The 144,179-nt window shown below is 41.6% G+C and overlaps 1 protein-coding gene across 1 annotated transcript; it reads right to left on the bottom strand.

Annotated features, from left to right (window-relative positions):
- Positions 1 to 82,387: 82,387 nt before the first annotated feature.
- CBLN4 (cerebellin 4 precursor) lies at positions 82,388 to 143,506 on the bottom strand. Its single transcript, XM_056547928.1, has 3 exons — positions 142,837 to 143,506; positions 132,331 to 132,447; positions 82,388 to 84,373 (listed from the first exon to the last, which is right to left on the bottom strand). The coding sequence occupies exons 1-3, from the start codon at positions 143,143 to 143,145 to the stop codon at positions 84,176 to 84,178; spliced, it is 624 nt and encodes a 207-aa protein (XP_056403903.1). The 5' UTR covers positions 143,146 to 143,506; the 3' UTR covers positions 82,388 to 84,175.
- Between the last annotated feature and the right edge of the window lie 673 nt (positions 143,507 to 144,179).

Here is a 144,179-nt window from a genome sequence, read left to right as displayed (position 1 = left end):
TTTTCCATTAGGACTGGACGCTTCTCGAGACATTATTTAGCCATCATTGTAAATAAGCCGTAATCCTCTGGTAATTAATGTCACCCGATATTACATGCAGTAACAAACTCAATTCTACACTAACTAAAAGAAAAGTGATGTATTCCTGCATTTAGTGCTGGGTGATAAAAATCATAGGAGATGCGTTTTAGGATTTACAGGGCAGAATTTTGCAAAGGAGGAGGAATTCATTTTCATAATGGAGAGTTGGTGGGCCTTGTAGGTAGTTTCACTGTGGTTGATAACTAGAATGGTTGGAATAGAACATTGGGCCTCATGCATGCATCTACAGGGTGGGCCATTTATATGGATACACCTTAATAAAATGGGAATGTTTGGTGATATTAACTTTCTGTTTGTGCCACATTAGTATATGTGAGGGGGGAACCTTTTCAAGATCGGTGGTGACGATGGCGGCCATTTTGAAGTTGGCCATATTGAATCCAACTTTAGTTTTTTCAATAGGAAGAGGGTCATGTGACACATCAAACTTATTGGGAATTTCACAAGAAAAACAATGATGTTCTTGGTTTTAACGTAACTTTTTTCTTTCATGAGTTATCTACAAGTTTCTGACCACTTATAAAATGTGTTCAATGTGCTGCCAATTGTGTTGGATTGTCAATGCAACCCTCTTCTCCCACTCTTCACACACTGATAGCAACACCGCAGGAGAAATGCTAGCACAGGCTTCCAGTATCCATAGTTTCAGGTGCTGCAGAATGGGCAAAACAAAAATTGGAACAGGACCCTCAGTTTACGCAGAAGATTTTGTTCAGTTATGAGGCAAACTTTTATGTGAATGGTGAAGTTAACAAACAAAACCACCGCTATTGGTCTGACACTAACCCACATTGGATAGATCCCTCCAAGACTTTTGGAACACAAAATTGATGGTATGGTGTGGTATATGGGGTACAAAGATAGTGGGGCCATTCTTCATCAATGGAAACCTCAAGGCCACTGGATATACAAAATTGCTACATGACGATGTGTTTCCCTCTTTATGCACTGAAGCGGGCACGTTCCCTGAGTTCTTCCAGCAAGATGGTGCACCACCACATTATGGGTGTCAGGTCCGAGCATTCCTAGATGAACAGTTTCCTGGAAAGTGGATTGGTCATCGTGGGCCAGTTGAATGGCCCCCAAGGTCTCCCGATCTGACCCCCTTAGACTTTTATCTTTGGGGTCATATGAAGGCAATTGTCTAAGCTGTGAAGATACGAGATGTGCAGCACCTGAAACTACGGATACTAGAAGCCTGTGCTAGCATTTCTCCTGCGGTGTATATAGTAGTATATAGCAGTGTATACGGATACTGGAAGTCTGTGATAGCATTTCTCCTGCGGTGTTGCTATCAGTGTGTGAAGAGTGGGAGAAGAGGGTTGCATTGACAATCCAACACAATGGGCAGCACATTGAACACATTTTACAAGTGGTCAGAAACTTGTAAATAACTCATGAAAGAATAAAGTTACGTTAAAACCAAGCACATCATTGTTTTTCTTGTGAAATTCCCAATAAGTTTGATGTGTCACATGACCCTCTTCCTATTGAAAAAACAAAAGTTGGATTCAATATGGCCAACTTCAAAATGGCCGCCATCGTCACCACCGATCTTGAAAAGGTTCCCCCCTCACATATACTAATGTGCCACAAACAGGAAGTTAATATCACCAACCATTCCCATTTTATTAAGGTGTATCCATATAAATGGCCCACCCTGTATATTACAGATCTGCAGCATGGGATTGGCAATATCACACTGTACACTGTGTGCCTGAAGCCTTATCAATAATAGGTCTTATACATAATAGGCATATAGGCCCATCAAACTGTATGAGAAAAAAAATTGAGAGATTTTCCTCAGCAACCAATCACCGCTGAGCTATCGAGCTCTGGTAAAGTGAAACCTAATCTGTGATTGGCTGCTGTGGGGAAATCACTATTTTTTCTCTCACACAGTTTGATAAATCTGAGCCTAGTATCCTAAGCTGGCTACAAAACGTATTCCCCAGGTCTCCACAGGATGCACACATAGGGGGAGATTTATGAAAATCTGTGCAGAGGAAAAGTGAAGCAGTTGCCCATAGAACCAATCAGATTGATCCTTTCATTTTTAAAAAGGCCTCTGAAGAATAAAAAAAAGAAATCTTGTGATTGGTTGCTATGGGCAACTGCACTGATCTTCCTCTACGCAGGTTTTGATAAGTCTCCCCCATAGTCTGTAGTATACAGAATTCTTTTTTTTTTTTTTTTAGCACGTTCTTTCTTGTCCTGAAGACGACAGTCGCAATAAAAAGTAAATTAACCCTTTGGAATTACCCAGTTTTCTGCACAATTCTAGACAAGCACAATCTATCTAAACTAATAACATGCAGATAGTTGTACTGTTCATGTTTTAGTGAGCACACTGAGCAAACATCCTCAGTGCAGGGAGAAAAAGTATGTGATCTTTAACAACCTGTAGAGAGGGGGGAATGTAGCCTCCGTGCTCCATACATCCTCTGCTTACATAGGCTAATGTGAGGTTGATTAGCAATGATTTGTAGGCCTGTAAATATGATATGATAGAATAAGCAAAGAACATGGGTTTGCTCGTTCATGAATTGATCTCTGGGTCTATAACCGACATTGCCCTGTCCTGTTCCTCCAATATACTCCCTGTATGTCCCTTATCAGACATGTATTTTCCTCAGTAGACACATATGTCCCCTATTAGGTAAATTAGTCCCTTATAAGGTTTGTAGTTCCCCCAGTAGGTAAGTATGTCTACTATTAGGCAGATAGTTCCCTCAGTAGGCACACATGTCCCCTATTAGGTAGCTAGCTCCCCCAGTAGGCAAGTATGTTCTCCATTAGGCAGGTTTCTTTGTCATAATAGTTACATAGCATCCCCCCTCCCCACCCAATAATAATTTGTGCCAACATTAATAAAAAATTAAAATCTGCTTCTCCAGCAGCCGCTGGACCTCCATGCAAGCATCAATTACAAGTGATGTCATCACTTTCACCAGAGAAGAGGTCACACTCCACTCTGAGTGTAGAGCACAGCCTGAAGCTGCCTGCTGCCTACCTTCATAGCATGTACACATACAGTTGTAGGTGGAGTTTGCTTGACTGGGGATGCCAGGATGTGTTGCGCTTGCTGAACATGAGAAGTGGCAATCTGAGAGGTCTTAGGTTGTTGTTTTTTAATCATAGCTACAGCACCACACTCTATTTTACACTAGGTGGTGCCACCTGAGATGAGTCTTTTTTATTTGCCTTATGGCACAAGCCCCCCCCCCCTGCCTGTAAATCCCCCTTTAGCAGGAATCCGTTCCATCAAACATTTCCTGTAGCTCCAAATAAGATTTGTACAACATTTTCAACCAATAAAAAAATTCCTATCCTATCCTGTGAATGTCTGAAACTGGAAGAGGTTATCCAGGAATAGAAACAGCACCACACCTCTCCTGAGGGCATGTGTGGTATTACAAATTGGCTCCATTCACTACATTGGGACTGAGCGGCAATCCCATGGACAACCTGAAGAGTGGTGCTGTTTTTGAAAGAAATCATCTCTCTCTCTCTCTGTAATCCTGTATAAGCCCTTTAAGGTAAAGAAGGAAAAGACTGATCACTAAAAAAGATGCGTCACCCAGAAGACAAGACCCTCTGCGAGTAACACTGGCCACATGGACGCCATGAGATGAAATAATTATTTTTCCATGAAAATTTTTTTTTTCTCCAAGAACTTCAGTGTAATGAAATAAAGCAGGTTTTCTAATACAAACAACTTGAAGTGGAGAATAGAAGAAAGCGAGACTATAGATGAGGCCGATAACTGTGTTCAGCAAATTAGGTCGGTAGATAGACTGCTTGCTTAGTAAATGCTGCACATTAAACATAAATCACAACATACATCAGCAGAATTCAGGCTATAGGGAAATCAGATTGCCGGTTCTTTAAAAGCTCAGGGCTGCGTGCCACAGACAGAACCTTTAGCACGTGCCAAAATATATGTTATGTATCTTTGTATGGACCATAGGGAACCTCTTGAAATGTATCCTAAGCATATCTCCGTCCATAATGCTGACATCCCAGGAAACGGGGCTGGAATATACGAAAATACTACTAGTAAAAGTGGTTCTCTGCTTTCATATAATCTTTACTTGTTAGGGACCCTTAACAGTATGAAGATAACAGTGCCTCCCTGCACCAGTGATCATCTGAAATCTGTGCAGTAAGAGGAACATATATTAAGGCTTTTACAACTGTATACAAGGCCCACAAAGCCCATTTAGACTGGCTTTTTGCTGGCGTACATGCTGTTTTACAGGTGTTTCCTTTTGCACGATTTTGAAGGATGACTTTTAACAAAGTTGCACATAACTGTGCAAAGCCCACTCCACTCCTAACCACATGCAGTTGGCTCCATCATGTTTACTTAAAGTTAAACAAACATGTTAACGACTCTGTGGGTTGGGTGCAGAGTGCCTGGTGCATAAAGTGTAAGGAGATAAATAGTGATGTATAGCATCACCACTTAACTCCTTTGACCGTAAAGTACACGGTGCATAGTCCACTGTTGTATAGGAGCCGAGACTCACATTGCATGATTTGAATCCCTGATCCCAAGCTGGGCCTCTGTCTATACAGACACGTGTGCAGCTTGTTCTGAGCAGGAGGCATACATTGTATGCCCCCTGCCCAATGGGGAAGGGATTTAGTAGCAATATAGTACCAACTTAACTCATTAGGGGTAAGACACTAAGCAGCAATCTTATTACTGTTTACTACCCTCCTCCCACGCAACTGGCTAGGCTCTCTGCCCTGGCTGATTACTGTATACATTTCTGTGTGTATCTTCATTGGTACTGGAGCCTCTAGGGTATTACATAATGGTTGTGTTTTTTAACATTCATGTCAAGTAATGTGGGAAACACATCCTCCCAGCACTTTGGGGAGATTTATCAAAACCTGTGCAGAGGAAAAGTTGCCCAGTACTTACTTTGTATGCACTGACTATGTCGACCACCAGCTTTTTTTAAAATAAATAAACTGGCCAATGAGGGGTGTAGGGCTATTGCTATTGTAACCGAAAACAAAAATTTCACTGATGGTGTTCTTTTATTATATCACTATACTGGATTAGAAGTGGGGCCATCTGATAGACAACATCTATCACTAATATGACGCTCCAGGCCTGATGGCAACTGCCTCTTTTCGGTACCCATGACAAAATTGAGTACCAGTACCAGGGTTATAATGAGGGGTTAGTGCTAGCCCTTTCTTTGCTTAGCCCCAGATTAGTAATGAATGTCTATCAGACAACCCCCTACCCCACTTGGAACCTATATCACATTATCCCTGTGCCGCCAGAATACAGTGGGAGAGCATCAGGTGGACTCCAGCGCTGCATAGCGCACTTGCCTGGCATGTTTACCTAATCCCCATCCCACTCAAAGACACATCTGCACATAGTCCTGCGCCGTCAGGGTAGAGTGAGACAGAAATAGGGGTACTGCAGCGCTGCTGAGTGCACATGCCAGCACACACTAACTTTAATGTTGGTTTCTAACACGGCACAGCGCCGCCCGAGCCTTCACATTGGATTAACGCTGTATCACTGTATGACATCATAGTGCAGAGAAAATCATCATCCTATTACTGTATCAGTACAATACACTAATATCAAGTGGAGAGTCTCTAAGACCTCCCAGTAAGACTGTATTCCAAATGGGGAATTAATTGCTGCAAGCTATCATTATAATTTTTAACACACCTTTTTTATTACTTTATTTTTTATTTTTAACTTATGTCTGATGCAAGGGCCCTGGAGAAGATATCTTAGTATATTTTAAATAAATTGTAATTTAATCCCCATGTCTTTTCTTTCTTTTCTTCCATTTTCATTTTCATATCCATAACCTAGCAGGACTATTTTTTAATCCGAATTGTTTCTCCTTTTTCCTGGGCACATACGGTAATGTGTATCACAGTATCCTTGGTTTAGGATTCTGTTTTATGTAGAGCTCCCAATCAATTTTTTTCTTTGTTACTAGTTTAGCTACATTGAGGAGATTGATCAAATCTTGTACAAAGGAGCCATGGAGCAGTTGCAAATAGCAACCAATCAGATCCTTTCTTTTGTTTTTAAAAAAGCCTCTGTCAAAGGAAAGCTATAGACAACATCCCCTCTGTTACTCTGCAAAAGGTTTGATAAATGTAGGAGATTGTGTGTTTCTATGAATGTGACACAAAATCAGAGCACAATTTACCAATCAATGCAGAAATGGTTCATTTACTTTTTCTCCCTGCACTATGGATGTTTACTCAATTTGGCCAATAAAAGACATGAACAATACAACGGTCTGTGTGTTATTAGTTTTAATTGCATTGTATCTACAAATGTGACCTGGACAACAATCAAACCATTTTTTATTAGTAATCAATCCAAAAGCCCAGGGTTTACCAACTTTCCTACTTTCTAATGGCGGACTTTTTTTTTTTTTTTTTTAATAAAAGTTTATCAATGAAAGATCAGTACTGTAAAATTGTATCACAAAAAAACAACTTGTCCAGCAGAATATAAGACACTAAATTGCTACATTGATAGAGCAATAAAAAAGTTATGTCTCTTGGAATACAGGGATGAAAAATAAAAAATGGCAAATATAGACCATGTCTGTCTATAGCCATATTATGTGTTTTCTGCACTTATTTCTAATGTTTTTTGGGGTAGTGGGTCCATCTCATATATATAAAGTCATGTCCTTCGGTTGAACTTAATAAACTCCTTCTAGAGTTTGCATTTTGCTCTGTACTTTTTCTCCCTCCCAAACCCCTTTAATTTTTTGAAGCCTCTTCCTCTGACAGATATTCAATTGTAAATGGATTGTGAGAGCAGATAGCAAACATCAGCAGCCGCGTCTGAATCTTAAATGCATTTCGCCTTCTACATAAAAGAATGCTGTTCCACACATTTTCTCGAAGCCGGTGTCCATCTTCATTACGTCTGTCCCATTCTCTTAGGGTTGTGACGATCCCTGAAAATCACACTCCATCAATTCTTGGCACTCAAGGTGGAAACGTCCCCAGGAATTTGCAGTTTCTGATTTTACAGCAGTTTCTATTGATATGTCACATATGATGTGAGATGTCTTCTCTGTATTTGTACAGTCATTTGCAATTCAATCAAATGGATGAACAAGAGAGGAGGCACAACAAAAATGACCCCCCTTCTCTGTTTCATAGTCTCTTCTACATTGTGCTAACTCCTGATAATCCGATATAAGTGGACAAAAAAGAACTGAAAGTGTCCTAAATGCCATTTTAATCTTAAATGGGCATTGTCAGATACAAAAACTTTTGATATGTTGTAAAGCATGCAAAACCAATAGGTTTTACAATTGCTTTCATTGGAACATTTTCAGTATTTCATACTGAAAAAGCCAGTCAAACAACTGCCCCCCCCCCCCTGCCTGCTTGGACACATACTAGTCCTGCTGTGTCCATGCGTCATCACCTACGTCATGGACACACTTCCTTGATTGACAGCTGTGAGCGCAGGGTTCACAACTGGAGGAAAAATCCTCCCACTGTCAGCTTGTGTCCCGCTATTGTCAGTGAGGACAAGCTGGGAGTTGTAGTTTTATCTGCTAAGGGAGATGTGAGCAGACAGCATACTGAGGGAGGGGGCGGAGACCTGCACAGTGAGGCCACACCCCCTCCCTTTGAGAGGAATTCAGACTGGTGAGCTAAATTAAAAGTGTAATAAAAAAAAAATAAAGGTGCTAGACACCAAAAAAATTGATGTACATGGTCAGGATTAGGTACTGAGTGATATATAAAAAAAAGTTTTTTTGTTGGATCTGATGGGGACACTTTAATCTGGAAGGGTAGAGATCCAAGAGTAAAGTCACTCCCATTGTAAATCAATTCTACCATTTCTAGTAAAATATGTTACATAATGGTAGGGGTCATAAGAGGCAGTAACAGAGGTAATCGGGGCATTGGGGTATTGAGAAGCTTTTTGATTGGTGAGTAGAAATTTTTTTAATTAAATTTTATTCATGTTTTTTTATGAAATGTTGATTAAATCTGATTGTTCTGATTTGATATTATTACAATACTAGATTGTATTACATTACTATAGATGTACCCTCAGATTTATCACTTTATCACAAGAATAGACAACATCCTGAGATATGTTAATAAGGAGGGGGGCGCCAACTAAAAATAACATCAATGGATGCTGGTTTAAAGCAGGCGCTACATGCTTGTCAACAGCCCCATTGCAATGGGTGGTGTGACTACATTGTTGAAACCTATTTGGTACAGTACAGTGTTAGTTCCTACAGACAAGAGGAGAATCCCTGGACAGTTTTCTGCACCCCTTTGAAAGCTAAATCAGCTGCAGCCAAACTTCACAGTCCATACAGGAACCCAAAGTGTTATATCTATGGTAACAACATCATTGGATTCCACAAATAAGGTTTTGTAGCCATGTGGCCAAGGGGGACCCTTTGTAAGAAGCAAGATAAGGACTACCTAAGCAGTTCAACTCTACAGTCCATACAGGAACTAAAACCATTATTTATCAATAATGGTCTTGGCTAGATCATTTTTAGTGGTTCGTCTCAATGCTTTTTTTTTGGGGCGATGCTGCTCCAGATTTATCATATGCTCGGATTCTCCAGATTATTTTCTACCGCCGCTTTCAGATCATATCTACCCTGCTTCTGAGCATCTTGTTTGTCTGTCTGTGTGTTTGGCTTTATTTGTTTTAGTATTAATTTTACGGCAAATTAATGTCTAAAAGCAGATCTGCAAAGAGAGTGTCACATTTGAATAGTGGTTCTTTACTTGAATGCCAGGAAGAAAAAAAAATATATTGTTCGAGAGATGGAGGTTTTAGTTGAACACATATATATATATATATATATATATATATATATATATATATATATTTTTTTTTTTTTTTTTTTATTTTTTTACCTTTCACTTTTTTTTATTTTGTCACTTTGTCAGATTCTTTTTAAACTTGGGCACATGAAATTGTTAGGCCATTGCTAACAATCTTATTGTTTCTTACATCTTTACCATTCCTTTTTTGTACCTTAAAAAATATATCTGATTGTTTCATATGAACAACTGCTTTACTTTTCATTTGCACATTTTTTTAAATTTTTAACTTTTTATGTCTTTAAACGTTCTTATTCTCTACCTTATTCTCTCTCACTCTCTTTCATTCTGGCTGATGATTTGGTCTGGAGGTGGTCTAGATTTGTTTTAGTTTTTTTGCAGCAGTTGCGGAAAAATTTGCACAAAAATAAAAAACACGCAGATAATAAATTTGTGACTTCTGCATCCATCACTTTAAAAAAGGTCTAGCAACACCAAAATGTCAAAATGACGGATTTTTACGCAAAAATAACAAAAATTCCAAAATGTAGACCAAAAAAAAAAGCAATAAAATACAATGATAAGTAACTCCCATTGTATCTATGGTGTATATATCATTGGCTGTAGAACAATAGGATCTGGGCCTTAGTCATGTGACCGAGGAGGAGCCAAGAGTTAATTTCCACACCCTGAGGAAGCAAGATGTCACGATTCGGCTGGCTGGAGGTGGATCCCCTGTGCCAGAGAGGGATTGGCGTGGACCGTGTTGGTGGACCGGTTCTAAGTTGCTACTGGTATTCACCAGAGCCCGCCGCAAAGCGGGGTGGTCTTGCAGCGGCGGTAGCAACCAGGTCGTATCCACCAGCAACGGCTCAACCTCTCTGACTGCTGAAGATAGGCGCGGTACAAGGGAGTAGACAAGAGCAAGGTCGGACGTAGCAGAAGGTCAGGGCAGGTAGCAAGGATCGTAGTCAGGGGCAACGGCAGGAGGTCTGGAACACAGGCTAGGAACACACAAGGAAACGCTTTCACTGGCACAATGGCAACAAGATCCGGCGAGGGAGTGCAGGGGAAGTGAGGTATAAGTAGGGAGTGCACAGGTGAACACACTGATTAAGCCTGCTGCGCCAATCAGTGGCGCAGTGGCCCTTTAAATTGCAGAGACCCGGCGCGCGCGCGCCCTAAGGAGCGGGACCGCGCGCGCCGGGGCAAGACAGACGGGAAACGAGTCAGGTACGGGACCCGGGATGCACATCGCAAGTAGGCGCCTCCCGCATCGCGAATCGCATCCCGGCTGAGAGAGATATTGCAGCGCACCCGGTCAGCAGGTCTGACCGGGGCGCTGCGAATGCGAGGATGCTGCGAGCGCTCCGGGGAGGAGCGGGGACCCGGAGCGCTCGGCGTAACACAAGATATGGACAACCTCTCTTCTATCCAACTTCACATAAAAGAAGCTCAAAATGTAGGAGCCCAAAATGTTTTCTCTATTGTATACGTCAATGATTGCAACAAATAAAAGTTTGTAGCCTTCCATAAATGACCAAAGTTGAGACAGTGAAATAATAAAAGAAGAAATATACCGTAAGTAAAATACATTATCTCAGTTCTGAAATCTTTCTCTACTTTTTTGGTCTTGTTTCAATAGTTTCTGCCCATCGGGACTTTATATTCATTTCCTGCAACCAGTTTATATAGTTTATCTGGAAGAGATTAGTTTATTTATTACTCTCTTAAGTGTATACATTAGGAAAAAAAGTAAATGAACCTCCTTATTCAGCTGCTATCAGCCTCCTGAGCTGCTAGTAATTCTTCAAGATCACAATTATATCCTTATCATATAAGAAGTAAAATTAATTGGAAAAAAAATACTTGGGAATAAAAGGCTCCTGTAATGTTTTGCAAAAGAAGGGATAACTCATTGGCTCACTGTTCAGACTGCTTCATCATTTTCTTACGCTATAATGTTTTCATGAGATTTTTTATGGTCATATTTACTTGTACTGCCATAAAATGTACAGCCCTGCTAAGACCCTTGGCGATCAGCAATAACCTGCAACAACAATTGTTTAATTCCTCTACAGCGCCACCATGAGGGATAGGATGCATTACAAAGTATATATCAAAATCAATGGGCTGTCAGTGTAATGCACAGGAAGGATGGGTCCTCAACTTTAAGAAGCCCATTTTGTAGCCACACTGGCTAATAAAAGGAGAATCCTGAAAGCATTACATGCACCCCCCCACCACCACCACAATTTTCTCATCCCCTTCCCCTTCCTTTTCCTTTGTGATTCTCCTTCATCTCCCAACTCCCCCAATGAGTGCTGCTTTCAGTATTCCCACAATAAAGAAGTATTCTGCCCAGGGTCGGCATACTGCAAGGCTCTTCCTACAAATTGTACAACTAAGTCCCAGCCCGGCCTACTCTACATCTAATGTGATACATCCATTATAAAAGTGTGGTGGTCCAGTACAGGAGTTGTACTTCTGAACCCTTGCTGCCCTGTCAAGCAGCCTCCCTGCAGTGTCCCCTGCCCCCCCCCCCCTTGCATCTGTTCCCCTTGTACAGTTATTGTTATGCTATGTAGTGTATATAAAATGTTGTAGCTTTAAGAACAGTTGTCATGTGGTTAAGCATCTGTCATGTGATTGTAACCCAGTGAGGTGTCAGTGACCATGTGACCAAAGGGTGACCTATGGGACCTCACCAGATTCTCCCCTATACAAGCCCTGGGAGGAATCTCTTCAGTCTCTTGTACTCTGTTTTTGCTGAACCACAGGGCAGTCAAGTCCTAAGAGTGTGTCTGGATTCCAGAGGAGGCCCAAAGTCTGTCAAGCAGCCACACGTCTACAAGTTCATTATCCCCAGGTCCCAGTCAGAGTCTGGTAAGCTACAAACAGGGTATAGTCAGTCTCAGTCAAAGTCAACCTGTCTTCAGTCAGCGTGGCCTGCATCAAAATTGTCCCAGTCCACAGCAAGTCCTAAGGTCTCTGAAGTCACTGGTCCCCTCTGTGGACCTGGCTAAGCTGTATTGACTATTCCACCTTTCTAATTCAGTAAAGCAGCCATTGTTCCGTAACTTCGTCATCATTGCCCCTGTGCCTAGCCCAGTATCCAGCAATATACCTTCAGGTGGTATTGAGGATAAACCATGCCCTGGCATCACGAATACAAGGAGTTAGGGTATTTCCATCTGCCCTGCATCACACCCTCTAGCACACAAGAATTCCCTTTTTGTCAGGTTCCAACGCGGACGCGTTTCCCCCGTATGGTAAAGCCAGGTCCATCAGCGAATTAGAAGCGGCCAATGATAAACCGGCATATCTGATAATCACATGGTCACAAGTGTTAGAGTAGGATATCTACCAGCGCTAACTATAATATGGTATCAGGCTGATATGGTTAGCGCTGGTAGATATCCTACACTCACACTTTTGACCTTGTGATTATCGGATATGCTGGTTTATCATTGGCTGCTTCATATTGTATTTCTTACCTGATGGTTCCCTGATGAACCCAGCTTTACTAAACTGGAAAAATACGCCCGTGCCAGAACTTGGAACCATCTATGTTCTTTTGTACCCTTGGCGCTTTCAGTCAGGAGTCGAGGCAGGGTGGTTTTTTAATCTTTACTTGAATTAAAAAGTGGATGGGGAGCTGCACACTATAAATGTATATTTAACTGGGCCGAGGTGCTGAGATACACTTTACCCATAGTGCCAAAAGGAGCTAGTAATAAAATTGAGAAATTCAGACTTCTAGGCACAGTTAGTATTTTGTGCTAGTGTGTTTGTGGGAAAAAAATTGATGAGAGATGTGGCTGGTATCTAAATATAATGTGCTTTATTCAAATACTGTATTTTTCGCCATATAAGACGCTCCGGGATATAAGACGCACCCAATTTTAAAGGAGGAAAATCTAGAAAAAAAAAAGATTCTGAACCAAATACAATGTAAAGTATAGGACAGTGATCTTCAACCTGCGGACCTCCAGATGTTGCAAAACTACAACTCCCAGCATGCCCGGACAGCCGTTGGCTGTCCGGGCATGCCGGGTGTTGTAGTTTTGCAACATCTGGAGGTCCGCAAGTTGAAGACCACTGGTATAGGAAGTAATACTCACGTGTCCTCGCTGCTCCGGACCCTTCACCGCTGCCCTGGATGTCACCCTCCATCGCTATCGCTGCGTCCCCGAGGTGTCCCCGTCTCTCCGGAACGCTTCTGCTGCACGGTATCCTCGCTCTCCGTCGCCGCAATCACGTCGCTACGCACGCCGCTCCTATTGGATGACAGGACGGCATGCGCGACGATGTGATGACGATGAAGGAAAGCGCCGGCCATGCACGGGATCCCGGCACGGAGCAGTCATTCGCCGATCGGACACCGAGGAGGCAGGTAAGGTCCCTCCCGGTGTCCTGTAAGCTGTTTGGGATGCCGCTATTTCACTGCGGCGGTCCCGAATAGCTCGACTGAGCAGCCGGGTTAGCTTCACTTTCGCTTCAAACGCGGCGGTCAGCTTTGATCGCCGCGTCTGAAGGGTTATTACAGGGCATCACCACGATTGGTGATGTCCTGTATTAGCTGCGGGTCCCGGCTGTTGATAACAGTAGGGACCGCTGCGATATGACAGGGTTTAATGTGTATTTGCCGTATAAGACGCACCAACTTTCCCCCCCCCCCCCCCACAGTTTTGGGGAAGAAAAAGTGCATCTTATACGGCGAAAAATATGGTATATTGCCAATAATGTCTGTAATAAAATCCAGTCTCTGAGCAGGGCCCTTGCTACAGAGATAATGGTAAAAAAAAAATATATATATATATATATTAAAAACAGTATAGCATAATGCAACATAAAAAAATTATATTAAAATGATTCCACCAGTTAGAATCACAAAAGTTAAATGATGTATAATAAAAATAGAGTAAAAAATTGTAGCAGTGCTGTAAATACAATTGTGGTTTGTAGCAGTCTAATGTGTAAGGAATGAATACGATGAAATATAGCGTTGTGCAGACTGGCGCGGATGCTGGGGCTCACAGCGCACCCGGCCTGGTAGAAATACCTGCAGTCTTCTTACGTGTTTGTTCCATCTTTGTTGTGGACATCCTGGAGCGTAGGTCTGTGGGGGCAGATGGCTCGGAGATGCATATGGCCCTGGATAGGTGAGTTGACAGCCGTGGGGATGTGGGATTGCTGGAGCAGGGGATATGCAGATCACTCGCTGCGGTCACTTCCTCGTGCTGTGGCAGTTACTCAGTGAATAGTGGTCTGCTGAGCAGGGGACTCCAGCGCTTGAGAATGTAGAATCAATCCTTGTCAAGAGTTAGAAATGGCAAAGTGGATTGCTGGGTGATAGCTAATATGCAGACGCGTTTCGGGGAGAACCCCCTTTTTCAATGGCAAAAGTGGGAATGAAAATAGTCCTGGGAATCTGATGTTATATAAGGTGCCATTCTGATTGGTATGTTCGTTATGTAACAAAAAATACAGATCCTGGAATTAGGAGTGCTGAAGGTGTCTATACACCTGTGTGGACTGTGTATTAAAAACAGTTTAAGGGTCTATTCACACGTACAGTATTCTGTGCAGATTTGATGCACAGGATTAGAAATTATGTTCAGTCATTCAGTTTATAAATCTGCAGCAGAAAATCCTGCACGTCAAATCTGCACATCAAATCTGCGCAGTAGGTGTGAATAGAACATAAACCAATATAAAAGGATAAGTATTTACACAGTAAGATTACCAGCCAAAAGCTCGCAGTTTTATAATAAATTATTTATTGTTTCATCCATAAAAAAAACTATAGAAGCTATGTGTGGGGGAAGAGGGTCAAATTCTGTTGAGCGATCTGATATACAGAACAGATTGAAAATATTGTATATCTGGTGTAGATTGTGTGGTCAGAAAATTGGAAAAAATATGTGTTGAAAAAAATATGGGTTGGAAATTAAATATATTTTAATGGTAGGAAGAGTATATCTACATGAGTGATGAAAATAATTTGAAATAAAAAATGAAAATAATATTAAAATAAAAATAAAGATAAAGTCCTCATACTCATCAGCTTGTCCTTGAGTCATGGACAAGAGATGACTCATGGACAAGGCTGACACATGAGTGTCATGAGCAGACGCACCAATCACCTCCTACCACCACAAGGGATGGACATGCCCCCTTCCCCTGAGAGGATTTTTATTCTTCCTGCAGCATCCCCAAGGAAATACATTGCCGGGCAGTCCTAGTGCCCGCCTGTTAGTCAAATGTGCAGAATGTCCACGCCTGTTTTTTTTGTGCGGACCTTCCCCCCCTTTTTTGTCCATGTAAACCCAGGCTTATAAGTATTACTTCACGTAATAGTATTTCAGGGAACAAGAAATAAATTATGTTCATTTACCACTCTGCTGTCCCTACTTGTCCGAGCAATAACCTTCTCTTTGGATTTACTTGTCTTTCAATATCCTAAAATTGACAATGTAATAAATTACTCTCTGTTTAGATTAGAATTCTTCTACAGATGTATTTCCCTGTTATAAAACATTTCTGATATTCACTAGTAGCAGAATGTTCTTTCTCTTATATCAGGGTGGTGTGTTTGTATCTGGATCATAAACTTTAATTACACATTAATAATAAAAAAAACTATTCCACAAGGAAGTAGCTACAATGTATCTACAAATCTACCCAGAGTTCAGTTCTGCTACTTCATGAATCATCCTATACAATAATTTGCCATCCACAGATACCATAACAGTGTATAATCCACAGACCCCCCCATAATAATGTGTCATCCACAGACCCCCCATAATAATGTCTCATCCACAGACCCCCCCATAATAATGTCTCATTCACAGACCCCCCATAATAATGTGTCATCCACAGAGCCCCCATAATAATGTGTCATCCACAGACCCCCCCATAATAATGTGTCATCCACAGACCCCCCATAATAATGTGTCATCCCCAGACCCCCCCCATAATAATGTCTCATCCACAGACCAGCCATAATAATGTGTCATCTACAGACCAGCCATAATAATGTGTCATCCACAGAGCCCCCATAATAATGTGTCATCCCCAGACCCCTTATAATAATGTGTCATCCCCAGACCCCTTATAATAATGTGTCATCCACAGACCAGCCATAATAATGTGTCATCCAGAGACCAGCCATAATAATGTGTCATCCACAGACCAGCCATAATAATGTCTCATCCACAGACCAGCCATAATAATGTGTCATCCCCAGACCCCCCATAATAATGTGTCATCCCCAGACCCCCCATAATAATGTCATCCACAGACCCCCCATAATAATGTCTCATCCACAAACCCCCCCATAATAATGTGTCATCCACAGACCAGCCATAATAATGTGTCATCCCCAGACCCCCCATAATAATGTGTCATCCCCACACACCCCATAATAATGTGTCATCCACAGACCCCCCATAATAATGTCTCATCCACAGACCAGCCATAATAATGTGTCACCACAGACCCCCCATAATAATGTGTCATCCACAGACCCCCCCATAATAATGTGTCATCCACAGACCCCCCCCATAATAATGTGTCATCCACAGACCCCCCCATAATAATGTGTCATCCACAGACCTCCTCATAACAGCGTGTCATCTACAGTTCTCTCTACAATAATGTGTCATCCACAGCCCCCCCATAATGTGTCATCCACAGACCCCCCCATAATGTGTCATCCACAGACCCCTCCATAATAATGTGTCATCCACAGACCCCCCATTATAATGTGTCATCCACAGACCCCCAATAATAATGTGTCATCCACAGTACTCCGTACAATAATGTGTCACACACAGGCCCCCCATAATAATGTGTCATCCACAGACCCCCCATAATAATGTGTCATCCACAGAGCCCCCATAATAGTGTGTCAATCTCAAAATCCCTGCTCCCAATATTATGTGTAATCAAGAGATCCAATCCCTAATAACAGTGGATCATCCACTGATCCCCCACAATTATGTAATCCGCAGATTCTCCATAACAGTGTGTCATTCATAAAAGCACCCCAATATTATTTGATATAGTCAGAACCCCATAACAGTGCATCATCCACTGATCCCCATAACAGTGTGTCAACTGTACATCCTCCATAACAGTGTGTTCACTACAGATCTCCTAGAATAATATATTGTCCGCAGATATCCCATAAAAGTATATTATCCGCAGATCCCCATAACAGTATATCATCCACAGATACCCCATAACAAGATATTTTCCTGAGATTCCCCATGACAGTATATCATCCGTTGATCCATTATAACATTATATCATCCACAGATACCCCAAAACAATATATTATCTGCAGATACCCTAAAACAGTGTGTCAACTGAAGATGCCCCATAAAAGCACATCATCCGCAGATCCCCCATAACAGTATATCATCTGTAGAACCTCCATAACAGTGTGAAGATCTGAAAAAGTAACTACAACTGTTTCCGTAAGAAAATAAAATATTAATGCACTTTTGCTCGGTCTAACAAGGTGGGGCGTTTCAGCTTCCTGCGATCACACTGACTATGAATTCTTGCAACCAACTTGTGCATTTTAGCCCATGTGCCGGTTTTCATTTCCACACCATGGTGCACTTCCTTGGTTAAATCCTTGCTGAGTTTACAGGTTATTTCCAGATTAGGAAGCAAGAGGTTAACCGAGTTTCGGAGTCGGCAGTCTGGGCCATTACACGTACTTCAAAGGCCCTCTGGTGTAAAACATTGTGCATAAAAATTAAATGACTCCTTGCTGCTTGCTCAGCAAGAAAGCAGAGATTCTGTTTAACCTCAGTAGACAAGCGGATGATGACAAGCAGCAGGAGCAAAGGTTCAGACGAATGGGCATGAGAGAGCTTTAAAAGGGGCGATAATGAGTGTGAAACCATGAGGAGATACCTATGTCTGAATCATTACAGCATGAGGGAAAGCAAAGACCTGGGAATATGTTACAGGGTCTATACAAGGACAGGTTACAGCAAGTGCAGACATAGCTCACTGTGTACAAGTTGTATAAGGGTCATATTACCATACACAAGAAGGTGCTTATCTCATATCAGCTTTTTACAAATGTAAAAGCAGCGTTTCCTTCAACAAAATGTTGTATTAAATTTAAATATATATTGTTATTTCATATCTAAATCATAAAGGGGGGTATAAAGCACAGGGGAAGTTCTCTAAAATATAACCTTTATTATAAACTTATTAAAGTACACCACAAAAATTATTATTATGTGACCCATAAAAGTCAGATTAAATTATGAAACCTATTGTACCAACTGTTTTGGCCCAACGCGTTTCTGCGGCATTCCACAGCTTCCTCAGGGGAATAGCAATGGTACATGTAGCACACTGGTTATCTATTTTGTATATAACCACAATGGTGTTGTGCCCAATAGGTAAGTAAGAGATTATATCTCAACTAGATGCTCTAGTATGATATAGATGGCAGATAGGATACAAAGTACGATACAGAGTACAATACCGGACCAATTTGTTTCCTGGCGATCCCTTTCATTCACCAGGGAACTGTTTAGGTGTCTGGGTTAGGTGCAGGCACGAGCGCAACCCACAGTGGTGGGGAGCCAAATCCTGGAATCTGGCGCTCTTGGCTCCCCACTACTGTGGGTTGCGCTCGTGCCTGCACCTAACCCGAACACCTAAACAGTTCCCTGGTGAATGAAAGGGATCACCAGGAAACAAATTGGTCCGGTATTGTACTCTGTATTGTACTTTGTATCCTATCATATATTTTATTGCACCAAAATGTCTCTATCTGCTGTCTTTATCATACTAGGGCAACTAGTTGAGATATAATCTTTTTCTTATCTATTGGGCACAACACCATTGTGGTTATATACAAAACAGATAACCAGTGTGCTACATGTACCATTGCTATTCCCCTGAGGAAGCTGTGCAATGCAGCGGAAATGTGTTGGGCCAAAACAGTTGGTGCAGTAGGTTTCATAATTTAATCTGACTTTTATGGGTCACATAATAATAATTTTTTGCGGTGTATTTTAATAAGTACGTTACATAATAAAGGTTATATTTTAGATCACTTCCCCTGGGCTTTATACCCCCCTTTATGATTTATTGTATTGCTGGGAGGAAATTACCTAATTGTTACCCACTGTGGGGTAAATTGTCTATCACAGTAGTCTTGTTTATTTCATATCTAAGTAACAGGTTATCAATTTTACATAACAATAAAAACAAATCAAAAAGAAGAAAAATAAAGGTAGAGAATAAATTGCAGATGTCCAGTTTAGATATTGAGACAATCTTCAAATTGAAGCTCCAGTCAATAGGGTTAGACCATCTGTTGTGTTATCTATTGGTGGACTGTTGGATATGTTGGATACATGTTGGAAATGGGTTGGTGCAGTCCAAAGTTATCTCTATCAGGCTAAGTTTCTACTTGGTTTTTTTGTGAACCAAGAAAATGCAAGAAAAAATCACCAGAAAAAAACTACACAGCATGTTTCCTGTGTTTTGTGTTTTTCTTCTTGTATTTTTTCTGGTGTTTTTTGCCTTTGAGTGGAAATTGCATTTTTGGCCCCTTTGATGTTTTTTTCAAAATTTGTAGGGTACAAAAAAAAAAAAAAAAAAAAAAAAAAAAAAGGATGTAGTAGCAAAAAAAATTATTTATCGAAATTTATATTTTTTATAATTACATTTTAATACATTTTTAATAAAGTGTGTGTGTGTTTCACTTTTTCTTTCTTTCTTTATTTTTTTACATTTTTTAGTTAGTACTACTTCTCCCAGCATGGAACAGACTGTTCCATAATGGGAGTAGTAGTTCCTGCACTAATAAACATATTAAACATATCGCTCTGGCTGTCACTCCTGACACCCGATCCTATCTATTGCAAAGATGCGGAGCGGCTCTATACAGCACTCGCATCCCTGCTCTGTACTCCGGCCGGCCAGTGATGTGAATAGAAATTCATATCACTCATTCATGTTTTCCACCCAGAGTGGGGATTGGCCGGATGGTTGAAGCCAATCACATCTCTCAGCGGGAAATATGAATGAGTGATGTTCTATTCATATCACTGGGCAGCCGGAGTATAGTGCAGAGATGCAAGCGCTCTCTGCAATAGATAAGATGATTGCATCGGGTGTCAGGAGTGACACCTGCTGTGATCTGTCCTTAACTGCAGGTACTACTGCTCCCAACATGGAGCACACTCTGCTTCATGCTGGGAGCTGTAGTACCTGCATTAATAGATTGCAGCGAGTGTCACTTCTGACACCAGCTGTGATCCTCCTGTATAATGTATAGATGCGGCCGGCCGCTCTTCTATGGTTCCCTGCACTGACATATATATATATATATATATATATATATATATATATATATATATATACACACATATTCATATTTCCCACAGAGAGCTGTGATTGGCTGGAACCATCTGGCCAATCACAGCACTCTGAGGGAAATATGAATAGGTGTGTGTATATATATATATATATATATATATATATATATATATATATATACACCTATATATATATATATATATATATATATATATATATATATATACACAAGAGCAGCCGGCCGCATCTATACATTATACAGGAGGATTGCAACTTGTGTGAAGAACAAGTACTACTACTCCCATCATGGAGCAGTGTGTTCCATGCTGGGAGTAGTAGTACTACCTAAAATAAATTTAAAAAATAACGGGAAAAAAGTGAACCACACACACACTACATTTTAATTATTGTCGGCTATATTTTTAGTGCCCGGCCTACCCACATAAATTGAGCCCTGTTTTAAAAATTTATAAAAATGTTGTTATGAAAATGATACATTTTGTTAGATACAATTTTTTCCATCTCTACTGTATCTTTTTTTTTTCTTTAATGATACCCTACAAAATTTTATTTAAAAAAAAGGTATCTCCATCACTTTGAGTCCAAAGTCCAGTCTAAAGTCCAAAAAAAATAAAATCCGCCTGCAAAAATGCCAAAAAAGTTAAAACCCACATGTTGTTTTTCTTGGTGTTTTTTTTTAACTCCCATAGACTTCTATGGAAGAAAAATGCCACGATTTCAGGGGGGAAAAATGCCATAGGCTCAACATGCTGCAACTTTGCAAAACCACCAAGTAGCTGAAAAAGAGTGAAAAAACACCAAAAGGATAAAAAGAAACAAAAAAAAAAACTGAAAAACGCAAAGTGTAAAAATAATTTTGCATTTTCTCATTGATTTACAGCTAACATCTGGCCACAGCGTTTTTCAATGAAAAAACGCCATGGGGCCGTTTTGGGGAAAAATGCACACAAAAGAAAGTAGAAACTTAGCCTCAGTCAAACATATATGTTGATTCTTTATGATGGATCATACACATCTTTAAATTTTAGTTAGTGCTAGGCTAAGTTTCCACTTGGCTTTTTTCTTGGCAGTTTTTGGATATCTGCCACTGCAGTTTTTGAGCCAAAGCCAGAAATGTATTCAAAAGGAATAGGACATATAAAGGAAGGACTTACACTTCTCCTCTCTTATGGATCCACTTCTGACTTTGGCTCAAAAACTGCAGTGGCAGTATTCCAAAAACTGCCAGAAAAAAAACAAGTGGAAACTAAGCCTTAAAGGGTAGCTCCCACCATCCTATTTTTTTTTCTGTCCCTGCCTATTGCCAATCTATCCCTAACCCCCTCCCTGTTTTAATTTTCTTTTTACTATATTAAAAATAACTTTTTGTCTGCCTGGTAGTGTGCTCACTACCAGGCAGGCTTCCCCAGCAGGCACCATGTCACTGATGCCTGCTGGGGACAACACTTCCGCCCTTAGTTCACTATCCAGGGTGCCTCCAGCTGTTTCACCACTACAACTCCCAGCTTGCCCTGACATCTATAGGCTGTCAGGGCATGCTGGTAGTTGTAGTAGTGAAACAGCTGGAGGCACCCTGTGTAGATAAACTATAAGTTAGTGCCATGCGGCGCTACGGCGCTAGCCCGTTTCCTCCGTCAAAGCCCCCCCATACCCCGTTTCCTCCATCACAATCCCCCCCCCCCCGCCCGCATACCCCGTTCCCTCTTTCTTACAGATACTGCAGAGTCCGGCAGCGGGCATGCAGGGGCAGTGGCGGCTACGACACGTGTGGGAGGAGTGGCCTCCCAGCCAGTGGCCGGGGAGCCAATGCGCTCGCTCCCACCTGTTTGATTGACAGGCAGGGAGCGAGAGCAGCCTAAATGAAAAAGGACTGATTGCCAGGCCAAAATCTGTCCTTTTTCAGGTGTGACGTCACGCCAGGCTGCAGCCGGCCACTAGGAGGGAGACCCCTAGTGGCTCGTTTTCAAATGTAAATTACACCATGTTAATGAAAAAAAATAATGAAACTATATTAGAGATATTTTGTAGTACATATGTACTACAACATATAAAAAAAAATAAGTTGGTGACAGTGCCCATTTAAGGTAACAGAAGAGAACAATAATGGGATATTTCTCCCATACTAGAATCATGTATGAAAACACAGAATATAAACTTCCCATTAGATTTTCATCTGTGAGTGATCTAAGTCAACATAACAGGCGATCACTTTCAGCCCCTGACACATTTTCCTATTTTATTGACATCTCTCTGTTGTTCTGCCTTGTGAGTGATCAGGTTATATCTCTGCTTGGCACATTTATGGTATATCATTACATAAATTGCCCGGATTCTGACTATGGAGCCAGCCTTAATCTGAGTCATTTACTATAGTTTCATTCCACCTTCTTCCTATCACTTAACCTAATTATGAAAAGAAAAAGATCCTCTAATCCAGGGTTAATCTGGGACGCTGCCGCCCCTGAGGTATTATTAAAGTGAGCTTGATTTATTAAAGCGTAGAACTAATGAACCTGACACGGCCCTTGTCTGTCGCCGGCACCAGATAGCCAGTTACACTCAACTCACACGTACAGCAAAATCAATGTAATTGATTAATGCAAATGTAAAAAAAAAACTAAATCACATTTTCCACTGTTCTCTCCTCGGCTGTCGTAGGCAAATATGATATCCAGAGCTCCCAAATACAAATCAATGATGGGAGCTGGGGCTCCACCTCATAGTGCTGGTTACCTACAGCCCATCCGACTTCCGACTTTTCTATAATTGCCAATCTGAAGTTTTACCTTCCACCATGGTGAATTGCAATTTTAAAGTAAAGTTTATGTTGGACAAAGTGTGAAAGTCCATTAAGGATGTAAGCAAACGGAATTTCAGATGTGTGAATAGGAGTATGGAATCCCATAGAAGTCTAGGGGCTTTAATTTGACGCGGAATTCAGCAAACGGAAATTCTGCCGTGTGAATAGACTCTAAGACAGGGGTCTCAAACTCAAATTATCTGGTGGCCACTCGAGGTTGAGGCTGGGTGAGGCTGGGCCGCATGCGCCCCTCACATATATAATGCCCCCATCATGCCCCCATCATGCACCCCTCACATATATAATGCCCCCATCATGCGCCCCTTACATATAATGCCCCCATCATGCGCCCCTCACATATAATGCCCCCATCATGCGCCCCTCACATATATAATGCCCCTATCATGTGCCCCTCACATATAATGCCCCCATCATGCGCCCCTCACGTACATAATGCCCCCATCATGCGCCCCTCACATATAATGCCCCCATCATGCGCACCTCACATATAATGACCCCATCATGCCCCCAGATAGATACGACCCCCATCAGGTAGGGCTCCCCATTAGGTACACAGGCCCCCAGGTAGATAATACCCCCATCAGGTGGGGCTCCCAAGTAGGTATAGAAGCCTCAAATAGATATCCCCATCACTGATGGGGATAATATCTATCTGGGGGCCTGTCTACCTACTGGGGAACCCTACCTGATGATCAGGTAGGGGTTCCCAATAGGTGTATAGGCCCCCACATAGATATTACCCCCGGCAGGTAGGGCTCCTATTTAAACAATTATACTCCCTAAGAAGATAGGTTAGCGCCTGGTTATAAGCAGGTCCTCCCTGATAGGCAAGTAATTAACCAAGTTAAGTTTCACAGCTACAGTACTTACATCTCCCTGCTGCAGCTTAAAACAAGCCTTCTTTGCAGGGATGCACACATTAGGTGACATCATCACATGCTCCATGCAAGACGTCAGCGTCCCGGCATCCTGTGCTGCAGATGCAATGACGTCACCAATAACGCGCAACCTTCCAGGAAGGCTCACAATCGGCTGCAGCAGGGAGATACAAGTACAGTAGCAGTGTGTGCCGCCGTGTGTGAAGCCTTCCGGCATTTAGCGCTGATTGCCTGAAGCAGGGCTAAATGCCTGAAGAAATCACCTGCCCAGCGCCCGGGCTGCAAAAAATGATCTGTTTCCTATTTAGGAAGGTAACATTGAAGAAAAAGCCAAATAAGGCTGTATTGTGAACCATAGGAATGCCTCTGGATTCCCCAGACTGGACTGAGATTGTTGTGGATTTATTATGTCATTTTTACCATCATAGTGACATAATTAAAAGTGAGATGCACAGTTTCCTACCGTGTTTCCCTGAAAATACACGCTACCCTGAAAATAAGCCTAGCTGGATTATCGGGGTGGGCTGCAATATAAGCCTTACCCTGAAAATAAGACCTAGGCAATGCCCGGGCTGCAAATATTAAAAAACAAACTTTAAAGGGTACCTCTCATCAAAAAAACTTTTGATATATTATAGATAAATGTATGCAGAAAAACTTTACAATTGCATGTTATTAAAAAAATATGCTTCTTTCTATTTAATTTTCCAGTTTGAAGAAATGACCACGAGGGGTCTCCCTACTAGTCCTGGCAGCAAGCATTTCAGACTCATGCTGGAGTCCTAAACACTACGAGCTGCAAGTCTGCTTTGTTCACAAAGGAGAACACTCAGAGCTGCCAGCCTGCTTTGTTCACAGCCTGTTTGGCTGTGAACAAAGCAGGCTAGCAGCTCTGAGTGTTTAGGACTCCAGCATGAGTCAGAAATGCTTCGCTGACAGGCCCTGATCAGGAAAAATACAATAGAAAGAAGCATATTTTTCATTAACATGCTATTGGAAAGTTATTCAACATTCATTAATTTAAAATATATCAAAAGTTTATTTGATGAGAGGTACCCTTTAACTTACCTTCGTCCTCTGTTGCCCCGTTGCTAAGGAAGCATCCTCACTGTTCTCTGCTGCTCTTGCTACTTCCTGGTGTTGGGACGTCTCAGAGCCTTCAGCCATATCACCGGCCGCAGTGATGTCCCGCCTCTGCCGATGATAGGCTGAGCGCATTGTCATGTAAGGAACCGGCCGGCTTCTTACATGACAGTCGGCTCAGCCTATCATCGGCAGAGGCGGGACATCTCTGCGGCCGGTGATAGGCTGAAGGCTCTTCCTCCCCAGGAAGCAGCAAGAACAGCGGAGGGACATGAGGCCGGCTCCTTAGCAACGGGGGAACGGAGGACGAAGGTAAGTTAAAGTTTGTTTTTTAATATTTGCAGCCCGGGCACAGGAATACAAAATACAGCGCAGCGGCTGATAATTATTTGGCGGGGGGGGGGGGGGGGAGAGAAGCAGCGCTCGCGGGTGACATACAGTACGATTAGTCCCCCCGATAAATGAGCCCTACCCTGAAAATAAGCCCTAGTGTGTTTTTGTGACCCGGTCTTATTTTCGGAGAAACACGGTATAGAGTTTCCCCCTACTTGTGGCTCACCACTACAATTCCTATTATGTGGTAACATGGCCCATATAAATGAATTTGCATCCTGTGGGGTTGACTAAGAGTGTCCTGGTCTCTGGATGTCATCTCAACTTGAGCGGTGGCATAATTTATAGTGATGAGCGTCAGGGTCCATATTCAAATTTGCGACATTCCGCGAATATATGGACGAATATTAGTCCTATGTTCGCGAAATTCGCTATGTTCATTCCCTTTTTTTTCTATGCGAAAATTCATAATGATATAGTGCGCATGCACGATGATATCTTTCTTTGCATATACAAAATATTCGCGCTCCACACTGACTCACACAGTAAGTATTATTGGAGCCTTCTTTGGACCACAAGCTTGAAGCAGGGAGGGATGATCACAATTTTTTACACATTCATTGATGTGACGTGTACTGTGAAAAAAAAAACGATATATCATTACGAATATATATTGCTATATTCTAAATATTTGCAAAATCGCGAAGTGATGATATTTGTGGTAAAAATTAGCATTTCGAATATTTTCGAGAGATGTTCAGCTGGTAGAGCAGTGTTTCTTAAAGGGGTACTCCACCCCTAGATATCTTATCGCCCTACTTGACGTTTATATGGAACGCTAGGTGCGAGAGATGGGGGTCGTGACATCACGTCCCTCAATGCAAGTCTATGGGAGGGGGCGTGACGTCCTGTAACACCCCCTCCCATAGACTTGCATTGAGGGGTCGTGGCGTGACGGCACAAGGGATGTGGCCGTGACGGCACAACCCCCGCTGCCCGCACCTAGCGCTTGGAACAAAATGTTCCGAGCGCTGGGCAGCGGAGTACCCCCTTAATATGTTTCTCTATTTGTTGCACAACTCCCATCATGCCATGATAGCCTTCATCCTGTAGATGAAGTGCATAGCAACAGTTCAGAAATGCACTGACAAACTCACATCTCCTTAGAACTGTGTATTATAACACTGCATCTTGCAGGCTTAGAATGGTCCACTTTGGAGCCAGGTAATTCTATGGTGGGCCCCTAAACCAAGAAATCAGCCTTAAAGGGGTACTCTGATGAAAAACATTTTTTTTAAATCAACTGGTGCCAGAAAGTTAAACAGATTTGTAAATTACTTCTATTAAAAAATCTTAATCCTTCCTGTACTTATTAGCTGCTGAATACTACCGCGGAAATTCTTTTCTTTTTGAAACACAGAACTGTCTGCTGACATCACGAACACAGTGCTCTCTGCTGACATCTCTGTCCATTTTTATGAACTGTCCAGAACAGCATGTGTTTGCTATGGGGATTTCCTTTTACGCTGGCAGTTCCTAAAATGGACAGAGATGTCAGCAGAGAGCACTGTGCTCATGATTTCAGCAGACAGCTCTGTGTTTCAAATGGAAAATAATTTCCACTGTAATATTCAGCAGCTAATAAGTACAGGAAGGATTAAGATTTTTTTATAGAAGAAATTTACAAATCTACATAGCAGTTACCTAGATGCTGAAGAAAGGACTGAGACAGGACTGAGACAGTCCTGAAACGCGTCCAGCATCCCCCCTGTGACTATTGAGACCACTTTCATATGGAATTAATATAGTTACATTGTATTCCTAAGCAACCAGACAGTAGCGGAGATACCTGTCAATCAACTTACTATCTCTACGTGCGCCTCGCTGCCACGAGGACGCTACCAGCATTACCACTTACCTGCTGGTGGCAGCGCTGCGGATTCATCATATCTTGGCGACCACCGCCACCCACCACTAATCAGGCGTAGGAGCTGCAGGACTGCTATCTTGACGCCACTTGCAGGCGCTGCAGGTCCGCGACCCGGCATCCACCGCCACTGATACATGTATAACTTACTGTGAGGACTGCATCTTAGAAGGGATCGCAGAGGTGATCGCAACCGAACATACCCGGGAGTGGTGAGATACAAAATTACCTGTCATAACTGCCAGTATCTCTTGCATAGTTGATAACCATCAAAGATCCTATTGTTGCAACAGTATAAATCCGTTCAACTTGTTACAAATTGACTGCGTTGAGACTTGAACTCAAAGTATGTGTTGAAACAAAATATTTATGCTGGCCAGCATTTTCTATATCTATCGTTGATTAAGGACTGAAGGAATCTATTATGATTTACTGCTGCCGGCTGACAGTCTCACATATGGTTGCTACTGGTTACAGCTATTGAGTTGCTATTTGTACAGCTTGCGCCAATCGGAAAGAAAAAACGAGCGCATCAATTAGATGAATTTATCTACTTTTCTATAGTGGTCATATTTTAACATTTTATTATTTGTTATATAATTTTATTGTTACACGTGTTGGAGTGGCGTCATCACAAGGGCCCTGTGGGACACCTATCTCCACAAGTTTTTTATATATATTTTATATATATATATATATATATATATTTATATATATATATTAATAAATAGTTATTTATATATTAAACTATATCCTATGGCCATTTGTTCAAGACCTTGAGCCCCAATTTACTTTCTATTTGAATTTACAAATCTGTTTAAATTTCTGGCACTAGTTGATTAAAAAAAAAAAAAAAGTACCCCTTTAACCCCTTAAGGACACATGACGAACTGGAGCGTCATGTGTCCACTCCCAATCTATAACGCGGGGCCACGGCCGGGACCCATGGCTAATAGCGCGCGGCATTGATCACAGTGCCGCGCTATTAACCCTTTAGACGCGGCGTTCAAAGTTGAACGCCGGGTCTAAAGTGAAACCATGAGCCGGTTAGCTCAGTGGGCTGTTCGGGATAGCGAAATCGCGGCATCCCGAACAGCTTACAGGACAGCGGGAGGGCCCCTACCTGCCTCCTCGCTGTCCGAACGCCGAATGACTGCTCAGTGCCTGAGATCCAGGCATGAGCAGTCAAGTGGCAGAATCATCGATCACTGGTTTCCTATGAGAAACCAGTGATCAATGATAAAGATCAGTATGTGCAGTGTTATAGGTCCCTATGGGAGCTATAACACTGCAAAAAAAAAGTGAAAAAAAAAAGTGAATAAAGATCATTTAACCCCTCCCCTATTAAAAGTTTGAATCACCCCCCTTTTCCCATTAAAAAAACAAAAAACAAAGTGTAAATAAAAATAAACATATATCGTATTGCCGCATGCGGAAATGTCCGAATTATAAAAATATATCGTTAATTAACCCCTTAAGGACCAGGCCATTTTACACCTTAAGGACCAGAGCGTTTTTTGCAATTCTGACCACTGTCACTTTAAACATTAATAACTCTGGAATGCTTTTAGTTATCATTCTGATTCCGAGACTGTTTTTTCGTGACATATTCTACTTTAACTTAGTGGTAAAATTTTATGGTAACTTGCATCCTTTCTTGGTGAAAAATCCCAAAATTTGATGAAAAAAATGAAAATTTTGCATTTTTCTAACTTTGAAGCTCTCTGCTTGTAAGGAAAATGGATATTCAAAATAAAACATTTTTGGGTTCACATATACAATATGTCTACTTTATGTTTGCATCATAAAATTTATGAGTTTTTACTTTTGGAAGACACCAGAGGGCTTCAAAGTTCAGCAGCAATTTGGAAATTTTTCACAAAATTTTCAAACTCGCTATTTTTCATGGACCAGTTCAGGTTTGAAGTGGATTTGAAGGGTCTTCATATTAGAAATACCCCATAAATGACCCCATTATAAAAACTACACCCCCCAAAGTATTCAAAATGACATTCAATAAGTGTATTAACCCTTTCACAGGAATAGCAGAAAAGTGAAGGAGAAAATTCACAATCTTCATTTTTTACACTCGCATGTTCTTGTAGACCCAATTTTTGAATTTTTGCAAGGGGTAAAAAGGAGAAAATTTTTACTTGTATTTGAAAACCAATTTCTCTCGAGTAAGCACATACCTCATATGTCTATGTTAATTGTTCGGCGGGCCCAGTAGAGGGCTCAGAAGGGAAGGAGCGTCAAATGGTTTTTGGGGGGCATGTCACCTTTAGGAAGCCCCTATGGTGCCAGGACAGCAAAAAAAAACACATGGCATACCATTTTGGAAACTAGACCCCTCGGGGAACGTAACAAGGGGTAAAGTGAACCTTAATACCCCACAGGTGATTCACGACTTTTGCATATGTAAAAAAAAAAAAAAATGTTTTACCTAAAATGCTTGGTTTCCCAAAAATGTTACATTTTTAAAAAGGATAATAGCAGAAAATACCCCCCAAAATTTGAAGCCCAATTTCTCCCGATTCAGAAAACACCCCATATGGGGGTGAAAAGTGCTCTGCTGGCGCACTACAGGTCTCAGGAGAGAAGGAGTCACATTTGGCTTTTTGAAAGCAAATTTTGCTCTGGGGGCATGCCGCATTTAGGAAGCCCCTATGGTGCCAGAACCGCAAAAAAAAAACCACATGGCATACCATTTTGGAAACCAGACCCCTCGGGGAACGTAAAAAGGGGTAAAGTGAACCTTAATAACCTACAGGTGTTTCACGACTTTTGCATATGTTAAAAAAAAAATTTTTTTTTTACCTAAAATGCTTGGTTTCCCAAAATTTTTACATTTTTAAAAAGGGTAATAGCAGAAAATACCCCCCAAAATTTGAAGCTCAATTTCTCCCGATTCAGAAAACACCCCATATGGGGGTGAGAAGTGCTCTGCTGGCGCACTACAGGTCTCAGAAGAGAAGGAGTCACATTTGGCTTTTTGAAAGCAAATTTTGCTCTGGGGGCATGCCGCATTTAGGAAGCCCCTATGGTGCCAGGACAGCAAAAAAGAACCACATGGCATACCATTTTGGAAACTAGACCCCTCGGGGAACGTAACAAGGGGTAATGTGAACCTTAATACCCCACAGGTGATTCACAACTTTTGCATATGTAAAAAAAATAAAAATTTTTTTACCTAAAATGTTGGTTATGGTGTAGGGGTATGTGTATATGTAGTGTTTTTTACTTTTTATTTTATTTTGTGTTAGTGTAGTGTAGTGTTTTTAGGGTACAGTCACACGGGCGGGGGGTTCACAGTAGTTTCTCGCTGGCAGTTTGAGCAGCGGCAGAAAATTTTCCTCAGCTCAAACTTGCAGCCGGATACTTACTGTAATCCTCCGCCCATGTGAGTGTACCCTGTACGTTCACATTGGGGGGGGGAACATCCAGCTGTTGCAAAACTACAACTCCCAGCATGTAGGGTCTATAAGTGCATCCTGGGAGTTGTAGTTTTGCAACAGCTGGAGACACACAGGTTGTGAAACACCGAGTTTGGCAACAAACTCAGTGTTTTGCAACCAGTGTGCCTTCAGCTGTTGCAAAAGCTACAACCCCCAGCATGTATGGACAGCGGAAGGGCATGCTGGGTGTTGTAGTTATGCAACAGCGAGAGGCATACTACTTTGGCTGGGGATGCTGGGGATTGTAGTTATGCACCAGCTGAAGACACACTGGTTTGCTACTTAACTCAGTGTGCCTTCAGCTGTTGCAAAACTACAACTCTCAGCAGTCACCGACAGCCAACGGGCATGCTGGGAGTTGTAGTTATGCAACCAGCAGATGCACCACTACAACTCCAAGCATGCACTTAAGCTGTTTGTGCAAGCTGGGAGTTGTAGTTACACAACAGCTGAAGGTACACTTTTCCATAGAAAGAATGTGCCTCCAGCTGTTGCAAAACCATAAGTCCCAGCATGCCCATAAGTGCATGCTGGGAGTTTAGGTGGTCTGCCTCCTCCTGTTGCATAACTACAGCTCCCAGCATGCCCTTTTTGCATGCTGGGAGCTGTTGCTAAGCAACAGCAGGAGGCTGTCACTCACCTCCTGCTGCTGCTTGATCGCCGCACAGGTCAGTCCCGCCGCCGCCGCCGTCGTCGCTCCTGGGGCCCCGATCCCAACATTAACTCCGGGGATCAGGGTCCCCAGCACCAGGGGTGCACGTCCCGCACCCGCTCACGTCCTCCGGAAGAGGGGCGGAGGGGGTGCGGGAGTGACACCCGCAGCAGGCGCCCTGATTGGTCGGCCGTTAATCCGGCCGACGAATCAGGGCGATCGTGAGGTGGCACCAGTGCCACCTCAGCTCTGTAGGCTCTGGCTGTTCGGGGCCGTCTCTGACGGCCCCGATCAGCCAGTAATTCCGGGTCACCGGGTCACTGGAGACCCGATTGACCCGGAATCGCCGCAGATCGCTGGACTGAATTGTCAAGCGATCTGCGGCCATCGCCGACATGGGGGGGCATAATGACCCCCCTGGGCGATATGCCGCGATGCCTGCTGAACGATTTCAGCAGGCATCGGGCACCGGCTCCCCTCCGGCTAGCGGCGGGGGCCGGGAAAGGACAGGACGTACTCCTACGTCCTCGGTCCTTAAGGACTCGGAAACAGGGGCGTAGGAGTACGTCCATGGTCCTTAAGGGGTTAAACTGCACAGTCAATGGTGTGCGCGCAAAAAAATTCCAAAGTCCAAAATAGTGCATTTTTGTCACTTTTTATATCATGAAAAAATGAATAAAAAGTGATCAATAAGTCCTATCAATGCAAAAATGGTACCGTTATCGGCGCAAAAAATGAGCCCTCATACCGCCACATAAAATAAAAAAATAAAAAAGTTATAGGGGTCAGAAATGACAATTTTAAACGTATTAATTTTCCTGCATGAAGTTATGATTTTTTCCAGAAGTACGACAAAATCAACCTATATAAGTAGGGGATCATTTTAACCGTTTGGACCTACAGAATAAAGATAAGGTGTCATGTTTACCGAAAAATGTACTACGTAGAAACGGAAGCCCCCAAAAGTTACAAAACTGCGTTTTTTTTCCAATTTTGTCTCACAATGATTTTTTTTTCCGGTTCACCGTAGATTTTTGGGCACAATGACTGATGTCATTACAAAGTAGAATTGGTGGCGCAAAAAATAAGCCATAATATGGATTTTTAGGTGCAAAATTAAAAGAGTTATGATTTTTTAAAGGCAAGGAGCAAAAAACGAAAATGCAAAAACGGAAAACCCCCCGGTCCTTAAGGGGTTAATGTTTCAAAGCTTTAGAGCCATCACCAAACCTAAGCAGTTGCCGCAGTGGGGCCTGCCTGCTTCTTCTATGAGCCTCCCATGCTTTTCCTCATCTTCACTGATATGGAGGATTCAAAGAGCCATGTGAGTTGGAATATGCAGGTAATGTCAACTGAACAGGAAACAACTCTCCGTAATGTAGAACCAGGTAAAACATATCCTTTGGTGGCTCAGGGGACCCTTACACTCTACAAAAGCAGGACTTTAAGCTTTCCCATAGTAGTCATCATTGTTAAAAAAAAATTGTTCTACTTCTGATGATCTACAAGAACTTAAAAGGGGTACTCTGGTGGAAAACTTTATTTTTTTATTTTTTTATTTTTTTTTTAAATCAACTGGTGACAGAAAGTTCAACAGATTTGTAAATTACTTCTATAAAAAAATCTTAATCCTTCCAGTACTTTTTAGCGGCTGTATACTACAGAGGAAATGCTTTTCTTTTTGGATTTCTCTTCTGTCAAGACCTTAGTGCTCTCTGCTGACCTATGCTGTCCATTTTAGGAATTGTCCAGAGCAGCATATGTGTGCTATGGGGATTTTCTCCGGCATTGGACAGTTAATAAAAACAACAGCAGAGGTCAGCAGAGAGCACTGTGGTCGTGACAGAAGAGAAATCCAAAAAGAAAAGCATTTTCTCTGTAGTAATTTACAAATCTGTCTAACTTTCTGGTACCAGTTGATTAAAAAAAAACAGTTTTCCATGAGAGTACCACTTTAATATGTTTTGCAAAACACAATGTATCACTGGCTGCTGTGAATGATATCATCCCCTTAGTCTCCAGAATCACGGTCTTATATGCATCAGGACGCAGGGCTCTCGCTCAATTTACCTCTATGCTGGAAGTGTTGTTAAGTCACAGAAAAATTTGTCACGGATTTAAATGAATACAATAGAATGCAGTAGAAGCAAACTTAGTTTTATGTCTAAGGCCCTATTCATATCATGTTTTGCCCCTATGTTTAGCATGTAAGCTGGAAAGGTGTTCAACATACACTCTGACCAAGTCCACATGGTCCATTGGCCAACAGAAGCCACAAGAGCAGCTCCTCAGCCAGCCTCTTCCCTGCTGGGTCCTAACTATTTACTTTGCAACAGTTTAGACTGCCTCTACCTTTGCATGCTCTCTGACCTCTAAGCGTATTCTTGACTGTGATACCGTTTATGATGCTGGCCTGGCTGACATCCACTCAGATCCTGGATCTGACTTCTAACTACTCTGCTTCTGGTATCCAGACTTCAGCTATTCCTAAGTATCTGCTTTGGCTTCAGACTCCTGGCTGTACGTCAAATCTGATATTGTTTGTTATTTTTCGTAATTATTTTTATAAAGGTGTGCACTATTGTTTTCATCTGGTTTTGTCTTCAGCTGAAAGCATGCCCTGTTTCCAAATCTCGCACCTGCGCACAATTTCTATGCACTGGAAGAAGACTCAGATACAGGGCTTGGCTTTCAGTTGAAGTCAATCAGGCAGGGACAGTGATGGGAAAGGGAACAAGGAGGCATTCTAAGATAAAGCAATGTACACTAGCACTTTTGTGTGGATGTGCAGGGGATGTGCCTACTGCTGCCTTACTATACATACGACCCCTGATTCCCTGTTAGCTCTCCAGTATAATAAACAATACAGTTGGTGCTATAGGACTTTTAATCTATAGTGATTGATCCAGAAAATGTAATCGTATTACACAGCATCTTACTATAATGTTGTGTCTGTACCTGTCAAATCTGATCTGTACCCGAACTTAGCTTTCCAATGGATGTACAGTCTGTTTTTGCTGAAGAGGTGCTCTGAGAAGTCCTGGGGGTAACGGGAGAGCACCCCGGCTGGTGGCATCTCCACCATATTCCTCCCTGCTCGTGGTGCTGCCTGATGCTATTTGGCAGCCTGCATTCCAGCCTCAGCACACCAGGGGCTTGGGAAAGCCTCTTTGACTCTTTACAGCAGAGAATAAAATCATTTTTTATGTTATGGAAGCACAGACACATATGTGAAAGTTACCATAAATCTACTTACACTAACAGCTATCTAACAGTGTCAGTGGTTTGGAACGTAACTTGCGGCTGACAGATTCCCTTTAAGACAGACTTCTATAGAGACATATAGATGAAACTGTTAGCTACTAAAATAGAAGACCGAGCAGGGAGCGGAGACATTGAATGATTTCTAAATTGCCTTTTTTATATGAAATAAACCTTACAGCCCCATATGACCCAATTCATTATTAACACCAACCCTATATTCATAGTTTCTTAAGGAATCTTTCTTATACCTGATGTTCTGATTCTTTCTTCTGCTAAATGGAAGCTGCATTTTTGTGGTCAGAGCTTCTCTTCAGCAGAGACTACGGCTTAACCTGCCGTGACTCCAGCAATGTATAAAGGTTCTCCATACATTCTTCTCCTCATGGTGTCTTCTCCTATTATCTCTGCTGGAGTGTGAGATGGACACCTTGTCCTCTTAATAAAAGGTTCTGTACAATCTCTGAATCCCTTCAACTAACTGAACAACAGCCTACAGTCATTTCACATACTTACTTATATCTGTATGTATATGTCAAGCATATGTATATATATATATATATATATATATATATATATATATATGTACAGCTGGTATACATTATCCATCTTCCGTATGTAGTGATATGGACCATGCTAGTATAACCTGGGTATATACTGTATATAATTATATATATACAGCTGGTATAAGTTATATATCTTCTGTATATAGTGATATGGATCATGCTGGTATAACCTGGGTATATAGTGTATATAATTATATATATACAGCTGGTATAAGTTATATATCTCCTGTATATAGTGATATGGACCATGCTGGTATAATCTGGGTATATACTGTATATAATTATTTATGTACAGCTGGTATAAGTTAAATATATCATCTTGCATATAGTGATATGGACCATGCTGGTATAACCTGGGTATATACTGCATATAATTATATATGTACAGCTGGTATAAGTTATATATCTTCTGTATATAGTGATATGGACCATGCTGGTATAATCTGGGTATATACTGTATATAATTATATATGTACAGCTGGTATAAGTTATAAATCTTCTGTATATAGTGATATGGATCATGCTGGTATAATCTGGGTATATACTGTATATAATTATATATGTACAGCTGGTATAAGTTAAATATATCATCTTGCATATAGTGATATGGACCATGCTGGTATAACCTGGGTATATACTGCATATAATTATATATGTACAGCTGGTATAAGTTATATATCTTCTGTATATAGTGATATGGACCATGCTGGTATAACTTGGGTATATACTGTATATAATTATATATGTACAGCTGGTATAAGTTATATATCTTCTGTATATAGTAATATGGACCATGCTGGTATAATCTGGGTATATACTGTATATAATTATATATGTACAGATGGTATAAGTTATATATCTTCCGTATGTAGTGATATGGACCATGCTGGTATAACCTGGGTATATACTATATATACCGTATTTATCGGGGTATACCACGCACCGGCCTATAACACGCACCCTCATTTTACCACGGATATTTGGGTAAAAAAAGTTTTTTACCCAAATATCCATGAAAAAATGAGGGTGCGTGTGTGCGCGTGTATACCCCGATATACCCCCAGGAAAGGCAGGGGGAGAGAGGCCGTCGCTGCCCGCTTCTCTCCCCCTGCCTTTCCTGGGGTCTAGAGCGCTGCTGTCGGCCCTTTTTAACCCCTGGTTATCGGCGCCGCTGCCCGTTCTGTCCCCCTGACTATCGGTGCCGGCGCCGATAGCCAGGGAGAGAGAAGCGGCGCCGACAGCCAGGGGGAGAGAAGGGGCAGCGGCACCCATTGCCGGCGCCGCTGCCCCGTTGCCTCCCCCCATCCCCGGTGGCATAATTACCTGAGTCCGGTCCGCGCTGCTCCAGGCCTCCGTCGTGCGTCCCCAGCGTCGTTGGTATGCACGGCGCGGCGCTCTGACGTCATGCGCCGCGCCGTTCAGCGCATAGCAATGACGCCGGGGACGCACGACGGAGGCCTGGAGCAGCGGAGCAGCGCGGACCGGACTCAGGTAATTATGCCACCGGGGAGGCAACGGGGCAGCGGCGCCGGCAATGGGTGCCGCTGCCCCTTCTCTCCCCCTGGCTGTCGGCGCCGCTTCTCTCTCCCTGGCTATCGGCGCCGGCACCGATAGTCAGGGGGACAGAACGGGCAGCGGCGCCGATAACCAGGGGGTGAAAAGGGCCGACAGCAGCGCTCTAGACCCCCAGGAAAGGCAGGGGGAGAGAAGCGGGCAGCGACGGCCTCTCTCCCCCTGCCTTTCCTGGGGGGGTATCGGCGTATAACACGCACACAGACTTTAGGCTAAAAATTTTAGCCTAAAAAGTGCGTGTTATACGCCGATAAATACGGTAATTATATATGTACAGCTGGTATAAGTTATATATCTCCTGTATATAGTGATATGGACCATGCTGATATAACCTGGGTATATACTGTATATAATTATATATGTACAGCTGGTATAAGTTATATATCTCCTGTATATAGTGATATGGACCATGCTGATATAACCTGGGTATATACTGTATATAATTATATATGTACAGCTGGTATAAGTTATATATCTTCTGTATACAGTGATATGGACCATGCTGGTATAATCTGGGTATATACTGTATATAATTATATATGTATAGCTGGTATAAGTTATATATCTTCTGTATATAGTGATATGGACAATGCTGATATAATCTGGGTGTATACTGTATATAATTATATATGTACAGCTGGTATAAGTTATATATCTCCTGTATATAGTGATATAGACCATGCTGGTATAACCTGGGTATATACTGTATATAATAGGTTATACATCTTGTATATAATGAAATGGACCATGCTGGCATAACCAGGGTCTCTTCTGTGTATAATAGGTTATACACATAAAGATTGTGCTGGCATAAATCTGTATAAACACTTTTGAATCTATTGGCTTCTATGGAGCATAGATGGGCAGCCTGTCTATAGATTGGTGACCCTGCCCGTCCTCTGCACGCAGCTCCCACATTCATCAATGTTTATTTTGCAGTAAGTGATTTGACAACTCCAACAGCTTTACTCGCCTTCAAGTGAATGAAATATAGCGATTATTAAATAAAGCTGCTTGGATTTACCGCCCTTTTGCCAGTAAGCATTTTTACTTTTCTCAAGACAGATTACAGACGACTATAGACTTCTTCTTTTTTCTGCTACAACGGCACACTGCAATTGAATTAGCGCAGCAATCACGAGAAGGAAAGTTCCTGGGGGATCTCCGTAGGTTGCACACATCCGAACCCTTGCAGGAGTGATGAAAGAATTAGCAATGACTGCTGCAGCCGGGATGGATTGGAAACTCTATTGAATGATTGTATTGTGGAGGGGCCCTTGGGGCAACTGGGAAAATCAGGCTCGACTGCTTTTAAAATGTGCAAATATTAAAAGGGAACATGAGTGACTTAATATTAAGCAGCTGGAAATGAAAAGAATGAATTATCTGTTTGACTGGATGGAGGCGACAACTACAATGCGATCACATTCTGAGGAAGCTTTACATAACAGATAATAATCTCTTTAGTGTTCCAACCCTTGAGCGTGAATGATGATAATACAGATGATGGTGGATGATCGCTGTCAGTGTACACACAATGCATCCGCCCTCAAAGCTGAACAGCCTGACAAGCAATATAAATACAAAGGATCTAGTTAAAGTAGACAATATTTGGGAAAAAGGGGTCATCATTGCTTTCTTTCATGTTTTCAGTATTCAGTAGATTTTCCTATCATTGCTACGGCTACTTCCAAACATGGACAAATGGCTCATGACAATTATTAAGACATAAGGACAACTATGACTCCAGCAAGACCCAATTCAGTTCTTGGCTAATACTATTTAATTACTATTAGTTACTAATTGTTACACATCCGCACCGCTTGTCTCGTGTAGGATGTTAATGTGGCACTTGTAGTCTGTTGCGGGCATCCCCCACCATATGCATTTTATGCTGGGGATCACCCTTAGCAACAGACTACAAGGGTAGGATCTGCTCCCCCAGTATATATGCAAAACCGCATGTGGGGATTGAGCACCTCCTGCCTGCCAGTTGAGACCATCTCTCCTTTTCGTTATTTAAGTCTTATACTTGGAGATGTAAAACTCCACATTTTATGCACCTTTGTTACTAATACTATTTAGCAAAGTATATAGCATTACCTTCTTTGGTTTGACCATGTTGTTGGGATGATCATATGGGCTGGTTACCAGCTGATTGGAATGCTCTTTACAGTCTGGACATTATACCGGATGATATCTAAAGACCAAGATGAATAAATGGATCCACCCGATGAGCCCATCCACCACATAACATGATTGACAGTAAAAAACTAAGTCTTCAGGATTCTATCAGTCCTAAGACCTTAGAGTCAAGAATGAAGATCAAGACAGATGCCCTCCTCTTTGGCTTGGCCAAGTTACGCAAGTTCTGGTTATTAGCTTCTTGGGAGGTTCTTCATAATCTGCTTCATATTGGCTCATATCAGTTGGTGCCAAAGAACCAAGGTAAAAAAAGTATCCACCATATTTGTTGTCACCCCTATATTATTTGTAACTAATAAATATCTAACAAACAGTAGAAAGTGGTCTTTGGGATTCACCTACTGCTATGTATGAATATCATTGAGACAGGTGGTCTTCTTTTATGCCACCAAGACCCAGCTCGTCCCCTGGCCAGCACAAATTACATTGTCTAATTTGGTTCAGCTCAGTTGTATAGATGGCATCATGGATGGTTCTTTGTTGTCAAGTGCTTGTCTGATCATCATGTCTGACTGAATTTAGGGGTTCTCCGCCTCTTGACATCTTATTCCCTTTCCTTTGGATAGGGGATAAGATGTCTGATCATGGGAGTCCTCCCACTGGGACCCCCACGATCTCCCTGATGCACCTGGCGTTCATTTAGAGCTTCGGTTGCAGTGCAGTGATGTCACGACAACACCCCCTCAATGCAAGTCTATGGGAGAGGGCTACGAGCCTCCGCCCCGCATCGCCAATCATCCTGCACCGGATGTCTGGGGTGCCGCAGCCGAGATCATGGAGGCCCCCAGCATCGGAACCCCTTCAATCAGACACCTTATCCCCTATCCTTTTTATTAGGGATAAGATGTCAAGGGGCGGAGTACCCCTTTAAGTACCGGGTTGATCATTGGGTATGTCCTATTAGTAAATCTTCCCCATAAACAAGCCAATAGGCTTCAATGGCTGCTGAATCAGTTTACTTCCCATTCTCTTCAATTGGTCCTATGTGAACCTCAATCTGCCCAGTTGTGCTTTGACTGATGCTTCACTACTAGGATATATATATAGAGAGCTGGGATACCCTACTCTCTTTGGTCAATTGGCCATGTTGTGTAATACAATGTATGTTAATAAATTCCGGTTATAACAATATATACACTTGGAGGATTATACCATCAAACAATTTCTTCTCTTTGTCCTGTCAAAACGGATGAGAATACGGTTTATGCAATTCATTCTTTATTACAAAAGTGTGAATATTAGGAGGACTTATGACAATAAGTAGAGAACAAGTACACTTGTCACCAGAAAAACAAGGCAATACAATATCAAAATAAACCGGCCCGCCATTAACCTACATAATACTGCAAGTATTGCATTGCAGATTTACATCCTATCATTGAAAGGTAAGAAGTGTCTGCAATAATTATAAATCTCATGTTTCTTGTGCAGAACACGATCAACTTAGTGCAGAAAATATTTTCCATTAATATTAGAAACGGTAAAACCTCCGGGATTACAAAATTCATATTTTACCACCAAAGTCTGAAGCAGTGCAGAAAATCTCGAAGACGCTCTGGTTCCTTCAAACCGCAGAATTTATGCCTCTACAAGTCTCTGCTCTGTTTAATATTCATTTAAATATTTATTACAAGTTATTTTACAGGATTTATCGGCATAAATCAGCTTGCTGTTCCTGGAAGTGTGCGTCGTTCATGGATGTTCAGTCCGTCCGGGGTCACCCATTGAGATTTCATCTCCTAACCTGGTCAACAGGAAACGTCAGTAATAATCTCTGCCCAGGAAAATGTATCCAGATGCGTGTGATAAGGAAACATTTCTCATGAATCATTTACTTCAATGTATGATGTGGACAGAGATACCTGAAGCCTTGGAAAAGTCTTACGGATGTTTCTAATTTTCCAGCAGGTCTCTTAAAGGGCCGGAGTCCAGTCTGTATGGTTGTAAATAGGGAAAGTCCTGTCACTTGCCCCCTACAAAGTACCACTATTCTGTTTTTCAGTATGTAAATGTTCTTGACTTGTGATGATATTGTTGTTATTGCCCTGTACCTACAGGATATGGGCTACACACTTGCTGACAGTCCCGATTTTGGCAAGACCAACCTAGGGGCGTGATTTATGCAAGCCCTATTAAAATTTGGCCATTTTCCATAATTGTCTCACAGATGCGGTTTCCACCTCTGGGACCTGCAACTATTTCAAGAGCAAAGGTAACCCGGCCCCCTCCAGTGTTGTTGGTTAGCAAGCTGAAAAATCTGCTTGTTGTTGATAAATGGGAAGATTCAGGGCTAAAAGCCAGGGACACAGGGGGACATTTATCAATGTTGGTGTAAAGTAGTATAAATGTTACCCCTGCTTGTTTGGTGTATTGTATGCACAGTTGCTCAAAATTTACCAAAAAGGTGACACTGGTGACTGGTGGCTTTTCTGGTGACACTATTGTGGATTTATTCAAAATTGAAGGCATACTGAACCAGCATGTCTACCACAGCATCTTGCAGCGGCATGCTATTCCATCCGGTTTGCGTTTAGTTGGACCATCATTTATTTTTCAACAGGACAATGACCCCAAACATACCTCCAGGCTGTGTAAGGGCTATTTGACCAAGAAGGAGAGTGATGGGGTGCTGTGCCAGATGACCTGGCCTCCACAGTCACCGGACCTGAACCCAATCGAGATGGTTTGGGGTGAGCTGGACCGCAGAGCGAAGGCAAAAAGGGCCAACAAGTGCTAGGCATCTCTGGGAACTCCTTCAAGACTGTTGGAAGACCATTTCAGGTGACTACCTCTTGAAGCTCATCAAGAGAATGCCAAGAGTGTGCAAAGCAGTAATCAAAGCAAAAGGTGGCTAGAACCTAGAATATGACATATTTTCACACTTTATGCATATAATTCCACATGTGTTAATTCATAGTTTTGATGCCTTCAGTATGAATCTAAAATTTTCATAGTCATGAAAATAAAGAAAACTCTGAATGAGAACGTATGTCCAAAATTTTGGTCTGTACTGTATGTCCGTTCTGCTTAGTCTGTGTTCACTCTTAGTTAGTCTTGCTTGTTACCTGTGCTCTGTATGTTATAATTCCTGTTTGGTATCCTGGAGTCTATTCAGACTCATCCGGTTCTAGTCTTGTGTTCTATGTTTTATGTATTTGTTTCCTACTAGGTCAGCATCCTGATTTCCTGATCATACAGTGGAGTGTGCCCGCAGGCTAGTAGTCTATTTGGCTTTATTATGCCGTCTACTCCGTTTGTGGAGTGGGGGATCCAGTTTGTTTCTGTTCCCAGTGTGAACAGTGTCCTATGTTCCTGATCAGTTTAGTGTTTTTCATTCAGTTCTTCCTTCCATCTCCTGGATTCTGCTGTAGACCTGTTCCATACCTAGTCTTGCTCATTTTATCATGTCTGCTGTTTATCTGGATTCTAGTTTATTAACTGTTTGTCAGTACACTGAATCCTGCCCTGTTTGTTTAACCCCTTAAGGACTCAGCCCATTTTGGCCTTAAGGACTCAGACAATTAAATTTTTATGTTTTCATTTTTTCCTCCTCGCCTTCTAAAAATCATAACTCTTTTATATTTTCATTGCCAGACTGGAATGAGGGCTTGTTTTTTGCGGACCAGTTGAGCTTTGTATTGACATAACTCATTATATCATAAAATGTATGGAGCAACCAAAAGACACTATTTTTGTGGGGAAATTAAAAAGAAACACGCAATTTTGCAAATTTTGGAAGGTTTCGTTTTTCACACCGTACAATTTACGATAAAAATGATGTGTGTTCTTTATTCTGAGGGTCAATACGATTAAAATGATACCCATTATTACCTACTTTTCTATTATTGTTGTGCTTAAAAAAAATCACAAACTTTTTAACCAAATTAGTACGTTTATAATCCCTTTATTTTGATGACCTCTAACTTTTTAATTTTTCCGTATAAGCGGCGATATGAGGGCTCATTTTTTCCGCCATCATCTGTACTTTTTTTGATACCACATTTGCATATAAAAACTTTTAATACATTTTTTATAATTTTTTTTAATAAAATGTATTAAAAAAGTAGCAATTTTGGACTTTTTTTTTTTACGTTCACGCCGTTCACCGTAAGGGATCATTAACATTTTATTTTAATAGTTCGGACATATATGCACGCGGCGATACCAAATATGTCTATTAAATTTATTTTTTACGCTTTTTGGGGGTAAAATAGGAAAAAACTGACGTTTTACTTTTTTATTGGGGGAGGGGATTTTTCACTTTTTTTTTACTTTTACTTTTACATTTTTTACATTTTTTTTTACACTTGAATAGTCCCCATAGGGGACTATTCATAGCAATACCATGATTGCTAATACTGATCTGTTCTATGTATAGGACATAGAACAGATCAGTGTTATCGGTCATCTTCTGCTCTGGTCTGCTCGATCTCAGACCAGGGCAGGAGACACCGGGAGCCGGTAGGAGGAAGGTGAGGGGACCTCCGTGCAGCGTTCTGAATGATCGGATCCCCGCAGCAGCGCTGCGGGTGATCCGATCATTCATAGAAATTGCGTACTGCCGCAGATGCCGGGATCTGTATTGATCCCGGCACCTGAGGGATTAATGGCGTACGCCCGCGAGATCGCGGGCGTCGGCCATTGCCGGCGGGTCCCTGGCTGCAATCAGCAGCCGGGATCAGCCGCGCATGACACGGGCATCGCTCCGATGCCCGCGGTTATGCACAGGACGTAAATGTACATCCTGGTGCGTTAAGTACCACCGCACCAGGACGTACATTTACGTTCTGCGTCCTTAAGGGGTTAATTATATTATGTTTGTTTTTTGGTAGTTATTCCGTTTCTGTTTCTGGCCTGTGACAACTATGTATATTATTTGTTTTTACGCCCACTGCACTTTAGCGCAGGGAGGGACCGGCTCCAAGTTGGGTGGATGGGAAAGTAGGCAGGGAGAGTGTATATAGGCACAGCTTAGGGCTCACTCTCCCTGTCCACCCCCAGTCATGATACCAGTGAGCTGCAGAGATTGGTTTAAGTTTTGTGCTCTGGCATCTGACATTTTTGCACATGTCCTATTAGGTGGTGTAGGTTTGCACAAAAAAGTAGGCTTTGTGCAAAAAAAAAAAAAAAAAAAAAATCACTCCTACATTTTATTTTAATAAATACAGCTCCTGTGCAAAAAGTGGTGTATGGTGCACCAAACAATAGACAACTTTAAAAGATGTTCTACTGAAAATTGTGCAAAAAAATGCCATTGCGCAAAATTTGCAGGGACATTCAGAACAAGTGGTATAAATCCAATCATAAATGGTAGATGAAGCTGCAGCATGGAACCACATTGGAGGCGGGGGGGGGGGGAAATCTGATTGGCTCAACCCTAGTCACACCAGGAAATATCTACCTATTCAGCTAGCGCAGAGAGAGGAAAGCAACAGAATCAAGGGAACGACAAAAATTGTGCAGGTTACACCCAACATCCCCAGTTGCAGGAGGAGCGCTAGGTGCACTTTATAGTGCAAAAAGGAGTTTTGTAAATACCACATTGGCTGACGTTTAGAGATTCTCCATGAAATGTGCTTCAGTCTGAATTTCATATAAGTTCTGGAAGGAGCTGGTGGCTGATCATCAAAGGTAATGCAGGTCAGAGTGCGGCACCAGGAGATTCTGATTATGTAGAACAGTCTGGGCTGTAGCTCCAGATACATAATGCAGATAAATTGATCCAGTGCTGTACACAAACCATGACCTCATGAAACTTCTCCACAAGTCCTGACTATAAAATGATCCTTAATGTCCTGCCGGGGTAAAGGTAGAGAGATAATACTTCTTATAGCTGCTCCTACTTATCCATCTAGAAAATTCTAAAGGTCTGATGTTCACTGCTTAAGAAAGCCGTCTAGTGCAGTGGTTCTCAACCTTTTTGGCGACTGTACCCCCAAAGGCTGAAAGTATGTCCACAGGTACCCCTCGCGCTGATCTTACGCGCGAGGGGTACCCGCGGACAAAAGGCGTGTGCTTACCTTTATACTAATGTGATACTTAATCCCCTTGTGCCTTTACCCCCCCTCCATCTTTATCCCCTTGTGCCATTGTTCCCCCCCTCTCTCTTATCCCCTTTTGCCATTATTCCCTCCTCCATCTTAATCCCATTTTGCCATTATTATCCGATATGGCAAATGGGGATCAGAGGAAGGGGGGAATGATAGCACAAGGGGATTAAGATGGAGGGGGGGGGGGGAAATGGCGCAAGAGGATCAGAGGGGGGGAGAAATAATGGCACAAGTGATTGAGATGGAGGGGGGAGGGTTAATCATTACCCCCCCCCCCCCCCCCATCCATCTTAATCCCCTTGTGCTATTATTATCGTATATGGCAAACAGGGATCAGAGGGAGGGGGAAATAATGGCACAAGGGGATTAAGATGGAGGGGGGGGATAATCATCACCCCCCCCCACCATATTAATCCACTTGCGCCATTACCCCCCCCCTCTGATCCCCTTTTGCCATTATCCCTCTCCCCCCTCTATCTTAATGCCTTGTGATATTATTTCTCCCACCTCCCCCTCCCTCCGAACCCCCTGGGCTAATATATATATATATATATATATATATATATATATATATATATATACACATATATACAGGGAACACTAAGATAACACATCCTAGATCTGAATGAATGAACTAATCGTATGAAATACTTTTGTCTTTACATAATTAAATGTGCTGAAAACAAAATCACACAAAAATTATCAATGGAAATCAAATTTATCAACCCATGGAGGTCTGGACATGGAGTCACACTCAAAATCAAAGTGGAAAACCCCTCTACATGTAATGTCCTTAAAATAAGTCAAAATGAGGCTCAGTAGTGTGTGTGTGGCCCCCACGTGCCCATATGACCTCCCTACAACGCCCTCCCTACAATGCTCCTGATGAGATGGTGGATGGTCTTCTGAAGGATGTCCTCCCAGACCTGGACTAAAGCATCCACCAACTCCTGGACAGTCTGTGGTGCAGTTGATGGATGGAGCGAGACATGATGTCCCTGATGTGCTCAGTTGGATTTAGGTCTGGGGAAAGGGTGGGCCACTCCATAGCTCCAATGCCTTCCTCTTGCAGGAACTGCTGACACACCAGCCACATGGGGTCTAGCATTGTCTTGCATTAGGTGGAACCCAGGGCCAACCGCACCAGCATATGGTCTCACAAGGGGTCTGAGGATTTCATCTCGTTACCTAATGGCAGTCAGGCTACCTCTGGCAAGCACATGGAGGGCTGTGCGGCCCCCCAAAGAAATGCCACGCCACACCATTACTGACCCACTGCCAAACCGGTCGTGGTGAAGGATGTAGCAGGCAGCAGAACATTATCCACGGCATCTCCAGACTCTTTCAAGTCTGCCACATGTGCTAAGTTTGAACCTGCCTTCATCTGTGAAGAGCACTGGGCACCAGTGGTGAATTTGCCAAACTTGGTGTTCTCTGGCAAATGCCAAACGTCCTGCGCGGTTTGGGGCTGTAAGCACAACCCGCACCTGTGGACGTTGGGCCCTCATACCACCCTTAATGGAGTCTGTTTCTGACCGTTTGGGTGGACACATACACATTTGTGGCCTGTTGGAGGTCATTTTGCAGGGCTCTGCACAAAGGAGGAGGTAGCGGTCCTGCTGCTTGTTTGTTGCCCTCCTACGGCCTCCTCCACTTCTCCTGATGTACTGGCCTGTCTCCTGGTAGCGCCTCCATGCTCTGAACACTACGCTGACAGACACAGCAAACCTTCTTGCCACAGTTTGCACTGATGTGCCATCCTGGATGAGCTGCACTACCTAAGCCACTTGTGTGGGTTGTAGACTCCGTCTCATGCTACCACTAGAGTGAAAGCACCGCCAGCATTCAAAAGTGACCAAAACATCAGCCAGGAAACTTAGGAACTGAGAAGTGATCTGTGGTCACCACCTGCAGAACCACTGCTTTATTGGGGGTGTCTTGCTAATTGCCTCTAATTTCCACCTGTTGTCTGTTTCATTTGCACAACAGCATGGGAAATTGATTGTCAATCAGTGTTGGTTCCTGAATATACAGTGAGATTTTACAGAAGTGTGACTGACTTGGAGTTACATTGTATATTGTCACTTAGAGAGTCTTAGAAACATCTTGTCAAAAGCCTCCTAGATGGCTTACATGGAGACAAGGAATGATGTAGCGCACTAGACCAGGGGTTCTCAACCGGTGGTTCCCCTAGGGGTATGCCACAGGTTTAGCGGGGTACACTAATGCACTGACAAATACTGGCCATGCAGTGGGCAATATTTGTCAGCACATAGCGGAGAACTGCGGCCGTGGCTACTGTACGGGAACTGCGTGGTTGCCAGGGAGATGTGTGACCTCCCCTGACGTTGCGCGGAGGTGCTGCACAGTGCAGGAGGACATCACACATCAGTGTGGCCCCGCCGAATGGGACGCGGTGCATACACTGACAGGCTACACAGGACAAACAGGCCAGGTAAAGTTAAAAAAAAAGTGAAAAAATAAGTGTGTGGCACGGAGGGAGGGTTTTTGTACACACACACATATATATATATATATATATATATATATATATATATATATATACTGCTCAAAAAAATAAAGGGAACACTTAAACAACACAGCGTCTCTCGCTCTCTCCTCCTCCCTCCCTCTCTCTCATCATGACCTCAGATGGTTCTCTAGGAACTTTGGTGCAATATTCTTGTGGTGACCACAGGGTGTTGCAATGGATGTAACAGGGCCTGGTGGTATTAAACCTGGGGGTAAGATGTTGCTAACCCCTTAGTGTTCGTGATGCCACGATGTGGTTGTTTTGGTATAGGGACCGCCGACAACCAGCCCAAAAACGGCATGCAATGAAGGAATGTCCAAAGCAAGGGTTTTAAAGTAACTGGAACTTTTACTTGCAATATGCAGGAAACAATCTTTACTATAATGCAGTTTCCTCAGAGGCAAACGGGACACAGGAAACCTCGCAGGCTTGCTTGGACTTGTAGTTATGGTGAAAATGCAGCAGGCCACTGTGCTACTAATATATATCTTTAGCTGAGTAGTAGTCACTTGATTTGCAGAGATATTTGTAACTCACGGTTTAGAAGTGGCTGCTGGACTTTAGGCTTTGGCCTAGATGAGAGGAATTTGCAGTATACAGGACTTTGTGCTTCCTTTTAGGTCAAGGTGTCAAGAGAGAGAGAATAGAGACTACAGACCCTTATATACTAGGGGGCTGGACTAAAGCCCATTGGTAGCTGGTTGCCTGGGGTACCTGTGCCCTTGGAACTCTGGGTATGTCACATGACTGCAGGTCACATGACCAACACTCTATACACTTTGTACAACTTTATACATATGAACAATCACATTAAATGAACATGATATATACACATGGCATTTATACAATACACGTGATATAATGTAATCTGGGGGAAGCCCTGCAGGAGAGTCCTGTGGACCTAAGGTACTTTGGGTGGTACAGAGGGGACTTAAGGATGGTACAGAACTAGGTTCGGTAGCGGGACACCGCATTCTTTATAACTATATATAAGCAAGAAGGTAGAGTATACTAGTCACTGCTAAGCCTTTTCTAGTGAAAGCCTATGCGATGAGGGTATCAATATCTGGCCACTACTTTTAGAGTGTTGTGCGATCTAAATGTAATAGAAATCCAGCAGGTAGTAACATCAAATATGGTGAAGAATTGCGAAAAGATGCACTCACCACTCAAATGGTTGCTTGGTAGCTTTATTCCGGGTGCTTCATCCCGTTTGTAGTACAAACAATAGGAGCAGCGTGCAGCATGGGTGCAGGGCGTAAGGTGCGGGGAAAAGGAAGGAGGGGCTGACAACAGCCTGTTTCACGTCACGATGGACGCTTCATCCAGTCCATCGTTAAGCGTCCATTGTGACGTGAAACATGCTGTTGTCAGCCCCTCCTTCCTTTCCCCCGCACCTTACGCCCTGCACCCATGCTGCACGCCGCTCCTATTGTTTGTACTACAAACGGGATGAAGCACCCGGAATAAAGCTACCAAGCAACCATTTGAGTGGTGAGTGCATCTTTTCGCAATTCTTCACCATATTTGACATTCTTTATAACGTTTCTTCTGTTCATTAGAGTTTGTGGGTATTGGTTAATGCCCCGCAGTTCATTTGGGTTGAGGTCTAGACTTTGACTGGTCCATTGAAACACCACAAATCTGTTCTGTTGTAAATTTGCGGCTGTGCTTGAAATCCTTGTCAGTTACATGACCCAGTTTTGGCCAATCTTTAGCTGTTGGCCTCACATTTGATTCTTACGAGTAACACATTTATCATACTATCACATGGGGATTGATAAATTTGTCATACATAAGCAAAAATACTTTTTAGCACACATAAGAAATGACTTCAGAACACCACTTTGTAACACCACCTCTTCTCCTCTGTGACTTTTCTGCTCTAAAGCCACATTTGTGACAAAAATGTGCCATATATATGCATTTATAAAAACATTTTTACCACTTTTTTCCCTTAAATGTACTAACCCATTTTTTTAATGTTTTTTTTATTTTCTCATTTCAAATCCGTGTATGCAAAGTACTACTTCGGATTACGGTGACCAGCATTTTTTTTTCTTAATATTAATAAAATGGTTAACGAGGGCTTGTGAGTGTTTTTTGGAATACATTTTTCTTAAACTTGAGGTGTTTTTTTTTTTTTTTTTTTTTTAGTTTTCTTAACAGGCTTAGTAGTAGAAGCTGTCTAATAGACAGAATGGGAAAAAAGTAGAACATAAACCAGCTCAACCCTTCTGAGTGAATAAAGTATTCGGCAGCAGCCGGGTCTCCAGGTGCAGTAACTCCAAGGAAAGGGCGGATATCCGGCTCCCAATAGGTGAATTAAAAATCCAACTTTAATGAAAAATGATTAAAACATACAGGTGGAAAAAAAGGGGTGTGAATAGAACAAAGGGTAAAAACACAGATGAAACCTCAACGCGTTTCGACTCGTTAACAACTCTTAGTCATGGCTCATAGTTCGGACACAAAGCCCAGTATGTATACACACCAGTAAAAGACAAGTGACACCCCATCACGAACTACACGCCCCTCCAATGACGTCATGTCATTAGAGGGAGGAAACATAAATCACTTGCCAACGGAGATGCAGGTGGAAAGCAAAAAAGATAAACATATATCCATTTTCATATTTTCTTATTTTCTTAAGTCCCATCATATAGACATGCATGAATTATATAATGACCACAGTAAAAACAACTACTCGGCATATATCAGTATCCAAAATGTTTCACATTTAAACACTAGTTTGCTCCAATCTCCTCCTCTTCGGGGTGGCCGCACCTTCTCTATACCAGATGCACTGCATGATGGTATAATACCTGAATGTGCCTCCCTAATATGTTTTGTAAACCCTGACAATGATCTGGTTATACTTTTATCAACACTAGGTAAGTACCTGTGCTCTTGGATTCTGGATTTCAATTTCCTTGTAGTGCAACCCACATATTGTAGATTGCACTCAAGGCAAACAATATTGTATACTACATGTAACCATTGACAATATATAAATGTTTTTATATTAAATTGTTGGCCTGTTTTACAAGAGAAAACCACCTAGGACGGCCACATTTATAGTTTCCCTTGGTAGACAACCAAGTATCATTTGTACTAGAGCTGTGAAATTCGCTAGGAGATAGCTAGTTCTGTAATGTATGTGCCCTCCGGGGAATAATTCTTATTCCTTTATCTAGTACTTTACTCATGACCTCATCGGCTCTCAAAAGAGGTAAATGTTTATTAATTATATCACGAATATTGTGAAACTGTCTTGAGAAAGTAGTGGAAAAGGTAGGAATATATTGTTCAGTTTGTTTTTTGTTATCATTGCTGGATTTAAGATAGTAACCCTTCAGTTTAGAATTAACAATACCCTCAGCTCTTCCTATTAGGTGTGGCTCATTCCCCCTAGCATGTAGTCTTTTCCTGATGTCCCTATAGGCTGCCACATAGGATGTGTCATCAGAGCATGCCCTTTTGGCACGAACAAATTCGCCTATGGGCAAATTGCGGACTATATGTTGGGGGTGACAGCTTTGGGCGTGAAGCAGGCTATTCCCTGCACATGACTTGCGATATAGTCTCGTATTCACACTATTGCTTTCCACGCAACCCGATAAAGAAACATCCAGAAAATTTGTGTCATTATCCTCAAGGGACATAGTGAATGATAGTGAAAAATCATTGGAAGTAATAAACAATAGAAAATTCTGTGCCTGTATCTGTGTGCCCTTCCATACTAGGAGGAGGTCATCTATATAGCGCTCATACCAGCCAATCAGATGGAAAAATGGATTGGCTTGTGAGCATAGGATGACCTCCTCCCAGTATTCCATTTGCAAAAGAAGGGGAAAATTCCGACCCCATAGTGCAGCCCGTAATTTGTAAAAAATATTCATCATCAAAACAGAAAAAAATATTTTGTAACAAAAAATGCCGGACTTGTAATATATACTCTTTCAGATCATTATCATAGGTACTGTATTTGTTTAGATGGTGGGCTATAGCAGTGATGGCATGATTATGGGGAATACATGTATAAAGAGCTATAACATCGGAAGACATCTATTTTTGTCCATCTTTCCACTCCATTATTTTAATCGTTTGTAATAAGGATTTGGTATCTTTGAAGGGAATGCTCCTGAAAATGTTCTCAATATCTGTGGCATGAGTAACATGCTGCTGCACAGCAATTTTAGGGAACAAATGGCTGTACAAACACTTATTGATTTGCAGGAATTACCTGAACAACAAAATACTGTTCATAATACATATCAGAGTTTTTCTAAACAAAATCCCCCGTTTTAGCCTATTCATTCTAGGTGTGATAGCATGGACCTGTTTCAACAATGGGTCGAAAAAGATCTGAAACAAATGAGGATAATACAATCTAAGCAAAAAACAAAGGGCTATACTGAGCTAAGAACTGAGTGAAAACCAATCAATCATTATCCGCAAATCTGATAAGGGAGGCTCGGTGGCTATTTTGGATAAAGCCCTATATAAGAAACTTGTACTAAATATGCTGGAAGATGATAACACTTATCACAAACTGAGACGTAATCCAACTAGTTCTATCACAATAAGTCTGAAAAAATTACTGCAAGATGGTGCAAGCCTTGGGATTCTTACAGAAAAACTATCTGAATACTTACTGCCACTTTTTCCAAAATGTCCTGTCTCTCATGCGCTCCCTAAGTTACATAACAATGTCTTTTCTTTAAGACCGATAGTAGCAAGCATTGACTCCCTTTTGGGGAGACTTGGATCATGGCTTGATAGCCTTTTACAACCGTTAATATCAAGAACCATGGGGTTTATTAAAGATACAAAATCCTTATTACAAATGATGAAAATAATGGAGTGGAAAGATGGACAAAGTCTTGCAATGTTATAGCTCTTTATACAAGTATTCCCCATAATCATGCCATCACTGCTATAGCCCAACATCTAAACAAATACAGTAAAAAATATTTTTTTCTGTTTTGATGATGAATATTTTTTACAAATTATGGACTGCCCTATGGGGTCGAAATTTTCCCCTTCTCTTGCAAATCTGTACATGGCATACTGGGAGGAGGTCGTCCTATGCTCACCAGCCAATCCATTTTTCCATCTGATTGACTGGTATGGGCGCTATATAGACAACCTCCTCCCAGTATGGAAGGGCACACAGATACAGGTACAGAATTTTCTATTGTTTATTTATTCCAATGATTTTTCACTATCATTCACTATGTCCCTTGAGGATAATGACACAAATTTTCTGGATGTTTCTTTATCGGGTTGTGTGGAAAGCAATAGTGTGAATACAAGACTATATCGCAAATCATGTGCAGGGAATAGCCCGCTTCACGCCGAAAGCTGTCACCCCCAACATATAGTCCGCAATTTGCCCATAGGCGAATTTGTTGATGCCAGAAGGGCATGCTCTGATGACACATCCTATGTGGCAGCATTTAGGGACATCAGGAAAAGACTACATGCTAGTTGGAATGGGCCACACCTAATAGGAAGAGCTGAGCGTATTGTTAATTCTAAGATGAAGGGTTACTATCTTAAATCCAGCAATGATAACAAAAAAACAAAATGAACAATATATTCCCACCTTTTTCACTACTTTCTCAAGACAGTTTCACAATATTCGTGATATAATTAATAAACATTTACCTCTTTTGAGAGCCGATGAGGTCATGAATAAAGTACTGGATAAAGGAATAAGAATTATTTCCTGGAGGGCACATACATTACAGAACTAGTTATCTCTTAGCGAATTTCACAGCTCTAGTACAAATGATACTTGGTTGTCTACCAAGGGAAACTATAAATGTGGCAGTCCTAGGTGTGGGACTTGCAAATAACTAATGACTAATTTGAATGCAGTTTTCTCTTATAAAACAGGCCAACAATTTAATATAAAAATATTTATAAATTGTCAATCATCACATGTAGTATACAATATTGTTTGCCGAGTGCAATCTACAATATGTGGGTTGTACTACAAGGAAATTGAAAACGAGAATCCAAGAGCACATGTATTTACCTAGTGTTGATAAAAGTATAACCGGAACTAATAGAAGGAATCCATTACCAAGCCAGGTTTAGCATTAGCTACAAAAACAGCTAGCGCTAACCCCCAATTATTACCCCGGTACCCACTGCCACAGTGGTGTCGGGAAGAGCTGGTACCAACAGGCCCGGAGCATCAAAAACGGCACTCTTGGGCCTAAGCGGTAACAGGCTGGTGTTATTTAGGCTGGGGAGGGACTGTAACAATGGTCCTTGCCCACCCTGGAACGTCAGGCTGTTGCTGCTTGGTTGGTATCTAGCTGAGAATGAAAATTCTGGTCTTCAATGCGCATGTGCTGCTTCCTGACATGCACAATGAAGACCAGTTAGGAGCATTAGGGAGAGGGGATGAATATTCATAAGTGAGCGTCGCTGCGGACGGGCGGAGCTGATGTCACAGTGCCACTAGGCTCCTGAAAACCCCACCCGTGCTAGTTACAGCCACATTTGCATATATGGAAAAACAAAGATTGCAGGGGAACGGCCGGACGTATCCGGGCAAAGTAGGGATCATATGAATCAGCGTCCTCCACACTATCCATCAGTACCTGTGGTTAGTGTGGGAGTCAACATGTAACAGTTCTCCTTTAAGGCCTATCTATTTCATATCTATCCAACTATCTATCTACAGCAACAGAAGAATGCAGCAGCAAACTGCCAGCACAAGGATATAGATGAAACATGAACATGCAGATAAAACATGGAGAGCTATACAGCTATGGTGTAATAGATGCAAATGTGAAACTATGAGATAGTGAGGCACTTAGCTCGCAAATTTGTCTCCGCCGGTGGTCAAATAGCTTGGACCGTCCCACCGCGATAAGGTGGCCTCATTGGGATGGACCCTACACTGTGAATATGCCTCTGTGTAAACAGTTCAGTAAGCATGGCAGGATCTGGAACATCCAAGACACCTTATATACACACCTGATAGAGGTGGGTGGGGTGCAAGACCAACATGGAGGTAGCCACTCCCCCGTATGTGTAATACAGACAAAGAATAAGTCAGCCAGCACTTTAGTTGATACCAAACTATTATATGGACCTTGCCTGCAGGTGCACGCTACTAGGCTAAATATACAGCAACAGAAGAATGCAACAGCACACTGCAAGCACAAAGATATAGGTGAAGCATGAACATGCAGATAAAACATGGAGAGCTATACAGCTATGGTGTAATAGATGCAAATGTGAAACTATGAGATAGTGAGGCACTTAGCTCACAAATTTGTCTCCGCCGGCGCTCAAATAGCTTGGACCGTCCCACCGCGATAAGGTGGCCTCATTGGGATGGACCCTACACTGTGAATATGCCTCTGTGTGAACAGTTCAGTAAGCATGGCAGGAACTGGAACATCCAAGACACCTTATATACACACCTGATAGAGGTGGGTGGGGTGCAAGGCCAACATGGAGGTAGCCACTCCCCCGTATGTGTAATACAGACAAAGAATAAGTCAGCCAGCACTTTAGTTGATACCAAACTATTATATGGAAAAGGCCTGCAGGTGCAAGCTACTAGGCTAAATATACAGCAACAGAAGAATGCAGCAGCACACTGCCAGCACAAGGATATAGGTGAAATATGAACATGCAGATAAAACATGGAGAGCTATACAGCTATGGTGTAATAGATGCAAATGTGAAACTATGAGATAGTGAGGCACTTAGCTCGCAAATCAACTAAAGTGCTGGCTGACTTATTCTTTGTCTGTATTACACATACGGGGGAGTGGCTACCTCCATGTTGGCCTTGCACCCCACCCACCTCTATCAGGTATGTATATAAGGTGTCTTGGATGTTCCAGATCCTGCTATGCTTACTGAACTGTTCACACAGAGGCATATTCACAGTGTAGGGTCCATCCCAATGAGGCCAACTATCTATCTATCTATCTAGAGAATGTAGGGGAAACAGCACAAATCAATGTGAAGAAGTAAGCGGGTGCAGACGGTTTCAAGGACCCCGGTCCTGGGTCCAATATTAAGATACAGGATAAAGGTGACTGCAGCACTCCAGAGTAGCAGAAGAAATATAGCTTTCTTCCAGGAAAATACACATCCTACATTTCTGTGGCCTCACACCACCATTTTCAAGCAACAAGTAAGTGATTTCAGAGCCTTATATACACACACACATGTAGGGGCTTATATCAATTATATCATGTCAATAAAGTGCAAAATGTGAATACATAATAAAAATTGTGATAAGAGGACATCCATAGATATCCATAGGCAAAATAGTTGTATGACAGTGATATTATAAAAAAAAACAACACAAAATTCCTACAAAATTGATACAATTAAACACAAGTGATATGCATAATCAAAATAAACCAAGAGGAGCTGGGGCAGAGCTTATTTCCGGGGATACTATCCGTGACCAATCATATCCGGCACAGCGGTCTGATGTGCAGGACCCCGTGATCTCCCCCCGCTGACGAGGGTGGTCACTTGGTCCGGCACCGGGTTGCCGAGACTAGCGCATAGCACAGTTGTCAACGGCCATGTTCAATGAGGGCAAAGAGTATGGATATGGATAATGTCTATATAGTAAATAAGGGCAAAGGAGTATATAATGCATAATCTTAGTGTGATGTCAGAGTACCAATTGGACATACTGTAAAGCTGCATAGACCAAAAGTAACTAAAGCATCTATTCGGACATAGTATTTGGTAATAAATAGTAGGGGCCACAGAAAAGGTAGATAATCGTAGAAAGATAAGGGTGTAATATAATATAATTACTGTCTGTGGCTTATCTAAAGCCCACCACCATTCATAGTCAAACATACATAGGCACATAGTCACATTCCAGGACTGTGTTGTGATCGGAAACATCCAGTATATGTTTCGTTGCAAAGACAGCATTGGTCCGCCTCACTGAAAAGGTACCGTGACCTCAGGGGTCCACAATTATGTGTAAAGGGGGTGCCACACATGCGTGTTCAGTCACTCGCTGGAAAGAATAAATTAATACTAGTGACACCGGATCTAGGGGACTAGATAGAGTTTTAATTGAAATGCAAATGATGAAGAACAAGCCCAATAAAATATGATTGGTCAGGGTACTGTCTCAACGGAAAAAAAGGAGAAAAGAGCAAACACATAAGACATAAAAATTCAGGAACGCAAAACACAAGGCTGTTATAAATAACACAAATCATGAAGAAAAGTTCCTCTACTGGTTCATCACTGCCACTTTTCAAACCAAGGTTCTAAAATTAAGAAGGGTAAGTATCCAGTACATAAAACAGTTATATACATAAATGAATACAATGATTATACTGTTAGGGTAGCAGCAGATTTATATTCAGCAAAGTAATTTAGGGGTTATGTATTTGAGAGGTAACCACAAATTCATCATTGAGTCCCTTCAGCCGAAGGGATTGTAAATCGTGGATCCACTTCAATTCTCTACGTATTTATACGATTGCCTCCCAGTTTTAAAGGCAGAACATGATCAATTAAAATCCATTTGAGGTCTTGTTCTGTATGATTGGCCTCAGCAAAATGTTTTGCAACTGGCAAATTGATATGTCTATGATTCCTAATGCATAAAGATGTTGGTGAAGCCTGGTCTTAAAATCCCACGTGGTCTCCCCAACATAGAGGAGACCACATGGGTAGACCAGGTCATACACAAAAAAGTTGGATGTGCATCTCAAATAATGTTTCAAGTGATCAACTTTGCCAGTTCCCGGATGTGTGAATGTAGGGCCCTTAATCATATATCAAAGTAAGAACCCTTGCTGATAACGATGAGATACCTGTTCGGTATTAGTCTTTATAGAAATATCGGATTAGACCAATCTATCTTTCAGATTGGTATTGCGTCTATAGGACAACAAGGGACGATCCTTAAATTCTTCAGTTTCAGGGAAACTCTTACTCAAAGGGGTATTCCAGGAATTTTTTTATTTGACTATGCTACAGGGGCTGTAAAGTTAGTGTAGTTCATAATATAGTGTCTTTACCTGTGTCTGACAGTTTTCTCACAATTCTTATGTGATTTTCACCCAAATATTAATTTTTAACAGCATTCAAAATTACTCATGTCTCGGATTTTTCCCAGCTTGCAATGCAGTCGAGACCTGACTCACTAGTAAGCTGAGGACAAGGAGCCTGTCTGTTTCAATGGGTGGAGAGAGCAATCTGCAAGTAATGCAACAGCTGGAGGCACCCTGATTGAAAACTACAGGTCTGCAGCTCATTTATGTTTCAATGGGTGGGGTGGCTGATGTGTGGGATGGAGGAAAATGGTATCATGGTATTTGTACGCAAACAAAAAAACTGAAAACAGGAAATACAAGTTCACAGAAAGCTAGCCACAGTGTTCTGGTAATCTCCCAGCATAGCCATTTAGCCCCAAGACAAGCGCAGACCCTTCCTAAGCATGTCCATTACTGTCTGCCAGGTATGTACTAAAATCACCTGATGCTGGATAACCCCTTTAATATATTCCAATGTTTGTTTAAGGCAATTGCTATACACTTGGAGTTTTCACCATATATGGAAACTAAAGGTATACATGGTTTGAACACTTTTTTCTTGGGTTCATGGAGAATATTATGTCTATCCAGGGACATTACTCTGGACTTGCCCTCTGGTAGCAGTCCAGAAGGGTAGCCCCATTTCACAAAGTTGTCAATCATTTTGTCCAAAGTAGGTTGCAGCTTGTCATCCACATCGATGATATGTTTCGCCCGCAGCATCTGGCTGGTGGGGAGAGAGCGTACCATTGGACCCCATGGAGTGGAACATGGACGGATAACATGCCTTCCATGCATATCTCAACACAGTAAATACACATATTCAATTAACCCTACATGCTTCTACTAATTTGGTATCCTTTTTGGATACATTGGTTTCAGTTCAGACTGATCGTCTTGATACAGAGCTTTTTGTGAAGGAGACAGATTGTAATTTTTCCAGCTGCCATCCACGGCCGATGATACGCTCTCTCCCAACCAGCCAGATGCTGCGGGCAAGACATATCATCGACGTAGATGACAAGCTGGAACCTTCTTTGGACAAAATGATTGACAACTTTGTGAAATGGGGCTACCCTTCTGGACTGCTACGAGAGGGCAAGTCCAGAGTAATGTCCCTGGATAGACATTAAATTCTCCATGAACCAGAGAAAACCACATATACTTTTCGTGTTCAAACCCCATACACCTTTCGTTTCCACATATGATGAAAACTCCAAGTGTATAGCAAGTGCCTTAACCCCTTAATGACCAATACAAGTAAACCTGTACGCCCCTGAAAGACCAGGCCTGTTTTTCAAATCGGGGATGTCTGACTTTATTAGAGAATAACTCTGATAACGTTTTGCCAATAACGATAATTCTGACATTGTTTTTTTGTCACAAGTTGTCCTTCATGTATATAGTAAAAGTAAGCCGATATCATTTGTATTTTTTTTTTACAATGCAAAAAATCATGAAATAAAAAAAAAAAAGATTTTTTGATATTTTAACACTAATAGGTTGCATATATTTATACTTTCTGGCAAAATAGTTTATGAAACTTGTACTTTCAGATGTCTACTTTATTTTGAAAGCATTTCTTTTTTTTAATTTTTATTAACACTTTAAATGAATTAGAAGCCTAACAATTTAACTTAAAATGTAGAAAATGTAGAAAATTTGAAAAGTAATTTTTTTTTGTGCTATGCAAGGTTTGCAGAAGTTTTAAGATGGTAGAACATAGGACCCCCCCCCCAAATGACCCCATTTTAAAAACTAGACCCCTCAAGGTATTTGCTAGGGGGTACAGTGAGTATTTTAACACCACAGTTTTTTTGGCAGGAATTATTACAAAGTCAGTGTTAAAAATTTGAAATTAGCTTTTTTTCACAAATGCATCATTTGTGGGACATATTTTTTGTACAACGCTTCTGATATTGAAAGAAATGCACCCTATGTTTTATTGAGCTGCTTGTCCTGTGTTTAGAAATACCCCCGCTTAGGCCATATTTGGTTCCTTGGCCGCGTGATAGGACTCAGAAGAAGAGGAGCGCCATTTGGTTTTCAGGGCATCATTTTAGGCCAAAAGGATTATAGGCCGCACTTCATGCCTTTGTCTGGTTGGAATGGTTAAAAAGTCAGTGGAAAAATTTACATTTTCTTTTTTTTCCACAAATGTATTATTTGTGGGACATATTTTTTGTACACTGCATCTGAAAAGTTGAAAATGCGCCCCATATTTTATTACACTGTTCATCCCGTGTTCGATAATAACCCCGCTTAGGCCATATTTGGTTGCATGGCCACATGGTGGGATCCAAAAGGAGAGGAGCACCATTTGGCTTTCAGTATTTCATTATATGAATTATAGACCCCACCCCAGGCCTGCAAAGGATCAGAGCTGTCAGAACAATACCACACACCAACAAGTTTATTGGTTGACATGGGACCGGCACTCTGATCACTCCTTGGTCGGCTAGCAGTGACGTGCGGCTGTCTGTGACAGTTAAAGTTGTACTAATAAGCACATACTCATGGCTAATATATCCATCACTGGGCGTTAAAAAAAAATGGTTTATTTTGTTGGAGGGAGGGGGTGGGGGGGTGGCTGATTGTCCCCATTCATACTGCATTTCTGCAGTATAGGTGTCCGTTGTCATGTCAAAAAAGCATGCCAATGTATACTGTAGAAGTCTCATTCAGAAACGAATGGAGCTGCTACGGTATACGTCAGTATCACTTTTTTTTGACGTGATGCTGACGGATACTTCTAACATACTGCTGAAACGCAGTATGAACAAGGCGCAGTGTAGGGTCACATAGAGCGCATCCGCAGCATATTTCACACTGCGGATGCCCCCGGCACTGCTGCGGCTGGGTAGCTCAGTATGTCTGCTCAGGACTGTCGGCGGGAAATCTGCCACTATGAAGGGACACGCAAAGCTACATCAGACCGCTGGGCCGGAGATGACTGGTCTCGGATACTATCCCCGGAAGTTGGACAGCGTGGACACCGCTGTACACTACACTTTATACAATATGGCTGCTAATACTTTCCTCCTACTGGTAAGCCCTGCCCCAGCTCATCTTGGTTTGTTTTGATTATGCATATCACCTGTGTTTGATTGTACCAATTTTGAATGAACTACGTGTTTTTTAATGCACCCGCCTTTTAGTATTTTAAGAATATCACTGTCATACAACTATTTTGCCTATGGATATCTATGGATGTCTTCTTATCACTATTTCACATTTTGCACTTTATTGACAATTAATTAATTGATATGAGCCCCTACATGTGTGTGTATATAAGGCTCTGAAATCACTTACTTGTTGCTCGAAAATGGTGGTTTTGGGCCACAGAAACGTAACGTGTATTTTCCTGGAAGAAAGCTAATTTATTTTGCTACTTTGGAGTGCTGCAGTCGCCTTTATTATGTATCTACAGTAATAATCTATCTATCTATCTATATCATATCTATCTATCTATCTATCTATCTATCTATCTCATGTCAAGTTTCTCCTCCCTCTCTTTCTGAATCTTTTTTTCTGTCCTTTCTTAGTCGACCTCACAATCCAGGTAACAGGGCTCCTCTGAGATTACCCGTGTTCTTGCAGTAAACATTTGAGGGAGGAGATGACGATTATTATCCGTGGATCTTTTTAGGTCGCTTCCTAGGCCACAAATGAGGTGAAAGCTAAAATAGCTCCGGAAAGTCATCAGAATTGTCTGAATAAAATCAATCACGCTCCATCCAAATCGTGTGAGGAACAATTAGACTTAAAATGTGCAAATGTACTGTATAACAATGCAAGAGGCAGCTGCTAAACAGACACAGTGTTTCCAGAAGTTCAACAACAACTTTCTTCTTTGGAAGTTAAAGTTGGAAGTTGTGGGGAAAGTTCTAGATTTAGTTAAAATAGTCCCTGATTGGCTGACATAGAGCTCCATTTTTCCTTTATACTGCAGCAGCTGCAGTGAGTATTATAAGTCTCCCAAAATTCAATGTTCCTGCTTATAACTTAGGGTGGGTTCACACTACGTTTTCTCCCATACGGGAGCGCATACGGCAGGGGGGAGCTAAAACCTTGCGCTCCCGTATGTCTTCGTATGCGCTCCCGTATGTCATTCATTTCAATGAGCCGGCCGGAGTGAAACGTTCGGTCCGGTCGGCTCATTTTTGCGCCGTATGCGCTTTTACAACCGGACCTAAAACTGTGGTCAACCACGGTTCTAGGTCCGGTCGTAAAAGTGCATACGGCGCAAAAATGAGCCGACCGGACCGAACGTTTCACTCCGGCCGGCTCATTGAAATGAATGACATACGGGAGCGCATACGAAGGCATACGGGAGCGCGAGGTTTTAGCTCCCCCCTGCCGTAGGCGCTCCCGTATGGGAGAAAACGTAGTGTGAACCCAGCCTAATCCAAACCTGCATTCATGTTCTGTTGTAAATTTTCTTAAGTAATCTCTACATGGTTTTAATTTTCATATATATCACATGGCCAACCCAGCATTACATACACAGAGTGCCCTCTGGAAACAGCCAACAAGTTGGTTACTTTCTGTTGACAAATATTGTTTGCGCTTCATTTATTATTAAATTATACCCAAGAACGAATGGGTTAACACTTGGCATGTATAACACAATAATCTGTCTAGATGAACAGAACATTCTGTCTGGAAACAACCAACAAGTAAACTGTTTTATAGACAAATCTCATTAGGGCTTTAATTTTTATTTAGTTACCGTATATCCAGGACTGTATGGTTCATTGTAACAAGACAACAAAGCACAATAATAATCCAAAGTTCTTGCTGGGGCCAACCAGTAAGTAGGTTAATGTCTAATGACCGATCAAAGCTTTATTTGGTATTAATGGGGTACTCTACCCCTAGACATGTTATTCCCTATCCAAATGATAAGAGATAACATGTTTGATCACGGGGGGGTTGGCTGCTGGGACTTCCTGCGATCTCCGAGCCAGCGTTGCAGCGTTAATGACACGGAAACCTGGGGCTTATGTGATCGTGATATCATGCCATGCTCCCTCCATGTCTAGGAGTGATGTGCCCCAGTACTCACAGGCTGGTTCATTCACACATGCCTTAAAGGGGTACTCCGGTGGTTAAGATTTTTGACTATATTGCATCTTCTTTTTATGTTCATGTTTTTTTTGCAATTGACATGTATTATATGTTTGTGTAGCATGTGTCTTTTTTTCTTACCTGTTTGTGGGCCAGAAAGTTCTGTAGTTCTGTCTTGGATCTCTTACTGTTGTCCACATGTTAGGATTAGTCTGTGGACAACATGTCAGGGCTTTTTTTTTCTCTGTTCTTTCAGAGCCCGGAGGACGCAGGTCTGCATGAGAGAAATAAGCCACGCCCCCTCATCTCCCCCTTCCAGAGGATGCAGGTCTGCATGAGAGAAAGAAGCCACGCCCCCTCATCTCCCCCTCCTGGAGGACGCAGGTCTGCATGAGAGAAATAAGCCACGCCCTCTCATCTCCCCTCCCGGAGGATGCAGGTCTGCATGAGAGAAATAAGCCAGAGCAGGGGGAGAGAGAGAATGTGCACAGCTCCTCATCTCCCCTCTCCCTGCTCTGTCTTCTGAGGACGCAGGTCTGCACTGAAAGAAGACAAAGAAGATAAGAGTGTTATCTGAAGGGGAGGATAACAAAGTGCATGGGCTGGGGATGTATAGACTGCACGGGAATAAATCTCGGACTGGGGATAATTTCTATGTTTGAAGGGCCTGGACAGCCTTTGGGCATGCTGGGAGTTGTAGTTTTGCAACAGCTGGAGGCACACTGGTTGGGAGACACTGTTCTAGCCTATTCAGCATACACATCATGTTACACCACTGTTTCTAAACCAGTGTGCCTCCAGCTGTTGTAAAACTACAACTCCCAGCATGCCCTGACAGCCTTTGGGCATGCTGGAAGTTGTAGTTTTGCAACAACCGGAGACACATTGATTGGGAAACACTGGCCTAGCCTATTCAGTATGTTACCGTGTTTTATATTAATTTGTCTTATATTAATTTTAGTCACAAAAAACACACTAGGGCTTATTTTCAGGGTAGGGCTTATTTATTTACGGTATGTACCTTAAACAACATGTGGGGCTGTAGCAGTGTGGAGGATGGGGGGCTGTAGCAGTGTGGAGGATGGGGGGCCGTAGCAGTGTGGAGGATGCAGTACCCCCAACCCCCATCTTCCACACTGCTACAGCCCCCCATCCTCCACACTCCTGCAGCCCCCCATCCTCCACACTCCTGCAGCCCCCCATCCTCCACACTCCTGCAGCCCCCTATCCTCCACACTCCTGCAGCCCCCCATCCTCCACACTCCTACAGTCCCCCATCCTCCACACTGCTACAGCCCCCCATCCTCCCCTTCCCCCGTGGTCCTCCACACTCCTACAGTGCCCCCCACCCCTCTGCCATAATAAACTACGGTACACATTTCATCCCCAGCGGGGACCAGCACTTCCCCACCTTCATATGGTAGCGTCCGCAACTTGTACTGTACGGAAGCTGCAGCTCTTGGTGGTGGCGGGATCTCCTTCTGTTGCTTAGCAGCCGGGGGCAGGGACACGTTCGTGACGTTTTAAAGCGACAGAGTCCCTGCCCCAGCTCAATTACGGTAACTTGCCGTGGGACCAGCCAAGGGGGGGGGGAGGATGGGTTTGGGAAGTCTGCGGGCATTACTGGCGGCCGCGGTCCGTATCTGGACTGCGGTCTGCCAGTTGATTACCCCTGGCCTAGGTCTTATTTTCGGGGTAGGGCTTATATTGCAGCCCACCCTGATAATCCTGCTAGGGCTTACTTTCGGGGTAGGGTTTATTTTAGGGGGAACAGGGTACAAACAAAGTGCGTTGTTTCCCAACCAGGGTGTCTTCAGTTGTATCAAAACTACAACTCCCAGCATTCCCGGACAGCTTTTGGCTGTCCGGACATGCTGGTAGTAGTAGTTTTACAACACCTGGAGGTACCATAGTTGGGAAACACTGGTGTATGCCCTATAGAGGTGTGGTGAACTACAAACCCCAGGAGACTACAAAGGCAGCATGCTGGTGTTATCCCACAAACGGAATACTCCTGAATTACACATGCTGGGAGTTGTAGTCCCTTTTGTGTGTGTATGCCAGCCGACCCGGGAAAAAAGTAGGGTGGGTAAAGGGCGGAGCAAAAAAAAGAAAAGGAGCCGCCCCAAACCAGCAAGGCATGTGGCATGCTGGGATTTGTAGTTTTCAGCACAGCAAAAAACAGGAAATAGAAGCAAAGATAGGAAAACAAAGTGGGGGATAAAAAGACAACAAAGAACGGAAATAGAGTTGTCTAAACCAGTGTTTCCCAACCCAGTCCTCAAGGCACACCAACATTCTGGGTTTTTCAGTTACTCCATTGGAATAGAACAGGGAAAAATTAAAATCCGGGACTGTTGGTGTGCCTTGAAGACTGGGTTGGGAAACACGGGTCTAAACAACAAGAATAGAAATTTAACAAAACAAATAGGGTAAGTCAAAAACGGAAAAACATGTTGACCCCTGGAGTACACCTTTAAATAAGAAAGTAGGGCCGGATTAACGCAGGGTTCTATCAGGAACTAATGAAAGATGCAAAAAAAAAAAAAAAAGTGATAAAGAGATAATACAGGTTGGTGATTCAAAGGGGATGACTGAAATATCCATAACACAAGGGCAACCTGTGGCTGCAATTAGCAATTATCACTCATCGGACCCCCACGATCACGCTGAAGGGGGTCTAATAAGTGCCCCCAAACCCTCTGTCAGTATTTCACTATAGAAATGCTGAACTTTCTATGTGCAAAAAAAGTGTTAATCTACTTAAAGTGACAGATCTTTATCATTTCTATTTCTTCTATAAGCCTGAGAGAAGTTTCTATACTGAAATATCCTTTTTTTTTATCCCATCGCCTATAATTAAGACAAAGGCAGATCACATGACTGCTGCGATGTGGAAGATCCCTCATGCCTGCAGGCCATCTACATCTTGCTTGCTTCCCATGATACAATCTCCAAATGATCTAATCCTTCCAGCAATTAGCGATAGTGAAGCGGGAGGACGATACGGGTTCATTTAGAGCGCGCGCTATAATGATTTCATGTAATTATCAAAAGTCGACTCATTACGCTCATAACTGACAATAATTGATACCGCACGTCTCCAGCGCAGCACACATTAACCTGCATCTCCCAGACAGAGAGGTAATGGGATCACATATCGGGCACATCTCTTCGCCAGCCACAGATGAGCCCCGCTCACTGGTGTAATAGCCGCTGCCAACACTGAAGCATCCGAATATGAAAACTAAACATGACATTTCCCGCATATTACTATGCAAACAGCACATTCATTAATATCATTCCTGAGATAACCATATAACGGAGCGGAGAACCAAGGCGGAAACATCCGAGGAAAAGAAGAAGCTGTAGGAAATGTTGTAAAGGAGCAGAGCGTTATTTCTGATCGTGACTGAATTCATCACTGCAGGGAGCAGTATTATAGTCATATTCTTGTACATAGGAGGCAGTATTATAGTAGTTATATTCTTGTACATAGGGGACAGTATTATAGTAGTTATTCATACAATGGCAAGTAGAAATGAAGGTAGACGGACGACTCACCCAGGTAGCAAAAATATCTTCTTTATTCAAGGCTTGCAGCTTAAAATAACAGCAGGTTCAGGGGGGTCTGTCAGCAGGAACGCAGGGCTGTGGAGTGCAACGACCGTATCGCTTCGGACTGAAGCTTCTTCCGGCCTCCAAGGTTGGAGGCCGGAAGAAGCTTCAGTCCGAAGCGATACGGTCGTTGCACTCCACAGCCCTGCGTTCCTGCTGACAGACCCCCCTGAACCTGCTGTTATTTTAAGCTGCAAGCCTTGACTAAAGAAGATATTTTTGCTACCTGGGTGAGTCGTCCGTCTACCTTCATTTCTACTTGCCATTGTATGAAAGACTTTGTCCTTTATAGACGTAGACGCTCCCCATAGCACCTAGTACAGCAGGTCACATACCCCGGATAGTCCGGACAGGATAATTTGACTCACAGTCGAGTAGACAGTGCCTGGTGCTCCTCTCTTTATTACAATTATATTAGTTATATTCTTGCATATAGGAGCAGTATTATAGTAGTTATATTCTTGTACATAGGGGGGCAGTATTATAGTAGTTATATTCTTGTACATAGGGACAGTATTATAGTAGTTATATTCTTGTACATACGGGCAGTATTATAGTAGTTATATTCTTGTATGTAGGAGCAGTATTATAGTAGTTATATTCTTATATATAGGAGCAGTATTATAGTAGTTATATTGTTGTACATTGGGGCAGTATTATAGTACCGTAGTTATATTCTTGTACATAGGGACAGTATTATAGTAGTTATATTCTTGTACATAGGAGGCAGTATTATAGTAGTTATATTCTTGTATATAGGAACAGTATTGTAGTAGTTATATTCTTGTACATAAGGACAGTATTATAGTAGTTATATACTTGTATGTAGGAGCAGTATTATAGTAGTTATATTCTTATATATAGGAGCAGTATTATAGTAGTTATATTCTTGTACATGGGGGCAGTATTATAGTAGTTATATTCTTGTATATAGGAGCAGTATTATGGTAGTTATTTTCTTGTACATAGGGGGCAGTATTATAGTAGTTATATTCTTGTACATAGGGACAGTATTATAGTAGTTATATTCTTGTACATAGGGGCAGTATTATAGTAGTTATATTCTTGTACATAGGGGGCAGTATTATAGTAGTTATATTCTTGTACATAGGGACAGTATTATAGTAGTTATATTCTTGTACATAGAAGGCAGTATTATAGTAGTTATATTCTTGTACATAGGGACAGTATTATAGTAGTTATATAGCAAAAAGAAAAAGTAGGGACGTCACTCACCAGGATACTGTGCAAGATTCTTTCATTTTCAACGGTGCAGTAACATGGAGCACGGACGCTACAGGTAGGACTAGCCCATCAGTGAAAGACTGGGTTACAGCTGTTGCGCGTGCGTATCACGCTTCTTCAGACCCTACCTGTTCCGTAGTGCATCACCCTTAAGAATCCTCCTCCGGGTGACGTACACGGGACAGGTGCATGCAAATTAGACAGATTAAAAACATTAAACTTCATAATAAAGACAACATAATGCAAAGGACAAACTGCAGGTAACATATCAAAATAAATAGACAGAATTGGATTTATCATTCAGAAAGCATAAAAATACTTGTAGTAATGTTCCCATATTAGTACAGATAATATTCTTATGACTATAAAAATACACTGTAGTCAACTCTTTCATTCAACCCTAGGCTGTCTGCAGCATTAAGTTTTATTAACCATTATGCTTCCATTTGTAATAAAAGCTTCTTTTTATCAGTGTTTTCTTTGCTGTGGACAATCTCGAGTCCCTGGAAGAATAAATCGCTGCAGTTTCCACCATGCTTCATGTTCATGTGTTCGATAAAACGCGGTGCATCTTTTTTTTAGTTCTAACAGAATAAACATGTTCCCTGAAACGTGTGTTTAAAGTGCGTTTTGTGCTACCGATATAAAATCTACCACATGAACAAATCATAAACGACCCACTGGGTTCTGCAGGTGATCAAGGTGTTAATATGAATTACTTCTCCAATATGAGTGATTTTACCGATTTTCAAGTTGGAACACCAAATGCATGTACCACATTTGTGGTTACCTGTGGGGCCAGATCTTGTGAGCCAGTCAGTGGTTTTCAATTTGGAACAGAAGTTGCTACTAGTAACCATATCTCTAAGATTTTTGCTACGTTTAAATGTTATAAGAGGTCTGTCATGTACTAGTTTACTTAATTCTGCATCATTTTTGATCAGAGACCAGTTATTATGTACTGCCCTTTTTATGATTTTTTTCAAGGGGACTGAACTTAAAGGAAAAAGAAAATCTCGGTAAGACGTTCTGGAAAGGTTTTTCTTTTGCTTTTCTTCTTCTATTTGACATAAGTAGATGATTCCTATTTTGTTCGAAGGCTCTGTTTAAAGCAGTATCAAGAATTTCTTCAGGATAGCCCCGTACCAGTAATCTCTGCCTCAATTCTCTGTCCATATGGCAATGCCGTTTTGATATGTTGGGGATGATAGCTCGAAAACTGGAGCAGAGAATTAGAGGCCGTGGGCTTCCTGTAACCAGACGTCCGCAGTTCACCTTCTTCCACCTCTATCAGAACACCCAAGAATTCCATCTTTTTAGCATCTATTTTGTGAGTGAATCTGAGGTTCATTTCCTTTGTTTCATTAAGAAATTTTACAAAATCTCTGAAGTCTGCCTCGGTGCCATCCCAGGCGATGAACACGTCATCAACAAATCTGAGATAGCACCGGACGGACTTCAGGAAGGGATTTTCAGTTGTAAAAATATACTTTTGTTCAAAGGAAGCAACATAAAGATTGGCAAATGTGCAAGCCATGGGGGTGCCCATGGCCACACCCCCTATTTGTCTATACCAAATGTCATCAAACAGGAAAGCATTATTTCTCAATACAAATGCTAAGGACTCGCATATGAATTGAATTACGTTTTCAGATTTACCAGTGGAATAGAATTTCTCTAATGCAATCCACACATTTCTCTTGTGGAATGCTTGTGTATAAATTTTCTATTTCTATGGAAGCCAATAACATATTTTCTGACCACGCAAAATCCTGTAAAAATAAAAGAAATTGGTTCGTATCCTTCACCAGCGATGGCACTTCCTGCAAAAGGGGTCGCAGTCACCATTCCAAATACTTAGAGAGAGGTTCTGTGACTGAGCCCCTCCCTGAGACAATTGGTCTCCAGGGGGGGGGGGGGGGGGGTCTTATGAACCTTTGGCAGGAAGTACCATCGCGGGCTTGAAGGAAAAAAAGGAATACATTTTCATCTCTTTTCTTTGAAATTACATTATTTTCTACTGCTATTCTTAAGGGTGATGCACTACGGAACAGGTAGGGTCTGAAGAAGCGTGATACGCACACGCAACAGCTGTAACCCAGTCTTTCACTGATGAGCTAGTCCTACCTGTAGCGCCCGTGCTCCAGTATCTTGCACAGTATCCTGGTGGGTGACGTCCCTACTTTTTCTTTTTGCTATATGATCAAGATTGCTGTTGTTTGAAGGGACTTGGAACCGCACAGTGTACAGTGCCTGCCAGCACTTTCACAGAACTGTTGTTTCATAATCCAGGAATTGTACTGTGATTACCTTGCTGCTGAGTAAGAGAAGGAGGAGACTATTTGGGGTAGTGGTGCCGACCATTCATTCTCATTTTCAGTTATTATAGTAGTTATATTCTTGTACATAGGAGCAGTATTATTGTAGTTATATTCTTGTACATAGGGATCAGTATTATAGTAGTTATATTCTTGTACATAGAAGGCAGTATTATAGTGGTTATATTCTTGTACATAGGAGGCAGTATTATAGTAGTTATATTCTTGCACATAGAAGGCAGTATTATAGTAGTTATATTCTTGTACATAGGAGCAGTATTATTGTAGTTATATTCTTGTACATAGGGACAGTATTATAGTAGTTATATTCTTATATGTAGGAGCAGTATTATAGTAGTTATATTCTTGTACATAGGGACAGTATTATAGTAGTTATATTCTTGTACATAGGAGCAGTATTATAGTAGTTATATTCTTGTACATAGAAGGCAGTATTATATTACTTATATTCTTGTACATAGAAGGCAGTATTATAGTGGTTATATTCTTGTACATAGGAGCAGTATTATTGTAGTTATATTCTTGTACATAGGGACAGTATTATAGTAGTTATATTCTTGTATGTAGGAGCAGTATTATAGTGGTTCGATTTTTGTACATAGGAGCAGCATTATTGTTGTAGTTATATTCTTGTACATAGGGACAGTATTATAGTAGTTATATTCTTGTATGTAGGAGCAGTATTATAGTAGTTATATTCTTATATATAGGGAACAGTATATATTTACTTTCATTTTTCACTATTGGAGTGCGGCAGAGACTGTGTTTTGCTGTGGATATGGTAAGTCGATGACCTAGGCTGGAATATCTGCTGGCACCTGTGCATTCATAAACTTTTTGGATGTGCTACTCTCCTTGGTTCATATATGTCTACATATATATATATATATATATATATATATATATATATATTTATATATATATATATATATATATATATATATATATTAAATTTGAGTAGCCGTATTACTCCAGTGATGCAGATGCAAATCAAAAAATGTTGCAGATACCTTTTTTGTTGGACTAACAGAATTTTGTAGAGACAGGCTTTCGGGATTCCACCCTTCATCAAGTCCAAAGCAAAGGATTATGTAGGGAGTGCTTCTGCCTTATTTTTGCTTATCCTTTCACTCTTAGCTTGGTTGCTGTTTAGATCCGATTAGAGTATACTCACAGTGTTGTGTTGTCCCTGCGAGAAGCCTCATTACGTGATAATACTCCAAGGTATAGATCAAGTATAACTGAAGGGGAGTTGCTTAAAATATCACTATTATTACAATTATTTAAAACTCATCAAAATGTACAGGTGTGGACCCACAACACAACAATATGTAAAATCTGACTAAATGTCCATCCAAAAATTATTTACAGTAACAGGAGCAGTTTTTTTTTGTTTTGTTTTGTTTTGTTTTTTTCATGCACATTTTATGCAAATTTTCCATGCACATTTTTGTTTTTATTTATTTTTTATTACATGCAAAATTTTATGCAAATTTTTCATGCAAATTTTCTCATGGGAAAAAAGTGAATGAACATAGTGAATATGCAAATTTCACTAACATAGGACGAATAATCGTCAGTATTTTTGCAAAATATGGTGAATTCGAATATGGCCCCTGCTGCTCATCACTAATTGTAAGTCACAGGCAGGAAAGGAGAAAGCTACAGCAGCAGTCCAGTAAGAGAACCCTATGGAATGGACTGGACCCCTTAGCTCTGTGATGTGTTCTTATTATCAGTACCCAAGGTTTCCAGCAGAACATCGCCCATCACATTGCCCCTGCCAGCTTGTCTTCTAGCCATATTGCATCCTGGAGCTATCTCTTTCGCTCACACTCCTGGCTATCCACATGATGAAAACATGATCCATCAGATCAGACCGCCTTTCTCATTTCACCATGCTTAGATTCTGATGCTCATGTGCCCATTGTAGACATTTTTGGTGCTTGACAGGAGCATGGGCACACTGAATTGTGTGCAGCTACACAGCTCCATATACAGCAAGCTACAATGCCCTCTGTGAGTCAACACCTTTCTATTATAGCCAGAGGGGACTTTCTCAGCAGTTTCCTCAACAACACCTATTCTGTGGGATCAAATGGAACTTAGCTAGCCTTTACCTCCAATATGCCTCAATGAACACCCCACAAGACCAGTTATTCGGGAGATGTTCTGACCCAGTTGTCTAGACATCACAAATTGGCCTTTGTCACCATTTCTCAGATCCTTACATTTGTCCATTTTTCCTGCTTCCAACATCAACTTTAGGAACTGACTGGTCATTCCTTCTAATATATCCCACCCCCGACAGGTGCCATTGTCTCCAGATAATCAATTACTATGGCTTTATTGTTATGGATGATCTCTGAATATTGTCTATAGAGTAAAGAATTTCAAGTTTGGTAAGTCTGGGTAAATTATAATATTGTGGGATTAACTGGTTCTGCAGTAGTCACTGAGCAGAGAAGACTGCAACGACGTGATTTTTCGCCTGTGACACCCTTTGTGCTGTTGACTTCACCTCTCATGTAAATCTCTAGTCCACGGGGGGATTATATCGCTGCATGCACAGATGCTGATGGAGTTACGAACCATTCACACAGTGCGGGGACCCCCAGAGAGCTCCGCAGGCATCCCGATGGACCCCGAAGGATTCCCAAACACAACAATACCTAATTAAATAAGAGGCTCACGGGGAACATGTTATCACCACAACTTAATGGTATTAGAGGATTATCCACTACAACTGATTCTACAGGGTGGGAATTGTTGTGTAATACACGGAGGACCACGTTGCTGTAATCACACATCTACAGAATAGTCCGCTCCACTTTACAATACTCAGAGGTCGATGCTGACATTTTAATGAGAACGTGTATTGAAGTCAAGGGGATACATTAAATTATAAGAATTTAACTTAAATAAATCTCTAGACCTAGAACCTTGTACACTTACATCACAACATCAGTCTACTAAATTCTTGCTTTTTGGTCTACGTCATTGGTACATATATATAGTTTGATCAGTCTACATCAGGTTTTAAAAGAGGCATATTGGTTCTTTATGTTATTACTGGAAGTGGGCTATACTGGGGGAGTGGGTGTCTGAGGGATTTTGCAATCTTAACCTGAAACACAGGTGAGTGAAGGCAGCTAGACCGATACAGGACAGCAGATAGGTGGGTACAGTGATCCCCCGACCTACTAAGGCCCAGACATACGATAATTTCAACATACAATGGCCTCTCAGAGGCCATCGCATGTTGAAGGCAGCATCAACATACAATGCTTTTGTATGTTGGGGCCATCGCATAAACGGCTATTCAGCAGCACAGACTGCTTCAGCTGCTGCCGGATAGCCGTTTAATGTGCCCTGTTAATGAGCCGTTTAATGTGCCCTGTCCCCGACGTTCCAGACAGTCCTCTTCGGGCTCCGCTGCATGGCCGTCGCTCTCCTTCGTCGTCATCACGTCTTCCAATAGGAGCGGAGCGCATCGACGTGATGATGGCGATGGAGATCGACGACCCTGGCCAGCGGTGATGGTCCGGAGCGGCGAGGACACCCCGGGGACAGGATGACAGTGACGATCCAGGGCAGCAGTGACAGTTCAGAGTAGCGGGGACACATGAGTATAACTTTCTATATTACTATTGCATGGATCCCTCAACATACGATGGATTCAAGTATCGATGGCTCATTTGGAATGAATTGCCATTGTATGTTGAAGGATCACTGTCTAGCAAAGGGCAGATGATAGACAGGTACAGGTCCGACAAATAGGTACAGATTGGGGCACGGAAGTAGAAAAATATATAGGTCAGGCAGGTAGGTAGATACAACAGAATGCTGGTATATAGAAAGGTGCATGGCAGAGCAGGCAAGAAGAGGTTAGAGCAGGCAGATAGATGAAGGGCAGGATAGGCAGATAGACAGGCATGTGTCAGGCAAAGGAGTTTGAAAGGTGCATGTCAGGATAGAAAGATAGATATTTAGATAGATACATAGATTGCATAGATGTGCTAGCAGTGTGCTGCTGCATTCTTCTGTTGCTGTATATTTAGCCTAGTAGCGTGCACCTGCAGGCCAGGTCCATATAATAGTTTGGTATCAACTAAAGTGCTGGCTGACTTATTTTTTGTCTGTATTACACATACGGGGGCCTTGCACCCCACCCACCTCTATCAGGTGTGTATATAAGGTGTCTTGGATGTTCCAGATCCTGCAATGCTTACTGAACTGTTCACACAGAGGCATATTCACAGAGTAGGGTCCGTCCCAATGAGGCCACCTTATCGCGGTGGGACGGTCCAAGCTATTTGGCCGCCGGCGGAGACAAATTTGCGAGCTAAGTGCCTCACTATCTCCTAGTTTCACATTTGCATCTATTACACCATAACTGTACGCTCTCCATGTTTTAACTGCATGTTCATGTTTCACCTATATCCTTGTGCTTGCAGTGTGCTGCTGCATTCTTCTGTTGCTGCTAGATACATAGATAGATATGAGATAGATAGCATAAAAATCAAAGATTGGTCAGCAGAGCCTACATAACTATTATAGATGTAAAAAGTATACAGGTGCACGCTGCTGTGGCTGAACTACAAATGCAAACAAAAGGATAACAGCAGCACACTGCTAGCGATATAACATGTATGTGTAATATAACACGTTTTACATTGCAATACTGCAATAGAGAAGAATAGAGGTTCTTAGCTTACCTTTTGGCCAAATAGTGTACAGCATCCCACCATGATAAAGTGACCTAATTTGGGATGGACCCTACACTATAGATATGCCTCTCTTGGGCTAGCACTAAGCCCACCGTTTCTAGGCATGTAAGATTCAGCTATTCCCTGCTTAAAAAACCCAGTGGAATGGTTTGAGTCCACAAACCAAGATAAAGGCAGCCACTCCTTCCACATATGTAACATAAAAATCTAAAATTGGTCAGCACATCCAACACAACTATTATAGGTGTTTTTAAGTAGGGAGTAGCTGGATAAGTTCACCTTATCATGGTGGGATGGTACACACTATTTGGCCAAATAGTAAGCTAAGAACCTCTATTTTTCTCTATAGCAGTATTGCAATATAAAATGTGTTATATTTCACATATATCTTAGCACTAGCAGTGTGCTGCTGTGATCTTCTTGTTTAGATAGATAGATAGATAGATAGATAGATAGAGGGCAGGGCAAGCAGATACAGGAGAAACAATTATACAGACAGGTAAACAGATACAGGGCAGGCAGCTAGACAGGTACAGGGCATTGCTGGCAGGTAGACATACATTCAAGGCAAGAAGGTACACAGATACAGGGCTGGCTGGTAAACAGATACAGGACAGGATAAGCAGTTAAACTTATTCAGGCCAAAACAGGCAGTTAGACAGATATAAGACATGACAAACAGGTAGACAGGTAAGGGCAGACAGGTAGGCAGATAAAGGAAAGGTAAGAAAAAACATACAGGTCAGGACAAGCAGTTAGATAGATGTAGCCAGGTATATAGACAGATACAGGACAGGCAGGTAGACACATACAGGACAGGACAAACAGTTAGACCGATACAGGGCAGTCAGGTAGAAAGATACAGGACAGGCTCAAGAGACAATGGAATGAAAAGAGTAATTCATGGAATGCTAGATAATACCAGCATGCCTTGCACCTGGGATGGTAAAAAGGAATAAACTAATTTCAGACAGATCATTCTGTTTATTTTCCTGTTGTAGAACCATAAACCAGTGGTGCTGCACTCAATAGACTAAGTATGTGTAGATGGACAGCTATCAATACACTATGGGATATCGAAAAGACAAGATCTTATTCTAACTAAGGCATGCCCTCTACAGGAAGGTAGATGGCATAGATAGAAAGATTTCTGTGTTTGATTAACACATTTTAGATAACATGGCTACATTTGTATGTCAAGCTTGACAAAGATACTTTGATGGGATTGAAACATTGCTGTTTGGTATGTGTTTCACATAATGCAATAAACCACACCAACTTTTTTTCACCTGGAATGCTGTGCCTCTTCCTTTGTCTAGGACACAGCACTTTTCAAAAGCATCCTCTTCTGCCTCTTGCAAGGAGTGCAAGAAGTAAAGGAGAACCATAACCAATTGGGAGGCAGAGAGCTTGAGCATCCCTGGTTACCATAAGGGACAGGCATGACCTTAAGTCATGAGGCTGATAAGCCCCCCTGTAAGTAATTGTCTCCATGCAGGTGGCAGCCCCCTGTAGATAGTAGGTCTCTGTAGGTAGCAGCTCTATGTAGGTAGGAGCTCTATGTAGGTATTAGCTCCCCTGAAGATAGTCTCCCCTTTAGGTAGCAGCCCCCTTGTAGGTCGGAACCCACTGTAGATAGAAACATAGAATGTGTCGGCAGATAAGAACCATTTGGCCCATCTAGTCTGCCCTATAATCTGAATCCTATCAATAGTCCCTGGTCCTATTATATATGAAGGTTAGCCTTATGCTTATCCCATGCATGCTTAAACTCCTTCACTGTATTTGCAGGGACCACTTCTGCAGGAAGGCTATTCCATGCATCCACTACTCTCTCAAAAGTAATACTTCCTGATATTACTGCAGAAACCTTTGCCTCTCTAATTTTACACTATGTCCTCTTGTGGTAGTTTTTTCTTCTTTTATATATGCTCTCCTCCTTTACTGTGTTGATTCCCTTTATGTATGTAAAAGTCTCTATCATATCCCCTCTGTCTCTTCTTTCTTCCAAGCTATACATGTTAAGGTCCTCTAATCTTTCCTGGTAAATTTTATCCTGCAATCCATGTACTAGTTTAGTAGCTCTTCTTTTAACTCTCTCTAGAGTATCTATATCCTTTTGGAGATATGGTGCACAATACTCCAAGTGAGGCCTCGGCAGTGTTCTGTACAGCGGCATGATCACTTCTCTCTTTCTACTGCTCATATCTCTCCCTATACATCCAAGCATTCTGCTAGCATTTCCTGCTGCTCTATTACATTTTCTTACTACCTTTAAGTCTTCTGAAATAATTACTCCTAAATCCCTTTCCTCAGATACTGAGGTCAGGACACCCCAGGTGCATTATCTTGCACTTTTCCACATTAAATTTCAGTTGCCAGAGTTCTAGCCATTCTTCTAGTTTGCCTAAATCCTTTTCCATTTGGCGTATCCCTCCAGGAACATCAACCCTGTTACATATTTTTGTGTCATCAGCAAAAAGACATACCTTACCATCGACACCTTTTGCAATATCACTAATGAAGATATTAAACAAAATTGGTCCCATTACAGATCCCTGAGGTCCTCACTGGTAACAAGACCTTGCTCTGAATATTCTCCATTGACTACAACCCTGTCACTCAGCCACTGCCTAATCCACTCAACAATATTGGAGTCCAAGCTCAATGACTGAGGTTTATTGATAAGTCTTCAATGTGGGACAGTGTCAAAAGCCTTACTAAAATCTAGATATGCGATGTCTACTGCTCCTTCGCCATCTATTATTTTAGCCACTCAATCAAAAAAAATCAATAAGATTTGTTTGACATGATCTCCCTGAAGTAAACCCAGGTTGTTTTTCATCTTGCAATCCATGGGATTTTAGATGTTCCACAATCCTATCCTTTAGTAGGGTTTCCATTAATTTCCCCACTATTGATGTCAGACTTACTGGCCTATAGTTGCTTGATTCCTCCCTACTACCTTTCTTGTGAATGGGCATGACATTTTCTAATTTTCAATATTCTGGGACGACTCCTGTTACCAGTGATTGGTTAAATAAATCTGTTAATGGTTTTGCTAGCTCACTACTAAGCTCTTTTAATAATTTTGGGGGTATCCCATCAGGCCCCTGTGACTTATTTGTCTTAACTTTAGACAGCAAACGTAGAACCTCTTTGTCTGTAAAGACACATGCATCAAATGATTCATTAGTCTTCCTCCCTAATTGAGGTCATTTTCTTTCTTTGGAAACGCCCAACTCTCCAGTTTGGAGTTTCCCTCTGTAGATAGGTCCCAGTAAGTAGTTCATCCCTGTAAATAGCCCCCAGTTGGTTCTTTTACCCTTTAGATAGACCCCAGCATGTAGGTTTCCTTATTGCCAACGTTAAAATAAAAATGAAAAAAAAAAAAATACTCACCTTGGCTCACTCATTGGCTCACAGCTCCTCTGTAGTAGCCGGCACTCACCTATCTTCATGGCCGCAGGCAGCTTCATGTCTGCAGCCACCAGAGGTCTTGGAGCATCTCTTCCTTGGAGATGCGAACTCATAGGATAAGTAAAGTCATACTTTGCTTGTTTATTATGAAGAGATGGCCTAAAGGATGAACGCAATTTTTTACTGTAAGCGGGTCCTTAGGACATGCTTACAGTTAAAGGCGGCACTCACACAAGTAATACACCATATAACTGTAAGAGCATCCTAATAATGGCTATACAGTTGAAAGGGGCTCAAGAGGACAGTTAAAACTGTGAGATAGATAGATAGAGGTCAGGTCATGCGGGTAGATACAATAGGGGCAGGCAGATAGACAAGGATAGACAGATAGATGCAGGACATGACAAATAGAAAGGTACAGGACATGGCAAGCACATAAACAAGTACAGCACAGGCAAATAAACAGATATGGATGAGAGAAAATAAATAGACAGAGGTTCCTGAGAAAAGAAGAAAACACAGGCAGTCCAGGCAGTCAGTTATGTATGTTATGTCTGACATTTATTATACATTAGTGAATACTAAAATAAACATTGGGACCAGAGATGTATTACTCCTGCTCTGTTAGTTTTTTGAAATGGGACTATAATACAACAGAAGGACCATACATAAAGTTATACACCTTGGGATGTGAAAAGAGTGGTGGGGACTGTTGACGCCTTCTCATCGGTGAGTCTACCTCTGTTCTACCTTTTGTTCTACCAGTGTGTGGAGCACTCTCCAGTCTGTTTTTGGCATTTAGTTCCTGTTGGACTGTAATACTGGGGAATTTATTTTCAAGACAATACTGAATAGCAGTTGGAGAGGTATTTCCTATACCGTCCACTCTAAGTGAGAGGAGTTATTGATTATATATGTTTTCTCTACTTTTTTATAATGATATGTCACTGAAGGGATGCAATAAAGTAAATGTAAAAAGCAGTGCCCTGGCATTTTTTTCTATATAGTGTAGCATACACAATAATCGAAGAATATTAGAATGGTTCTTATGTATACCTTGTGTATACTAGTTTTAGTTTATGTGCCATTTATGGGTTGTGTGCTATGAAGATTTCTTTATTTCCGTCAATATTAGTCAAAGTCCTATCTAAGTACAGCAAGTGGTAGAACAGTGACATAGACTCTGTATCCCTCAACTCACACTGTGGAGTCTCAGTGTAACCCTATGAGATGAAGCTTCACACTGTTCTTACCTGCCCACTACATCTGATAGGTTACTCCCTGTCAGTTCTGACAAGTAAGAGGCAAAGATATCCATGTAATGCTGCGTTTCATAGAATAAAATGGACTCTTGCAGTGTAAGTCAAGGGAGTTTTAGAACTCTACAGCTAATCACTGTAGGTACTTAGCCATTATTTAATAGCACTGCTGGTACTTTAGATAGGGTGGAAATTAGTTATTTAGTGGCACTCTCTGCATGGGTAACATACAGAGGAACATTAAAGTTAGTGCTTGTATGGAGGGGTCAGAGAGCTGCCAGAAGGGACTTGATAGATGTTGATGTCAACCTATAGTTTACAATAAGTCCTGCAGACTGGGGCCAGTATAAACAGGAGAATGTAGTAGACTGGTGGTTAGACTGGGGATCTTCTGGGTGAAGGGGTTCAAAATATATGGATGCAGCTGAACTGGAATGAAACGTATTACACTGCAAGATAATTGCTGGTGAGTTAGCATTATTGTCACCTGTATTCTTATATTTTCTTATATTACCTCCCAATATTCCTTGCATGGGACTGAACTAAACCCTATAAGTATGTGTATGATTTTTTGCTCTTGACAGTTGTCGTCTTTGAGGGTTACAGAACTCCTTGAGGAGTGGATTTCATATCATAGAGAGCCCGCCCAGAAATTGCTTGTAGGTGTGGCTAGACACCATCCAATCTTTCAGTATCTAGTTATACATAATGCAGAAAAAACACATTCTTGAGAAAAACATTTTAAGGGTCACAGAACGTGTCTGATGTCACTTAAAGTAAACCCCAAAAGTGATGACCACAATAAACACCCTCTCTTTTGTTAAAAACAGCAACACATTTATTTGACCAAACTAAATCTTCAAACAGAATATACTACATGGAAGTGACGGTATTCTTGTGTTCACTGTATCAAAAATACTGGATGGAACCATTGGGGTAAAAATATCCACTGCTTTTTAGTTTTGTGTTTTCTTTGTTGCCAGAAAATACTCTGATGAATAAGGGACTCAGATTAAAATATTTACCCGTTTCCTGTCAACCGTCAGGCGACTTTGTCTTCAAAATACATTTTTTTAACTCTTTCCAGGTCTGTATTTTTAAAACTCAAAGGTCAGAATTTCTGTAACAGATAAACTTTTATTATATAACATTGTGACACTGAGAGGTAACCATAAATCTACTGACTTCTACTCTACAAATAGACTCACTATTGACTAACATCTCTACAGCTAATGAAGGATATTTTTGTATTTTCTTTTTGTTTTCCCGTTATTTACTATATCATTTCATCATTTTAAGGCATCAACTGATAAATTATGTGCAATCAGTAAATTATACGATACAATATGAAATAAAATGAGAAATAAAAACACAATCGTTTTCCCGGGTTGATAAAAGAGATTCCGTAGGTAAAAATAATCATCCCCAGGTTTCTAATAAAGTGCATATGATCAATCATGCTAATGAAACGTGAGCAGGGGGACTGCGCCGTCCTGCAGGGCAACACTGCTTTTTGCAGAGCTCGACAAGATGGATAGCTTGAATGTCGGGTAAGCATTTTCTTGTCATTGTTATGATCTATTTGTTTTATTGTTGGAGCATGCTGCTTTTGAACACCTTGCAAAAACTTTTTATTTTTTTAAGACTGCAAAAGTGGTAGGGGAGATTAAAGGGGAAATATCACCACATTCTTTTTTTTTTCTTTTCTAGCTTTTACTCGCAATAATTTATACATTTTTCAAGAATAGGAAACAAGACAGGAAGTGGGTAGAGCCCATATGAGGAGATGGACTTAAAAGGTATGTGCACCTTTGTAGTTTTGGATATCGGTCTGTGTGCCTGGATTGATTCAGGCTGCTCTATGTTGCTAGTGGGTTTCTGTTTTGTGTCTTATATTTTGTACATACTACCTTTTTTTGACATGCTGTTTTTGCAGCTGCAAGTTTGGAGCTCAGTGGGCATTCCCTAAAAGCTGTTTCTCTCCCCTTCCTTCTCTTTATGGTCCACCTATCTCTCCCCTCCCTTCCTGCTTTACAAACTGTATATTCTTCAAGTTCAGAGCTCAATGGGCAATATACAATTTTGGATTTCTGAAATAAACTTGCAACTTAGGTATATAAACATACAGGCCGTAATTTACTATTGGAGTAATTTTGATTTTGCTTCCCATTGACTTAATTGGGTAGGAAAATACACAGCAGCAAATATGAAGCAACATATGGCACGTGTGACCCTGCCCTTAAAGTGTAGGACCAAAGATGCTCTCTCACCTGATTTGCACAGATTGGTCTGGAGAGTCGCAGCTGATGCTAGGTGGTACAGTTCCCAAGGAAACCTTATGACGCCCAGCAAGTTCCATGCACAAGTCCTTTTCTGATGACCGGGACTTGTGCACAAAACTTGCTGGGTGTCGTATGGTTACCTTGGAAACTAAAATGTGGGCATGGCTTTCTACTATTCCACAGTCTGAGTCAATTATTACATTTTCCGCCCTGTATAGTGTCTTTACACCCAGTGATTTTTACACTTATAAAAGAGTGGTCAGTTGAATAAAAATTTGTTAGCTTGGTTATTTGGGCACACTTTGGGGCATGTCTAATGCAACAAAAGTTACCAACATGTTTAAAGGGGTACTACACTGGAAAACGTTTAATCAACTGGTGCCAGAAAGTTTAACAGATTTGTAAATGACTTCTATTAAAAAATCTTAATCCTTCCAGTACTTATCAGCTGCTATATACTACAGAGGAAGTTCTTTTCTTTTTGAATTTCCTTTCTGTCTAACCACAGTGCTCTCTGCTGACACCTCTGTCTATTTTAGGAACTGTCCAGAGTAGGAGCAATGCCATTAGCAAACCTCTCCTGCTCTGGACAGTTCTTAAAATGGACAGAGGTGTCAGCAGAAAGCACTGTGGTCAGACAGAAAGGAAATTCAAAAAGAAAATAACTTCCTGTGGATCATACAGCAGCTAAGAAGTACTGAAAGGATTAATATTTTTTAATAGAAGTCATTTACAAATCTGTTTAACTTTCTGGCACCAGTTGTTTAAAAAAAAATATATAATAATAATGTTTTCCAGCAGAGTACCCTTTTAAAGCACATTCATGAATAGGAAGAAAAACTCAATAGAAATTCACTATGAAAATGGAAAAAATTAATTAACTATTGATACATGAGGTCCTATGTGTGGGACAAGTACTGATCACAGAAGCCTCTACAGTGCTCAGGAGGAGGTTAATAAGAAGGTGGAGTATAATGCATGAGGATCAGACTGTATACAGGATTTGTGACTCTGCATAGGAATGGTATACATAAAATGGCAGGCATATACAATCAAGCGTGTTTGCAATGCTGGTTTATGTTTTATTTTGGTACATTGGAGTAAAGAAAGGTAGGCAAAGGTAGGCATACCCTGTCAGTATAGTGGCACCTATCTCCTTATGCAAATACATCTTACAACCAAAGCCATTTACGTAAATAACATAACAGTGCCTCAGTTGGGAGTGAATTATTCAATTAAAACAAATCTTCATTTTCCAAGTGTCCAACAGGTGGAGCCAAACTGCTTTATTGCCACGGCATCTCTTGCCTCCTCTCTACCCCTCCCTGTCTGGAATGATTGTTGTGCAGGGCTTAGCTTAGAGAACAGAGCCCTGCATGTCAATAATGCAGCACATGGTGGGGATATCCAGGAGGAGAGAGATGCTGTGGCACTAAGGCAGCTTGGCTACACCTTCAGGACACTTGTGCCACTTGGAAAAGGGAGATTTTAAAAGTTACTATTTCACCATCAACTGCAGCCCTGGCATGTATTTTATGTACGTCTGTGTATGGTTTTGTTCAACTTTTGAGAAGCTTTTTGTGCCTTAAAAACCAGGAGTGGGTCACAGACAAATATACAATTTGTTACCATAGTTTTTCTCTGTGTTGGTTCCACTTCTGGTTTTAGTAAAAATACTGACCAACATTAGGCTCAAAAACTGCTAAAAAAAAACTGAGTGGGAACATAGCATGGTATCTGCAGCTCATTTGGTCAAAGTGACTTGACAGATTACATAATGGTACTCTGGACATGCCCTAAACGGGACACCAATGAGGACTGGGCTTGTCATCAACGAGAGAGTCTCAAGCTGCTACAATGTAGAAACCATACTGTAACACTTAATACAGGGCACACAATAGGTAAATAAGAAGCATATAATAATACTATGTGAGGGTCAAATCTGTAGGTTGTCAACAAGCAATGATACTTCCCCTTTAACTCCCAACCATCTGGTTAGCATTACACGTTCACAAGATTACATGAAAATATCACTTTTTGATCGTCCATTTAGTTAACATTGGTGAAACAATGCCAAGATAATTACAACCAACATTGTGACGTATTCTTATCATATAAATAATATTAGGCTTTCATTTGTTATTGATAATAGGACAATCCGCTATGAAATTAGCTAAATTGGCCTCCTTCTTCCTCCTTGCATTGGCTATTTTTTTCCTCCCTTTTAGGCAAAGAAATTCCTTTCAATGAGTAAAAGTTGCAGGCAGCTTCAGACTTGTAACATTAGGCATATATAATCATTGTCTGATGGACTCCAGGCATACTGCAAACACACAAAAGATTTTCTTTGAAATGTTCTTAGAAGTTGACTCCAAATTCCACCATGAGAAGTCGGTCAAGAGAGACACCAATCCATCAATGACAAAAATGATCTTCCATAACAAAGGTGAAGGGTTTGTCCAGTTACCTGCACCAGGGTGATTGTCACAGACTTCACAGAGGGAACACCAAAAAGCCAGAGAAGGTGGAGTACTGCCAACCTCCAACCAGATTGCCTTTCTCTAGTTTTAAGTAAACTTTGTCCTCTTTATCCAAATACAGAAGAACTCCGTTGGTAGCTGCCTCACGAGTGACATCTTTGTCCCCAGCAAAAGCTGAGATGACAGGCTTCCCATTGAGCATCAGATTAACCTGAAGAACAAGAGGCAGTCAATAAGTTTTGGACACAAAAACACTTAAAATACATTTTAATGGTCAAATATGTTGCTCGAATTCTATGTCAGTGAACTTCTTTGTTGGTTCAACTACACTTCTTTAGAAGATTTATGCTTAAAGGAAAACTGTCAGCTTTCTCCCCTGCACTTACCAGTGGAGCTGGTTGGTAGTGCGGGGGACGTTGACCAGTTTGGTCCTCAACGTGTCCAGATCTGCTGCGCCGTTCGGCCCTAATCTTCTATTTTCAGAATATGCAAATGAGGTGCTAACTGGCACACAGACATCAGTGCCGCTGGCCGCAGTGTCGCCCAGCTCATCAATATTCATTACAGAGCGGGGAGAAGAGGGAGGGGAGGAATATTGATGAGCTGGGTGGCGCTGCGGCCAGCGGCCCTGACGTCAGAGTGCCAGTTAGCCCGGCCTGTGCCAGTTAGCACCTCATCTGCATATTCCCAAAAATAGAAGATTGCAGCCGAACGGCACTGCGATCAGGGCACGGTAAGGACCAAACTGATCAGCGTCCCATGCACTACCAGCCTGTACCGCTGGTTAGTGCGGGGGGGGGGGGGGGGGGAGAAAGTTGACAGTTTTCCTTTAAATATTCAGCTTTAATGGATTATCCACAATAAGGTGATTTTAGTAGTACATATCTGCCAGAACTGGGTATTTCCTGTTGAATTTCGTTCTCTAAACTACACATCCTATAGTTCCATAGTTTGTAAGTATGAGGTCACTTTCCTTTCTCCCACACATGAGCCACCCCACCCATTAAAACACACCTGTGATCCTTTCAATGCAATACACCAGGGTTTTTTAATTAGGGTGCCTACAATTGTTGCAAAATGATCACTCTCCCACCCAGTGGTCACTCCACCCATTGAAGCAGGACAGACTCCTTCTGATAACCTGACTAGTGATGTCAGGTCTTGACGTGCTGAAACCTGGGAAATCCCGAGACCCGATTAACTTTGTAAGCTGTTACAAATAAATATTGGGACAATAGTAACAGAAGAATTGTGAGACCACAGTGGTACAGACACTATATTATGAACTACACTAACTTTACAGCCCATGTAGCATAGTGAAATAAAAAAAATTCCTGTAATACCCCTTTAAGAATAAAATAATAAAAAGAGCATATCAAGGAGCCTGGTATCTCCTTTCCTCTCTCATTCCCTCTTGCTGTCTATTAATCTTATATAGACTTAATAAAGGACTCCACTATTCTGCTAATTTTCTGCCTGCTTCTCCAGGGAAAGGTCTGATCCAAGGACCAAAATGTCAATCCTGCAATAAATTATCATTAAATCTTGTGAGAAGCTCATTGTTTGTCTTGGATATATTAATGGGCGGGTTAAGTGCATAAGAAGCATACCCATAGAATAAAGTTCTATGTACACAGAGTTCCACCACATTCCAAAGGTGATCTATTGGAATAAAATCTCGTGAATGTGGAGCCACTGGAGTATAGGGAACTCATTGTCATGTATGAGATGATGTCATGTGACATGTATGCAATGATGTCATGTGCATTATCCTGCTGGGAGTAGCCATCAGGAGATGTGTACACTGTTGTCATAAAGTGATGGGCATGGTCAGCAACAATACTTAGGAAGGATGTGGAATTTAAATAATGCTCAATTGGTACTAAGGGACCTAAAGTGTCCCCCCGCCCCATCATAACACCAACTCCAGCCTGTCATTTATACAAAACAGAAGGGATTTGCTCTTTAACCCCTTAAGGACCAGGCCATTTTACACCTTAGGACCAGAGCGTTTTTTGCAATTCTGACCACTGTCACTTTAAACATTAATAACTATGGAATGCTTTTAGTTATCAATCTGATTCCGAGATTGTTTTTTCGTGACATATTCTACTTTAACATAGTGGTAAAATTTTGTGGTAACTTGCATCCTTTCTTGGTGAAAATCCCAAAATTTGATGAAAAATTTTGCATTTTTCTAACTTTGAAGCTCTCTGCTTGTAAGGAAAATGGATATTCCAAAATATATTTTTTTATTCACATATACAATATATATACTTTATGTTTGCATCATAAAATTGACGAGTTTTTACTTTTGGAAGACACCAGAGGTCTTCAAAGTTCAGCAGTAATTTTCCAATTTTTCACAAAATTTTCAAACTCACTATTTTTCAGGGACCAGTTCAGGTTTGAAGTGGATTTGAAGGGTCTTCATATTATAAATACCCCACAAATGACCCCATTATAATAACTGCACCCCCCAAAGTATTCAAAATGACATTCAGTCAGCATTTTAACCCTTTAGGTGTTTCACAGGAATAGCAGCAAAGTGAAGGAGAAAATTCACAATCTTCATTTTTTACACTCGCATGTTCTTGTAGACCCAATTTTTACAAGGGGTAAAAGGAGAAAATATATACTTATATTTGTAGCCCAATTTCTCTTGAGTAAGCACATACCGCATATGTCTATGTAAATTATTCGGCGGGCACAATAGAGGGCTCAGAAGGTAAGGAGCGACAAGGAGATTTTGGAGAGTACGTTTTTCTGAAATGGTTTTTGGGGGGCATGTCGCATTTAGAAAGCTCCTATGGTGCAAGAACAGAAAAAAAAAAAAAACACATGGCATACCATTTTGGAAACTGGACCCCTTGATGAACGTAATAAGGAATTAAGTGAGTCTTAATACCCCACAGGGGTTTCCCGACTTTGCATATGTAAAAAAAAAATTTTTTTTCACTAAAATGTGTGTTTTCCCCCAAATTTCACATTTTTGCAAGGGTTAATAGCAGAAAATACCCCCCCAAATTTGTAAACCCATCTCTTCTGAGTATGGAAGTACCCCATAAGTGGAGCTGAAGTGTACTGCGGGCAAACTACAATGCTCCGAAGAGAAGGAGTAACATTTGGCTTTTTGAGAGCAAACTTTGCTCGGGGGGCATGTCGCATTTAGGAAGCCCCTATGGTGCCAGGACAGCAAAAAATAAACCCACATGCCATACCATTTTGGAAACTAGACCCCTTGGGGAACGTAAAAAGGAATTAAGTGAGCCTTAATACCCCACAGGGGTTTCACGACTTTTGCATATGTAAAAAAAAAAATGTTTTCACTAAAATGTGTGTTTCCCCCCAAATTTCACATTTTTGCAAGGGTTAATATCAGAAAAGACCCCCCATAATTTGTAACCCCATCTCTTCTGAGTATGGCAGTACCCCATAAGTGGAGCTGAAGTGTACTGCGGGCGAACTATAATGCTCAGAAGAGAAGGAGTAACATTTGGCTTTTTGAGAGCAAATTTTGCTCGGGGGGCATGTCGCATTTAGGAAGCCCCTATGGTGCCAGGACAGCAAAAAAAAAAAAACACATGCCATACCATTTTGGAAACTATACCCCTTGGGGAACGTAACAAGGAATTAAGTGAGCCTTAATACCCCACAGGGGTTTCACGACTTTTGCATATGTAAAAAAAAAAATGTTTTTCACTAAAATGTGTGTTTCCCCCCAAATTTCACATTTTTGCAAGGGTTAATATCAGAAAAGACCCCCCAAAATTTGTAACCCCATCTCTTCTGAGTATGGCAGTACCCCATAAGTGGAGCTGAAGTGTACTGCGGGCGAACTACAATGCTCAGAAGAGAAGGAGTAACATTTGGCTTTTTGAGAGCAAATTTTGCTCGGGCGGCATGTCGCATTTAGGAAGCCCCTATGGTGCCAGGACAGCAAAGAAAAAAACCACATGCCATACCATTTTGGAAACTATACCCCTTGGGGAACGTAACAAGGAATTAAGTGAGCCTTAATACCCCACAGGGGTTTCACGACTTTTGCATATGTAAAAAAAAAAAATTTTTCACTAAAATGTGTTTCCCCCCCAAATTTCACATTTTTGCAAGGGTTAATAGCAGAAAATACCCCCCAAAATTTGTAACCCCATCTCTTCTGAGTATGGTAGTACCCCATAAGTGGAGCTGAAGTGCACTGCTGGCAAACTACAATGCTCAGAAGAGGAGTAACATTTGACTTTTTGAGAGCAAATTTTGCTCGGGGGGCATGTCGCATTTAGGAAGCCCCTATGGTGCCAGGACAGCAAAAAAAAAAAAAAAAAAACACATGCCATACCATTTTGGAAACTAAAATGTAAAAAAAAATGCAAAAAAATAAAAAAAAATCACTAAAAATGTATGTTTTAACCAACATTTTACATTTTTACAAGGGTAAATAGCAGAAAAGACCCCCCCACAATTTGTAAATACATTTCTTTGGAGTAAGGACATACCTTATTTTTGAATGATTATGGCTTGGCGGAGGCACAGCGGGTCTTGGTACAGCGTGAGGTCAGTCAGGGGCCTTGAGCCAGCATGTGGGACCCCCCCTCAAGGAGAATTAATGGGGGGAGCACTGAGCCCTAAAATAGGGGAACACTATGGGGGACAACTGGCCGTAACTGCGGTAGACAGGTGGGGTACAGAGGCCCGTAATATGGGGTACAGTGGGCCAGAAAATTATAAATAATAAAACAGGATATGTTTCCAAAATGATGACCCAGAGCATAGCCAAAACTAAAAAAAATATGCCCGCCCCAAACCCTATGCTCTTAATCCTCATTCTGGGAATGTGATGTGTGTGGCCGTCCCTAACCTGCAGCCTGAAATGCGCACCTGCTCAGGTGGAGAGAGAGCGCTGCGCATTTGAGGCAACATAAAAAGTCCCCGATGACAGTGACTCAGTGACCTATGACCCATTTAAAAAAAAAAATAAACAGAAGGTCTTATCAGGTTTTTTATTTTTTATTTATTTTTTCAGTTTTTTGGGCAATTTAGTGATTTATGGGGTTAAAATTTGGAATGTACTCTGGACTTGGTACATTGGTCAAATTATGGACAATTCAAAGGGAAAATTTAGGGCTCCATGGAAGTGTGATACTCCCTGAAGCAGCCTATGCAGAGGCCCGTATTATCTGGGCAAGTGTCGCACTGATAGATGGTGTCCTTCCGAATCCCCTTCCTGCGACACACTCTGCATTTTTTCTGGGATCGCCCCTTCTTTCCAGTGTGGGGGACCTCACCTGGAAAGTGCTGGCCGGGGACGATCCTGGCGCCTATAACTCCAGACCCATGGGAAGTCCGACCTGATCTTTCCCGGTTGCCAAAGATCAGGAACCTTAGGACTTCTTCTTGGTACTGGAGGAATGTCCCTGTGTTGCCAGCATACTGGGATAGTACAAAAGCGTTGTACATGGCAACCTGTACCATGTAGACCACAACTTTTTTTGTACCACGCCCGTGTTTTCCGCATGGCGTTGTATGGCTTGAGGACTTGATCTGAGAGATCAACTCCCCCCATATACCGATTGTAGTCCAGAATACAATCGGGCTTGAGGACCGGTCCCACGGTACCTCGCACAGGGACAGGGGTGCTGCCATTCCAATGAATAGTGGTGAGCATAAGGACATCCCTCTTTTCCTTATACTTCACCAACAACAGGTTATCATGGGTCAGGGCACGGGACTCACCCTTGGGGATAGGCGTCTTGACCTAATTTAGAGGGAGGTCTCTCTGGTTCTTCCGCACGGTCCCACAAGCGGACGTGGATCTGGCGGAAAGGGATTTGAACAGAGGGATGCTGGTATAAAAGTTATCCACGTACACGTGGAAAGCCTTATCCAGCAATGGGTGCACAAGGTCCCAAACGAGTTTCCCGCTAACACCCAGAGTGGGGGGACATTCTGGGAGTTCAATATGGGAATCTCGTCCCTCATATACTCTAAACTTGCAAGTGTACCCGGAGGTACTCTCGCAAAGTTTGTAGAGTTTCACGCCATACCGCGCCGTCTTCGAGGGAATATACTGGCGGAAGATGAGTCTCCCCTTAAAACTGATGAGAGACTCATCTACCGAGAGGTCCCTGAGGGGTACGTAGGCCTCCAAAAATTTGGCCCCAAAGTGATCAATGACCGGCATCACTTTGTAAAGCCGATCATAGGCGGGATCCCCTCTGGGCGGACATGCCGCATTATCTGCATGATGCAGCCATTTCCGAATCGCCTCGTACCGCCTCCGTGTCATCGCCATACTGTAAAGCGGGGTCTGGTAGAGGACGTCCCCGCTCCAGTAATGACGAGCACTTTTTTTTGTCCAGGCCCATATGCAGCATGAGGCCCCAAAATGTCCTCATTTCTGCTGCATCAATGGCGCGCCATTCATTGGGCCTGACCAAAAGCGAATCTGGGTGGTGGGCAATGAACTGCTGGGCATACAAGTTTGTTTTCTCCACCATTAGATTGACCAGGCTGTCACTGAAAAAAATTGTGCATGGGGGGGGGGGGGGCAGGGATGTGTGTAGTGTGTGGTGCTTGGTGTAAACTTACAGGGGAAAAAAAAGCTGTGGCCAAAAAAAAAAAAAAAAAAATGGGTGGCACTCGCAGCACCCTGAACCCCTAATAGGGCCTGGGGTCACACGGATCAGGTGGCAGCGGACCCTTGGGGACCTATTAGGGGGTCAGGGGAGGGATTTTTTTTTTTTACTTTATTTTTTACTTTTTTGGATCACAGAATGCCCACCTTGCCCTGAATAGTGCTCTCCCTGATCTAGGGGCTCCTGAGGGGGCTCCGATCATGCAGAGGGGGGGTCCCGGTCCTCTCGTGGCAGCTCTGCCCGCTGACTGAACTCAGCGAGCACGCAGAGCTGCGTGAGGGGACTGTTAACCCCTCCTCTGCTGGACTACTATTGGCCGGACGATCGCCGGCCAATAGCAGCGTTGCTGGGGCGGTGACAGTACTGTCACTGCTCCCCAGCAACTGGAGGTGATTGTCGGTGTATTGTACACCGCCGATCACCTTCTTTTTCCGGTTCATCAGGTCACAAGTGACCCGAATGACCGGAATCGCAGCAGATCGCTCGCGTGAATTCGCGAGTGCTCTGCTGCGATCGCCGACATGTGGGGGTCCCGGGACCCCCCCCTTGGCATTTGCACGGCATGCCTGCTGAACGATTTCAGCAGGCATGCTGTTCCGATCTCTGCCCGGCGCACGGCAGGAATCGGAAAACGCCAGGGCGTAACATTACGCCCTTGGTCCTTAAGTACCAGGGCGCAAGGGCGGAACATTACGCCCTTGATCCTTAAGGGGTTGTTTACCCCAAAATTGTGACCCTGCAATCTGAATGTCACATCAAGACTCATCAAACCAGGCAAAGCTTTTCCAGTCTTTAATTGTCCAATTTTGGGGAGCCTGTGTGAATTGTAGCCTCAGTTTCTTGTTCTTAGCTAACAGGATTGGCACCCAGTGTGGTCTTCTGCTGCCGTAGCCCATCTGCTTTAAGGTTCAATGTGTTGCACATTCAGAGATGGTATTCTGCATACTTTTGTTGTAATGAGTGGTTGTAACGACTGTTGCCTTTTTGTCACCTCAAACTAGTCTGCCCATTATCCTCTGACATCATCAAGGCATTTTCTTCCACACAACTGCCACTCACTGGATATTTTTGCTTTTTATGATCATTCTCTGTAAACTCTAGAGATAGTTGTGTGTGAAAATTTCAGTGGATGAGCAATTTATGAAATATTCATACCAACTGCCTGGCACTAACAACCATGCCCTGCTCAAAGTCATTTAAATCCCCTTTTTGCCCCCATTCTGATGCTTGGTTTAAACTTCAGCAAGTTGTTTTGACCACATTCACATGCCTGAATGCATTGAGTTGCTAATGTTAGGCCTCAATGAATATATTAAGCATACCGTCTAAACCGTCCCTATGAAGCTAAGATCCAGGGGACGAAATACTCATTCAGATTTCCTTCCTAAAAAAATTAAAATAAGAACTCAAGAGTGATTGGACACAAGCCCGGATTTCGAGCTATCTGATTGGCTATTGGGACTACATAAACATATGAAACCCCATCATAAGAAATAAGCCGTAATAAGATATACTAAAGAGACAGACATTCTGGCTTCAACCTGATTGGCTGAAGAGCTCTCCTCAGTAGAATTAAACTTGCCCGCTTCAAGATAGGCATGAAGTCTATTGGCTGTACCAAGGTCCCTTTGAAAAAAATCTCCTAGACATCGGCACCTATATCATTGACCACCCGCTCCCCGCAGACTTTACGGAAACATCGCTCATTGGTGGCCAAAAGCCCGACACTTTATACAAGAAATGACGTCACACTCAGCTGGTCGCTGGGATTTATGAATTAAACAGTGGGAACTATCCAAAGTCATGACATACACATCTGCAGACTCAGCCGAAACATTGCCCATTGGTCGCCACAAGCCGGACGCTGCATATAGGAAATGATGTCACACTCAGCTCCGTGCGGATTGGTTGCTGGGTTTTATGAATGAAACAGGGGGAACTATCCAAATTACGACGTACACATCCGACTTCAAGCCTCGTCCTGGATATTAAACAGCCTAGCCTCGCTCCGGGAGCGATTGTGCTGCAATACATTTACGCTTTTTAAAGACTATATAAACCAATACACTTTATACATAATTTAGTGTGGGAATTTTTTTATTCTAACAGTATGTTATTTTATTACTTATAATGAGATCCTGACATGCTCCTATTATATTTTTTTAAGTAAGTTATTAAATTTGCACCTTATCCTAGGATATGAGGTCGGTATATGAGGTCGAGATATGAGGATGGGATATGATGACTGAATATGAGGTCGGAATATGAGGACGAGATATGAGGATGATATATGAGGTTGGGATATGAGAACAGGATATGAGGTTGTGATATGAGGATGGGATATGAGAGCGGGAGATGATGGGATATGTTGACGGGATATGAGGCGGGATATGAGTACAGGATATGAGGATGGAATATGAGGTTACGATATGAGGATGGGATATGAGGATGGGATATGAGGACGGGATATGAGGATGAATTATTAGGACAGGATATGAGGTTGGGATATGAGGACGGAATATGAAGACAGGATATGAGGTTGGGATATGAGGTAAGGATATGAGGACGGGATATGAGGTCGGGATATAAGGACGGGATATGAAGACTGGATGTAGGTTGGGATATGAGGACTGGATATGAGGTCAGGATATGAGGTCAGGATATGAGGTCGGTATATGAGGTCGGGATATGAGGACTGGATATGAGGACTGGATATGAGGTCGGTATATGAGGTTGGGATATGAGAACGGGATATGAGGACTGGATATGAGGATGGGATATGAGGTTGTGATATGAGGACAGGATATGAGAGCGGGAGATGAGGACAGGATATGATGACGGGATATGAGGATGGGATATGAGGACGGGATATAAGGATGGGATATGAGGTTGTGATAAGGATGGGATATGAGGTCAGGATATGTGGATGGGATATAAAGATGGGATAAGAGGTTAGGATATGAGGATGGGAGATGAGGATAAGTTATGAGGAGGATATGAGGACAGGTTATGAGGTTGGGATATGAGGAGGGGATATGATGACGGGATACGAGGACTGGATATGAGGTCAGGATATGAGGACAGGATATGAGGACTGGATATGAGGTCGGGATATGAGGTCGGTATATGAGGTTGGAACATGAGAACAAAATATGAGGATGGTATATGAGGTTGAGACATGAGGTCAGGATATGAGGACAGGATATGAGAACGGGATATGAGGACAGGATATGAAAACGGGATATGAGGACTGGATATGAAGATGGGATAAGAAGTTAGGATATGAGGATGGGAGATGAGGATAAGTTATGAGGAGGATATGAGGACAGGTTATGAGGTTGGGATATGAGGAGGGGATATGATGACGGGATACGAGGACTGTATATGAGGTCGGGATATGAGGACAGGATATGAGGACAAGTACTTCCTCCTATGTTGCTTTTCCTCCCCCATAAGGATTAGGTAGGAAAAAACGGGCAACTTTGGGTACTCAAATTATATATATATATATATATATATATATATATATATATATATATATATATTAAACATTTGGATTGCTTTTCCACATTTGTAGAATTGGAAATCAACATTTTGGACAATCCATATAAAATGGGTAACTCTTTAAGTTACATTGCGTCCCCCAAGTACCATAACTATTATAAAAATTCTTGTTAATTGTGGGTGTTGGTAGAATACTCTGTCACTGCAATGCGTCTTGCAAAATCTTGGAATTTTCCATTAACTTAAGCAATTCTGTCAGAGCCATTTTTAAATAATTATTGCACAATAAAGGAGGCAGTAATCTCGCCCATACCGCAGGATATTCAATTCCATCAATTTGCATAAAGGATATCAACTATGAAAGTCATTAAGAGAAGGATCAGATTAATTGAAGATTTTATAGAGGGGCAAAGAGAAAACAAAAGCTGCCTAAAGCTGTTTTATAAATAAAGTCCCCCCCCACCCCCCTCCCTCCCTCTGCCCATCACCACCACCAACACTGCCCAATTTCCTCTCCAAGAAAAAAGAAAAAAAAAATTACTGTGTTGTTGGAAACCTGTTAGGGAATTTTTTTTTTTTTTTTTAATAAATGTTCTTGTACTGTTGTAACATACAAAGCATTTCTTCTTCCCACTAAAGTTTCCCCTATACTTCCAAAAGAACTTAAATGACGATTAAATCTATTACTTAGAAACTCCTCCAGAGCTGACAAGTGCTCCTGCACTGCCTAAGAAAGCACATGCCCAAATGGTTCTTATCTGCCAACACATTCTATGTTTCTATGTTCAACAAGTAACACTCATGTGGTGAAGACTGTACTTTACTATCCAAAAATGGCAAGGTCATAAAGATCATTATAAAGTTGTAAAGCTTTTGTGTCCTCTTCCCAGGACCTTGACAAATAATAGAATTGAAAAGGTCCATCATTTTCCATGTATCAACCCACATCGTTGATCAAAAAGTATTTAAAAAAAAATCAATGCCAATTTTTAAGCACTTACAACTTTACATCCAGACCCAGCCTACGAGGCTTATAGTGATATCCCCTATAGGTCCTCCAATAAGGGCTTCTTATGTTGGCTATAAAGACTTATAATGCACACTATATTGATTAATCATAGGGGTTCTATAAATAATATTAAAGGACTGCCTATAGGGGCACATAACATATACTATAGGGCTTCTTATAGGGGCTCATAATAACATACTATAGGGGTGCTTATAGGGGCTCATAATAACACACTATAGGGGTGCTTATAGGGGCTCATAATAAAACACATCATATGGCTGCCTACAGAGACTTAAATATATGTTATACAATTATATATGCAGTATATGTCTCCCCTATGTGAACAAGAACTCATAGCCTTCTTGCTTTCCTGCAGTTGTGGTTTATTTAAAGAAGATCATCCAGCAAGCACTCACTCCCCCAGGGAGTGCTTGCTCCCGCCACCGTCTTTCTCCTCAGTGCGCCTGCGCAGTGCTAGTTGTATGACGCGCGCGCACGGCACACACGTTAGATTAGCTGAAGGGCGCATGCGCTGGGACCTGTGTGTCATCAATCACACAGCGGTTCCAGCATTGACATGCAGGGGGTGGGCGTGGCGGTGGTGGGGCATCGCGTATCTAGCGCCACGCCTATCCGACCATCAGGGGCTTTGATCAAAAGCATTTTTTGGGGTAATGAAAGCCTGCAAATATTTGGTTAAAACATTGCTATACCCACCACCTGCATATTGCACCCAGATATCATGACAGCTGCTCTTTAAATGGTCACCACACATTTAAAAAAAAACTTTGCATATAACAACTGTAAATGTGAATATGATAAACCATGTAATATATGTTGCCAAAGAAAAATGCCCCTTACTTCTCTAATGAATCTTTTTCCCTCCATCCCTCACCTCCTAAATGTATCATTCACTGTAAAAAAAAAACTGCTCAAAAACATCTCCTGATGGATCATTTCATTAAAGGATATGACAAGAGAAGTCTTGATTGAGGGGAAGGAGAGGAAGCTGCTGAGTGCGACAAAGGGCACTAAGACACTAAGAAGATGCTGAACACTCTAGTAAGTGTTACATCTCATCCCAGTGCTAGATTCATAGCATACACTGCTCAATATTTCTCTATGTCGGCTATGTTTCTGCTGCTTCTGGAAGTGTGCTATAGAGATATTGGGAAACAGAGCTTCCTCTTTTGTCTAGTATATGGGAGACATCAGACTGGTTAGTCTCCTGCTTCTGAGAATGTGCTATAAAGATGTAAGGGAGAAAGATTCCCTCTTCTGTTTGTGTGTGTGTGTGTGTGTGTGTGTTTGTGTAGTGTAAGGAAAACAGGAAGGAAAAGGGGAAGAATTGTACCAGTGGCGGATCCAGTGACAGGAGGGGCACTATCAGGCTATGTTTGCACGGGGGAATGTCCACACAGGAAATCTCAGCACTTGGAATAGTGGCAGGTGAGAGGGGGGGGGGTGAGGGGGTCCTCCTGGATCTGCCACTGGATTGGACACACATGTTACAGGAGTGGAGGGGAGTGGAACAAAGACCAGGGCTCTAGTAAAGTGTATTGGAGACATCATAGCTGCCAGTCTTCTGCTTTTTGGGGCATGCTATAGAGATGTTGGGGAGCAGGCCGGCAGAGGGGAAAACTTGTGAAGAGTGCCATATGAAGTTATATAATTTCATAAATTAGAGCTACTTTTATGTACCGTATATGCCGGCGTGTAAGACGACTGGGCGTATAAGACGACCCCCAACTTTTACAGTTAAAACAGAGAGTTTGGGATATACTCACCATATAAGACTACCCCTTCTACCGCGATGTACGGTACCTTATATTTCCCCTCACATTAGGTAGGCATCATGTTCCCCCACATTAGGTAGGCAGTATAGTTCCCCCCACATTAGGTAGGCAGTATAGTTCCCCCCACATTAGGTAGGCAGTATAGTTCCCCCCACATTAAGTTGGCAGTTCCCCACATTAAGTTGGCAGTTCCCCCACATTAGGTTGCCAGCTCCCACACATTAGGTTGCCCGCTCCCCCACATTAGGTCGGCAGTTCCCCACATTAGGTCGGCAGCTCCCCCACATTAGGTCGGCAGCTCCCCCACATTAGGTCGGAAGTTCCCCCACAATAGTAGGCAGCTCCCCCACATTAGGTCGGGAGTTACCCCACATTAGGTCAGCAGTTACCCCACATTAGTAGGCAGCTCCCCCACATTAGTAGCAGTTCCCCCACATTAGTAGGCAGCTCCCCCACATTAGTAGGCAATTCCCCCACATTAGGTCAGCATTTCCCCACATTGGGTCAGCATTTCCCCCAAAATAGTAGGCAGCTCCCCCCACATTTGTAGCCAGCTCCCCCCACATTTGTAGCCAGCTCCCCCCACATTTGTAGCCAGCTCCTCTCACATTAGGTCAGCAGTTCCCCCACAATAGTAGGCAGCTCCCCCCACATTTGTAGGCAGTTCCCCCACATTAGATTGGCAGCTCCCCCCAACAGACATACAGCTTCCAGCCATATACAGTGTATGGCTGGAGGCTATATGTCTGTACTGCACCCACAGTGTTCCGATCACCGCTCCTCCGGCCCGGGTCACCATCTACTGCTATGGCCTATGGACCATAGCAGTAGGTGCCGTGACTGGGGAACAGTGACCGGATCACTTAAGATAGCACAGCCGGTCACTCACCAGGCCCTGGTCGGCGCACATCCTCCTGCGGTCCTCCTGGTCCTGCGCTCCTCTGCCTCTATGGTTGTACGCACAGGAAGTCACTGATATCCCATGCGTACAACCATAGAGACGGAGGACCAGACTGCAGGGGGACCGAAGGAGGATCGCAGGAGGACGCCGGGGAATGGTAAGAGACCGGCGGACATCCTTATGTCCCGAAAAGATTTGTCCGGCATAGGAATACCTATGATTATCTGTCCGAGCCGGCTCCCGTGTGTGGCTGCAGGCGGGGGCCGGCCAGAGCAAGTAAAAACTAATACTGTATACTTAAAACGAGGGTGCCTCCAGCTGTTGTAAAATTACACCTCGGACAGCCTTTGCCGTGCTGGGAGTTGTAGTATCACAACAGCTGGAGGCACCCTGGTTTTTAGTATACAGTATTAGTTTTTACTTGCTCTGGCTGGCCCTCGCCTGAAGCCACACACGGGAGCCGGCTCGGACAGATAATCATGGGTATTCCTATCCCGGACCTCAATACCCGGCGCATAAGACAACCCCCGACTTTTCAGAAGAAAATTCGGGGTTAAAACGTTGTCTTATACGCCGGGATATATGGTACACGTCGTGTCCCGGTACAGAATATGGTTTTGTACAGTTCCTAAAGTCCCCTCAGGTAGAGTCCCTCTAGTCCACAAGGAGCTCCTGCAGGATGCCCCTAGGTTATTATGATTTCTATTGTACATTAATTATGTATGTTTATTTCAGGTATTTTACAGTGAATATAAGCTATGTGCAAAGGTTATTAGGATATTTAAACTGTATAGGACCTTCCTAAGGTCATGTGATATGGTCATGTGATATGTGATCACCTGATACCCAGAGTTCCAGAGGCACAAGTAACCACAGGCAACCAGCTACCAATGGACTTTAGTCCAGCCCTCCGATATATAAATATAAATATATATATAAAAGGCTGTAGTCTCACACTAGGTCTTTTTAGTTCCTGTACATTAAAGCAAGCACAAGTCCTGCACAAGTTCAGTCCAGTACAGCTAGCCCAACGCCTACAAGCCTGTAGCCACATCTAATCTGTAAGTCTCATCTATGTCTACAAGTCAAGTCTCTACTGTCTCTACCAAAGTCCTAACAGTAGCACAGTGGCCTGCATCATCATTATTACCACTACATGTCCAAGCAAGCCTGAGAGGTTCCCTGTGTCCCGATCACCTCTGTGGAAGTTGGCTATCTGTAAGAAATGTTATACTGCCTTCTTCAGTAAAGTTCCAGTTGCATCAAAACCTGCTTTGGACTCTCATTTAATATATGCCATTTCTGGGTTGGTTGTCGGCGGTGCCCTACACCACACAACCACATCCTGGCGTCACGAACACTAGGGGTTAACAATATCTTACCCCAGGGGTTAATACTATCTTGCTCTATCACCTACACTGCCATACACCATGGGTCACCACATACACACACAGGACTGCTTATCCTGAAAAGTCTTCTGAAGTGACAGATAATCTTTAGGGTGAGACCTCAAGGATAGCAGTTATCCTTATCACCAATATTGGAACCATTATTCCTGGTGAGTGCAGTATATTGGAGCCTGTGTTGTTTCTGTTGGTAACACCATTAATTTCTTAGCATGAACTTTCAAATATGTTCCAAGGCAAGATGAAACGTGAAGATCAAATTTTTTATGTAGATTATTTCTGATAGTTGATGCCCTTTAAAGAGAACAATGACGACCTTTCTGCAACAACAGAGTCGGTGAGGACGGATAAAAACGCTGGAAATGTGATTCATTTCTGTCCCTGCTTAAAAGTCATTTTTATATAATGGTGTTTCGGATTAAAAGAAAAAGACATCAAAGCGGAAGAACGAAGGGAACATTCTGATACGTGTAATTAAGAGATTTGCTTGATTAATTATTATGGCAAAGTGACGGAGAGTCTTAGGTTAACACCAGCTCCATGGACAGCGGATGCTCGCTCTGATATCCTCAAATAATTATTTTACTCATTGTTTTGTTTGCTTTTACACAGAGCAGTGTACAAAACCTCCCATGGTGTTATCTGGAAACCATCAACAAGTAGATCACTGTGCCCAAACTTATTTTGGGTTTAGGTTTCTCCTCTTTATGGCTACAGATAGATGACAGAGAGAGATACATAAATAGATATGAGATAGATGAAAGATAAATAGATAGAATGATTGTTAGATAGCTTTCACCATACACCAGAAGTGGTGCCTCTCCCTAAGAGGAATACTTTTTCCCTTTTGCCTAGTCAACAGGCCTCTCACCAGCCAAGCCAGAACACCCTACTCTGTACTGAGGAGGAGCAAATACTCCGAAACAGTGCTGTTTGCAGATGGGTCCTCTTCCCTTCTGGATAGAAGTCTAGTTTGGCATTAAATCCTGATCAGTTTCTGAAACTCCATTACTGGAGCTAGAGATGATGTCCAGGGAATGGGATGAGCTGCTTTGCATATTCCATTTCCCAGAAAGCCCCTGGAATGCTAATGGCCTTTTTTTGAATCTCCATACACCGGAAGTGGTGCTTCTCCCTAAGAGGAATACTTATCCCCTTTGCTTAGATAGATATACGATAGATAGACAGACAGATGGATAACTGACATACAGGATAGTTAGATAGATAGATGTAAGATAATGAGATAGATAACTAAACTTAGTTAAAACATGGGAAATATAAAAAATAAAAAAATTTAAAAAAATGGTGCTTTAAGGCCCCTCGGATATAGCACCATTATCGTTCAATTTGGTTTTGATAGAGGTATATAAAATTGGGGAGTTGAGGTTTGTAGAGGGCCGGTCGAAACTTAGTAGTGGATATATGACACTAGTGTTGTATCTTCTAAAAAAGGCCAGCAAGGCCTAGGGAGGCACTTAATCAAGGTAGGTGGCAACTCTTGGTCTCTCCTGCTGGGCCTGAGCTATGGCTGGGCCCAGTCTTCCCTTCTCCTGCTGTGTCGCCTCCGCCAGCTGTCTGGTCTCACCCTTGCTGTGTCAAGCGTGCATTGGGCCACATATGATTTATGACGCTGGGCTCTCTGCCTAGTTGCCACCCGGTCCTCTACCTCCTCCTATACCCAGTGACACTGCCCAGGACTCCAATACACAACACAATTGCTGGAAGCCATGCTGTGCAGTGCCACTCTGAGGAACATATTGGCAACCTAAGGGAGAGTCTAAGGAATCGGGGTCCGACATGTGGAGAAGAAAGGTACCTGGCCCAGTAAGGAGATGGAATGTATACCAGACCAGAGGAGGGCAAGACTTGGTGTAATAATTCTGATTTTATCGATACAAAATAGCACGACAATAGAAAGGAAGGGAAGGTATATACTGTGCTAGTCACACTCTAAAACACCAGTCTGGGGTAATAGAAAGAGATGGTATATACTGTATTGGGGCAATAAAGAGGGATGGTGTATACTGTATTGGTGGCACCAGCAGAGTATATACCATTCATTTTATCTCTATTACACCAGTATAGTATATACCATTCCTCTCTATTATACCAGTACAGGATATACCATTGCTTTCTATTACACTAGTCTGGGGTAGTAGAAAGAGATGTTATATACTATACCAGTGTAATAGAGAGGGATGGTATATACATAAACTGTATTGGGGTAATAATGAGGCATTGTCACAGCTGTTATCACTACGAACACAATGTTATATTTTTGGGTATAGAGAGAGGAGATGTCTGCTTGAGACCGGCTACAGTGACAATGTAGCCGGTACTAACCAGAGCCTGCAACCCCCTCTTGTAGATACAAAATGTTATATTGATAAGGAACCTACTGCAATATGGGGGTACAGAGACAGATGGGGGACTAGTACTGTATGAGACAATACACATGGTGAGTTTGTGTAGAGGGGAGGATTGTGCAGAAACAAGGAGCCTAAAATGTGTGTCTGGCAGATTCTGCAGAAATAAGTCTTTGCCCGGCAGAAGTCTTCATTGTGGTCTGAACCGGATAGAGAAGAACAAGAACAAGTTATCAACTCTGACCAGAAAATGACTCCTGTGAGTCATTAGATGTATCTGTAATCACTTATGGTCTGCAGAGCACTAGTGTGCAACTGGTGTCTACCATTATATGGTAACTGTACGTGGTAATATTGGTCATTGTATAGTAGATGTTATACAGTAACAGTATAGCGGTATTACTCAGTGGTTATGGTAGTGGTGGTCATAGTATAGCTGTATTATTATTTTACACCTTAAGGACACAGGGCCTGCACCCATTCTATGATGCACACCCAGCAGCCGGGACGTGTAGCTAATGCCAGACATCACTGATCCAGGTGATGTCCGGCATTAACTCATTAGACGCCACAATTAACATTTTAAAAATCATCCTTGATGCTCAGTCGGGCTGATTGGGACACCTGTGATAAAATCGTGGGGTTTCGATCAGCTGAGAAGACGGAGGGAGGACCCTTACCTCTCTCCTCGCTGTCCGAACAGCGCAACATAGCGCCGATATCACTAATCAATACTATGGCATAGCATTGAACAGTGTATGCTATCTAAAGATTATGTGTACTAGTCCCCTATGGAGACTAAAAAATTGTGGAAAAAAAGGTTAAGAAAAGAGTGAATTAACCCCTTCCCTGATATAAGTTTGAATCACTCATTTTTCCCAAAAAGTTAAGAGTATTCAATATTGGCTAGAGGATTTTGATGTTATCAATATTAAGCAATGAATTAGAATAATTACTAATGTCAAATGTTTCCACAAGTTGTAACCATCAATTCATTCAGGCCAATATTATTTATATATTTTCTGTATAAGATCGTAAGAAGACAGAAAAGTAACTGTCTCAGGTGTGGAGTTGGAAATGTAGGGTTCAGGCATGTAGTGTGTGAATGTGTTGAGATAAAATATTGGGTGGATAGAGAAAATTTTAGCTGAGATAGGATTTAAAGCTTATCACCCCTTATTGTGATTTTAGGTGATGACTCAAGCATGAAGGTGCTAGCAATAAAAGGAAAAGAAATGTGAAGATCATTCTTTATTCAAGCTGGTTAACTATAAGATAATGGTTATCGGGGACCCCTCCGAATGCACAAGAATGGTTTGAGATAGAAAATGTATTTGATAAATATACTTAGAGAAGGTGAGGCTTTTTCTTTTCTTCCTTGCTCAGCAGGTAAGGGAGGGAGATTTGTTTGTAATATATATATATATATATATATATATATATATATATATATATATACATAATAAAGATGCAATTAAACTGCAAAAAGAAGAAAAAAAAAAGATAGACAGAAAATGGCAGGCTTGACAAAGACTGTGTGAGACGGTTGAAACGTCGTGGCATCTGATGAATAAAGCCTGACACGCTTTCCTCTATTCCGGTGTGCTGCTGTTTTGTTGAACTAGATAGATAGATAAGAGATAGATAGATAGTTAGATAGATAGATAGGTATGAGATAGATAGATAGATATGAGATAGATGAATGGTTAGCCGTTTTAAGGAAAAAGGCTAGCCATCAGAACTTATAAGAGCAGCCCAGAGAAAAGCAGGACATTTATCCCAACAGGAATGTGTCTTACCCAAAACCTTGAAAGACCTCCTCCCAGTAAGTTCAATTGCATTTTTATAATGACTTTTAACCCATCTTACAAAGTGATCCAGGAGACACTTAGGAGATAATGGCACATTGTGCAAAAAGATAAATTTTTAGGTAGTTTTCCACCGGCTAAACCTAGAGTCATAAATCGTAGGGCTTAACATATTATGAGTATAGTGGCCCCGAGCCGCTTGAGGACCAAAAAATATACAATTATCAATTGCTCCAACTTATGTTGATCCTATACATGTAATGCAGAGTGATGTAAATACTGTCAAAATATAAATCATGGCAGACAGTCATTTTCTAGCCTAGAAACAGGCAAGAATTTTCAGATTAGGCATTTCATGAATTGTACTCATTCTAACAAAGGATAGCCGCTCAGATCCTTGCTTCTGCTCCTGTGCTCTTCCCAGTAGGGTGGCGTTCCCTTCCACATGCAGAATATGAACAAAAAAATGTCCAGCACCAGGATAGCAGGTAAAACGTCCAGTTTATTGAGGCATCAAAATAATAACAGGTACAGCGGAGCTTAGTTGCCTACGCGTTTCGGGCTGGAGTGCCCTTAGTTATGGCATAAAACATAGTAATACAGTAACACTTATATATCCTGTCGATAGGTCGCATGATCGTTACAGGTGTATACTACTGACAAAGTTAAAAAATGTGGCACGGAATCAAAATGGAGAGGAACTGTCTCCTGTATTCCCTGCTATAATACAAACACCCAGCTAAATGTTGTTGTACTAGTGGGCTAACAAGAACCAGAAAAAAGATATAAACATATCATATATTACAAAACTATATCTAAAATACATTATATTACATTCCTAGAACAGGGAAGAACATGATACCATAAAGCTTTAATATGTTAGAATAAGATCTTGTCGTCAATTTAAACCATTGGGTTCCCTGGTTTTCAGCAGGAACATCCAGAAGGATTCTCTGTTTAGGAGGAGTCTTCTCATATTTCCCCCGATAGGTCTTTTAATTGTTTCTATACCCATCACACGTAATGTATCAGTTTTGCCTTCATGTGCGTCCCTAAAGTGCTTGGAAAGTGGCAAAATGTTAATATTAAAGGCTGTTGGATTTTTAGCATCTGATATGTGCCTACGTATTCTGTTTTTTATGGTATTGGAGGTGCAACCTACATATTGGCGGTGACAGGTTTCACATATGCTACAATTTATATAGTCCCTCATATGGAAAGTCATTCCACTAGTATATGACTGAAACTCTTTTTTTATGTGCATATGGTTACATGTAATGCAAACTCTATGGGGGATATTTATCAAAACCTGTGCAGAGGAAAAGTGGCCCACAGCAACCAATCCTATTGCTTCTTCTTTTCAGGCTTCTGCAAAATGAAAGAAGCAATCTGATTGGTTGCTATGGGCAACTGGGCAACTTTTCCTCTGCACAGGTGTTGACAAATCTCCATCTATGTCCGCATTTCCAATTACCTGCATGTTGTAACCAAGCTTGTTCACCAGAACCCTTATTCTTGTTGCTATTAAACATACTAGGGGAATGGGGATAAGATAGATCCCACAGAGGGTTCCTTTCTAGATACTGCCGTATATACTCGAGTATAAGCCGAGTCTTTCAGCACGATTTTTCGTGCTGAAAATGCCCCCCTCGGCTTATACTCGAGTGAACTCTCCGCCTTCTCAGTGGTCTTCAACCTGCGGACCTCCAGATGTTGCAAAACTACAACTCCCAGCATGCTTGGAGTTGTAGTTTTGAAACAAACATCTGGAGGTCCGCAGGTTGAAGACCACTGCGGCCTTCGTCATCATCCAGATCCCCCCTTTAGTTTTCTACTCACCTCCCCTTGTAGGAAGGAAGGGTGAGCTGGTCCGGGCCATCTATGCTGCAGGGACCGTCCAGTAGGGAGGGTTAGTCGTTCCGGGCTGTCCATCTTCACCGCGAGGCCCTCTTCTCCGCTCCGGGCCGGCCCTGGACTAGTGACGTTGCCTTGACGACGACGCACAGGGACGTCCGTGCTCATGAACGTCCCTGTGTGTCGTCGTCAAGGCAACGTCACAAGTCTGGGGCCGACCCGGAGCAGAGAAGAGGGCCCCCCCGGTGAAAATGGACAGCCCGGAATGACTAACCCTCCCCACCGGACGGTCCCTGCAGCATAGATGGCCTTGACCAGCTCACCCTTCCTTCCTATGAGGGGAGGTGAGTAAAAAACTAAAGGGGGGTCTGGATGATGACGAAGGCCGCAGTGGTCTTCAACCTGCGGACCTCCAGATGTTTCAAAACTACAACTCCCAGCATGCCCGCACAGCCGATGGCTGTCCGGGCATGCTGGGAGTTGTAGTTTTGCAACATCTGGAGGTCCTCAGGTTGAAGACCACTGATGAAGGCGGTGATGATTGATGATGAAGGGGGGGGGGGTGATGATGACGGGGGTGTTAATGACGGGGGTCTGGATGATGACAGGGGGGGATGATGACATGGGGGTATTTGCCATCCTAGGCTTATAGTCGTGTCAATAACTTTTCCTGGGTTTTTGGGGTGAAATTAGGGGCCTCGTCTTATATTCGGGTCGGCTTATACTCGAGTATATGGGTATTTAAAATTTTTCTTGTAACAAATTACCCAATGTGGCATCTTGCTGGAGTATTGGTAAGTATTTCCTAATAATGCCACCTATTTTATGGTATTGTTTACTGTACTGTGTGATGAAAAAGTGGGGGCCCGTACCACCTTGTTGTTCTGCTTTTTTATATTTGACTTTATTTTGTATAATTAAATCACGTCTGTCCAGACCAGAAGCTCTGCCCCTGGCATTGACTAATATTTCAGAAGCATAGCCTCTGGCACCAAGTCTGTCACATAGTAATTCTGACTCCATGATGACAGTACTATCTTCTGTGCATTTACGTCTCAATGTGCATAATTCTCCATAAGGAATATTTCTTAGGACATGTTGGGGATGACAGGAGGAAGCTTGTAATATTAAAGGGGTACTCCGGCGCTTAGACATCTTATGCCCTATCCAAAGGATAGGGGATAAGATGCCTGATCGTGGGGGTCCCACCGCTAGGGACCCCCGTGATCTTGCACGCCACACCCCGTTAAAATCAGTCCCCGTAGTGTGTTCGCTCCGGGTTTGATTACTGTCAATCACGGGGCTGGAGCATTGTGACATCACGGCTCCTCCCCCGTGTGATGTCATGCTCCGCCCCCTCAATGCAAGCCTGTGGGAGGGGGCGTGACAGCCGACGTCACAATGCTCCGGCCCCGTGATCGACAGTAATCAGACCCGGAGCGAACACGCTCAGGGGACTGATTTTAACGGGGTGCGGCGTGCAAGATCATGGGGGTTCCCAGCATCGAGACCCCTGCGATCAGGCATCTTATTCCCTGTCCTTTGGATAAGATGTCTAAGTGCTGGAGTACACCTTTAAGTTACCTGCATTCTCCTTTCTGAATGATGCTACTACAATTTCATTGTTCTCTGATGAAAAGCACACATCCAGAAAGGAGATGTTGTTCTTAGAGAACACAGATGTAAAAGAAAGATTCAGATTATTGTGATTAATATATTGTACAAAATTTGAAAATTCCTTCTTAGAGCCCCTCCAGACGAATATCAGATTGTCAATAAATCTCCCCATCCATTTGATGCATGCCTGGTATGGATTATTTTCTGAAAACATAACATTTTCCTCCCATTGGCTCATGTAAAGGTTTTCAAAGGATGAGGAGTATTTCGCTCCCATGGAAGCTCCCCTGGTTTGAAGGAAGAATTGGCCATTAACCTCTTAAAGACCACAGACGTAAATGTACATCATGGTGCGGCGGTACCTAGTGCACCAGGACGTACATTTACATCCTGTGTATGACCGCGAGCATTGGTGCAGTGCTCGCGTCATACTCTGCAGGTCCTGGCTGCTATCAGCAGCCGGGGACCCGCTGGTGATGGCCGACATCTGCGATTGCGCGGATGTCCGCCATTAATCCCTCAGATGCCGTGATCAATACAGATCATGGCATCTGTGGCAATGCGCATGTTAAAATAGATAATCGGATCACCCGCAGTGCTGCCACGGGGATCCGATTATCTGTAATGGCGGACGGAGGTAATAGGGCGATTTTATATTACTGATTTTGTACAAAAAATTTTGGGTAAAATAAGAGGTTTCATTGCAAAGCACAATTGGTCACACAAAAAACAAGCCCTGATATGGGTCTGTAGATGGAAATATAAAAGGGTTATAGATTTTTGAAGTCGAGGAGGAAAAATCGAAAACAGAAAAAAAAAATTGGCCTGGTCCTTAAGGTCAAAATGGACTTGGTCCTTAAGGGGTTAAACATAAAAAAATGTTTTAACAGAAATTCCGTTGCCATCAAAATAAATTCCTTCAAACCAGGGGGTGTCCACATGTCTGGCTAGTGCAGCCAGACCCTCAGTCCAAGGGATTGACAGATACAATGATACAACATCGCATGTCGCCCAAGCAAATGTAGGATCCCAATGTAAATGGTCCATTACATTCAATACATGTCTTGTATCCCTTATGAAACTGGGTGTAACCCTTGTTAGGGGCTGTAGATAACTGTCAACCCAGTCTCTCCCCCAAAGTTCCAATGCCTGCCACAATGGGGTGAAGGGGAGGTGAATATACCCCTTTGTGGACTTTGGGGAGAGAATGGAAGACTGGGGTGACTGGATTCGGTACCATAAAATATTCCTTCGCTTTGGTGTCAATCACCCCCATTTGTACACCTTCCCCCAATAATTTGTTCATGGCTGCTTGGCAATTTTTTGTAGGGTCCCACTGTAGTTTTCTGTAAGTAGTGACATCTTGGAGCATGTTCACATTGAGTTTCTCATATAAACCTGCATCCAAGATGAAAATTGATCCCCCCCCCCCCCCTATCTGAATTACGGCTAATCAAATTAGGATTATTTTTGAGCTCCTGAACGGCCATTCTCTCAGCCCTGGACATATTGGAGTTGGGTTGGGAACGTGTTGTTGGTTGTCATTTTGCTATTAAATTTGACCATATCTCGCTCTACCAGCTCCTGGAACTTGTCCATGGCTCGTGGGCGAGATGCTACAGGGTAAAAATCTCTATTTGATATACTGAAACCTTGTCCGTTGTCACAAAAAATGTGATCACTCTCTATATTAATGCTTTTAGGGTAAGTGTATTTTTTTGATCAACATCTACATAAAATTCCATGTTGCTTGCATCATCATTAACACTAGTAACAGAAGGTACTGCATTATCATGAACAACATTGGGCTAATTTTCCTGCAATTTCATGAATTGTGGTTTGTCCTTTGTAGTGTATCTAAGTAAATGTACTTGTCCCCCGCAGTATATAGGCCGGACCTCTCTAAATCTTAGAACTAGGCTGAATAATCACCATTTTAATGTGGCCAGGGGTTATGAATTACACAGTGTATCTAGAAACCCGGCTTCACATCATAACAGTGATTTTATAGCATTCTTTAAGAACTATCGGATCTTTAAGCTTAAAGGGGAACTCCGGTGGAGGAAAAAGATTTTCCAATCAACTGGTGCAAGAAAGTTAAACAGATTTGTAAATGACTTCTATTTAAAAATCTTAACCCTTCCAGTACTTATCAGCTGCTGTATGCTACAGATATACTAGAGAAATTTGTGAAGTTCTTTCCTGTCTGACAACAGTGCTCTGTGCTGACACCTCTGTCTGTCTCAGGAACTGTCCAGAGCAGGAAAGGTTTTGTGTGGGGATTTGCTCCTACTCTGGACAGTTCCTGACACGGACAGAGGTGTCAGCAGAGAGCGCTTCCTGTGGAACACAGTAGCCAGGAGCAGTTGTGTGTGAAGCAGCTTTGGGTGTGTCCCTTTTTGTGTTCCTCCAGAGTTCCAGAGGCAGAGCAGGTGATTCACCAACCTTTCCCAGGGGTGTGGCAGGCTCCTTGGGAGAGCTCCCTGCATGGAGCCCCTGGCCTCCACTCCCCGTTCTTCCAGGCTGGCGGGGGGTGGAGAGAAAACAGCGACAGCCATTTTTCCGGCCAGAGGAAGAAGATCTGGCAGAGTCTGCAGCAATGCAGGCTCGGCTCCTCCGGCAATGGGTGCCAGCCAGAGATCCAGTGGAAGGAAGGCGAGGAGGCAAAGTATTGAGTTGTGGGCTGAGAGAGTCCAGCGAGACCTACTGCTCCCGCATGACCGCACGGTTTGCAGAATACGACTGCTGCGGTAGGGAGCTTAGGTTGATGAGAGAGGACCTGCGTGGAGCCCAGAATCTGGCATGCTCTGGGTCCAAAAGGAATAAACTGGAACTGAAAAAGAGGATTGCAGCCCTGAAGAAAGACATTGCAAAGCTGGAGGAGAGAAGAGCAGATATCCTGGAGGGGAGCGGTCTCTTCAGGGAGAAGATGGAGAACCAGGATTGGTTTGCCGCCATGAAATCCCCAGGTAAGGTGGAGGTGGATGATGGGGAGAGTAGTGGCGGTGAAGAAAGAGAGGATGGTGGTGTTGGTGTAAAGGAGGAGGAGGTGGAGGAGAAGAAGTTGGAGGAAAGTGTACAGGTTGTGGAGGATGACGTATTGCCTGACCCTACTCCCTGTGACACCCAGACCACTAAGACTCAGGACAGCTACATAGAGCCGGCTCAGGTGGCACTACCGCTAAGCGATAGTGAGGATGATGATGTGGAGAGTGAGGCTGGGGGATTGCTGAGGGCTATAGTGATGCAGGAGTCCCCAGTGTGATGACACATTAGTAAAGAGAAAAGCAAAAAGACAGAAGACCCAGGAAACTGTGCATTATGTGTTCCGTCCTTTCCAGCAGTCTGGGCCAGCTGCAAAGCTGGTTCAGGCTGCTGGGTCCTCTAAACTGGCAGACCCCGTTTCTGTGGTGGAACGGAACCAGCATGGAGGATACAGCATGGCGTCAGTAAAAGCTGCAGACGCAATAGATGTGAAGCCCACCCATCCTGCCGATAGGGAGGGGCAGGATGGGCTCATGGTGGGCAGCGCGAGTTATGCCCCTGCGTGCTCGGGGGGCGGTTCCCTGAGTACTGTGGGCATTACCGGCACTGCAAGGCACTCCCCTGTGAGGGGGGGAGTGTCCGGGCGCCGGGATTATCCACAGAGCCTGTGAAGTCGGGTGAGGCAGGTGCTGGTGCTGTGGGAGGAGCTGGGGTGCGCCCAGTGGGGCAGTCCCAGAATCAGGATGTGATAGCAGCCCTGAAGGAGAAGCCATCGTCGTCGACCCCAGCAGCGGCTAAGCCAGCACAAAGGACTTTACTAAAGCCAGCCATACTACAAGTCCCAGCCAGCCCAGAATTTGTTAGTCAGGACTAGAATGTAGGATGTGATATTGATGGGTGTAGTAGTCTTGTGGGTGAGAGGAGTGTATGTGGGAGTGTCAGTGGAGTGAATGCTGATGGGAGTGGTAATAGTATGGCTGGAAATAAAGAGGTTGAGAGTTGTTATGTGAATGGTGTTGTAAGTGGTTCTGGCTCTGTGTCTGGTCCGGCTGCCCCCCGTCAGTGACTGCTCCCAGGAGCTATGCTAATGTCGCTGCCAGGGGTTCAGGGGGGTCCCCGTCTCCGTCCGGCCCTGGGGGCCATTTGCAACAGCGCCTCCTGGAGGCTCTACGCACGGGTGACAGGTCGATTCAGGTAGAGGGAAGAGGTGAGGTCGACCTGTCTTTCTGGATAGAGAGGCACGGTTTGGGGGCTTTCCGAGAGCAGAATAGGGAGGTGGTCTGGTCCCTCCCGACAACCGGGCAGGACAATAACCGTAGGAATGTGGTCCGTCTGATTTGGAGGGGCGAGGATGCGTGCCCACCTCGCGCTAAAGTGGTTGAGCTCCTCCTTCAGATGGAATTCAGGGCGAGTGACATCTTTGCCCTGATTCACCCCTATGGTTCGTCTGAGTTTGATGTCAGTTTCGTTCAGCCAGAGGGTCTCGAACTCTTCTGGTCGAATTACGAAGTGGCAAAAAACGAACCCGGCTGGCGTGATTTTGCCGTAAAGGCGATTTCCCGTCAGAATGCTGTCAAGAAGGTGACCGTTTTGACCCGTAACGAGTCACTTTCTTGTTATGACATCATGACCTGGCTCGGACAGTATGGGGATGTGACGGACATGCCCAAGAAAAACTTGGATGAGCACGGGATCTGGACGTTTTCCGTCAAACTCAAGCTTATGGGGCATTTAGGAACTTGGGTGGCCAAGACCGGGGCACTTTATTCTTAGTTAGTTTAGTGGTTAGGTACTACACGTGGAACGCACGATGTTTAGTGTCGACCCAACAGAAAATCCTCTCCGAGGTGGAGGTCTGTAGGAATATCACTGGTGACCTCGGGAAGATCAGGTCTTTGGAGTATGGCAGTCTTGGTACCAGTAGGGCTTCTCTCCTGTGGAGAGGGTTTTCTTTTGATGTGCCCTAGGTACTAGATCTTTTGGGTAGAGTACCTTTATTTTGGATAGGGGAAGTGTTATAGGGATAGAGATAGGGTGAGAGTAGGGTTAGTTTTAATGGAGGGATAGAATTAGGGAGAATTGTAGGGGGAGTTAGGAAAAGAGTTAAAAATTATTTTGATGTATCAAGTCTGCCATCCCTCTTCCTGGTGGTGGGCTAATGCATGTGCACGCTAGCTTTTTTGTTTTGTTTTAAGCTGATATGGCATGAAGGGCTTACTGGCGACCAAACTTGGGCCTAAAGTGGGTTGTGGTTCAGTGTTTGTTAGTTAGTATGTATAAGTTTGTGTATAAGTTGGTTGGGTGGAGTGCTAGGTGGGGAGGGTGTATTTGTGGGTGGTGGTGTGTTTTCGTGTTTTTGGGGGACCTGACATGGGTCAGTGAAGGACAGAACTTTGTAAACTGTAGAGGAACGGTATGGACTCTGACCCATGTGCAGGAGGGGTGGTGTGGGTGAGGGCACAGTTCTAGTGTAAGGATTTCTTCTTTGTAGGTTTCTGTAAATAGGGTGCATATATTTACGTTTATATACTATATTTTATTTATTTCTATTAATGTGATTTTGCATCTATTTGGTTTTGTATCTACATTGTTTTATATTGTCTCATATTATAGTTATGGCAGTTGGACCAGTTGTTGTGTTATGTGTTTTTGTTTATTTATTTATATTTTTAATTTTTAATTTATTTATTTATTTTCCCCTATTGTTTTGTTTCCCGAGTATGGATGGTTTTGAGTCACAGCCGGGTAGTGCTAATTTTTATGTTTTGATAAGCCAAGTTGTGCTGTTTATTTTTATTTATTTATTTTTATTTATTTATTTATTATTATTTTTTTCTTTTTTTTACCCCCGAGTATGGATGGTTTGAGTTACAGCCAGGTAGTGCTAATTTTATGTTTATGTTTAAGCCAAGTTGTGCTGTTTTAATGTTCATTTTTGGTATGTGTGTCAGTGTGTTTTTGTTTGTTTTCTTTTTGCTTTGTAAAGCTGGGCTGGCCGGTTAGGCAGGGTTTTGTTTTTGATTTATATTATAGCTGGTTAAGTTTTTTGTTTTTTTTAGTTGTTGTTGTATTGGATAAGTTTTGTATTTTTATAATAAAAAGAGTGTCAGCAGAGAGCACTGTTGTCAGACTGGGAAGAACTGCACAATTTTCTCTGTAGTATACAGCAGCTGATAAGTACTGGAAGGCTTCAGATTTTGAAATAGAAGTAATTTTCAAATATGTTTAACTTTCTGGCACCAGTTGAGTTGAAAATATTTGTTTTCCACTTGTTTCCACTGGAATTCCCCTTTAACACACCATACCGAAGGGCCTTAAAGGGGTACTCCGGTGGAAAACTTTTTTTTGTAAATCAACTGGTGCCAGAAAGTTAAACAGATTTGTAAATTACTTCTATTAAAAAATATTAACCCTTCCAATACTTATTAGCTGCTGAATACTACAAAGGAAATTCTTTTCTTTTTGGAACACAGAGCTGTCTTCTGATAAAACGAGCACAGTAGGGGAATGAAGAGAAAAATAGAAGCCAGCCACTCACCAATAATTTCTTTCTTCAGGCTTTATTCATGCCAAACATATACTCACATATACAAATGGGGGAGCATGACAAGGAAAAGCAGGGGGGTAAAGTGGCAAGCTCCTGCATTCGAATACATAGATAGATATTTAGATAAATAGATAGATAGATTAGTGATTGTGTCTAGCCCTGGTGAGCAGGCATATCGGGAATCTGTATCAGAATCTGTGCAGAGGCAAAGTTGACCAGTTGCCCATAGCAACCAATCAGATTTTTTTAACCCCTTAAGGACCACAGGCTTTATCATTTTTGCACTTTCGTATTTTCCATCTCACTTTCTAAAAATGATAACGCTTTCAATCTTCCACCTACAGACCCATGTGAGGGCTTGTTTTTTGTGCCACCAATTGTATTTTATAATTGCATCAATGATTTCATCACAAAATCTACAGTGAAACAAAAAAAAAAAGGAAATCTTTGTGGGGCAAAATTGAAAAAATTTTTTTATTTTGTTATATTTGGGGGCTTCCGATTCTACACAGTACACTTTTCGGTAAAAAAAATCTTTATTTTGTAGGTCCATACAATTAAAATGATACCCAACTTATATAGGTTTTTTTTTTTTTTTTTACTTCTTTTAAAAAATTTTAACTATATTTGTACAAAGATTTGCACGTTTAAAAATGTCCTCTTCTGACCCCTATAATTTTTTTTAAAACTATTTTTACGTATATGGTGAGGTATGAGGGCTCATTTTTTGTGCCGTGATCTAAAGTTTTTACTGATACCATTTTTGTCTTGATGGGATTTTTTTTATTGCTTTTTATAAAAAAAATTTAAGGTATACAATGTGACCAAAAATACGCAATTTTGGACTTTGGAATGCCAATGACCATGCGGTTTAATTAACCTTATATTTTTATAGTTTGAATGTTTACGCATGCAGCGGTACTGCATATGTTTATGTTTATTTTGTTAATTTTTATTTTTTTTTCTATGGGAAAAGGGGGTTAAGAGGTTAAAAAGGCCTCTGAAAAATAAAAATAAACTATTTGATTGGTTTCTATAGGCAACTACATCACTTTTCCTCTACAGGTTTTGGTAAATCTCCCCCTTTAAAGCTATCACCCTTGTGTAATGGTGTTATGTGATTCTGTTTCTTTCTTTGTGGTGAACCCCTGCCCCCATGATTGAATAATCTCATGCATCATTAACACTGTTTTCACTTATTTGCACATTAGGTATTGATTAGAAATGAGCACATTTTTTTAAAATTCGAGTCGGCCGATTCGCTGAATTTTCCCGAAAAATTTGTTTTGGTCCGAATTTATTTGCGGCAAATCACTATTAAAAACAGCTATTTCTGACCTACAGAGAGCCTCAATATGGGTGTAAAACACTTTGCCTTGTCCTAACATGCATAGGGAGTGTGCTGTGTTAGTGAAATAATGCTGTTATTCAGGATGACATGCAGAACACAGGCATCAGTATTAGAATCACTGCCGCAGAGCATCTGGATGTGGCAGCAGGGAGACCATATGGCGTAAAAATGTAAGAGAATAAATAGACTTATTATGTAATTTTAATTTAATTTTAATTTATTTAAATTTTTTGAGTACCCATTCTGGTGAGAATTGAGCTGGTGGTCCGCCGCGAGTCAAACTGCCACCCGTTCCAGCCCGTGCCTCTCAGCGCCCTGAATCCCCCCACTGTCTTTAATCAGTTATGGTTCATTGTTATCGCCCCAACCTGTTTCATTGGATTCTTGTGGTAATTCTACAGCTAATATATGATGTTGACAACTATAGGGCCTCAGTCTTGAAAAGATCATATAGATTATTTTTTTATTGAAAATTAGGATATTAAAATTTAAATTTAATATTACGCTCCAGGGTTTATTGTCCCGGGCCCCGGTGTTTACTTTGAATAAATTGTGTGGTTACAAAAGACCAAATCTAACAAGGAGTCACATGTCACATGGTGGCACAATGACAGAGCCTGGAGGTGGCATCAGTATGAGGAGACCATATAGTGGCTGAATGACACAGCGTGGAGGTGGTGGCAGCATGAGGAGATGATATAGTGGAGATAGATAGATACATATGAGACAGATTTATAGATATGCAGATAGATATACAATAGATAGATATTAGATAGATAGATAAATATGAGATAGATGGATAGATAGATAGATTATATATATGAGATAGATAGATAATATCTATGAGATAGATATGTGGTGTCCCGGTACCGTATTGTATACGTTACCTATATAGAGGTCCCCATAGTCAGAGTCCCTAGGACGTCGGGGTCCCTCTTTTGTAGTTTTCCTCTTGTCACCTCTCACTTAGTCGATGACTATATAGCAGTTCTATGTAATATTAATATAAGTATAAATATGTACATATTTAGTTATCTTCCTGTTCGGAGCATAGCAGGACCTGCGGGTTACGTGATCAGGTTGAAATTCTATGGTTTTGCTACAGGACCTTTGGAGGTTCCCGTGACGTGTTCACCCACAATGCACTGTAATGGTGAGTGACAGTCATTACGGACCAATTCAATATAAGGGACCTACGCCATCTTGATCCCTCTCTTGGGTTGCTGACTCTGGAAGAGGTAGGACCTCCGCAGCTTACAAGACAATTTACTAGGCTAAAGCCTTTCGGCCTAGGCCTCTAACATAGAGGATAGACTAAGCAATTCCCCGCTACTCATCGCAAGATCACTGGACCTAATTACTCCCCTAAATCCAGCGGATCTCTGCTATACAATCCTTCAGAAACTAAATTGGGCTTATCTGATCCCAACCGACGGTTAATCGCTGCGCAAGCTATATGTAAAGAGACTCTGTTATCTGGACAGTTACTATTACTACATGAACAGAAATTCGTCATGAAAAGTTCCTGCAAGTTTTCAGTTAACAGCGGTTGTGGACAATCCTTTATTTCTGCATCACATATTGCTCTTGGGAAGGGTGGCAATAGGCCTATTAAGAAACACAGCATTTAACCCCCACCCTGGCGTCACGAGTGACAAGGGTTAACAGCGCCCTTAACTATCCCAAACAGCAACACCCTAACTACCCTACACCCCCACAAGACAGTATCCTCTCATCCGCCACCACAACTCTATTTGGCGTTGCACAAACAGGATTCGGGTGTGTGCCTACTGCTGTTGCCACTAGTGAAGTTGTACTCCCCCCAGAAAGTAACAGACTTTATTCATGTGTCGTAGACCGCATTATCGTGTACAAGAGTGGTGCGTGTGGTGCAACTTGCAAGGAGGCCACGCGAAAAGTAAGAGGGGAGACGAAGATTTATTTGCTGAAATGTGTAAACTGCGAAACGAATTCATGCTACGATCCTCTGGTCTGGTCAGCACAGGAAGAGTTAACCTGCTACCAGAGAAGCACTCGAAAAAGGCCCGCACTGCGCCACGTCCCGCCCCTGGGCGTGTATGCCAAGTTTCTGTGTCGCAACCGAAAGGGAACTTGGAGACACAGGAGTTGTTTCTGGGAGGACTGGAAGTCGGGGCTGCACCGATGACGTCCTTCCTGCCGGCCGCCATTTTGGGGAAGCCCACTATAAAACCACCGCGCAGAGCGAATTTCTTCAGTCTGCACAGGGAGCCGGAGAGTACAGACATGGCGGAGAGCAGCGTTCCACGTGGTGAAGATGGCAAAATGGCGTCGGAACAGAGGAAAGTCGTGGCAGTCGCAGCCCGACTTTTCCAAGAACTTGCTGACCGTCTGCAGCGGTTGTCATCAGATGAAGAGGGAGCCTGCAATCTTCCACCACTGCCTGATGATGACGACGATTGGCCAGACACACCTCCAGCAGAGAACGCAGGGACACCTGGAGGTGCATCGCCAGTGAGATTGTCCCCTCACCACAGAACTTGGGACTCGTGGGCCGAGATTCCATCGGAGGAGTTTGCAGTGAGTACCCCGCCAGAGGCGGCCTATTCTTCCTCCTCCAGCCCTGAAGCTAAAATACCCCTATCTACTTTGCCAAATGTACGACCGTGCTCACCAGATTTGCCCCAGTGGATCTTTGGGGATGAGCCTGGACTCATCGAGTATATGCACGCGGTGTAACAACCCATACCTGGGAAGCCACTCCCACCAATTCCAGCCGCACAAAGGAAAAGGGCCCATCAAGAAGCCGAGCTGGCTGAGTTGATGGACAGATTAAAGGCCCGACACAGAGAACTGTACGCCCCTAAGCATGTGCATTTGTCTCCTGAAGAAAGAATTCGCTACCAGGAGAATACTAAATAAATGGAAGCTCTATTCATCCGCAAATGGGACCATCCCTGAGAAGGGGAGGAGCCTCTAGAACGACGAAGATCAACTGTGGCCAAGTCCGACAAGGTCAGAGGTTATGGGACACTCCTAGATTGCCATACAGGGCAAACCATCCTCTTAAACCGGCGAGCAGTACAGAGGCCATATCTTCATAAAAAGTTCTACTCCTTGGAGGTGGGTGAAATTACACCCCCGTCCAGAGCCTGCGTGGAGAATGGGCTGCAGCGGTCACAAGACCAACAGCCCCAACACAGCTTCCCTTCAAATACTTTCCGTCTGCAGATTGGGAATCGGATCCCTTCAACCTGAGGCCGAAATGGTCTGCTTCTGATGCCTCCACCACCGTACTCAAGGAGGAGGAGCCTCTACAGCATCAATCATCTTCTGTGTACAGTAAAGTGCCAAGTCGTGCTCAAGACCAAGAAAGTAAGCCTAAATTGCATTTCGGAGCAATGAGAGTTTGCCTCCTGCACAGGTACCAACGTATGTACCAAGGCCCTCTTCTGACGTGGAGAGTTTGCCTGCTTCCAGGGTACCAAAGAAAGTGTTTTGCCCCATTCCTGATATGGCAATGGTGCTAAAATCCTATGCACCAACTGTGATCCCGGCCAGTAAGCCTCTGGTCACCTTGAATCCTACTGTTGCCCATTCTACTCTCACCAATGTGGTATGGGAGACTTACGTTAACTCCTTGCCTGCTCCAGATGTTGGCAGATATAGGGGATCTACAAGAGGCACAAGAAGATTAAGAAGACATGTCTTTTGAAGGACTGTAAAGTAATGTTTATTGCTTTTCTATGCTAACCACTTTTGTTTTTCAGTAACCAAGTTCAAGACATGTGCCTAGCAGGACTGTGCTAAGATTGTTCCAGTTCCAAGTTCAGCAACGTAACCATCAAGCTTTGTGCCTGACCAACAGGTCAAGAGACTCCTAGCCAGTAGGAGATTCGTAAGTTTTATGCCCGGCTGATTGTGGTAAAGCCGTGTGTCCCATAGACTCCTAGTGTAGGTGGACTGCAGATCCTTACACGTCTGTTCTATGTACATAACCCTATATTTATAGGACTCTCGCCAAAATGTGAACTTATCAGGTAGTTGAGTAGTTGCTCAGTGGGTGACTCTCTTGGCTCCTCCGAGAGTGACATTGTTTCTAGTCGCCAATCGCTAGCACCTGTCTCAACAAAAATAACAGGGTAACTTACCCTTAAGATAGCAAGACTAACTAGTAAGTAGTACTTGCACACATAGTACTCTAAGCTACTCACTTAAATGTACTACCTTTGTGTACTACATACACAAAAATATATCTCACATTCCAGAAACACTTAGGCATTGTAGCCTATTGATACCCAATTCCTGCCACTGTTAGGTACACTCATATTTCTTTTCTCTTTATTACGTGTGTGAGATGCTCTACCTGGCCAGTAGGTGCTCTTGCGAGTTTAGAATTAAACACTTATTTCTAAAGGTAACCTAGTTAGGTTATACTGTTGTGTTCTAGGGGTAAGTAGTGTGTAGCCAATAGACCCTAGGAGCCATCCTTATTGGTAGATAGCCTCGGGCAAGCCAATATACCCTTCTGTGTACTAACAGGTGACTCATTGTGGCAAAAAGAAAAATGTGGTGAGATTTCAAAATGTCTAGACAGCTGGAGACTAAATGTTATAGAAAGCTGTGTACTAATGTATAGTTAGCCTCATAAATGTCCTAAAGAGCTATATGTAAATGTTTAAGGAGCTAGAAACTAAAGGTTAGATAGCGTCCTCGATGTCTAGATAGCTTCAATATTGTTTAGTGAAGATACTAGCAAGAGTATCCAGAGAATGTGAATGTGTGTAATGTTTACTTAGGTTTTGTCAGGATGTATTGAAAAATGTTAGGTATAATCCTGTTCTAGTCCTAGTTCCTCTGCCTTAGGGGACAGGCGTCAAGTTCGACTTATTTTAAGTAAGGGGGTTTGTGGTGTCCCGGTACTGTATTGTATATGTTACCTATATAGAGGTCCCCATAGTCAGAGTCCCTAGGACATCATGGTCCCTCTTTTGTAGTTTTCCCCTTGTCGTCTCTCACTTAGTTGATGACTATATAGCAGTTCTATTTAATATAAGTATAATTATAAATATGTACATATTTAGTTATCTACCTGTTCGGAGCATAGCAGGACCTGCGGGTCATGTGATCAGGTTGAAACTCTATGGTTTTGCTACAGGAGCTTTGGAGGTTCCTGTGACGTGTTCACCCACAATGCACTGTAATGGTGAGTGACAGTCATTACGGACCAATCCAAAACGGCTGGCCCCTGCCAATATAAGGGACCTGCGCCATCTTGATCCCTCTCTTGGGTTGCTGACTCTGGAAGAGGTAGGACCTCCGCAGCTTACAAGACAATTTACCAGGCCAAAGCCTTGCTGCCTAGGCCTCTAACATAGCGGATAGACTAAGCAATTCCCCGCTACTCATCGCAAGATCACTGGACCTAATTACTCCCCTAAATCCAGCGGATCTCTGCTATACAGTCCTTCAGAAGCTAAATTGGGCTTATCTTATCCCAACCGACTGTCAATCGCTGCTCAAGCTATATGTAAAGAGACTCTGTTATCTGGACAGTTACTATTACTACATGCACAGAAATTCCTCAGTAAAAGTTCCTGCAAGTTTTCAGTTAACAGCGGTTGTGGACAATCCTTTATCTCTGCATCACCTATTGCTCTTGGGAAGGGTGGCAATAGGCCTATTAAGAAACACAGCATTTAACCCCCACCCTGGCGTCACGAGTGACAATGATTAACAGCGCCTTTAACTATCCCGAACAGCAACACCCTAACTACCCTACACCCCCACAAGACAGTATCCTCTCATCTGCCACCACAGATAGATAGATAGATATTAGATAGATATAGATAGATATTAGATAGATATAGATATATAGATAGATAAATAGATAGATAGATAGATAGCTATAGATAGATATGTAGATAGATAGATAGATATGTAGATCGATAGATACTGTAGATAGATAGATATAAGATAGATAGATAGATATGAGATAGATAGATAGATAGATATGAGGTAGATAGATAGATTATATATATGAGATAGATAGATGATATCTATGAGATAGATAGATATTAGATAGATAGATACATAGATAGATTGACATAGATATGAGATAGATATGTAGATAGATCGATAGACAGATAGATATGAGATAGATATTAGATAGATACATCGATAGACACAGATATTAGATAGATATGTAGATAGATAGATAAACATTAGATAGATATAGATAGATATTAGATAGATATATAGATATTAGATAGATAAATAGATAGATATACATAGATGTGAGATAGATATGTAGATAGATAGATAAATAGATAGCAGCAACAGAAGAATGCAGCAGCACACTGCCAGCACAAGGACATAGGTGAAACATGAAAATGCAGATAAAACATGAAGAGCTATACAGCTATGGTGTAATAGATGCAAATGTGAAACTAAGAGATAGTGAGGCACTTAGTCTATGTCCTTGTGCTGACAGTGTGCCGCTGCATTCTTCTGTTGCTGTATATTTAGCCTAGTAGGGTGCACCTGTAAGCCAGGTCCATATAATAGTTTGGTATCAACTAAAGTGCTGGCTGACTTATTCTTTGTCTAGATAAATAGATAGATAGATATGTAGATATAGATAGATATGTAGATAGATAAATAGATAGATAGATATGTAGATAGATAGATAGATAGATATGAGATAGATAGATAGATAGATAGATAGATAGATAGATATGAGATGCATAGATAGATAGATATGAGATAGATATGAGATAGATAAATAGATAGATAGATAGATAGATATGAGATAGATAGATATGAGATGTATAGATAGATAGATATGAGATAGATATGAGATAGATAAATAGATAGATAGATAGATAGATAGATAGCAACAGGAGAATACAGCAGCACACTGCTAGCACAAAGATATAGATGAAACATGAGTATATAGATAAAACATGAGTATATAGATAAAACATGAGTATATAGATAGAACATGAAAAGCTATACAGCTGTAGTGCAACAAATGAAAATATGAAACTATGAAATTATGAGGTACTTAGCTTGCGAATTTGGCGGCCAAATAGCGTGGACCGTCCCACCACGGTAAGGTGACCTCATTCTGGGACGGACTCTACACTGTGTATATGCCTCTGTGTGAACAGTACAGCAGGCATGCAAGGTCTGAAACATCCAAGGCACCTTATATACACCTAATAGAGGTGGGTGGGTGCAGGAGCCAACATGGAGGTAGCCACTCCCCCGTATGTGTAATACAACCAAAGAATAAATTGGCCAGCACTATTGATTCCAAACTATTATATAGACCTGGCTTACAGGTGCAGGCTGCTGGGCTAAATATAGTTTGGAATCAAATAGTGCTGGCCAACTTATTCTTTGGTTGTATTACACATACGGAGGAGTGGCTACCTCCATGTTGGCTACTGCACCCCACCCACCTCTATTAGGTGTATATAAGGTGCCTTGGATGTTTCAGACCTTGCAATGCCTGTTGTACTGTTCACACAGAGGCATATCACAGTGTAGGGTCCGTCCCAGAATGAGGTCACCTTACCGTGGTGGGACGGTCCACGCTATTTGGCCGCCGAATTCGCAAGCTAAGTACCTCATAATTTCATAGTTTCATATTTTTATTTGTTGCACTACAGCTGTATAGCTTTTCATGTTCTATCTATATACTCATGTTTTATCTATATACTCATGTTTTGTCTATATCTTTGCGCTAGCAGTGTGCTGCTGTATTCTCCTGTTGCTGTATATTTAGCCCAGCAGCCTGCACCTGTAAGCCAGGTCTATATAATAGTTTGGAATCAATAGTGCTGGCCAACTTATTCTTTGGTTAGATAGATAGATAGATAGATAGATAGATAGATAGATAGATATGTAGATAGATAGATAGATATGTAGATAGATAGATACTGTAGATAGATAGATAGATATGAGATAGATAGATAAGAAATAGATAGATATGTAGATAGATAGATACTGTAGATAGATAGATAGATAGATATGAGATAGATAGATATGAGATAGATAGATAGATATCCAAGAAGAAGCTGCAGCACTCAAAATTATGAGTGTAGAAAAGGTGTTTATTCCATATCAATACAAAAAGCGCAACGTTTCTGCTGCCAGTGCAGCCTTTTTCACAAACAATACAATAAAGTAACCAATCAAAAAATTAAGAGGTATATACCATGTAAAGTGCTATAAGATATAGGGCATAAATTGCCACTATAATAATAAAGTGCATGGTGGACAGTGTATGTTAAAAACACAATAAAACTTTACAAAGGCTACGTGTTACAGCCAAAAATATCATAATACAGTAATTACATCATTAAGTTCAAACATGTGTTACATAATTAATGACTATACGGGAGGCTGGATGGTTCAGTTTCACTCACCCTATGTATTATATTCAAATCATACGTGCAGTGTAACCAGCGATGCAGCATGTTTGCTGCTAGATAGATAGATAGATATGAGATAAATAGATAGATAGATAGATAGATAGATATGAGATAGATAGATAAATAGATAGATAGATATGAGATAGATAGATAGATATGAGATAAATAGATAAATAGATAGATAGATATGAGATAGATAGATAAATAGATAGATAGATAGATATGAGATAGATAGATAGATAGATATGAGATAGATAGATAGATAGATAAATAGACAGACACAATGGGGGAGATTTATCAAAACCTGTCCAGAGGAAAAGTAGCTGAGTTTACCATAGCAACCAATCAGATCGCTTCTTCCATTTTTTTAAAAGGCTTCTGGAACATGAAAGAAGTGATCTGATTGGTTGCTATGGGCGACTCAGCAACTTATCCTCTGCACAGGCTGTCTTGGGCCGGCCCTGGATAGACAGATAGATAGAGAATCTCTTTATGCTCCAACAATACAAAACAAAGACAAATAGTAACAGATCTGACAAAATCAGCTTCCTGGTGGTTTCTCCAAAACAATTGTTTTCCAAATCTCCCACAAGGGAAAACCTAACAAATGTGTGAATACAGCAGAGAGGTGCAATAGATCTATCCCCAGCTTTACTAGATATGTAATGAATGTTATAAATAGGTGGATTCAACATGAGACGAAAAAAATGTAAATATCTCCAGAGTGAATAGATAGATAGATAGACAATAGATTGATAGATAGATAGATAGATATGAAATAGATAGATAGATAGATAGATAGATAGACAATAGATAGATAGATAGATATGAGATAGATAGATAGATAGATAGATATGAGATAGATAGATAGATAGATAGATATGAGATAGATAGATAGGCAATAGATAGATAGATAGATAGATAGATAGATAGACGATAGATAGATATGAGATACATAGATAGATAGATAGATAGATAGATAGACAATAGATAGATAGATAGATAGATATGAGATAGATAGATATGAGATAGATAGATAGATAGATAGATAGATAGATATGAGATAGATAGATAGATAGATAGATGATAGATAGACAATAGATAGATAGATGATAGATAGATAGATATGAGATAGATAGATAGATATGAGATAGATAGATAGATATGAGATAGAAAGACAATAGATAGATGGATATGAGATAGATAGATAGATATGAAAAGCATAGACAGAGAAATAGATATAAAGACAGAAGGATAAATAGAAATATACAGATGATTCTACAATTTGATTGTAAGTGAACTTCATGCTGCCTTTTCATGCAGTGCCCACACATAGTTGGCAGCCTTGACATGAATGTAGCATAAGACGCTAAAGAAAACAGAAGACATTCCTGCAGAGAGCGTATTCATGAGAAGGTCTGTAGTGCTGCACAGAGACTGGGGGTGTCACATCAGAACTGGTAAGTCAAATACCCCCTACTCAAATAAATAACTCAACAATCCCCACAAGGCTGTAATCGTACAAAATACTACTAGACAGCAGAAGTACTCCCTCCCTGGAGACATGGGAGAAACTAAGGTTGTATTCACATCACAATTGGTGCCTCCGATGCACAGATACGATTTCTAAAGCTTAAATTGGCTGCATTTGTATCAGTGCACAGACAGGTATGGGACAGGACTGTATATATTCACTCGTATGGCCCGTACAGACCCGACCATAGTCAGTAAGTGACTGTGATCAGGTCATTTTCCGAGCGTATCTGACTATTGACTCGAACAAAAAATCGATATTTTTATCTATCTATCTATTCATTTCACTATTTCTTATTTATCTACTAGCTGTGTATCCTGCGTTGCCCGGTTTATCCTACCTAATACATGTAATGGGGAGGAGGTGCAACAAGGGAAAAAGCTTTTGTCCTCTTATCCCATCCTTACATCCCATCCTCCTGTTCTCATATACCCACTTCCTATCCCGTCCTCATATGCCGACCTCATATCCTGTCCTAATATCCCGTCCTTTTATCCCGACCTCATATCCCGACCTCATATTACATCCTCATATCCTAATACCCCGTCCTTTTATCCCGACCTCATATCCCGACTTCATATTGATTTGTGATGAAGATATTGTAAGCCGAAAATAGAAGGGGGCTTGGCTTTTTGGGAAATTGGAAGTTATGCAGTAACATACATTTCCCATAGACTTGTATAAGACTTTAAACAAAAACCTTGACCCACGCAAATGGGGGTGTGCAAGGGTTAATTAAACTATCCTATATTTTTTGTTGACTTATTAGTAACATGTGAGCAAGTTTCATAGAAATTCACACATTGGGGGAGATTTATCAAAACCCGTGCTGGGGAAAAGTCAACCAGTTGTTTATTGCAACCAATCAGATTGCTTCTTTCATTTTTCACAGGCCTCTTTCAAAATGAAATAAGCAATCTGATTGGTTGCTATGGGCTACTGGTCAACTTTTCCTCTCCACGGGTGTGTGTGTGTATATATATATATATATATATATATCTATATATATATATATATATATATATATATATATATATAACCAAATAATAAGTTGGCCAGCACTATTAATCCAAACTATTGTAATAACCTGGCTTGCAGGTGCAGGCTGCTGGGGTAAAGCTGTTGCGCTATATATATATATATATATATATATATATATATATATATATATATATATATATAATTTCCTATCAATCTATCTCATATCTATCTATCTATAAAAAGGATTTCCGCAGCAAACAGCATCCGTGAAAAATAATGTGGATTTATTCTATAAAACAGTGAGGGAGATTTATCAAAACCTGTGTAGAGGAAAAGTTGCCCAGTTGCCCATAGCAACCAATCAGATCGCTTCTTTCATTTTGCAGAGGCCTTGTTAAAAATGAAAGAAGTGAGCTGATTGGTTGCTATGGGCAACTGGGCAACTTTTCCTCTGGACAGGTTTTAATAAATCTCCCCCTGTGTGTCCAAAAACAATTCTATAATGTGCATATACTTCATATGAGTGTATCCTTAATGTACAAATACACAACTTTATATGTGCCAAATTGTGCTATCTTCGTGCATACACCATAATTAGGACATTGATTATTCATAAAAAACATCCTTCTGCAATTTAAAAACAATGTGTACGGTGGCTGTAGGGTCGCTCATTCATCGAGACATAATTAACCAGCTGGCGTGTTAACAAATCATAGCGCATGTGCATCGCAATATTGTGACTGTGCAGACGCAATCCCGTAACGTCATGTCCGGTGGGGACTGTCTATACTGACAGAGCGTGCTAGTAACCATAGAAACCCGGTCCAGGATATATGTGCATGCGTACAATGCGCTCAATGAAAGCGCCTGCACACACAGCGTTCAGTCACCAAGGTTACCGGGACTATCAGGTGAAGCATGATTGGAGTATGGCGCATGCGCAAGCGCAACTCCGAAGGTACTAAGGCCATATTAAGATAGGACAAATCTCCTCCAATAGAGGGTCAGTAATGGACAAAATTTTTTGTAAAATAAAACAAAATGCTGGTCCTTGTATTATTAGAGCATACATAGGTGGCACCCATATTCTGGCAATGGTGAGGTAAGTATGTGGATTCAGAATCTGGCACATTTAAAGGAGTACTCCGGTGAAAAACTTTTTTTTTAAATCAACTGGTGCCAGAAAGTTAAACAGATTTATAAATTACTTCTATTAAATCATCTTAATCCTTCCTGTACTTATTAGCTGCTGAATACTACAGTGGAAATTCTTTTCCGTTTGAAACACAGAGCTGTCTGCTGACATCATGAGTACAGTGCTCGCTGCTGACATCTCTGTCCATTTTAGGAACTGTCCAGAATAAAAGGAAATCCCCATAGCAAACATATGCTGTTTTGGACAGTTCCTAAAATGGACAGAGATGTCAGCAGAGAGCACTGTGCTCGTGATGTCAGCAGACAGCTCTGTGTTTCAAAAAGAAAAGAATATCCGCTGTAGTATTCAGCAGCTAATAAGTACAGGAAGGATTAAGATTTTTTAATAGAAGTACCGGTAATTTACAAATCTGTTTAACTTTCTGGCACCAGTTGATTTAAAAAAAAAAAATAAGTTTTTCACTGGAGTACTCCTTTAAGTGTCAAACACAGTATACCATTGCCACATGTCATCAATGGCACCATCAAATAGCTGGCACCCTGGAGACCAGCAATCACACTTCCTGCACACATATGACCCTCATGGTCTTGTAGTCCTCGGGTACCTACATAAAGCTTGATGCATGACCAGTGTAAAAATGAAGAAAAGAAAATAAAGAAAATAAAAGGAAAAAATGAAAATATAAGATAAATATATAATAAAGTAAAATCAACTAAAATATGAAAAAATATATTAAAAAAAGAAAAGGGAAGGGCTACCATCAAGCATGCTCTATCTCTCCAAGAGTAACCCCAGATCACAAGACATTGCTGAATATAAACAAGTTTATTCTAAAGAAAATATATTAAAGATGCTGTATTATATTGGAGATGCTGTATTATATTGGAGGTGTTGTTTTCCTACATTATTATCTATCTATCTATCTATCTATCTATCTATCTATCTATCTATCTATATCTCATATCCATCTAATATCTGTCTATCTATCTATCTATCTATCTATTTATTTATCTCTTTCATATCTATCTATCTATCCATCCATCCCATATTTATCTATCTATCTCATATCTATATATCTATCTATTTACAGTGGGGATCAAAAGTTTGGGCACCCCAGGTAAAAAAAAATTATTAATGTGCATAAAGAAGCGAAGGAAAATGGAAAAATCTCCAAAAGGCATAAAATTACAGATTAGACATTCTTATAATATGTCAACAAAAGTTAGATTTTATTTCCATCATTTACACTTTCAAAATAACAGAAAACAAAAAAAATGGCATCTGCAAAAGTTTGGGCACCCTGCAGAGTTAATATATTGTACTGCCCCCTTTGGCAAGTATCACAGCTTGTAAACGCTTTTTGTAGCCAGCCAAGAGTCTTTCAATTCTTGTTTGAGGTATCTTTGCCCATTCTTCCGTACAAAAGTCTTCCAGTTCTTTGAGATTTCTGGGCTGTCTGTCACGCACTGCTCTTTTAAGGTCTATCCATAGATTTCCAATTATGTTGAGGTCAGAAGATTGTGAAGGCCATGGTAAAACCTTCAGTTTATGCCTCTTGTTGTAATCCCCCATGGATTTTGAGGTGTGTTTAGGATCCTTATCCATTTGTAGAAGCTGTCCGCTCTTTAACTTCAGCTTTTTCACAGATGGCATCAAGTTAGCATCCAAAATTTGCTGAAATTTTATTGAATCTGTTTTTCCTTCTACTAGTAAGATGTTCCCTGTGCCACTGGCTGCAATACAACCCCAAAGCATGATTGATCCACCCCCATGCTTAACAGTTGGACAGAGGTTCTTTTCATTAAATTTGGTTCCCCTTCTTCTCCAAACATACCTTTGCTCATTACGGTTAAAAAGTTCAATTTTAACCTCATCGGTCCACAGAACTTGTTTCCAAAATGCATCAGGCTTGTCTATTTGTTCATTTGAAAAGTAAAAACGCTGATTTTTGTGGTTAGGACGTAGAAGAGGTTTTCTTCTGATGACTCTTCCATGAATACCATATATGTACAAGTATCTCTTTATAGTGGAATAGTGTACCACAACTCCAGTGTCTGCCAGATCTTTCTGGAGGGATTGTGCAGTCAAACGTGGGTTTTGAATTGTTTTTCTCACAATCCTGCGAGCTGTTCTGTCTGATATTTTTCTTGGTCTTCCAGATCTTGCTTTAACTTCCACTGTTCCTGATTACTGCCATTTCTTAATTACATTCCGAACAGAGGATATTGACATTTGAAAACGTTTTGCTATCTTCTTATAGCCTTCTCCAGCTTTGTGAGTGTCAACTATTTTCAGTTTCAGATTTCTAGACAACTGCTTAGAAGAACCCATGGTGCTGATTGTTGGGGCAAGGTCAGATGAGTCTGAGCATTTAAAACCTTTGAGAATGACATCACCTGGTCTTCCCAGATGATGTTTGAGAACAATCCATGACACTGGCAGGTCTCTGATTTGCAAAGGGGCAGCGCATGCTATAAATTCTGCAGGGTGCCCAAACTTTTGCAGATGCCATTTTTTTGTTTTCTCTTATTTTGAAAGTGTAAATGATGAAAATAAAATCTAACTTGTGGACATATTATAAGAATGTCTAATCTGTAATTTGATGCCTTTTGGAGATTTTTCCATCTTTCCTTGGCTTCTTTATGCACGTTAATACAATTTTTTTACCAGGGATGCCCAAACTTTTGATCCCCACTGAATCTCATATCTATCTATCTAATATTTGTATATCTATCTATCTATTTATTTATTTATCTCTTTCATATCTATCTGTCTATCTATCTATCTATCTATCTCATATACATCTAACATCTGTCTATGTATTTATCTCTTTCATATCTATCTATCTATCTATCTATCTATCTAAAAAGGATAAGTTGGCCAGCACTGTGCAATCAGTTACCAGGCTTGTAAGGTCTGAAACATCCAGCACCTTATAAGATGGGTGGGGTGCAGGAACCAACATGGAGGTAACCACTCCCCCATATGTATAACACAAACAAGGATAAGTTGGCCAGCACATACTGATACCAAACTATTGCATAGACCTGGCATACAGGTGCACGCTGCTAGGCTAAATATACACAAACAGGAGACTGCAGCAGCACACTGCTAGCACAAAGATACAGATAAAATATGAAATGCTTTATTGCTGCAATTAAAAAATGAAAAATCGAGGTGCTTTGCTCACCATTAGACCACCGCGATAATGTGACCTAATTGGGACGGACCCTACACTGTGAATGTACCTCTGTGCAATCAGTTACCAGGCTTGTAAGGTCTGAAACATCCAGCACCTTATAAGATGGGTGGGGTGCAGGAACCAACATGGAGGTAGCCACTCCCCCATATGTATAACACAAACAAGGATAAGTTGGCCAGCACATACTGATACCAAACTATTGCATAGACCTGGCATACAGGTGCACGCTGCTAGGCTAAATATACACAAACAGGAGAATACAGCAGCACACTGTTAGCACAAAGATACAGATGAAACATGAAATGCTTTATTGTAGGGTCTGTAGTGTCCGTGAGCAAAGCGCCTCAATTTTTCATTTTTTCATTGTAGCAAGAAAGCATTTCATGTTTCATCTGTATCTTTGTGCTAGCAGTGTGCTGCTGTATTCTCCTATTTGTGTATAATTAGCCTAGCAGCGTGCACCTGTATGCCGGGTCCATGCAATAGTTTGGTATCAGTATGTGCTGGTCAACTTATCCTTTTTTTGTGTTATGCAAATGAGGGAGTGGCTACCTCCATGTTGGCTCCTGCACCCCACCCATCTTATAAGGTGCTGGATGGTTCAGACCTTAAAAGCCTGGTAACTGATTGCACAGAGGCACATTCACAGTGTAGGGTCCGTCCCAATGAGGTCACCATATCGCGGTGGGATGGTCCAAACTATTTGGCCAAATGGAGAGCACTGCACCTAAATTTTTCATTTTTTCATTGTAGCAATATAGCATTTCATGTTTCATCTGTATCTTTGTGCTAGCAGTGTGCTGCTGAATTCTCCTGTCTGTATCTATCTATGTGTCTGTCTGTTTATCTATCCATCCCATATCTATCTATCTATTTATTTATCTATTTCATATCTATGTATAAAAGAGAAAAAAACTGCAGCACACAGTTTTTTCTCTCCTATGACTGCGTGCACCGACATATTCTTCGTTAATTTTGGGTGGATGTGCTGCTTCTTTGGACGTTTTTTTTATCTATCTATCTATCTATCTATCTATCTATTTACTGAGTAAACATATCTGGCAGCACTCCCATTAAGATGCAAAAGGCTTTTTTCACCCGTGTAGGAACCACCTACAAGTTGTTCCTACGTGGGTGTATAAAGCCTGTTTGTTTGCACCTTAATGGGAGTGCTGCCAGATCTGTTTACTCTCTGGATCTACATACAGTGTATGGTCTGTGATTGGGACTGTGACTTTGCCCGCTTGCACATCGCTTATTTGTCTACTTTGGTGTGCGGCCTCTACCGTCTTCTCTATCTATCTATCTCATATCCATTTAATATCTATCTATTATTTATCGCTTTCATATCTATCTATCTATTTAATTTCTGTATATAATATTTTTATTTCTATTTATCTATCTATCATTTATTTATCTTTCTCATATTTATCTTGAAATTCTGGAAAAGGTATAAAGATATAGGGGGAGATTTATCAAAACCAGTGTAGAGGAAGAGTGGTGCAGTTGCCCATAGCAACCAATCAGATCACTTCTTTCATTTTTCACAGGCCTCTTTCAAAATTAAAGTAGCAATCTGATTGGTTGCTATGGGTAGCTGCACCGCTTTTCCTCTTCACAGATTTTGATAAATCTCCCCAATAGTCCCTTGCACAAAAGTCTGCTAAATATACCAATTCTATCTACATAAATAAAGCAACAGATTTACAACATTTAGAATAAAACAACAATTATTTTCAGTAGTATTTAATAATCCCATTGGATCCTTACAAGACCTGATGTCCTTGTCATTGGGAGATGTTTCAGGTAAACACTTACGCCGCATAAGCTGCATCTTCCCCACTCTATGGCCGGTTTTACATGGACATTCTATGGATGCATTTCCGTGTTCGTATTATGGCCACATGTACAGGCCTGACCATGGGTCTGATAACCCGATCTATCAGGTGTCAGTTTGGGTCATCAGACCGGGACTTACATCAGTATGATGAACATGGGAACTAAGAGTTCTCCAAAATAGGGCGTAGTTGCAGCACTTCATAGACCAAGACCCCGACTAGTATACCCTGTGGTGTATGGAAGGGGAGGCCGCTTACCTGTATTGTTTGACTTTGGTAAACCTTTATTACATGAAAGTTGAAGCTGTAGATTCCTTTTCTTGGTGCCACAAACACTGATTCCAGGGTGAAAAAGTTTCCCACGTTTACTAAGATCTACAACACAAAGAGACAGAGGTTATGTAGATCTGCATCCTGTAGACTTGTCCTCTTCACAATAAAGCATGTTAAAGAGTTTATTCAGGATTGGAAAAAAAAGCTGATTTCTTCCAACAAGAGCACCACCCCTGTCCTCAGGTTGTGTGGGGTATTGCAGCTCAGTTCCATTTAAAGGGGTACTCCTCCCCTAGACATCCAAAGGATAGGGGTAAGATGTCTGATTGCAAGGGTCCGGCCTCTGGTACCCCCTTCGATCTCCTGCATGCCACCCCGGCATTCTGAAATTTTGGTTGAGAACACTCAGTTTGTGGGCGGTGGTAGTGACGTCATGCCATGATGGAGATTGGGGGGGGGGGGGTTGAAAGGCCGGACCCCCTGTGATCAGACATCTTATCCCCTATCCTTTGGATGTCTAGGGGTGGAGTACCCCTTTAAGTGAATAGATCCAAATTGTAATACCACACACAACCTGAGGACAGGTGTTTTGCTGCATTTAGAAGAGATTGTCTCTGTTTTTCTAATCCTGGATAATACCTTTAAAGTGAGTCTCCACCATCCACCACCATGTAAGGCTAAGTTTCCACTTGGTTATTTTCTGGCAGTTTTTGGATATCTGTCACTGCAGTCTTTGAGCCAAAGCCAGAAATGTATTCAAAATGAATAGGACCTATAAAGCAAGGACTTATACTTTTTCTCCCTTATCGATCCACTTCTGACTTTGGCTCAAAAACTGCAGAAAAAAAAAACAAGTGGAAACTTAGCCTTATATATACACACACAGTGATCAGAGCTCCATTTTTCTGATCCATAGCTTTACATGATAATAACTGCAGCCACCGCCAGGGAAGCTGTTGTGCTTTATGGAGACATTGGCCAAGATTTATCAATTTGCCTGAGAAAAAATGTGTCTGATTTTTGTCTCAGACAGACAACAACCAATCACAGTTCAGTGTTTGTTTTTCAAAATGAGCCATGATTGTTTGCTATCTGTCTGAGACAAAAATCAGACATATTTTTGTCCCAGGCAGATTGATAAATCTGGGCCATTGTACTCAATATCCCTGTTCTTTAATTACAGTTATAATGCTGGACAGGATGATCACCGACCTCAATAGAAAACGGTAGAAGGTTGTCGTGGAGTTTACAAAAACATTCAGATCCATTCATCCAGTTTGCCAAACAGTGTTTCTCCAGCTGTTGCAAAACCACAACTCACAGCTGGGCACACTGTTTGGAAAACATTGTTTTATAGATTCATTCATTATTTTCATAATACGATGGAAATCCTCTCTTTTATGCAAACCTTAAGACTTCAGGCCAAGTCCTTCAAGGAATTGTCTAGACAATCTGAGACTGATTCATTCTTACATTCAGTCTTAGATACTTTCATTCTTTTCACAATCTGGTGTATGTCTTACTTTCCATTCAGCCTCTCATCCATCTCAGACTGATTGATTGACTGATTGAGTGATTCATTTATTCATTCATTCATTTTTCATAATCTGACTTAAATTCCATTTTCATGCAAACCTTAAAAAAAAAAAATCCAGACTTAGTCCTTCAAGAAACCCCCTTTATCTGTATCTGAGGCTGTTTCATTCATTTATTCATAGATTAATTTACTATTTCCATAATCTTTTTTTTTTTTCATCTTCCATGCAAACCTAAAAAATGCCATTGAATCCTTCAAGGAATTGTCTCTAGCCAATCTGAGACTGATTCATTCTTACATTCATTCATGGATACTTTCATTCTTTTCACAAGCTGGACAGTTTCTTAATATTCAGGCAAACCTGAAGACTTTAGTAAACTCCTTCAATCTGTGCCTCCAGCTCCTCTGAAACTGATTGGTTGATTGACTTTTTTGATTTATTTATTTATTTATTCAGTTAGTATTTTCAAAATCCAATTTAAATCCTATTTTAAACGCAAACCTGAAAAATCCAGATTCATTCCTTTAATTGTATCTGATTGATTCATTCATTCAGTCATTCATTTACAGATTCATTGAATCTTATCTTCCATGCAAACCTAAAAGACTTCATCAAGTCCTTCTATAAATTGCCTCTAGCCAAAGTAAAACTCATTCATCCATTCATTTATTCATTTATTCATTCATTCATTTTTTTATAATCTCATGTGAATCTTATCATTTATGTGAATTAGCAAAATCCAGTTCATGCCCTATAGCAAATGATATATAACCAGTCTGAGGATGATTCACTCATTTATACAATTCATTCTAAATGTATTTAGTATTTTATTTAGAAACATAAATAATAATGTCCTTTAAGAAACAATGACTAACCTGCTGAATGATCTGTTAATTCATTCTTGCACTAAATATATAGTCAGGTGACGCCTGATCTTACTGAGACTGTTTACAAATTTGTCTCAGTGATCCTTAAATGACTCTTTCTCTCCCCAATTAATATTGATAGATTGATATATCTGTGCATCCCCTCCCCCACCTTCTTATTATAGATCAGTGATCAGATTTTATAATGGCTAAGGGATGACTCAATGATATCTTATCCTTTCTTACTGCACATTTGGAAGGTTCCGGCTACATCTGCTTCTACATTTATGGTTGTATATATAAGCTTCCAGGAAATGGCAAGTCTGTTATAGAAGTAGCATCAAATACTAGCTAGGTGGAGCAGAGCAGAGCTTGTCATTAAAGGGGTATTCCAGGCAAAACCTTTTTTTATATATATCAACTGGCTCCGGAAAGTTAAACAGATTTGTAAATTACTTCTATTAAAAAATCTTAATCCTTCCAATAGTTATCAGCTTCTGAAGTTTTATGTCTAACTGCTCAATGATGATGTCACGTCCCGGGAGCTGTGCATGATGGGAGAATATCCTCATAGGAACTGCACAGCTCCCGAGACGTGAGTCATCAGAGAGCAGTTAGACAGAAAACAACAACTCAACTTCAGAAGCTAATAACTATTGGAAGGATTAAGATTTTTTAATAGAAGTAATTTACAAATCTGTTTAACTTTCCAGAGCCAGTTGATATACATTGCGATATCATCATGTGGTTTTACATAGGCCTGCGGCTAATAAAAATAATTTATTATCTATACTTAGAAAGTACTGTGTGCCATCTGTTGTGTTACATAGGACTGCAGGTAACATCTGTTATAACATCTGCATTCAGACAGTTATCACTGTGTGTTATATGTGGTGTTACATAGGACTGCAGGGAACCCCTACTTCATTATCTGTAGTCAGAAACCTATCACTGGGTGTTATCTTTGGTTTTACATAGGACTGCAGGAAATCCCAACTACATTATCTGTACTCAGAAAGCTATCATTGAGTATTCGTGCTCTTACATAGGACTGCAGGTAACACCTACTACATTATCTGTACTTTCAGATACAAATGAAAATCTATATTATCTGTACTTCCAAATACAAATGAAAATGTGGACAAATGGGTAAATCTTTAGTAAAGCGGTGTTACATAGGACTGCAGGTAACATCTACTATATCATCTGTACTCAGAAAACTATCACTTAATGTTATCTGTGGTTTTACATAGGACTGCAGGAAATCCTGACTACATTATCTGTACTCAGAAAGCTATCATTGAGTGTTATATTTGCTCTTACATAGGACTGCAGGTAACATCTACTATATCATCTGTACTCAGAAAACTATCACTTAATGTTATCTGTGGTTTTACATAGGACTACAGGAAATCCAGACTACATTATCTGTACTCAGAAAGCTATCATTGAGTGTTATATTTGCTCTTACATAGGACTGCAGGTAACACCTACTACATTATCTGTACTTTCAGATACAAATTAAAATCTAGAGAATAGGTTAATCTTCAGAAAAGATACGTAGGACTGCAGGCAGCATCTACTACATCATCTGTACTCAGACAGTAAGCACTGTGTGATGATATATGTGGTGTTACATAGGACTGCAGGGAACCCCTACTATATTATCAGTACATTACAGATAGATTAATCTTTAGTAAAGAGGCACCAAGTTAGTGTCTGTGAACGAGGCTGCAGATTCCTGTTGTTTCCCTACATGTCTGAATTGTTGGAGTTCATTGTTTTAGGCTGTCTAGACATGCTGGGAGTTGTAGTTTCTCAACAGCTAGAGACACTCCATTTGGAAAACACTGATGCAAGGAAACAGGCTGACAAAATATGTTGAGAGGTGCAGTTCCACAAAAGTCATATATTTTGTATTTACTAGTCTATAAACAATACTACATCCAAGCACAGGCAGTCATTGAATGCTGGGGGTTGTAGTCTAATAAGTGACAGAGACAACTAGTCTATAAACTATGCTACTTTAAAACGATGAGGGGATGAGGGCATGCTTGGAGTTGTAGTCTTACCAGACTTGGAGGGTCACAGGGAGGATATATAGACTTTACTAAGGATGTAGTCTCACAACAGTTGAATAGTGATACTGTATACCAGTGGTCTCCAAACTATGGCCCTCCAGCTGTTGCAAAACTACAACTCCCAGCATGCCCGGACAGCCAACGACTGTCCGGGCATGCTGGGAGTTGTAGTTTTGCAATAGCTGGAGGGCTATAGTTTGAAGACCACTGCTGTATACCTATAATATTGTTGGGCATGCTGAGAGTTGTAGTTGCAAAAGTCATAGGTTCCCACATGCTATACTACGTACTTATAATGTCAGGAATGCTGAGAGTTGTAATCTTGCAAGAGTTGGAGAAGTAAAGGTTTCACAGAGACTATACCATTTAACTACAATGTTGTTGGACATGCTGAGAGTTGTAGTCCATCAAATATGTAATAAGGGACATGGAGAAGCTAAGGGGCGCACATACTAATGTAGACATAATGAGAGGCCCCATGGCCAGTGCCTCCTGTGTTTGGTCCTTCTCCTTGTGTCTAGTAACCCCTTCAATGCAGGACAATGTATCCCAAGCGTTCAGATCCAAGACTTAAAGGGGTATTCCAGGAAAAAAAAAACTTTATATATATATATATATATATATATATATATATATATATACACATATATATATATATATATATATATATATCTCAACTGGCTCCAGAAAGTTAAACAGATTTGTAAATTACTTCTATTAAAAATAATCCTTTCAGTACTTATGAGCTTCTGAAGTTAAGGTTGTTGTTTTCTGTCTAAGTGCTCTCTGATGACACATGTCTCGGGAACCACCCAGTTTAGAAGAGGTTTGCTAGGGGGATTTGCTTCTAAACTGGGTGGTTCCCGAAACACATGTCATCAGAGAACACTTAGACAGAAAAGAACAAACTTAACTTCAGAAGCTCATAAGTACTGAAAGGATTTAGATTTTTTAATAGAAGTAATTTACAAATCTGTTTAACTTTCTGAAGCCAGTGATATATAAAAAAAAGTTTTTTCCTGGATAACCCCTTTAATAAACCAGGGGCATGTGGAGATTGGGAGGTAGCGGAGGCTTTTAATGATAGCCTACCCTAGTATGAGACAATAAGGCAGTGTAGCCCTGGTTTGTCCCCCTGCTGTGTCCTCCGCTACCGCTCACTTCCCACTTCACTCTTCAGTTGCAGAAAATTAAATAACAATACGATGGGGATTCAGTTAATTACTTCATTTAATTTCCAACGTCGCTTTTCGACACTTTGCTCATTTCCAGCTTTAAGTTCACACAAAACCTTTAATTTTTTAATCCCCACTAACAAATTCCATTAGATGAGAAATACAACAGACCATACAATAAACAATCTGGTTCTAAACATATGGGAGTACTACAACTCCCAGCAGATGCATCCATGCTGCAACTTGTAGTTCTGCTACACCTTGCAGACAGTTGGTGGGGGATGTCAGGAGATCACAGCTTGCAATCAGCTGTTGGGGGATACTGGGAGTTGTAGTTCTATTGAAGCTGGAGGGCTGCAGCTGGCAAACAGCTGTTGGGGGATACTGGGAGTTGTAGTTCTATTGAAGCTGGAGGGCTGCAGCTGGCAAACAGCTGTTGGGGGATATTGGGAGTTGTAGTTCTATTGAAGCTGGAGGGCTGCAGCTGGCAAACAGCTGTTGGGGGATACTGGGAGTTGTTGTTCTACTGCAGCTGCAGGGGTGTGGATTACAGATAGCTGCTGGGGGATACTAGGAATTAGTATTCCACTGCAGCTTGCAGACAGCTGTCAGGAGATGCTGGGAGTTGTAGTTTCCATACAGCTGAAGAGCCATAAGTTGGAGACTAAGGAGGAGTAACTGCAGCATTCAAATATTGCCATAGTTATCAATGCTTAATTACAGCAAGCAGGGATACAATGCATGAAATATTCATCAGATGCTGCAGGGGGTGCGGGGGGGGGGGGGGGGGGGTGGAGAGGGTGTCCTGCAGGCTGAACTTACTGCAGAACACTAATGGACCCGAGGGGAGAAGCTCACGTGATCCACCTGTTGATTCTCCAAATCAGTGTTCCCCAAACAGTGTCTGTCCGGGTCCTGCAAAACTACAGCTGCCATGCAGTCATCTTATTCAGTCCCAACTACAACATAGCCAAGCCACAACTCCATATTAGCTTGTTGTATATCTCACCAGTCTTATGAGACAGCAAGCCTACTAAAAAGGCTATCCTGTACTGTAATATCATGGTGCCTATCCAGGACTTCTTATACTACTGAGACTTAGATGCTTAGCTATGGCTTATTTTATTAATGGCTAGTTGTCAGGCAGTTCTGTAAGGCAGGCTATCCCATACCTGCTCTGGAGGATATCCTGCACCTCATCCAGCCAAACATCCAGCTGTAATGTTAGGATATTATCCTTTACTAAGTACTTGTGCAGAAAGGAAGATATTTTTATCAGAAATAATAAGCAGACTATCCCTTACCATTTTAAGCAGGCAGGCTGCACTTTTGTATATATATATATATATATATATATATATATATGTTTATTGGGCAGGATATACTTTATTTCATAGGTAAGGCCGGCTGTACTTTAGCTTATACATTGGGCATGATTTACTTTAATACATAGGTTAGGCAGACTGCACTTTTGTACATACATATATATATTTTTTTTTTTATTTTTTTTTATTTTTTACTGAATATATTTAGGCATTGGGCAGGATATACTTTATTACCTAGGTTAGGCAGGCTGCACTTTTGTGTATCTATTTATCTATTATTATTATTATTATTGTTTTACTGAATATATTTAGGCATTGGGCAGGATATACTTTAATACATAGGTTAGGCAGGCTGCACTTTTGTGTATCTATTTATCTATTATTATTATTATTTTTTTTTTACTGAATATGTTTAGGCATTGGGCAGGATATACTTTAATACATAGGTTAGGCAGGCTGTATTTTAGCTCTTCCATTGTTCAGGATATACTTTATTACCTAGGTTAGGCAGGCTGCACTTTAGCTCTTCCATTGTTCAGGATATACTTTAATACATAGGTTAGGCAGGCTGTATTTTAGCTCTTACATTGTTCACGATATAATTTATTACCTAGGTTAGGCAGGCTGCACTTTAGCTCTTACATTGTTCAGGATATACTTTAATACATAGGTTAGGCAGGCTGCACTTTAGCTCTTACATTGTTCAGGATATACTTTAATACATAGGTTAGGCAGGCTGTACTTTAGCTCTTACATTGTTCAGGATATACTTTAATACATAGGTTAGGCAGGATGCACTTTAGCTCTTACATTGTTCAGGGTATACTTTAATACATAGGTAAGCCAGGCTGCACTTTAGCTCTTACACTGTTCAGGATATACTTTAATACATAGGTTAGGCAGGCTGCACATTAGCTCTTACATTGTTCAGGATATACTTTAATACATAGGTTAGGCAGGCTGCACTTTAGCTCTTACATTGTTCAGGATATACTTTAATACATAGGTTAGGCAGGATGTACTTTAGCTCTTACATTGTTCAGGATATACTTTAATACATAGGTTAGGCAGGATGTACTTTAGCTCTTACATTGTTCAGGATATACTTTAATACATAGGTTAGGCAGGCTGCACTTTAGCTCTTACATTGTTCAGGATATACTTTAATACATAGGTTAGGCAGGCTGCACTTTAGCTCTTTCATTGTTCAGGATATACTTTAATACATAGGTTAGGCAGGCTGCACTTTAGCTCTTACATTGTTCAGGATATACTTTAATACATAGGTTAGGCAGGCTGCACTTTAGCTCTTACATTGTTCAGGATATACTTTAATACATAGGTTAGGCAGGCTGCACTTTAGCTCTTACATTGTTCAGGATATACTTTAATACATAGGTTAGGCAGGCTGCACTTTAGCTCTTACATTGTTCAGGATATACTTTAATACATAGGTTAGGCAGGCTGTACCTTAGTGCTTGCATTGGGAAATATACACATATGTTGTATCAGTTATGAAATTTAGACTGCCCTGAGATATCAGGTACTTCCTACTTTTAGTTTTGTTAGGTACAATATCTTTGAGTTGCTACATTAGGCAGGATACACATTATCAGCTATTTTAAGGCACTTCTGCCTTACCAGTTACATTTGGGATGGTTTTGTGTTATCTTTGACTGGGCTATGCTTTATCTGTTATATCAAGACAAGCAGTACACACTACCCCTAAACCCCTAAACCCCTAAAACAAGCAGTACATGCAGACAAATGATCAGGTGAGCTATATTTGGAAGTGTGTTTTTATTATATCAGACAGGGTATCAGTAAATAGGGTTAATAACCATTATATGGGGAAGAGTATTATTTAATAGGCAATGTATCAGTTAATAGGAAGGGCATTGGTTTTTAGGCGGAGTGTTGGTTGTATTGGGCAGGGTATTATTTATTAGACAGGGTATAATTTTTAAAGCAGTGTATCATTTATTAGAAGAGTTATTAGTAAGAGAGGGTGTTAGTTATTGGGTGTAGTTGCATTTATTAGACAGGGTGTCAGGTCAGGGAGGGAATTATTAGGTGGGCTATGAGATTTTAGGCAGGATATCAGTTATTAGGCAAAGTTTCTGTTGTTAGGCAGGATATTATTTAGGTCAGGTGGGGTATCAGTTATTAGGCAAAGTTTCTGTTATTAGGCAGGGTAGCAAGTAGTAGGCAGAGCATCAGTTCAGTCTGGCAGTGTATTAGTTATTTAATAGGGTATCAGGTCAGGCAGGGTGTTATTAGGGTATGAGTTATTAACAACTGGAAGAGAGTATCCTTTAAGTGGGGTAGTTTATCAATTATTAGGTAGACTTTCTGTTATTAGGCAGAATTTAGTTATTAGGTAGACTTTCTATAATTAGGCAGGGTATCTGTTATTAGGCAGATATCAGGCATTAGGTAGTATATCAGGTATAAGGCAGAATATAGTTTGGGTCAAGTAGGGTATCACTTATGTAAATGAAAAGCAAGATATGGGTTATTAGGCAGGGTATTAGTTAGCATGCAAGGTATCAATTATTATGTAGCATATCTTTTAGCTCAGACAGGGTAGGATATCAATTTGGTCAAGCAGACTTTCATCATTAGGAATGGTGTCTGTTTTAGGCAGGTAAAAGTTATAAGGATGCCTATTAGGAAGAATATCCTTTTGGTCAGGCAAATGATCAGATTTTCAGTTATTAGGCAAGATGTAAGTTATTATGCAGGGTATAGGTTATTAGGCAGGGTGTAAGTTATTAGGCAGGGTGTAGGTTATTAGGCAGGGTATTGGATATTAGCCAGGGTGTAGGTTATTAGGCAGGGTATTGGATATTAGGCAGGGTGTAAGTTATTAGGCAAGGTGTAACTTATTAGGCAGGGTGCAAGTTATTGGGCAGGGTGTCTGTTATTGTGCACTCAGTTAATAGGCAGAGTATCGTTATTATCTAGTGTATCAGGTATTAGGCAGAATGTCCTTTAGTTCAGGGATAGTATCAGTTCGGACTGATAGACTTTCAATTATTAGACAGAGTATCTCGGTTGTTGGACAGGGCATCCTTATTAGGCAGGGTATGGGCGATCAGGTTTAGTATCTGTGATTAGGCAGGGTATCGGCGATCAGGTTTAGTATCTGTGATTAGGCAGGGTATCGGCGATCAGGTTTAGTATCTGTGATTAGGCAGGGTATCGGCGATCAGGTTTAGTATCTGTTATAAGGCAGGGTATCGGCGATCAGGTTTAGTATCGGTTATAAGGCAGGGTATCGGCGATCAGGTTTAGTATCTGTGATTAAGCAGGGTATCGGCGATCAGGTTTAGTATCGGTTATTAGGTAGGATATCGGCGATCAGATTTAGTATCGGTTATAAGGCAGGGTGTCGGCGATCAGGTTTAGTATCGGTTATAAGGCAGGGTGTAGGCGATCAGGTTTAGTATCGGTTACAAGGCAGGATATCGGCGATCACACAGGTCGGGCAGGCAATCCTTTACCTGATCGAAGTAGATAATCCTGGTTTTGTTGCTCATCTCGGACGGCTCATGGTTGGTACTCCTGACCGCGGAGAATGCCACCTTGGAGTTGGCTGCCCTGACGGAGATCCCCAGCGGTGATGAGGACGATCCCTTGGAGTCGGTGGCCGGGTTGGAGTCGCACACCACCAGGCACTTGCCCTCCAGCACGATGGGCTCGGTGTCGTTCTGTGCCCGGGCAGGGGAGGCTCGGAGCAGTAGAGCGCAGGTCAGGGCGGCCAGCACCGCGGACAGCTCCCGGCAGGAGCGCACTGACTTCAGCCCCGGCATCCTGTCCCTGCTCCTCTCTATCAGCTCAGCACAAAGCAAAAAAACGCAAGCCAAAGAGAAAAAAAAGCTTCACAGTTTCCAAAATGTCCCCCACCCCACCACCTGGAAGAAAGTCTCCTGTCCACTTCCCAAATCCTCAACTCTTCCACATCCAGCAGGAATCACTGATGAGGAGGCTCCTGGGGCAGCAGCCTGGAGGTGGCCATCATGTAACTACCACCCCCATCAGATCATCCTGGAGCTGGCGGGGTATTGATCCACTCTGCAGCCCACATCCAGGCTCAGTGCGCGCAAAACCCTCATTCCTTATTCCCTAAAGTCTTATGTCATAAGGAAGGAGCTCAGCCCTCAGCCTGCACCTCTCTATACGGAGGAGGGCGGCACCGGGGGGCGATCACTCTATTAGGATCTCTATCTGACCATAAGAACCCCCCCCCCTCCTCCCCAACCCCCACCCCCACCTCACATTCCAAAAAACTTCAACACACAAGAAGAGTGAAGAACAACTTATCACTGCGCAAGAGACGACACTGCTAATATCACCTGTCATTCACTATCTATCTCCTATCTATCTAATCTAATCTATCATCTATATATCTATCTATCTATCATTTATCTATCATTCACTATCTATCTATCTATCTATCTAATCTAATCTATCTATCATCTATCTATCTATCTATCTATCTCATATCTATCTATCTAATCTAATCTATCTATCATCTATCATCTATCTATCTATCTATCTATCTATCTCATATCTATCTATCTATCTATCTATCTATCATGTATCTATCATTTACTATCTATCTATCTCATATCTATCTATATATCATTCACTATCTATCTATCTACTGTATCTATATCTCATATATATCTATTTAACTATCTATCTATCTATCTATCAGTCTGTCTATCTGTCTATCTATCTATATTCCTATCTATCTGTCGATCTGTCTATCTATCTATCTATCTATCTATCTATCTATCTATCTATCTATCTATCTATCTATCTCATGTCTATCTATATCATA

This window comes from Hyla sarda, chromosome 12 (assembly GCF_029499605.1).
Source record: "Hyla sarda isolate aHylSar1 chromosome 12, aHylSar1.hap1, whole genome shotgun sequence".
In the NCBI taxonomy this organism is placed as follows: domain Eukaryota; kingdom Metazoa; phylum Chordata; class Amphibia; order Anura; family Hylidae; genus Hyla; species Hyla sarda.
The sequence above is the reverse complement of the archived record's forward strand: the minus strand, read 5'-3'. Positions and strand labels throughout refer to the sequence as shown.

What these genes read in the sequence shown, in the direction of transcription:
- CBLN4 (XM_056547928.1), bottom strand. Translation starts at nt 143,145, where the DNA reads ATGCCGGGGCTGAAGTCAGTGCGCTCCTGCCGGGAGCTGTCCGCGGTG. An exon ending in GGATTATCTACTTCGATCAG is followed by an intron (nt 132,448 to 142,836) that starts GTAAAGGATTGC and finishes TTTGTGTTGTAG; the next exon opens with ATCTTAGTAAACGTGGGAAA. An exon ending in ACCAAAGTCAAACAATACAG is followed by an intron (nt 84,374 to 132,330) that starts GTAAGCGGCCTC and finishes CTTGTTCTTCAG; the next exon opens with GTTAATCTGATGCTCAATGG.